Genomic DNA, 123,004 nt, shown 5'->3' with positions numbered 1-123,004 from the left:
ACTGTACTGGTATGTTTAATGGTTATCTACAGTTAAACCAGCCAGGATAGGCCCTTTTGTCCCATAAGCAGAAGAGTAAATCGCTTCAGTAGCTGTTTGTCCTATCAAAGTGTCCTTGAGTGAGACATTGACTTGCTACAGTAGCTGCTCATCCATCCCGAGTCACTCTGGATAAGCATCAGCAAAAATGGCTAAAATACTCCTCTTTCCTTGAAGCAGGAAGGAAGGGCTGGTGGTTTTATTTCTTTGGGTTTGGATGAGTACAGAGGTGATTATGGATGTGTCTGAGTGGCACCTACTGCTGGAGATGGATAATCACAGCTCTCCTGCGCCACTTATCATTCTGGTGGTTTACATACAGAAAATATACGGAACCAGAGGAAGGAAGGACTGACGCCACAGAGGGAACAGCACTTAGGGTTGGATGATATGTTAGATTGAAGATGTCAGGCTTTTCCCAAACGAAATACTATATAATAGATTAGTTAATATAAAACGCTACTAAAGTAAAACTTTTGTACTTAACTTGAGTGTTTTGAATATTAATTGATAAATCTTTAACATGTCGCAAAAGTTATATTTAAACCCAAAGATATTTCATTTACTATCATATAAAACTAACAAAAGGTTCAAATACTCACAAGAGACAAGTAGGAACTATTTGAAACCTTGTCTAAAAAAAATTAAAAAAAAACCTCAAGTTATGCATTTTCTGTTGATTGACTAATTGATAAAATGCGTTGAATCTAGATGTAATTACCCAGTATTAAACAGTTTGCATATAAAACAGACAACTCATGCTTCCATTTTCCTGTTCTGGCAATCATCTTGCAACCTTTTAGATTTGTGACCCCATATGGGGGTCTCTACCCCCAGGTTGGGAACCATCACTCTACAGGACCTACCCAATCAGTATGTGAGGTAGTGAAACATAGATATAGATTGTTGCGTAAATCTATATGCAGCATTATAGTATTTATAATTAGATCCAACTAACTCCTACTTGCATACAGATGCTCCCTTTATACTTCTGTCATTTAACATTACTGCATGTTAAAATTTCACTATTAAACATTTCCTAAGAATAAAGAATACTAAGAATTCTATGTAGAAGATACATGATGTGACTGTTGTTTTATAATGATATAAAAATAATATTGGGCACTATTTATATCAGGTGCACTTACCATTGATTGTTCACTACATTATATGTTGCTTTTTGGGATTTTAGTCCACTATACAGTCAAATATCATTGCATAATTGTCAGTGAATAGACAACACTATAAAATGGCACTGACAATATACATATACTACATAGAAAATAGTGAAGGATTTTATCTCATTAAACGGATTTCTTCATTCATTACAGCAGCCAGTCTACGAACTCACCCACCCCCACCAGGAGACATGGTATGGCCTGCTATGGGACATCATTATAGAGAGTAGATGTCTTGCATAGAGGCAAAGCTCTCTAATCCAAAGGCCAGATAATTCGAGTGCAAAGAGGATTAGCTCCACCCCAGCAGAGCCATTGGCTAAATTTAGCCCCCATCTTCACCAGTCTCCATTTAACCCCTCCTCCGAGCCCCGCCTATGACTCCCTTTACCCATCCATCCAGGCACGCTCTCCATCAATCCCATACTGCAGTTCATCTTTACACCATCATGACATTTCTGGACCTCTCCGGCCAAATAATCCAGTATTTAGGCCTAACAGTCAGGCCATTTATCCTGTCAATGTAAATGATACGGAGTGAAATCACATCACTGGGAGACCGTCTTGATGTGATCACGTAGATGTGCGTTCCCCTTAGAGGGAAACTTTAAGTTGTGGCCGTTAACATGCTATTCTCCCAAAAGTCTCTGCCCTTCATCGGCAGTGCTTCGTCCTCTGGCGAACGCACTGGGATTACAGTTGATGGTGCCGGCCTGCACAATCCCTGCGATGGCGGGCAAAGTGCATCACAGAGACGTCTCATGCAAACATCCAGGAAAGTAATAGCTTCCAGGGGGGAGGATTCTGGGAAAGGGTGATAAACCCTCTCCCTGTGTCCCGCTTGTTCCTAGTTTAACTTGAAACCACTATCTGCTACTTAACTTTATTATTTTCCTCCAGTCAATTCCATGATGTCTCCAGGGTCATATGAATGTTTGTCTCTATTTGTCTGTGACACTTTCCATCCTCACTAGTAGCTGCTTGTTGATGATCAGGGATTTAAAGCTTATTCTACAGAGTCAGTTAAATGCACATTATTTAGAATAAAATATGGATCGTACTGACTTGGGTTAAGGGAAATCATTTACTTGTGCTTCTTTTCCTGTCTAACATGAACAGCTGATAATTGTTGATATTGTTTGCTTTCAGTTAGATTTTTCTGAAATCCCCTAGGCTTTCTGTACTCAAGTTTCAGTTCTCTTTCCTTTTTTTAAGTGCCTCATCCTTTGTATGTGGGCGGAAAATAACTTTAAGATAACAAGGCAGAGGAGAGACACAGCAAACAAAACCCTGCTGGTACAATTACCACTACATAGTTTTGTGCCATTTTTCCTCTACTAACTGGGCCTTAAAGGAGTCAGCGTTGCATTTTTCGGGGTGGATGTTTTTTTCCAAAACAGTTGTGGAGCATCACGGTGGATCTCAGGGCAAGAGCAAGTCCTTTAAGCACCCCTGAAGTTTTGTTGTGGCTCATTTTCCCTCTCCTTCTTGTCCATCTATTGTTAAATCTATCTAATAGATTTAGACTGCTTGCCTAATTGTTGCTTAATCTAATTGTTGAAGTAAAAAAATCAGATACACACATGGCAACAAAATTAACCATCTCTGATGTGATCGATAGTGCAAAATATAATCCAAATGATGGTACTTCTTAGATTAACGTGATTAATTCTCTGACTGTGTCCTCTGCAGAGACGGTAATACAGTATATGAAATATATGATTCTTCTCTCCCACACTGGGTAAATATTGTTTTATAATACAATATATTTGAACCACACACACATCTTACACACATAATAAAAATTCAGAGAGAGATAAAATCTAAGATTATGTGTCAGCAACAATACATCAGGCCCTTCCTGTTTATTTCCCCAACTGTGTGGAATTTGAATTATGTGTATGGAGTCACTTTGCCTTCACTCCTCCCCGTTTGCACCTAATTAAGGAGGAGAGATCTACCAGAGGTAATCTGCTGGGCTTTGGTGAATGGAGGTGGGATGTGGAAGTGGGTGGGAAGCGGTGTTGGTCCGACCCCACCAAATCCCTCTCATCTGGTTGGACACGCCAGCTGGATTTAAGTCACCTGACCTGCTTTCTCATGTGACTCCAGCCCTGAGTGCGTGGACACATACAATACATGCGTGAATACATGTAGGCTTAGACAAAGATGCAAAGAGGCAGAGGTTGGTAAGCTTTGACCTAAAATCAGGCATTATGAGGCAAGGTAAGGACACATTTCTATCATAGTTTTACTACGTTGAAAATCCTTTGTACTCTCCATTCTTAGGTCTGAAAATGCTCTGAAAATGTTATTTTACCACCATTCAGGAAGATTAGTGGAACGCACAGACGCACACACAGACACACACACACACACACACACACACACACACACACACACACACAGAAAGAGAGAGAGTTTGTGTGACAGTGTGTGGTATTGTGGTGTGTTTAGACTCTACAAATCCCAACTGATGGGATCAACTGGACTTACTGACCTGCAGCACCACAGACACTGACATCTTGTGGACATGACAGGGACTGAAATTATTCATAAATGCTGTTAATTATAAAAACACGATCGATATATCTCATAGAGATTTGAAGAACAGTGAAAGGTCTCTTGCTTTCTCTCTTTGCCTCTGCTTGGAAATGGTTTCACTTTAAGTCAAAACTGTAAACATAATGATAAATGTCTATTTTAGTTGATTAATATAACACAGTATTCAGCAAATAGCTGTGTATTAAAAGCTTAAAACTGTACCATTCCTCACCCTGAGGCACAGTTAGTGCCAACTACGTTTTTTTTTGAGTGATATTCGAATACTCAGCCAGTTAATGGTTTGTAAACCTGGTTGCTTGCATTTAATAAGAGGGTAAAAAATAAGTAAGCGGATTACTCTTAAGGATAAGGATGACCATGTTTCTATATTTTCTTGTTGTTAATAAATCCCATAAAAAGACCATGACCAAAATATATCTCTTGATACTTGACTTCACCACTATGTCTGTGGCACACAAGCCCATCTGTTCATACTGAAGATGTAAAGCGCAAATATAGAGTTTCATTTTTAAGTCACTTCCTTTGGTAACTTCCGAGAACAGCTTGGCACCGTAGTTTTTAGCAAACGTTGCTCAAACAGGAATAAATGGCGCAGTTGTTGTGGACTAGCTGTGGATGAATACAGATTTGGTGCTCTTGTCCAGTGTCGTTGTTCAGCTTTGTAATGAAGGAACATGGCATCCAGTGCAACAGTGTGGCTCACTGATGTCTTTTTAACAGTTTTTGAACAACAGTGGCAAAGTCTGTGGCAAATAGGGATAAGCATATCTGGAAAGACCTCTTAGGATCAATTGATTGTTGATTTTGGCCCCTTCGTGGGATTTGTTGACAATAAAAAAGAAATCATATCACCAGATTTATCCTTTCACAAGAGCCCACACATGGTAGGTGACAGTTGAATGAACTTGCCAAGAAAACAGACAGCTTCAGCCCAGAGGGAGCTTTCAGAGATCTTCTTGATCGTTTTCATGTCAGAACTTTATATGCTGAACATGTTTCAGCTTTGCCAAAATAACAATGAACAGAAACTTTAAAGCAAAACAGCCAGGGCAACTAGTGTTGTGATCATTTTTTAGATACAGAGATGTTTGGGGTTTTTTTTTTTTGCTTTAGCCTTGATATATTTCTCAAGTAGAGACATACAATTAACAATCATCATCAAATGGCTGTGTTTAATGTGAGAGGTGTCATCCAGTGTGATGAGCACACAGAGGATTATCACCCAACTTTGCAGCCTCAGTTTCCTTTTTTTAAATAGCATCTTTTAGCTAACTGTTTTGGTTTTTACGGCCCACAACTTTACTGTTGTGGTTCACTCTCGCTGCTCTCATCAACCATGTTTCCATCTGCTGTTCCAGGCAGCTGTTTTCAGCAAAAATGCTTGGCTACCTCCCAAGAATTAAATAGCTAAATGACAAATTTAGCGACTAGCTGGTGAACACAGTGGTACATTGGGAAGCTAAATGGCCAGATACTTCCCTCAGCAGTTAGTGGGGAGCAAACAGAGATAAAAGAAGAGTGAGCATTGGACTTACATTTGGCAGGTGGCCAGATACTCGACTTCAAATGAATGTGAATGTTGCTCTGTCTGCTAGCATTGCAAAAAAGAAAATGTTTGCTGGCATGTTTTGCCACAAAAACCTTATACGGTTTAAGGCTAATATGTAAATTTGTGTTTTCATCTTGTGCTACTCCTGAGTCACCAAAAAATATATTATTGCTGCTCTAAATCAAGCTGGTATGAAGAAAATAAAACAAAACAAAACATCTTTGTTATGTTTCTATCCATGCTAACTGGAAACAGCAGAGTAGAGTTGGTAGAAGGAAGTTATTGTACAGTATATCTTCTGTTTGGCGTCCAACTTGTGGGAATGTCCAAGATAGTCCAAGGTGATATTAATAGCAAAAATAATCAGTTTATTTCACAGAAATACATGAACTTCATATATGAAAAGAAAGTGACATCTGTGTTCCAAAAACAAAAGTGATCCAAGGTGTTGAACTAGCTGATGAGAGCGTCTCATCATCAGTAATTGTGATGCACCTTTTCTCATTTTATTTTTCTGGTGAGGTTCAAAGTTAGCTCATGACCATGTAAACAGCAGTTGACAAAACAATCTCACCTCAAGAGACCTGGTGAAGATCATGCAATATGAGCAAAAGCTCCAGAACACTCACTAAATTGACCTGGAGGCAAGATTTTTCTGTTAACCAAGGTCAAAATTAAATATCTAACCCCAACTTTTAAGCCAACATGGATGACATGCTGGCTTAAAAGTCCCTGAAGTGCTCAGAAAAAATATAAATTTCATGACAACTGGGCAAACTCAGAAGCACCAGAACAGCAACTAAATGGACCTTGAGGTGAGATTATTTTTCCAACTATAGCTCTGTGGTTCCGGTGTGTGGTATGGACACTGGTTTGAAATCACCTTAACTGACAATAAGCTTAAAGGTGAAATCCCAAATTAAACACTTGTGCTTCATGTGATTGCAGAATGGATCAGAATGTTGTATTTGGGGCAACTTAGCTTGCAATTTATTAGTAAATGTTACATAATTTGGGTTTTCAAGTTCAAACTGTTTCAAGCATTTCCCTCTCCCTGCTTTTTGGACCGTAAAAGTTTCCAAGTGCCGCTTTAACTGAAGAAAAACAACAAAATCCTCACGGCCCAGACTGAGTGAGAAGAAATGTGGACAGCACTGCTGAGTGTAAAAAGCTTTCCACTGAATTGTGAGACCTTGTATGTAGAACTCCGAAGGCACTTCAGCCAAATGATATGCTTCTCGCTCCTTTCCCCTCTCTCCCTCCTCCTAACTCTTGCTACTAGTCTGTTTTTGTCTCTATTCAAGTGTTTACTCTGGCTGGGGGTTTTTCAGCGCTATCTCTTTCCATCCAAGTCCTCCAACTTACAAAACCTCCTTTATTGCTGCACAAAGGCAGCTATGTACTTCTTTGTGTCTTGCTTGTTTCCCCGTCTTGCTTATGTTCTCGCAGTCTGTAGGTTGCCCTGCTTCAACATTCCCCCCACGTCCCTCCACTCCTCCTCCAAACTGCAAAAATGGGGCTATAGGCAGCCCGTCATGGCTGTGAATGGGGACTCTTTTCAATACCACCTGCCATTTATCTAACCCTCGGCTGGTTACAGGTGGAGGAGAAAGACAGAGCTCCGAGCTCAGATGCTTGTGATGGGAAGAAGGCCTGGATGCCTGCTGGGCTACTGAAACCACCTTTCTTCACATTCCGTAATGAAAACCATACAACTGGTGTGTTAATAACTGTGTACATGTGTTTGATGAGGTGCCAGATTCCAGCTCATTTTGCAGAAAGTTGAGCTTTAAAGACTGTAAAACACTGTGTTGTATAGTATATCTTTTTAGCTTTAGCTGCTGTTCCAATATGTGTATGCATAATTTAATCAACCAATGACATAACAGCTTAAAAAAACATCCCACTGTTCCACAAATGTGCATAAATTTCATTTTAATCTAAAAATGTTCCAAGATTTATTTTATGGCCCTCTATCCATCAGGCTTAAATGTAAGTCTCTATGTTCTGCCTGCTGCAACTGAAGACAATCCATGACAGAATACAGGGTATTTATTGTGTTTTTCTCTTTCTGGCAACAGGCATTTATTAAGAAAAGCCAGCAGAAAGTAGTGTGATTCATCAGTAATGCTTTTGTCACAATTATGATCCATAAACAACAGATAAACTACGCTGAGAGAGGAGTGCTGACAGACACAAACCCAGATTCTGAATGGAATCTGATGGGTCAGTCTGCTCTTACAGTGACAAGCCATCAATCTGGACTCCTAGTTGGCTCATAAAGTTATCAAAGCACCGTGCTTAAAATCTTATAGGATGAGCTGTCTCAGACTCCCTGTCTGCTTCATATAAAACTCCTTCTTTCCTGCCCGAGGGACCACTCTGACATTATTAACAGTGATTTCATTCGGATGTGTGGGCTCACATGCTTGCAAGGACTGAAAGCCACTGAATGCTTTTTTTCATAGCCACATAATAAAATCTCTGTTCAATTCATGTCACTCAAAAGATCCAGAATATCCTGAATGGAGACGTGGGATTTTAAACACATCCCTTACTTCTTCTTTATTTTGAATATGTCATGTTTCTTTGCAAACTCTAATGAATATTATTAATTTTTTAAGGAAAATAATGAAAGGCGTAAACCTTAATTTGGTAAACTAAAGCTGGGGAGTGAACGCTCCTTTTCAGCATTGCCCGTCTTTGCACTCATACATACCCTTATGTATAGAAACCTGATGAAAAGTAAGGTTATTCTAACACTGAATCTTTTATAATTGTGCATACAACAAACACACAAAGTCTAGTAGAACACATTTCACTCCATTGGGCTGCTGGGGAATACAGTGCCCACCAGAGAAAGGGAATCATTTCTGAATATAAGGAAACCATTTCAGTCAAGTACAGATACTCTAGCTTGGGCCTGCTTTTCCAATGCTGTATGGGTCTTTATGATAAATGAATATGTCAAACCACATCCCTGGACTTTTATGCATGTGTTCCTGCTTGCAGAGATCATTGCAGGAGGCCTTTTGAACCAGCAGAGGGCAGTTCAAACCACAAGAGTTCTTTGTCCTGTGGCTGAAAGGTGGTACGCTGTATGCAGTCACGATGAGACAGCAATGAAACCTCCCTACAGAGCATTACAAACACCTACCTAATGTCTGCAACATGGGACAATCCATGTATCTGTGATTCATACTTGAATGACAGTTAGTTAAAAAAACATGGACCACTACACGATACATTTCTATAGTAGAAAGGCAGAAGAGGAAAGACACCCTACCCCTACAGATTCATATAATGTGTCTGTTATCAGTGACCTTTATCATTATATATAGCATGCAGTTTCTATGGTATTTCATATGATATTCGCACAGGCACAGTGTACTGAACAGTGGATGTAGAGTCCTTACAAGCTTATGCATTTAAATCCCTGGGTAGTGATACTAAAGCACAACATTACTACAAAATGTGATTTATAGTTGCTCTTTCAGAATGGCATGAAGCAGTTATCAGTTGCAGTGGTGGGGAAATCTGCAGAGCTGGAGGAAACTTTTTCTCGGGTGAGCTAGCCTGAACAGCACATCAAGGTGATTATAGTTCATGTGTTTTGATAATAGTTAGTTTGGTAAACCGTTATGTAAAATTGAAGGCATTGCGCAGTAACACGATTTCCACATCTGTCTTCCTTTTTAAATACTGGAAACACGGTCGATGTTGGATTCCAGTTTTACCTTCACAATAAAAGCACAGTAACACGGTAGCGTTGCAACACGACGACAGTTTTGCTACAGCTGGTCTGTGGTCTAGTATGCTAGCTAGACTACCACCTGTATGATATGGACTCTTGCAGTTTTCAGCACAAAAAACAAACGCTTTTAATGTTGTGGCTGAAAAGTGTAAATTTAACTCATTATAATTGATCCTAAACATCATTTAACCCGGTACATCCCCACCCTGAACATTATGGAGATAGTCAACCCGCGTGAGTTTGCTTCTTTTATTATGAAAAATAGAAGCAGGAAGCTAATATAGTTTGGCTATACTTTTTTTTCATCCTGCTGTTGAAACGCGACCACGACGCTGTCTCCTTATCTAGAAAAGTCAAAAGCAATTATAATACTTAAAAAAATAAATAATAAAACTTTCGCTGAAGTTATTTTGGGCCACCTCTTGACTGAAAGTGTACATCCTCCGGTCTGAAACTGAACTCCTACAGAAACCCCAATGCAAATAGGGCTTAGAATAGCCCTGCTGCAGACTCCTCCCCCCGAGTTGTCCTGGGAAACACTAACAACTGTAAGAAAGTGCACTCAGTCCGGTTTCTGAACGGGGAGACACCGTAGGAAAAGCACGCCGCCGCTCATCCATTTCACTCCACGGTACAAACATTTTTAAAGGGGCATTTCGGCCCAGCTTCAAACACTGCAAGTCCATCCGGTAGGAGGATTATTATGCGTCCTAGAGCAGCTACTTCTTCACGCCGAGCTTCATCTGCTTAAGGTAAGAGGAGTCATTCACAGTGTAGCCCGCTATTAACTGTAGGCTAAAATGAATGGAGTCTGGCGTTACCCGGTGTCTTTCAGTGGTGTTTTACATTGAGAGAAGTTGTTTAACGGCTGCGGGAAGCTGGGTTTTAACTTGTTGCTTGGTAGCCATGACATCCTCATTCACAGCCTGTAGAGCCAATGTGGGAACTTCTCACGTTTCTGTGAACTCGGCGACAGCGAGGAAGAACTCAGTCGTCCCATAGACATGTAAAATGATACTAAACGGAAGCAGCAATCCTATTATATACGCTATATATTCAAAGTATAGGAGATTTAAAAAAAATACCTGTTGTTAGTTTTTTAAGTAGACTATGCTAACAGCACTGAAGAGATGTTAAAGCCATTTAGAAATACTCTTTAGGAGATTTAAAAGGCACTTAGTATGATTTAATGAGATATGGGAAAAATATATAAATATATGGGAAAATAATTAATATGAAAAGAAGAGGGACTTAAGATATATATACATATATGTTTGAAAATATATATGGTGTTATCCCACTTCCAGATTGGAAGGGCAGCTTTGTAGCTGTGATTCCCAAGGATTTCACAAGTAATTCTGTGAAAAATTGCATGTTTTAAATTGCTTTGTGTTATAAATCAATAAAAAATTACATCATATTTCATGTTGTGCTTTAAAACTGCTTTTTAGAACTATACTGATAGATTTTTATAAATACTGCCCATCTTTAAATATCTTTAATATTTATACCGACATATCCCAAATAAAACTTCCATTAAGCACAATAACACCATTATAAAGCCACTGTTGGGAAGCACTTCAGATCCATATAGGGATATTTTTTTTCATTAAGGAAGTACATTCACATGGGCTGATTTCACTTCATGCATTACTTTTTATCCCTATGGGAGTGTGTGCACACATGTAAGGGAAAGCAGTAGCCTACTAATTCATTTAAACTGGTTTGACCTCACCCACTTAAACAAGTTCAAAGGACCAGGCGCACAAACGTGGCCGCCGTCTGGATTCCCATGTTGTAACACACTCATAGGTTTGGTCAGAGTTTGCATCATGGACCTCATCTTCTTCACTTCCATGGTTACTTGGACCTTTCTCACTCTGTGAGAGCCTGCTTATGAACTGCTCTAGTGAAGGTGCACAGTAGCCAAGCTGAACTGAAAAACTGGTTTCCTTGAAGACAGTCACAAACTAGAGGGAAATTTTAATGTTGAGTGTAAAACCCCACGTTACATTTTTCCATCATCTTTCAAAATTATCTCTTGCCTCACAACTATCACTAATCTCACAAGTAATGGTATGCTATATGCTGCCTTAATACCCACACTAACTCCCACCATAATAATACTGGATCATGGATTCTGCACTAATGTTTAATTTTAAATGATCCTCAGTTTTAACCTGTGCCTTGAGAAAACTAGCAGAATGTGAAGGAGCAGCTGGAAAGAAAGGGTTTACAGAATTTATTTTAATTTCTACTACCTCACAGAGATGTGTCTATATTTGCTGTCAGATAGGATGGATGACAGAAACTGGACACAGTTATACATTTATTTATATATATATATATATAAATATATATATATATATATATATATATATATATATATATAATATATAAATATATAATTTATATAATTTATATTATTATTTATATATATATATTATTTATTTTTATATATATATATATATATATATATATATATATATATATATATATATAGCGAGTGCAACAGAGAAGATGCTGTGCATTAAATATAAGGCTACAGCCATAAGCCAGTTACCTTATCCTAGCATAAAGACAAGTCTATTATATTTTGTTTGTTTAATCCTTACGTTTCAAAATCCAAAGTGTAAAAACGATGATTCGCCATTTTGTGGGGGGGTTTGTGCTAGATGTTTTCTTCGCTGGGAGCCATTGCCAGGTAACCAGTGGCGTGTCTGGGAAGTTGCTTCCCAGAAATAGTCTGACATATACCCCCTGTAAAGTGACATTTCCCCATTTACAGTCTTTATGCTAAGCTAAGGTAACTGATTGATGTTTTTAGCAGGAAATTTAATGGATAAACGTGACAGTGGTATCAATCTTCTCATCTAACTTTCCGCCAGAGAGGGAATAAGCTTATATACCAAATGTTGGACCCTGACTTTTTTTCATTAAGTATCAGGGCCATCATGCTCTCAGAATAGGTGCTGTTTTTATTCAATCACTGAATATGTAACAAGCTATATATGCAAATACATACCACAATAAGTTATCAGTACCCGCTCTCTGTACACCTGATATTAGTAACCAGAATGATAGTGAGTGCAACAGTAGACCAAGCTGCTGTTGCGTTGTTAGATAAGCCAACACGACAAACAAGTAAACATCCATCCACATTTACAGTTTTATTCATAAGACTGAGACTATTGGGAGAGAAAGTCTACACTATGCTCCACTAAAAAAAAGCTTGCTCTGTGTCTAACAGCAAACGTTAGGCTCACTTGTCAGGCTGTTGCAGTCAGAAATATTTATTTAGCTCCAGTACAAGAGACAAATGAAATAGGAGTTAGCCTCCCTTTTGGAGTACTGTAAATTACCACGAGGATTCTGCTGGCTCCAAGCTGAACCCAACCAATTTCTCATCTTCGCAAACCCCCTAATTTAATGATGATGGAGGATACGCACAGTGTCAGCCTTGTAATTATAGTGTATTTACTGTTGAATGGGAGCATTAGAGGAAGTCTTACAGGTACTAGTTCATGATGTAGTGCTGTCTCAGGGATGGGTTTTGTATGCCTGGGAGGGCGACTGCTGAATTCCCTACTGATATTCACAATAAAGCCTTGACTTAGTTTTTGTTAAGACTGTAATTGCTGGAATCCTCTCAGCATACCAAACAGCAGCCAAACTCCCTGTTCCATAACATCAGCAATTTCTGCAGCTTGTCCAAACTCTGTGCCGTGGAGTAGTGTTTCTTTTCTCCTGGAAATTATCAAACAAACTTTGTTGTTAATTGTCACTGTGCCTGTGGTGATACAAAGGTTTGTCATAATGTGCCAGTACTGAGTTTCCACAAAAAAATCGACATCTTGACCAGCCTGCTTAGCTAGTTAGGGTTAGGCTTAAAGGCACAAATTGTTCACACCTCTGTGGTAAGAATATTTGAAACATGGTGATAGCATGGTGGGAAGATTATAAAGACCGTCATCTAACCAATAGTAGAACTGGGTAACATGTTAAGTTTTTTTTTTTTTTTTTAAAGACACCTGAGTTTTGGCACAAGTTGATCGCCTACAAGAACTGCCTAAATAAAATAGTTTAAATTTGCATTTTCATTCAGGCTTACATTTCATTACAATAACACTAAAATATAGGTGCTAGGAGTCTTCATATGGATAGAAGTAGACCTTTTGTGTGCTGACCCACAAGGAAGCAAACACAAAACAAGCAGAAGACAGGGGGGCTCAAATATAAGTAGATGTAATCGCTCAGGTGTCTTTACTATCACTGCACTTCACGTACTGTACACTGTATGTGTGTCACTTACCAGTACTCAGAATCTAATGTATCTGTGCACTGTGTTATTTAGGATGAGAGCAGATATGTCAGCCTGGCATGACTGGAAGAAGACTCTTTTATGATCATAGTACTACTTACTCACATACTTCTGCGTTTATGAAATTTGACAGATATAACCAATTTTCTTCAAAGACAAATTTAAAGCAAAATGTGAAAAACCCGGTTGGTGTTTAATAACTCTCACTTCCATTTGGGAGACATTTTCATTCTCCAAACACCAGGACTCCTCTATGCTGTTGCTAATAAAAATATTCTGTCCAGTGCACAGTAGATTTTTTTAAAATTATTTTTGGGGCATTTTATGCTTTTTTTGGATAACAATAGTGAAAAGTTGACAGAAAATTAGGTAGAGAGAGAAAAATGAAAGGTCCCGAGCCAAATTTGAACCAGGGACGTTGCAGTGAAGAGTCCTCATCACATTATCCCAGAGTCTTCATCAAATGTCTTGTTTTGTCAAACCAATAGTAAAAACCCCCAAAAGATTCAATTTACTATTATGTAGAACCAAAAATAGCAGCAAATTCTTAATGTCTGAGAAACGAGCTATTAAAATTGACATTTTTGCTTGAAAACTTGAATTAAATTAATTAATTGATGATTAAAATTGTTGCAGATTGATTTTCTGTCAATGGATTTATTATCAACTAATCATTGCCTTACCGCAAATAATTTTGTACTTTGACATAAATAAATTTTGAATTCAGGACTTTAACTTGTAATGGACTGTTTTTATAGTGTGGTACAGCTACTTTTATGCAAGTAAATGATGTTGGAAAGTTATTTGAATACCTTTTCCAACACTGGACATTTGGGATCAATATACACATATATTCTCTGCATGTCTGGTACTATAATTCAGTGGTTGAGGTTGAGCAGCTGTTAACCGTGCTGTTTCATAGACTTTTCCATCAACACCAGAACATTGTCATTAGCCGAAAGAGATAGTGGTGGTGTGAATCTTCCCATGCTCCAAACTACAACAGTCTTTAGCAGAACATGGCTGCACCATTTCAGTAGCAGCAGACACCTGACCTGTGGCCTGTAGGCTCCGCCTCTCCCTTCTGACATCAGGGATTTGATCTGCCTACCGTCTGTGTTAGCACAAAGCCATATTTAGCTCAGTGTAATCAGTGTGGTGAGAGCTCACATGCCCACTGCTGAGGATACCTGCCTAGTATAAACACACCTGCTCTCTCTGATGAGCTTAAAATGAATTTAATGTGCACCTGAAGGAGTCCGCTTGCAGCCATTGTCATCAAATAGACTGTGGGTAAGGTTTCCATAAGTGCCTCCATGTGCGTTTTTGTTAGCTGAGACAAGTGCTTTTAAAGTTTCTCTGGAGTTTGTGACAGAGTTAGAAGAAGAGTTAAATAGTTGAGCTTTTAGGTTATAGGCGATGATATCAACTAAACAAAAACATTATTGTGTTTGAAGTTAAACATTAGATTTTTCTAAGGTTTTCTTCCTTGTTTTTGTTTTGATTATATTCCTCAGGGCAAAATCTAACTGTCACGCACCTACTTGGCTTAGCAACGTCTGCCTCTTTGATAACGCTTAATGGTTTCAATAGCAAAATGTGTGACCAAAGCGTCTAATGTTAAATTAAGTTGTATTTTGACTCTGCTTATGAGAAATTACATATTTTATCTCGGTGTGTGACAGATGTGCTTGATACCAGATACAGGGACTTGAATGTAGGAATTGAATGTAAACATTAAAACATTGTGATTTTACATGTTCTTAAATTTAACAATCTGTAGGATGATACATTATGATGGACCACATAATTCTTACTTTTAAAGGGGTACTCCAGAAAGTAAGTATTCAGCGCCCATAAAGTTTGGAACTTGCAAGAGGAAAAAGGGCAAAATCAAAACAGCAGAGGCCGAGATAATCTGAGTTCTAGTCACTGGAATGGGCAAAGCACCAAAAATGCAAAGTCCTACATTTTCCATAATGCAACTCAATAGTGTCTGGAACTTCGATTCAAAATATTTGCAGTTTAATTAAAATTCTTAAGTTGATGTTCTTGAACAAGCAACTGTTAGTTCCAGGGGAGGACTACCTCAGAATATTTTTAAATCACAAGTATTAATCTCAGTTAGAAGTCCATCCATGCATGAATGTCCTGTTTGGAACATAGAGCTTTCTTGCGGGCTGATTTGCCTGCTACATAGACAGGGAATCGGCGGGGGAAATGAGCAATTCGTGCACATCACTGGTGATTTGTTCCGAAAACCACTGCAGTGGTTATAGCTCCACACATCTGTGAATCCTAACCATTTTTGAAGGATTTCTAAAGAAACAGAGTGGACTGACAATTATGTGTCATCTGGTTGTAGTGTAACTCATTGGAAAGACCATGGAGAGGTCACCATTGTATCACAGTGTAAACACACACAAACGTGTGCATATTTGCGGGCAATTTAGAGTTTCTGATTGACCAGACCTGCATATCTCGGCTTCACATATAAGGAACCAGAGCTGCGATTTAAACTCTGGACCCCCTTGCTGTATAATGCTATGACTAACCACAAAACCACTATGTTGTCACTCTCAAATCTTTAGAGATATACATACCTTTGTTGCTCTTGTTGCATCACTGCCTCTTGATGTTAGCCAGTTAAGGTTGGTTTGTTAATTGAAATTATTTAACCCAACAATACAAATCAGCCCTTAGTGTGGGGTAATAATAATCTGATCAGGCCTAATGTGAGACTGAGGTTAGCATTGCTCAGGATTCTCTGGGCTAAACCTCTTACCTCCCAGATGGTACTAACAGCCACTTTCCTTTTCTAAAACTCCTCAGTCTCCCTGTTATTATGTGTGTTTTCTTTGCTCCTGAGCTCCTATTTTTTTTGTTTTCCATGTCATTTTGGTCCAATGAGTAAGTGTCGTAAGTTGTCTCCCTCTGTAAATACGGTTAAATCCACATTGCTCACCTAGCTCTCACCCATCAGGATCCTGTCAGAAATAGGTTTCTAAGTGCAGCAGAATTAAAACAAGGGGAATTGCCCTGTTGATAATGTAATATGTTAAACACAGGCAAAGGTATACAGTGTATATATCACACTGCATTTCTAGGCCATATTGAATTTTTCAGCATAAACAGTTAATCAGATAGTCATATCACTCTTATAACTTTTATTCTAAATATCAGCCTCTTCTTTCTGAAGGGGCCACCATGCCTAAAACATAGCAGCAGCACTCATATTTGCTTAAAGGAAAAGTCAGTCATTTTGGGAAATCCACTTATTAGTTTTCTTGCCTTTTCTTAGATACGAAAATTGATACCAATCACATATCTGTGTGCCAAGTATGAAAATACCATCCCTAGCCAGCTAGCTTAGCTTAGCGTAAAGACCGGAAACAGGGGGAAACTACTAACTTGTCTCTGTCCAGAGGTAACATAACTAGGTCACTAATCAACACGTAGTATCTGATTTGATTCATCCACACAAAAAGTGAAGAAATAGTTTGGCATATTGACCCCTGTCAAACTACAGATTGCAGATTTATACCTAGGATTTTGTACTATCTAGGCTAGCTGCTTCCCCCTGTTTCCAATCTTTGTGATAGCCGAGGTTAGCTGGCTGCTGGTACTATTTTCATATTTACTGTACAGATGTGAGAATGGGATTGATCTTATCTGAAGCTCTGCAAAAAAGATGTTGAACTATTCCTTTACATTCCTTTATGGATCTTATCTGAAGCTCTGCAAAAAAGATGTTGAACAATTCCTTTACAATGTCTACAGTGCAATTCGTGGCCTCATGATGACGGGGGGGCAGCAATCAAACCTTGGGAGGAGCACTGATCAAGGCTCAGGCCCTGATTACAGGCCAGCCCCCAGTGTGCCTCACAACAAGATAATGCTATCTCAGCCCACAGGTATTTGGTTTCAGTGGAGAGGGTAATAACTGTCACCAAACACTGAGGAGAACTTTCATCCTCCGGCCTCCAGTTGTCAGCCAGCGTTTGTGTGCAGTCTCTGCACAGAGGCAGCTTTTGTGTGGACGGGTGAGGTCGCGTCACCACGAAGGCCTCATATCTGTCCATAGAGACAATAGCTAGGTCTGATTAAATCAAACAGCCGTGACTATCTAAATGGTAGTCAACATGGTGTGTCCAAGTTACTGTGGCGGCGTTGTTAAAAATGTGACGTAGGCCTGACTAATTTAGCCTTGCTCCAGAAGAGCAGAGCTGATACTGAACCGTAAAAAGAATCAGACCGGGGTTCAACACAAAGCTGACGCATTTTGTCTCCCTGGAGTTTTGTGTTATCGGTGGGTGCAGTCAGTGGACTCCATGTTGTAGTGGTAGACCAGTAACTATTGGTTGACCAGGGGGAGAAAACATGAGAGGTTAAACAAATGTCTCAGTTAAAGATCAAACCTCTCTGAGCCACAAAGAGCCTTAGTCCTCCCTCAGTGTCCCATGTTTGAAGACTTTGATTGCCAATGATATGTATTCACTGAGGAGACTTGCTGTTGACAAAAATGTACCAGCGAATTTGTCATGAGTGTAAGTGACCTTGTCTTCAAGACTTTTGGAAGTACATTATGTACATTATGTCAGATGTTGTTCATGTTTGTAATGAAACTTTTATTTGGATGGAAAAGGCTAAATACATGTAGGAATTTGGTTTAAAAATGTCTAGTTTCACTTTGTCTTTTTTTCTATTGCAATTTTCAAATGCAAAAGTTGATTTAACAAAAAGCCCAAGCACAAGCACTTTCAATTCTAATAAAAATTGTGACATTTGGCAGAATAAAAGGAGCTTAAGAGGAGTGAGGATGAAGATCAGCGAACTGTTGGACAGGTCATATGAACTCTGTCTCACACAGGCCTTAAAACGAGCCTGGCACTCTTATCTGCCATGTGGTGGTAGAGGTTTTTATCTAAAGCTTCTTAGAGTACCATGAGGCCTTACATCTAAAGCAAGAGTGCCGCGGGTGGGCATTGGACCCTGAAAACAGGCAGTGTTTATGGATGGTTCTTTAACAAACACGTCAACAAACAGTTGGCAAACCAGAAGAATCCCATGTGGAGATGATGTCAAGACAAAGAGATGTTTTGAATGTTTGGCATGTGCATGTATCTAAGGGTAAAATTCAAAAAATAGACCAAAACGGGCAAAAAGAGTAAGGTATCCTTGCCAGGTTGTCCTTGTATAGTTTATAGTAGAGGGAGTGAGCCTCCATACGTGGGTTACAAAGTCAGTCCTGCCCCTCCCCCAGACCAAAGTCCGTCTCTGTTGTCATCATGGAGCCTTGGTATTGGACGACACTTCAGGTCTATATTGGGCTTCTGTCCCTCTTAAGAGGAGTCTCCATGCCCTTGACTGCAGCTCTCTGTGCACTGTTGGATTCAAAAAGCTTCACCAAGATGCAGTTGCAGGTAACTGTTGTCCCCATAACACAGATCTGCATTTACATTCGTCAAGTTAATGGCCAATGGGAGTTTTCTGACCTAGAAAGACTGCAGTATGAAACTCTGAGACAATAAAACACTGTTGTACATTACCTGTTATGTACACCTGTATGTCACATGATGTCACTTATTTTATTTCAAATATCTGCACTGTATTCTGCACACTGGACACTTAAGCAGCTACTAGCTTCTAGCTTTTGCTTTTTTGCTATTATTTGTAAAGGGCTGTTTTCACATATGAACCCTGGACAGTGTCCGGAGAATCAGGTCCAGACATGGTCTGGAGTTGCCCTTTCATACATGCAGCACACAGCTGGAGATTGTCCATGTCAGATGCATTCTCACCTACTGGAAATAGTCCGTTTGGTTTAGCGAGGGGTTGTGCCTGGGTAGAGCATGCAGGAGAAATGATAGAAACGTCATCAACACGCCCACTTACTCGCTCAGATGATCCAGACATTGAGCGGCTTCTATTCACGCATCGGCTCAATCCGACATTACACACACTTTGTACTAGAGAGCTGGCAGGGTAAAGTCTGATTCAGACATTTACATTCACATATACAGCTCCTCTGGGTAATGCTTAGAAAAGATCAGAGTTGCAGTGCACGTGTGAAAGCAGCTTAGGAAAGGTTGGATGAGTTCTGTGGTTTTTGGGTACAATCACTTTATATACCTTGCGCAGTGGCAGTTGTTGAGATAAAGCATTATTTGATAATTTTTTATACCTTATCGAGAATTGGATGGTTTTCACTGGTCTGTGGCTTCTATAAGCTCCAGGCTGCTGACTCTCATTTGCAACATGTGTGATATCTGGGTTGGTTAAAAAGTTCATTGTTTTGTGAAGGACAAACTCAGTGGACAGTTATGAAGTGTAGTGAGTTTAGAAGACACATCATAAAATAGAAATAGATTCAGCTATTAACATTAACATTTGAAGTATTCTAACATAATGCACTGTTGCATAGATTCTTAAGTTCAGCAAATACAATGAGACACACTGAACATGGTCATTCTGAACTTTATTTCCCAGTATTGATGCCAGTTTGTAGATCAGATTAGTAGGTGTGTGACATGTAAATGACTAAAAGTGAAATGCGACACTTGAAATGGGTATGTAAATGGTTGTAGGGTTGAGTTAGGATTATGCATGAAACCATAATGCCTTTTATTTCCTGAGATATTATGGTTTTTGAAATACTCTCTTAGTAACTGCTTGATCCTTGACCTGCACCTAACACAATGCGTTTGTTTTAGTAGTTTAAAGAGTTCTGGCCTTTGGACAGGAGGACTCATGATCCTACAGGAAGTCTCTGAGGGAGTGGTGCTGACAGAAAAGATTTTTTTGATACTATCATGGGCCTGTAGTCATCTCTGATCTACCCACTGTCTACTGTTCCTACCACCAGTTCATTGGGTTACTTGCATGTTTTAATGCAATCAGATGTATAGTAAATTCTCTTTGATCAGAAGGATTTTTAAAAAGTTGACCTTGTGAGATGATTACATACCACAAAGTGAAAACTGGTTCATTATTTTCCTAACACATATAATGGAAGTACAGGCATGCATTGTATGAAAAAATCAGCTGAATATTTAAATAAATCCGGATTGTAGGTTTTTAACATTTATTTTGTTACGCTAGGTTTTCAAGAATTTAAAATACTTACAAAATTGGCTTTGCAAATGTTTTATGAGGAAGGAATTACATTCAACACATTTGTTAGACCTCAAAGATACACACAATGTGTTTTGGTGGTTAATACTAAATGTAAACATCATTTTCTTTAGAAGTATATTTCACAGTTCTTTCAGAATACAGTCAGATCTGTCAAAAAAGGCTCCTCATTCAGTCATTTCAATGAAGCTGTTCCTGTGGCTTATATTGGAACCAAACTGGTCTTTACTTTACTGTGACATTTACCTTCGTGGGACGCACCTCTAACCATGGGGGATTACTGTATCGTGCGATGGCAGGTTGATTTGTCCCACCAACAACAAAAGATTTCTTTCCCCAAAAGAGAAGTTGTCACAGACAAAAGCAGCACATTTATCAACAGACTTGCAAAAAAAAGTGTTTGATATTAGTTAATAAACTGTAGTCATAGTCTGTCTTCTGCATGTGGTGTCGGGGAATCCTTAGCCTCACCTGATTGAAAGGGATGTAGGAGACCGATTAATGAGTTGTGAAGCTAATCCTATTCATCCTCCCATTCACGCTGCAGTCACATGGCTATTATGGCTTATTTTGATAGCCAGGGGACCTGGGGAAGCCATAACAGGTCCATTCACATCCTTGACTCGGCGCATTACCACTTCTATCCCAGCATTGAAGAGCTTTTGTCTCTTGATTTATTGGTCCATTTGTGATGATCCGGCTGTGAACTTGAACGCGGCTGATGCCCTGCTTCTTTCTGGCCTTTCTGCAGCAGTGGTAAATTCTGTTTTAGCAGCAGTTCAAAGGCAGTTTCTGCCATAATGAGGACTCCAAGGTAGTTGGCTGAACGCTGGTTGCATCCAGTGTTTTAGGTGGAGTTAATTAGTTGTGCAATCTCTATAATCAGGTGTCGGGTGGCCGTAGGTTGAGCATAGGGGATGTCAGTTCTACGAGGTTCTTCTCTTACTAGAGAAGGAACCGGACTTTGGTTTTTGGTTTTCCTGATTTACATGGATGATACACGTGTCGTTATTTACCCATCTTGTTTGAAGTATTGCAAAGAAAAGAATATATGTTTGATGGTAAGAGTTGATGCAGAGTTTGAAAAAGTTATTTTCCTGATGATAATGGGTTTAACTAAAAATGTCAGTTTCACTTAGGCTCATGCCGCTCTTAAGTAAACCAAAGTCTAAAGTAATATTGGCATCTGTTTAGTTTAATCAGACTTGGGCTATCTGAAAAGCAAGAGTTTATTTGTAGGATTATGTGTTTTTTTTCATCACTTTAGAAAAAGTAAAGAAGGTTGGTTTCTAATGTTTTCAGTTTCCCAAGTTTTACCATTTTATGTGATGTACACGGTAACTTGACCTAAAAGCACAAGCATTTTCCAAAGCACCAAAATATTGTTGCTGTTAATTGCCAAGAACTTGTTTACCTCTGAGAAAATACTGCATTCTTTTGTGATCCAATGTATTCAGTATAACCAATTCTGTAGTTTCCTATATCAGGACTTGTAGTTATAAATGACCTACAGATGTAGCTATTTCAGAATTCTCTCTGTGTACTTTCTAAATTATTGCTGCTGCCCAAGAGGAACTTTGACCAGATGAACTGTCACACCCACTGTGCTGTAGGGCATGAGGCCGACTGAAGAAAATAGATTCAAGGCAGTCAGGAGAATATATATCAAACCTGCATTAAGGGATATTTTTGATATTAAGAAAGAATCAAGTGACTCCGGGTCTTGTGAAAGAGTCTCTTCCTGTCATGAACACACAGAGAATTAAAATTCATCTTTGCTGCGTCATACAGCTTGTTGCCTTTTTAGCTCATTGTTTTAGTGTGGTTTGATTTATTGTTTAGTTGAACCCCTCCTGTCTTATTAAATCCCTCATATGAAACTGTAGGCAGATGGCAAAAGCAAAATAAGAGCCAAAATAGACCAGTGGCTGGTAAAGAAACATTTAACATGATAATATGCACATAGTTTCTCAGGAGCTGCTGGATACCAAAGTAAAACTTAAAGGTGTCTGATTATTAGATGTTGAATCATCAGGTGGTAAAAAACATGACTATAGACAATTATTTGCTAACATTTTACCCTTAACTGCTCGATTAATTAATGGTTGGGCTTTGTTTTTGTGAGATTATTTTGGAGTCTTTCTGACTCGTAGATGTTAAAATAAAAATATCATGGAATGTGTTATTAGCCTTATAAAAACATTGTGCCAGACCAATGCATCAGCGGGTCCTGCAGTTATTGAATTGCACAATAGCTAAAAAGATAAAGGCTATATCTTTATTGTTTTGTTGTCAATTACGGTAAGGGGTATGTAAATAGTTTTGTGGTTATACATAATATTTTGTTAATTGTCCACTAAGCATTAGTTAACAGAAAAGCCTCTGAAAAAACATTTAGAATTTAATGGTACCCTGGCAACAATATATGCTTTATTTCTAGATTACACAGGGGTACTCAGGTTGGAGGACATGTATGTTCTTTAGACTGGAAAATTCTTAGAGCCAAACTAAAAGAGGAAGTTTTGGAAGTATGTTGTAATGTTACAGGCCCCTCCGTGAATTCAAAGCAACCACTGGAGCAATTTCATCCTGTGATGATGCAGTATACTGAACCAGCTTCCTTTACATGTAACTCAAAAACTCAGAAACAGAAGTGGCCATGTGAAAGCAGGGAAAGAGCAGATGAGGAGTAGGTGGCTTGTTTTGAAAAGGTTGATGGTGAAAGCCAATTTGTGTCTTGCTGAAGTGTTTTTAACTGTGAGGCTAAGCTTGACCTGCTCACCTACATTAATTAACTTTGAATTAGAAAATCAACTAAATGCCTAAAATGTGAAATAAAAATATTGTTTAGGTATTTGAAGATGACACATGGACCTACAAACTGTCCTGTTATAAACTCTATATTTACTGTTTAATATACTGACTCAGTGATTTATCTAAAGAACAGTCACATCCCTCCTGCTATACAACCATTGGGCCTACTGACAATTATATATTGACATTTTTTATTTTATTGCAGTTACACAGCATGAAAACAACTGACACTGTAAATGCAATTATCCTCAAAATGATCACTTGAATCTTACGTTTAAAAAAATCCACAACAGCTTTTTCATGATGACAAAAGATTTAAAGCTTTAACATAGTTATGGGTGTAACTGCAAACTTTGGTTTGGAAAATCTTGTTGTCCTCAACAACTGCCGAGGTACTCTTGAGCTAAGAAAGCGAGCATTACAGTTGCAGACTGAGCTCTTGTGTCCAGCTGCCAGGTGTGAACGTGTAGAGAGTGTAAAGCAGCGTTGAGCTGATAAAAGGCAAACATTCCCCGGATGAATAAATGTTATCAACTCTGTCGTCAACAGTGAAAACTGAGAATGTAGCAACGCACCTACTTGCTACAAAATATTTTCTTATTGGCAATTAGTTAGGTCATCTACTGGCCAATGAGATGTCCCCTAAGTGAAATGTCAAAGTCCCAAGACCTGCAACATTCGACAATGATGTAGATGTAGATGCTGGCTTGTTGAAGCACCCTTGAGTAACACCCCAGCCCGTGCGTGCTCACATGCTGTGGATTGTCCATAAAGAGAGCACCAGCAGATGACAAATGTCCAAAATATCAAAATATAAAAGAAGTAGTGAGCCTGTTGGGCACAATATATGAGAGTCTTATCAGTCAAAGTCGTGCATGTGGTGAGGAGGCTGGTCCCTGGCCCAGCGCACTTAAGGCAAGAGGATTAGACTTCAGAGTATTATTAGAGCTACTGATTATCCCCTTACCTGATCCGCCTAATTCTAGCTCAAGCCTTTTTATTTAGCAAAAAAATTGAAAAATGTTTGGATTGGGCTGCAGAAAGTGAACTGGCCTTGTCGCGCTTCAGTGCTCTGTCGAGTCCAACATTGACTCTTTTGGTGTACTCTGCTGAACCCATTAGTTCCTGGCCTTTTGTCTCTGCGTCCTCTTCTGTGGGGTGCATGTGATTAATGCACTGCTGACCACTGAGGCCAGCAGTGAGGACTTGTTTTAGTGCCAGAGAACAGCAAACAAAAGAAAATTGTCTCTCCAAATAACTGAGGAGAATACAGGCTCTCAAAGCCGACCAGTCCCTTGGTTCATTGATGAATGCAAGCAGGCCAATATCTCTTCAAGAAAGTTCAACAAAAAGGTTTCCAAGCCATTTGTCCTCAAGTCTATAGCTGTAATACATTTGTTTGGATGTAATTACACACCCTCTGCTTCTGACCTTGTGCCCAGAAACGACTTTGAGGCCTGTGTCCCAGACTGGGAATGAGGACTCAAATGTGAACATGAGCTGGTAAATCCTGCTAACCGATCTTTCCCCCATAAACCCATGTAGAAGAGGCAGAGTAGCGTGTTTTATTGGTTTAGCGCCCCTATTTTTTGCTTGATGAAGAGTTAATGGGTGATTGGAGCGGGCAGGAGCCTTAGATCTCACGGGCAGTGGGATGCTGCGGCACCTTTGCGTAAACAAGCACAGATGGAGAGCTGGCAGTGTTGGTTGGATGATGAGAGTGTGTGCTCCTGTGCGTGATTCAGTGTGCGTATGTCCCATACTCTATTAATCTCCCACAGAGGGTTGGGACTACTGACAGGGTCAAGCTGTCATCTTGTCAACAACAATGTTCTGACTACATGCATTTTGTTGGAAAAAGTTAACTCTTGTTATCAAAAGCAATTTGTTGGCAGGGTTTTATTCTACAAAACCTACAATGGCTCATTTCACAGAGAAAAGAACAACACTGACATTTAGAATTTGACCAAACTTAATTAATATCTGATCAGAGGGTCGGTGCCAGTTTCTATGTAACTATGAGCTAGAGACAGTTGACTGTCATTATCAAAAGCATGAAGATATACTTAGAAATAATAGGTAGTAGTCTAAAGGTATTGCTTAATATTATTAGTTATGGAAATTGTCCACTAATAGTGAAGTCAATTACAAAATAACACACTGGCTAAAAATTTTAGAGTAGTGTAGCTTTAAAGCAACAGTTAAACATATTGGAAAAGTGCTTATTGTTTCTCGCTTTCAGATCCAGGTTAGCTTCCTCTTCGAGTATGTATGCTAAGCTTAGCTCACTGGCTGCTCACTGTAGCCAGTTGCTGCTTGTTTTGCTGCATTTACGCAATGTTGGCAGAATGAGAACAGGAAAAATTCTACTTACTTGGGAGTCTTCACATGAGAGGTTAGCCCTAGTGCAAACGTTGTAGTTACACCAGATAAACAGCATAAATTAGCTTCTTGTGTTGTTAAATATTTGGAGCAGTTTGTTACCAAGTGAAACCAGATACTAAACAATTGTGTATAGCTCCTATAAAATGAACTAAATGGATTGCATTAATGTTAATATTGGATTTTAATTTGATATGTGTGCCAGCGATGGTGCATTTGCAGCCATTCTGCCAATGTCTGTAGTTATTTTCACCAAGTGGGAGATATTGTCCGTGTCAGACATTCCAGATAGTCTCTGAGTTACAAGTCGGAGGCTGACATGAATGGTTTTTCTCACTTGGCTGCACAAATTATGGTTTACACAATTGGTGTGAAGTCGGCATTAGTGCGGCAGGTCAAGTATTTAGCTAAATCAGCTTCTCAAGTGAACATTTATTTTGGATGGTGCAATATATTTTGTATTTTTTATCAGTCTTCTCATGCGCTGATTGTTCAATCGGCAATCACTGTTAATCAATACAAGTAACTCTGTTCTATGATTTAAAGCCACCTATTTGTGCACCGTTTTCCATCTGCCAATTCTGACAAGTGCACTATGTAATCTTCGCTCAGGAGAACCATGCTGTTGCTGCGGACAAACTTAGTTTGTGATCACCTTAAAATGAACCAAATATAGTTTAATGACAGTAGCTGTGCTCTGAGATCAGCTATACTCATATTTTCCATCCACCGGTGATAATAATATTATAGTATAGTAATATTCACTCTTCTTTTAGTCACATTTTGGTGTCCACCAACATCCAAGGTAATTGTCTGACTGTTTAACAGCTATATGCTGCACTATGTTCACGAGCTAGCTGCTAACTTTGTCTGTCTTCCATTTCGTACTGGGCAGGTAGTACACAGTCGGTATATCAGAGCATTTTTTCATTTGAACAATGGCTCAAATTACTCTGTAATGTGAGAGGAGTTCCTATGATGAATCCACAGAGAATTTTTACCAGCTACAACAGGCAGCCGGTTTCAGTGAAAAACCTCTGATATATTAAACCTACTGTACGCTACCTGCCCAGCACCAAACAACAGACAAAGTTAGTGACTAGCAAGTGAACACAGTGGAGCATTTAGCAGCGACAAAGCCAGATATTTCCCTCAGGAGTAATGTTGCTCATTGTCTGCGGCTAAATACACAACTGTTTGCTAACATGTTAGCCATATCAACTTTTATAAGGTGCTAATATGTTAATGTTGTGATTAAAGCTTGGCGCACTTTCACAAGTGTACAAAAAATCTATTAATATTATATTTACAGTATATTAACATACCATTGAGCTATAACTTCTCCTTCTTCTTTTTTCCTTTACAGTGTCCAGGGACATGAAACTCAATCCACAGCAAGCTCCGTTGTATGTAAGTATCAGTATTCATACTTACAAAGAAGCTGTTTCGGGAAGTGAAAGCGGGTCTTTCTTTTTCACTGAACGCCCTTGTACACTGCAGTCCAACCACACAGGTCACAGGTCACTTTGCCTGATTAGACCTCTTCTCAGGACTGTGTGGGTGTGGTGCAGAGTGTGCCTGAGTGTTCATTTTCTGCACGTGTTAGGGCAGGACAACTTACACCTTTATCATTATCATTAGTATTTCACATTTGATGACCTCATGTAATTCCTGGAATAGCTCCACCTGACCTCAGCCCGGGAACAGGTCTAATTAACTGGGATAACTAAAAACAACTGTGTGAGTGTGCAGGGCCAGAGAGAGGAGCGCACAAATCAGACTGCATGCAAATCAACTGGCTATTTAATGTTTGCTGGCCGGAAAACATGCATAACAGTTATGTACACTTCTGACTGTCCTCCACTGTGTATTTTAGTGGTCATGTTTTCATTTTATCAATTAAATGAAATAAGAACCACTTGATGGTCTGGTGATTTTACAAAAATAGACCCAGATAATTTATGAAGAAATGACTAACATGAGACAAAAACAAGACTACTGATATGACAACAGGCAATTTTTAGAGCATTTTTAGTATGATGGCTCCATCCATTCATATGATTTTTTTTTTTCCTCCCATCAAAGTAAAAAGATGTACTGTGTCAGTGGCTTAATCGTGGCTCAGATTTAGGTTGAAAACAGCAAATAGCAACCCACAGTCTAATCAAAGAATAAGTCCTGATCCACTTAGGGGCCTTGTAACTTAAATAATTATCAAGAAAAGGACAACTTGAGGCATAGTTATCTGGACATGTGCCATATGTCCAATCAATATGTGAGCAGGTAATCACACAAAGGAGCTTGTTTCCTTGGTGCAGAGGGGAAGCGTGACCTCTTGATAGCTGGATATTCTTGTGTGTGTGTGTGTGTGTGTGTGTGTGTGTGTGTGTGTGTGTGTGTGTGTGTGTGTGTGTGTGTGTGTGTGTGTGTGTGTGTGTGTGTTTGTGTGTGTGTGAGAAAGAACATTCTGTACAAAGTTACTTTTGTGTAGGTACAGTGTCTACTAGTGTATTGGATGTTTGACAAAGAAGTAAAAGACCTTCATTATACAGCAACAAGGATTTTTGTCAGTTTATTTCCCATAGAGCTGAGCAACAAGAGCAACTTTGTGGATGTTGCGATTGAATTTCTTAAGCCTCAACCAAATTTCGATGCCTCTTTTTGATCATGAGCAATGAGTTTAGGGTGAAATTGCGCAGCTGTATGTCTAGACATAGTGGGCATGTTATCTTTCCCCAGGTGCTGGGGATCCTTAAACTCTCACTGATCAGCTGGGAGGTTTCGTTTTTTCCAGAATGACACAAGTCAAATTCAGGTTGTTCTCTCAGTCAATTGTGTCGGGAACGCCTTCGGAGGGAGGAAAAACCACCTGTGTGGAGCCAGATGAGGTGGTTCAGGTGGAGGAGGTGCAGCTTGTTGCTGAGGCCCTCTCAGATTCCTCAACTACCCACTATGCCATGCAGAATGTGGCAACCACCCTGCAGAAGATATCTCAGCAGCATTAATTCTCTAGCCTCATTCTTGGGCTTTACCTAAAGCTTATCATAGGTGAGGGTCAACTTATAAACTTAAAGCTTTGCCTTGTGGCTCATATTCCTGGTTGCCACCATAGGTCATTATACTGTAAAGTGCAGCTTTTTGCATCCAGTGCCCCTAACAAGTGGTAAACTTCATGATCCTTCTTATCCTCACTTGTGAATAAAGCCGCAAGATGTCTGATTTCCCTGTTCAGAGCATGACCATTTTTTCCTGGAATACACCTCAGGCAATTTCCTGTTTTCTAGCTCATTTATAACTCTAAATTACTGTTCGATTACAAACAGACGGGCTTTGTAAACCTTTTTTTCCTCAATTCTTTGATGTTTGAATTGTTTTTAAATACAATTCCAGGTCGTGTGGAACTTATCCTATAATGTCTTCACTTTGGCATTATAAAACGTGCATTCACTGATACATATTTACTGAGGTGTGTGTCTGATCGAGTTGGGGATATCTCTTGAGTGTCTGAGTGTTCACACTGGTCCCCTATCACTAGCAGGTAAGGAAGGCACACAGGAAATTAGATAAATCGGAGGCGCGCGAGTGTGTGTGTGTGTGTGTGTGTGTGAGTGTGTGTGTGTGTGTGTGTGTGTGTGTGTGTGTGTGTGTGTGTATAAAGGCTAGACTGGTGCACACATTAACCACCCAGACAACCTTATCTGTGACTTACAGTCAGACTCTTCACTGGAACCAGACGGGCAGTCAAGCATCATTAGACATCAGATTTTAGACACTTTTCAAAGCAGTTCACAGTGAGATAGCTCATAGGGGGTAAGTAGTTTGCCTGTAATCGAATCTTTTAAAAAAATACACATTTAGGGAACTCCGCCATCCAGAGTGACTAAAGACTACAGCCCCAATTTGTAAGTCAAAATTTCTAGATCATTAACTTAGAAACAACCCATAGTAAGGGTGCCAAAGGTAAAAGCCTTTGTGTTTTCGCAGAATTACTTTGGCCAAAGGATAATTTTTAATTAGGAAGTGATGGGTAAAGAAATTAAGTACAGGCTGATTCTGTTTCTGTTAATTGAGGAAGCTCTTTAAAAAATTAGTTTAGTTTCAATAACAGAGACTTAGCATGCTAAACATACTGTTTACAATCTTGGCATTTAGCACACAATGTTTTCCAGAGTGGCTTACAATTAAATGAGCAGGTAGGGGTTCAGTCTCTTGCACAGGACACATGACTGTGAGCACAGCAGCAACAGTTATGAAACCTGTGACCTCTCTGCTATGTGGTAGTGGTGTCCAACTACGCTGCTACAGGGATAAAGGATGCTTTAGATGTCAGCAGCCTTTGTGCATTTTAAATTGGAGGATGAGTGTAGTTTATTTAGTAGATTCTTTGGCAATTTTAAATGCCAGTGTTATGTGTGAGCAGGAGCTGATTTAAATGTGTGTCTGCCTTCCTCAACTTGCCAACGTGCTCGTAAGATTTCCCTAAATCGTCTTCTAAACTGTCTGGTGGAATCAAAAGCAGTAATGCCCTGGAAAAGGTTGGAATATTCTGCCTCCAAGAAAACCTTTCCCTCACCAGTAAAAACCATAAAATATGTGTGAATGCCAGCAGGGATTACTCACACTGTCAGGCAAGTGTAGCCATAAACCTTTAACTTTATATCAGGCCAGCACTTTACAGAAAATCCCTTTTGTATTGTGTTGATATGTTGTCAACAGTATATTTGTTTAGTTATTCCAGCAGTTTCTATGCAATAGGACTGAGTAAAAGGTAGAAATTTCTACTGCACTGATGTAACTGATCAGAAAAAAACCTTGGGCATGGCAATGGAGGCCTTAAACCAACCACTGGCCTACCTGGGGGTGAACCCAGTACAGTTGCAGGATTGTGGAAAGGGCTACACTCACGCATGCATATTTAAAAAGAGGGGGTTGGGTTCATAGCCTCCAGCTGTTCTTTTGATGTTGCTTAAAAGCTGCCTGTTCCCCCGTTTAAGTTCCATGATTAGCAGGTCAATACCCCAGCAGGTGACTTTGTTAAGTACTTACTACCATATAATCATAGCGTGTGGGTGAAAGAAATCCATTTATGCACATGTCACACAGCTTTAAAACCACCAGTTTTGGAATATTTCTGTTATGCATTTTAGTTATTGTTATTGTTAGACGTATTGTCAGTAGTTGCAATTTGCGAATGTACTTTTTTGCATGTTTTGCAAAGGTTGCTGTGTGCAGCTGTGTTTCCTGCTGGCACCAGCAGATGTTTCACATCTCTGTTTCTCTACCTCCACCCCCTGCCAACACATATGCCTCCAAAAGGACTGACAATGATCTTATTCAGTCGATATTCTATTTCACTCCTTAATCTCTCTTCTTTTGAAATAAGTTTCAGTTCATACATCACAGATTCATTACAAGCAATCATAACTGAGGAGGTAAGAAGTAACAGGAGCAGAGTAAAAACGTACTATATAGATATAATTTTATCAATTGTATTATTTATTTAATTCAGTCGCTTATAAATGGTATTGATGATGGGCGGATATTCATTTGGACAAAATAAGATGCCACTGTGTTGCTGTCAGAAATCATTTGGGCAGCTATTGTGCCAAAATGCAGCAGGTTGGTATTGTGACTGAGGTGATTTCCCACCGACCGTCAGCAGCAGAGAGAAAACCATTTCTCCTTTTGCTTTTCCTTTGTTTGTCGAGAGTATGTGGAACCTATTTCAAACTAATACATTTTCATTTTCACTTGGAGTGCAAACTCACAAATCCACTGAGGTACCAATCCGTTTAGTAGCACCAAAGCCTAATTTCCAATCTGGGCTTGGGATAAGAGATGAGTTTTTAATGGAGAGAATGTCATGCCTGCTGGCTTCTGCCAATCTACAACTCATTTACGCCAGTGCCTCTGCTCTGCTTGTTAAAGCTGAGACTCTCCGTGCATAGCAAAGCCTGCATCCTTCCAGCCTCAAGTCAGTGTACTCAGTCCTGACTCTCAGAAGGTTACTGCAGGCTGTTTTTCTTCTGTGGCCTCTTGGCTATGTGGTCATCTTTGAACACATTTTATCCCCTCACATTGCTCAGCAGCAGCAGCGGCTTGCGAAACAGACTCGATGATCCCAAGGCTGCTGGTTAGCCTCATTGCTGTCAACCTGCTGATCCCCCCTGTATGGAACAAGGCCTTGAGGCTACCACCTTATACGAGAAGGAAGAAGCACCTTTAACCCTGACTGTTAAGCACTCCTCAACACCAGCCTTCACTGGCTGGAATGTCAGGCTGTTCGTGTTGGACGGAGCTGGTGAAAGGATTGCAACATTGGTCAGATTAGGTGGGATGAAATGTCCCATTATCCCTCCTCCGGGTCAACAAGCTGCAGTCCCTCAGTGGAAAACAGCTAATTTTGAACAATATCTCTATTTTTTGTTGCCGCTCCTCCTCCTCATTCTGTCCTCAGATGACACCAAATCATACCCCACAATGCTCAGCCACAACACAACCAATTGTCACTTTGGAAAAAGCAGACTGCACAATAAACTGTGCATGATTGTATTTTTATGTTTGAATCTTAGCAAATTGACATCTGACAAAGTATTATCTAATAAGATAAATAGTAGTAGCTGAGAAAAGTTGTATACAGAAATTGTAGTATAATGGAAATTGATTTTAAGTGGAATTTGGCTCTTAAATCATTAATAATTGACCATTTGCTAAGCCTGGCCTCCCTAAATTATGTTGCTAGCTGTTTGCTGCGAGGCAGGAGTTGCTAGAGGGCTCTGTTGAGGCGGAGGTCTTTCTCCTCCAAAATCTCCTGAAGTGGACATTACTGTGGTGGAGAACCATGGTGGTGCTGAGCCGTATCAATTTGAGCCGATGGCTCCCGCCCCGGTAATGCCTGAAGCCGAAGCTCTCGGAGCCGAGCTTGTCGTTAGAATAGCACTCTCATGCAAAATGCTGATTGCAACTGTATATAGCAGTCGGTTGCTAACGAGGGACCTGCTGCCATCTGCAACCACTAAAGAGCCATATGAGGATCTGGAGGGAGAGAATGCAGTCCGGTAGTGCTTCCATAGCCGTCAAAAGCAAAAGTCTGAAACACTGCACCAAAATTGAAAAATACTAAGTAGATGGTTAGCAAAAAATAACGTAAACTCCTGCGAATGATGATGCTCAATCAGTATATATTTGAAAATGAGCATTGTTTCACAGATTCCTATTCCCCAGTTGCTGGGGAATATTAGATTAGAAGACATTAACATTCTTTTTATGTAAATTTCATGACGTAAATAAGTCCCAAATGTATGACTCTATGTCAGCGCTGGCCTTGCAAGGTTCAGGATGATTTAAAACAGTAGATGGCGTGTTGGGCCATTTTCGACCCATGAAATGATGATTTCTATAACTTTGGAAAGAAATGTCAATATCAACACCAACATTGATGTATTTCATGTCAGTACAGTCATATCATTTAGTTTACAGCTCAGAAAAACATGTTTAAGTGTGATGTACACTTAATAACTACTGTTTAGTTGCCATAACTGCTCCAGTGGACATCAGGTGAAGAAAGCTCCAAGAATGAAGTACAGCTCTGGAAAAGAGCACTGACCTTGATTCATTTTCCATGGATGCAAGAGGGTTAAAAAGGTGGATAAGTTAATAAAAAGCATCAACAGAGAAGTGTTGCTGTTAATCACATTGCCTCCTCCTTTTGTAAAACTGTTTTATCATCCTCCTTCTCCTCTGCGGTCTTAAAATGACTGAGTCCTCTCATTGAGTCTTCGGGAAGTCAAGCTGCTCCTCCATGTTTCATCACTGTCTGGTGCCTCTGTGTTTGATTGTTAATGATGTTATGTGTAGCATTTTAACTTCAATAAATCATTACCATATTAACTTTGAGGCATTAGTTTAATTGCGATAAACAAGTGTCGTTGTGTGAAGACTGACAGCCTCTTCGCAGCATTTTACCCTGTAGCCTTGTTAAGATCTGGTATCCAGAAATCCATTTGTGAAGGATTGTAGTTCACACCTGACATCAGAATCAGACTTATGCATCTTAAGTGACCAACTGTGATTGGATTTTATTCTCCTGATCACATTTGATCTTATCTGTGGCTAAACAGATAAACGTGCGCAATCGTGCTGCTAGAGAAGAGGATTTAGTTGGATTACGTGTGGTACTTTTTGCCCTGTTTGTGGACTTCAAAACCTAGATTGTCACAGATGTTCAGGGTTTGTCATGCTATACACACACTCTCTAGTCTAAGTAGTCTTTAATGATGTCTGGGATGTATTTGTAACCTTGAGCATTTTTGTTCACACAGTGCTTTGTGAGTAGATGCATTCTTCCCTGACCACCTCCTAATGTGGCTTGATAAATCACATCCAAAATGCAATCTTAGTTCATTTGCAGTTATTTAGAGCTGTCTGCCTCTTACTGGAGCAGCTAAGTTGCATTTTAGCAAGTGTGAACGAGATCTTTCTTCCTCTTCATAAAACCTTGAGATAAAAAAAAAAAGTGCTTGTTTTAAGGAACTAGGTACAGTTTTTCTTAAAACTTATTCCAGTTAAACTATTCTAATTGCAAAACTTCAACATTACATCAGCTTACCTGGTCAAAAAATACAACACACAAGTCAGATTTACAACAACCAGTCACGTCCTCCATTTTTTTATATTGAAATAATAATAATATATGCAAATTATTTATTTATTTGATATATCTCTAAATATCTGTTTTTTTATTCTTGCTTTTTTTGTTCAATCTCTCTTTCTTTGCCCTCTATTCTGTCTTATATCCTTTTGCTGTCTGTCTGTCTCTGCAGGGACGGTGTGTTATCACTGTGCAGCTTGCTGATGAAGAGTTGGCTGCGGATGGGGAGGGCGTGGACTACTTCCTGCTGTTTGCTGGCAGCACACAAAGGCACCTGACCAGCACCCTAAGGAGCAGTCATGACACCTTGCAGGCAGTATGTCCCGGTAAGCTACCCCACCCACAATGCCTTGCAACTTCCTTGTCCCGTCTAATGGACCTGTGGGTAGGCAGCTCCACCTACAGTAATTTAATACATGCTAAATCTATTTTTAATTCTACCCTCCTGTTCGTCTGTGTTAAGTGACAGAAAGGTGCTTGTTTAGTTACCGTTTGTTTACCTAGATTAGTCTGGGTAAATACAATTAAGGTTCTCTTAATCCAGCGTCATTGCGAACTTATATGTTGCAGATCAATAACATATAAGACAGAGTCAAAATTCAGTCAATATCCCCCCAGAAATATAATCATATTCACCAAAAAGTGAGAACAAAGTAAGATCTCCTGTAGTGGTCAGTTCTCTATAGGCATCATGTGCTATAGCCCTAAATTAACATTACAGGGTGCCAAAGCATGCCAAAACATCCCAGGCTGTTGAAAGCAATAATTGTATTTGAAAATCTGATGGTGTTATTCTGCCCTCACATCACACACAAAGCATGGGACAGTCAATAGTTTATAATAGCTGCAGAAGAAAGAAGTAATAAATGATTAATCATCCACCACCACTGTCCTCGTTTGAAACTAATGTTTTGTTATGGAGAGAGCAAAATCACCTCACTTTAGGTTTTATAGAGCCTGGCTAATTTATCACTCCTCCTGGAGCACATCCCACATATTCTACTTGCAAAACTGAGAGTGTTTAGCCAGAGCTGTTACTCGGAGATACTTCCTCTTAAGTGAATGAGCAACAACAGACAGCATGGAGATCAAGGGTCCAAGGTCAATGTATGCAGAAAATAGGTGGTAAAAATGCTGAATACTCGTGAGCCTTTAGTAAACATGGATGGTAGCCAAAAATATGAGAAAAGGGGACAAATTAAAAAGACATTGTTGACACTGTATCCTCAAGTGTCTACCATGTAGACAGGAAAATAGAAGGCAGAACATGATGAACTGTGTTATCTTGTTAAGAGCTTGACTGAATTACAGCCTTCTGAAGGGGGGTGGGAGGAGGTGTTACTCTACCAACAGATTAGCTCTGCTTCACTGCCTCCTCCATCAGGATGAGCAGAGCTCTAAAGGACCAGTCCTGTGACCAACCAGAAGGTCGCAGGACAGAATTCTCAGGAGGCCTGGGAAAATCGCTGCAGATACCCAGAGTTAGTGCTTCAGCTTGGATTGAGGTGCCCTTGAGCAAGGAATTTGCACCATGATATTTAATGAGCTGACACGCAGTAAATGATAGAAGGTGTGTTAAGTAAATGGGTCTGATATGGTAGGAATATTGTTCCAGATGCAAAGGGTGCTATAGAAGTTCAGCTCTAGTTGATTTCTTTTTGAGGACTAGAATGACAAGGAGTCATTCTAGTCATTCTAATGACAAGGTTTACAGTGCAGCCCTGTAGAGCCTTTATTCCCTGTTAGCTGTGTTTTGAAATTGGTCATGTATGTGGACTACAGTCTTCTTTGTTCATTCTTTGTGTCGAGACAATTGAGAACTCATTTGCATAAACTTTAATTTAACTGATAACATGTCATGTTGGTAAATTGTTGGTAGGTCAAGTTTAATTTATGATTAGAAGAAGTGCTCTAACAGCAACACTTCTCTGTCGGTGCTTTTTATTAACTAATCCAGCTTTTTAACCCTCTTGCATCCATGGAAAATGAATCAAGGTCAGTGCTCTTTTCCAGAGCTGTACTTCATTCTTGGAGCTTTCTTCACCTGATGTCCACTGCAGCAGTTATGGCAGCTAAATGATTACTAGTGGGACGAATTGAAATGCATTTCATTAAGTAAAATAATATTATGTTTTATTCGTATAAATTAGCAGTAAAACAGCAGTTAAAGTCTACATTGTGCTGTAGCTGATTATTGTTCAGTTGTTGTTCTTATTGTACAAATTTGTGATGTCAAGTGAACAATATATTGTTTTTTTTCCTTCTTGGGTTTAACATATGTTTTTTGTATTGTGACTGTGTATGATAATGTCATCACCTCTTCTGGATAAACCTGGCCAAAGTGCAGAATTTATTCAAACAACAGAACATCTCAGACATCCGACAGCCCATAGATGCATTTTTTCAGCCAGTGTTGTAGAGGTACTTGATCCAGGGTGTGAAGGGTGTTTTCATGAAGGGAGGGATGTTAACGTGTTAATTTCAAGCTGTTTGTATCTACTTTGCTTTTCAGCTCTTTTGCCTTCTAATGACTTTTTTCACACGTCACAACTGCTGCACATTGCTTATTGATTTTGCCATCATTGTTTTTATACTTCCTGTGACTCACTGTGTTGATGAGACTGACTGCAACATAGCTAGCCACAGCTAACAACTAGTATGCCAACACACTTAATATTATAAAAGGCCAGTTTAAAACACATGGTTGACTTAGTCATATACACAGACAGACTGATAATATACAGTAGACTAAGACCTATTTATTTGTTGTTTAATTCTGTTTCCTCCTCGTTCCTTTCTCCTTTTTCCCCTCCTTCCCGTCTTCTTCCTCATTGTATTGTCTTGTAGCTCATGACTGCTGCGAGGTGGTGCTGGTCACCTTGTGTTCTGCTGGTCGAGGTGTCCCTGAGGCCCCCGAGGACCCCGAGGACCCAAAGCCCTGTTTGGGTCGTGTGGCTCCGCTTGCCGAGCATCGATTCAGCTTTGTGCAGGATTTGGCTTTTGACATGGCCCAGTTCCTGGTGAGCAAGCAGACAAGTCATTTCCAGTTTTAAATCAACTGTAAAATAACCACAAAACTGAGCCTTGTCACAAAGAAGGAGAAAAGTGGTTAACGATGGTTACAAGTTATACAGCAATGTTGGCAGAGTGAGGCTAAACCAAAAGATTACCTTAGTGTTTCTTCCCTGACAAGGCCTGATGTTTCACAGTCCTTGCTATTCAATTAATGATTTTTTTTTCAGCACAATTTATGATCTAATAGAAATTTAATATTGAAGGAGGAGGACAAGATAAAATGTGTACTGAGCACTCACACTTAAAGCTTCTAATGGAACATTCTTCACTTTTTAAATCTTAATATGATTAATATTTGTCAAGCCAGCACAGAACCAAATTGAGCTTAGCACTGATACACGCATGTGGATGTGTCTTCCTACATTTACATCTTACATTTTAGGCTTTTGGTTAATGCTCTTATGCTGAGCGTCTTAAAATGAGTGCTTCCAGTAGACTAAGCCTCAGCTCCTCCATTGTAAAACTTGACTCATCTTTGTAATCACCCTCCACACAGGTGAGCACGGCAGGCCGGGCCGATGGCCTCGATGGGGCGCTGCTGCTGGATGAGTGTCAGATTCCTCTGCAGGAGTGTGAACGCCTGGATAAGAGCCTGGCGCTGGCCCTCCACCACCTTGTACTGCCTCCAGGATGGAGCTTACTGGGAAACAAACTGACCAACAGCACTGGTGAGACTAGGACTCGGGGGGGATTGGGCCTACTTTAACATGTAATTTCCTCACACAATAAAATTTCCAAGATTCTGACAGTATGTCTACACTGTATTGCAAGTATTGTATACTTGCGTGTACAAATCGGATTCATCTATAGTAGAGTTTTCCATTGTGGGGAAAGACTCACTGAGTCAACTTTTCATTTTCGAACAACCAGAACAATCCAAAATGCAGGGCACATAAACTGAAGCGAGAGTTATTTGACAGTATGTGTCCAGTTCATGAAATGAAGACTTCAGCTATTCCTATTTTCTAAAATAGTTTAATGACCTGTCATGTATTATAATAACAAATGAATCGTTTAGTTTTGACAAGATACCAGAAACCAAACTAAAGTCTTGAAATTTCTTACTTGAGGGAAATTTATAGTTAATAATACATACATAGTTTAATATGATATATAATATAATAATCTAATAATATATGGTTTATAGTAGGGTTAAAGCATACAGTAGCTGCTGTACGCTAGGCTGTATCTGACATGCATCACCTCAGAAATGTAACTACATGTCAAAACTACAGCCGTGACGGAGATACCACATGGATACTACATGAACTGCGATTGCTTTGGCTGATTGTATTTTCTCCCACAGGTTTCTGATGCCAGCGGAGATTATCTGCTTCTATTCAATAACACAAGTCACAAACCATCTCCACAGCAAAACTACTGCTTACTGTGATCGCCACTCTCTGTATCACAGTGAATGATAAAAACTAAACAGGGCGATTGCACTGGAGTGGTTTCCTATTCAGTTATGAGATTATGTGAAATAGATGTTACCTGGATGTAACTCCAATTATATAAGTACATGTGTAGCCCACAGTTGCTCTATATTACACAGTAAATTAAGGATTATAAACATTGTATGAAGAATATAGTTAAAGCACAATATGGCCTGATCACATATGATACATCCAGCCGTTGCGATGGTGATACCAGTACCGCTGCAGATTCATCATTCTACTGTGGATTTCACCAATGATGAAATCCAATTAAGTCATCATTCTGCATTGGATTTCACCAATGATGAAATCCAATGCAGAATGATGAATCAAAACCTCTGCTGTAGGTATCTATAGCAAGACTGCTGTTAACCCCTTGCACGAAGTATAAACTCAGTTTTAGTCGGAGCCGTAGGCAAAAAAAAAACAACTTTACAGATATTGGAGCAATATAAGCACATCATAGCATTTGTGAAGCTGTAACCAGAATATAATGGCATTTTTACTTGATGAATGACTAAATAATAAACTTTCTTGTAATCTTCTGTTAAGCACTGCGTGAGATTCAGTAGAAATAAGGGAGGCCATACACATACCCAATTACCAATAGAAGGCCAATGCGGTCAGTGTAGTTGGTAGCTTATATTTACAGAAGGAAGTGAACATGAAAACATGTCTCTGTATGGACTTTAATCTTACTCTGGCATTAGTATGAACAGAGCTGAGTATCCATGTGCTGCAGCCCAGCCAGACAGCAGTTAAGGGTTGTGAGAAATGGCTATATCAGTCCAAACAAACATACATTTTTATTAAAATTAAAGTGCCAATTTTCTCCAGCCATTGACTCTGATGACTTTAATCAGTTAAAGGAAGCCAAACGAGTTGATGTGGATGATAAACTCGGCAAGGTAATTGCTCTCTGTGAAGCAGCATAAACAAGACTTTTGGGAGTAGTTAGAGCACTGCTGTTGCCTCTGGCTATTGTTAAGATAATAGCTTATGCTTTAACTTGAACTTGGATATTAGACCAAACCAGCAAAACCAGTAGGATTTGAGACATAACGGACAAAAAATGAACTTAGAAAATTCAGTCAGTGGATATTGGAAGTCTAAACACTCCTTAAAATGTTTTATTCATAATTGGTTTCGAGCCTGGAAAGAAAACTCATCAAATCAAATTTTCACTAATGAACTCCCCCCTGATTAGATAAGATCCACTTGTTAATGCTGTGAAAAGTGTTACAGCTTTTTAGGGATGGACATATACACATATACACACAGAGGCTCCTTTGCATTGAAGTCTGCTGTCATGTTGTTGATGTGGAAGGAGGCCTCCAGCTGGGGTGAGTGATGTGTACTCTAATAGGCTCTGCTTCACAACATGTCAGCGCTTCTATACTAAATGCTCAGCTGCAGTGAACTGTGGGGAGGAAGAGGAGTGCAATTCTCCTCTCCATTTATCAGATCTGTCAGATGATAGATAGCAGCAGACTATAGGTGGAGGTGACAGTGGTTTATCTCAGTCATCCTTCACGCTGTGCAGTCACTGATCTCACCATAGCCAGCCATTTATTGTCCGCTGGGAAATTCACTTCTCTTGGAAGAACTGTGTATGTCATTGAAAATGGTGAACAACACCTACCTAATTCACCAGGCTTGAACAGTTAGCAGCTTTAGCTGTCAAATTATCTGCAGCCTTATGGTTTGTCAATCAATACCAATGTGATGGTTGTTTGTGAAATGAACACTAATCCTAAATTGCTCACAATGGCATTGCTAACATTCTTGTGTTTAGTACCTATAATGTGTACCATGTTTAGGGTGTTAGCATGCTAACACACTAATCATAAATCATCACCTAAAGGGATTACGTATGAATTTCTGTACCAATTTTCAAGGCAATGCATCCAAAAGTTTTATAAGAAAAATTTGCTTTTCTCAAAATTAAGGATTTACTACTTTCCTGTGTTTTATAAATTTTGGACTTTTGTTTGGCCCAAAGTGGCAAAATGACACTTTGGGCTCAGAAAACTTTAGATTTCTTTTCTCAGTTTTCTTACATTTTTCAGAACAAATGATTAATTCATCAATTTAAAAAAAGAAAATACAGATACATTTATAATGAAAATAAATGTTTGTTTTGTTGTTTTTGCTGACAGTTAGTTTTGGTTGAGTAATTTGACAAGAAGTAAGAAAAACATTTGACAGTTGTGTAGCTAGTGAAGCTAACTAGCAGCCAGGGTGTTAGGGTCTCTGCTAAGCAGTAGTGAAGCTATTTTATGACTCATGGTGAACCAACATACTTTTAAACCAGATCATGGTAATTCCTGTACTGCAGCAAATAGCTGTAATTACATGTATTTCCCATCTGAGCCTCCCAGATGCCATAGTATGAAAATGTCATGGATGTTATGGCAGCCAGTTTTGAGGAACCACCATCAAACCCAGCACTAAAGCATTTCATGCTGCTGTTTGGCACCTCACATTCTAGTCCAGCATTGCTTGGCTAAGTGGAGCGTTTAATTTGACAAATCAGCTTGAGGTTCATCAGGGCAGGCTGGTTCAGACTGGCCTGCAGTAAATGGAGTGAAACCTCTCATCAGCAGACACAACCAGCATTGTAAATGTTGTCTAATGATTATTTTGAAGATAACAGAAACTAAAATGTGTTTTCTGCCCCTTTTCACTGTTCTGTTGCAGATCTTAGTTTTTAGTTTTATTTTTATACTATTTTATAACTGATTACTGTTAATCAGGCCCATTTAAAAGGTCTTAGAAGATGAGGAGTTGCAAGATAGAACTTCCTGTTTAAGTGGAAAACCATGAATTTTCCCTGTTGGCTCAAATAAATATCTTTTTTTATATGGACACTGGAGGAAGAAAAACCCTCGGCTCACAGGCAGTGAAAAATTAAAGCGAAAGAATAAAACACAACCTTTTTAAAGGGCCAATGTGTAACAATTGGCCAACTGTCGAATTCATATTCCAAATTAATAGGGGGCAGCATATTACCAGAAAGCTGGGGTGTACACCCCTATCCTAAGAAAGAAGGAAATGCTCTCTGTGGTCCCTCCTCCCCCCTCCTCTTCCCCTGTGCCATAGTCGGACTGGCCATTGGGCATCCAGGGACAAATCCCAGAGGGCCGCCGCATCAGTGGGCTCACTGGCTGCTCACAGCCAAGTGTCAACCCTCACCCTCATGTTGAGCTAATGTTAGCTTGAATAAATCTAACCTCAGCATAGGGCAGTTGTTGACATGTTACCAAACCTGCATGGATTGGGAAATAAATTGTGTCCAATAATTCAATTATGTAACTGGTAGGTTGTTTTCCTTGGTTACTGTTAGACTGACGGAAGCGATTTCATACCCAGCTTGCCCAGTCAGAGAGACAGGGAAGATGTAGTGGAGGCAGGAGTAGAGGAAGAGCCAGGAGAGGTCGAGGACACGGGTAAAGAGCAGCTAGAGCAGCAGAATCAGTAGCTGAGCTTTAAAAAAGGGTGGAGGAATGTCACTGAGAGAGCACAGCTGCAATACAGGTTTATAGCCTACTCGCAGTTACTACTTCTTCATCCTCTCCTGTTGAACTGAGGGCAGACTGGACACTATATACAGTACATAGACATCTTTGACATAACTTCAAAACTTTTATTTCTTCACGTTCTATTGATAATCTTTTTTGAATGTTTTACCCTAAAATACTTACATATTGCCCATTTAATAAACAACTGTGAACAGACAGTCTGGAAACTGGATTCAGCAACAGTATTTTAGATCTTTTATCTTTCTTGTTCCTGTGGTTTCTGCTGTCATAAATAACCACAGACCAGCTGATTTGATAAACACGAGCATTCTATGTGCAGTGTACTGACTCTCCATTTCAAGACATCTGGATACTGAAGTTGATTTTACAATCACCACACCATTTTGAACCCCCTAGCATGTGCAGTTGTCTAGAGTTTCAACTTATTAAGATTTTTATTGCTCTCTAATGATCTGTATGTTCCACTTTTCATTGTGAACTTCACTTTCCGAATCTTTTAAACAGGGCTATCTCAGGATGCTCTTTTAAACTGACATTAAATGTACCAGCGGTTGGGGAGTAAAAGATATTAATATTACCAGAAAAGATCAGGCAACTCACAGAAACAAAACACAGCTTCAACCTGAGATGAGACGATTTCTGGAATAACCAACAGCCATTCAGCTTGGATTTAAGGTTAAAGCGAACTTTGCTGGCAACCTGTTGCTTTGGCAGAAAAGATGGAGACCTGTGTGTGTCTGTGTGTCTGTGTGTGTGTGTGTCTGCGTGTGTGTGCGTGTATGTGTCTATTTGTCTATGTGTCTGTGTGTGTGTGTGTGTGTGTGTGTCTGTGTGTCTGTGTGTCTGTGTGTGTCTGTGTCCGTGTCCATGGATCTCCATTACTGTCTTTGTGGACGTGTAAAGGGAGGGTTGCAGTGTTTGATGGTGTTATTATGAGTTCAACTGATATATGGGGCCAATAATGAACTTTATTAAAAAAAGGGGGTCTAGCGCACTTAGTGTGGTTCACCTCTGGTAAAATAAAATGGTCTAGTTTGATTTCATTACATGCATCATTATTGTTATTGTTGCTATGATTTGTTTGTTTTATTATCACTTATTAGATGCTGCTTCAGAGGTTTTTCCACAATGACTGGAACTGTGGAAGACAAAAGCTTGACATATTCTGCCATTTCATACACAGCAACGACCAGTTTAAAAATACTGTCAATTGGCTTGTGGGCTGTAATCAAGAAATGAGTATTAGCCTATATATACATGTAGTGATCCATCGTTAAAGACAGACAGGCAGAGATGTGGTATTATCTATGTAAATGTGTAAAGGTCTGTTGTTTACCGGGTCACATCACTGTACTGGTTTCATTAGGCAGCACTGTGAAGCTGCCAAGCTGCCACAAGTGAAAGTATGTTGGCTACTTCACCACAAACTGGCTGCCTGGACCGCTGCATTCTTGTGTCTTTCTCTGCTTCTTTCTTTCTTGTTAGTTGTATTATTTCTGTATTACTCTACTTGCCATCATCTGTCTCTTCCTCAGACCTGAATCCTCAGGAGACTCTGCTGCATTTCTCAGCTCGTCGAGGTCTTTTTCGGGTTACGCAATTCTTGCTGCGACAGTCTGGAGCTAGAGAAGCCCTGCGATTGGCCAACAGACAAGGCCACACCCCATCCGCCATTGCAGCTTTGCGAGGACACGAAAGTCTCTATGAGCTCCTCACAAAGTAAGCACCGAACTGATTTCTTTACAACAATCAAAGGCTGTTCTATAACAATAACACAGTGATAATAGTAAAACTTTGCATTGCAGTTCAGTTTGTTTCATATTGCTTCAAAAACAATGAAGAATAAAATAAGTAGTATGAAACATGCAAATGAAATGAAATGTCTTTTAATTGTAAAAAGCTGAAAAACACTATCTGTTATTTTAATGCATACTGGCTCAACTTTTGTTGTTTGGATTTATCAAATAGGATGCTTAGTTTCAGGTTAAAAGACTCTCTACAACAGCCGCCTCTAAACTGTCTGTCCACACTGTCTCCACAGTGTTAGATAGTGATACTGGTTCAGAGTTTCAGTGACCATTGCTCTCCTCTCTGTACAAACAGTCTCATGTCAATATATCAGCGGGTAGATGTCGGGTTCCTCCAGGCCCTTCCGGGCAACATAGTCTGTTGTCTTCATGGAACAATGGAAGTATCCAAAAAACATCACCACAAAGCCACACTTCGCACTTTGAGCTGCAGTTAGATAGTTGAGGGCAAATTGAAAAGTTGTGGGTTGCCAGTATTTTTGGAAGGGAATCCAGAAGGATGGGAAACTACTCCGCAACACAAAAGCCTTGATCACAACTTCTGTGTCTACTGACCTGTTATAGTAGCTCTTCACAACATCTCACTATGTGTAGCTGTAATCCAAACATACTGCGGTGTTGTCTGGGTAGAGCTTAATGGCAAGGGAATGTATGTGTTTTGTTCGCAGTTGTCAGGTATTATCCCTAATAATGCCCTCTTTCTGAGTGACTAGTGAGGTCAAATTATTCTCGTCCTTTTATAGTGAAACATTAAACTGCAGGAAAAAAGCAGCTTTATCGTAAATGAACTGAGACATCGCATGAATTGGAAATTGACCCTTTTTATGTCTTTTAAGCACTCCATTTATCTGCTGCAGAATAGTTTTCACTTGACGCAAAATGAAGATGCCACAAGCTGAAAGACAGCCACCATTTATCGAGCTTGCTCATTGCCAAGCTTGCACTGGAGATTCTCTACAACTTACAGCTTCATGCCTTGTTAATTACATTTCCCTCATGAAAAGTGAAGTCACTTGTAGCCTGGCTAGTGACATCAGCTGCCGGGCCTCGCAGCTAAAGCAATCCGCCCAGGATTATGCAACTATGTCTGCCTGACTGGGAGGTGTCTCCCTTTTACAGCACTGTCTTTGAACAAAAACACCACACATACTTTTACCTCAAAACTTATAACAAATGCAGCAGGGGGAGTGAAGTTTCCTTGGATAGCTTATCAACTAGGAGTGGTCTTTATCACAGGGTGTATTATACCACTGGGAAAGGAAGTACCTTTTTTTTGACTGGCTACAATGTCTGGAACTATTTAACATTTACCAGCTACTTTATTACCTGACAGCATCTCTGTAGGTTGGTTGATTACCTGCTAAAAGGCTTGAATAGACCAAAATAACAACCACAGCATTTGACTGCTGGCCTTTCCCCATCTGGAAATAAAACAGCAAGCGCTTGGATTATCGAAGAAATAGTGTGAGTGTGAATCGGCTGACATCACTGTTAAAACTTCTCAAAAGCAGTTCTGTGATCTGTTAGCCAATCATGCTATAAACAATTCAGAATGATCTGTGTTTATTTCATGACAGGGCTGACACAGAAACAGAGACGGACAAAGGGACTGAGAGTGTCCACCCAGTCTCCACAGGCGCCCGGGTAATTTGCCACCTCCCCACCCTGAACACACACACTCTGACACTGAGAATCCACCCTGGCCTTGAACCTCCGACCCTTCAGAGGAGTGTGGAGCAGCTGCTGCACTTGATATGCCATCTCCATGCCAAGGTGAGTCACACCACCCTGCCCTCTTAGCACGTTATCTCTACTCACGTTGGCTTCATCCAGGAGCTCTGCTGCCACTGAACATTGTGGGATTGTTTGTCTTTACACTGCCCTCATTTTTTTAACCTTCAAACTTAGTTTGTATAACCGGTGGAACACCTTATGCAATCACAGAGTTGGCGATTGATAAGAACTAGAGAGCAGATCTGTTGGTCTCTCCAAGGGAAACGCTAATGTTTATCCTCCTCCTTTTCTATATTCTGCAGGGAGTTTCTTTACTGGAGCTGCCGTTTGATTGTCTGCACACCGCTGCTGAATGTTGTGATGGTGAAAAAATAGAGATAACCTGTGTGGAGCAACTACCGCAGCCTGCTACAGCATTGGAGTGCTTGGATACAGCAATTGAAGGCAGCTGTGAAGAAAACTACCCAGAGGAAAGCAGCAGTGCTGATTGTGGACATGGTGAGAGTGGGGATGCAGAGAAAGACTCTAGCTTGTCTGTGAGAAGTACAACATCAGAAGGAGGCCCCCAGGAGCATGGCCTCAGCCCACCAGAGGACTGGGTGTGTCTTAGTTCAAACACTGGGAGAGATTACTGCCAAACGGAGGAGGAGGGAGGGGAGCAATCTGTTGTTTTCACCCAGAGTTTGAGTTTGTGTGACAGGAGTGAGGGAGCACAGAGAGAGGCAGAAGGGGCAAGCCTCACTGTGGGAATCCTACCACCAGCAGGCAGTGGTAAACAGGCAGAGGAAACTGATAGAAGAGAGGCTGTGATCCGGGAAGGACAGGAGGCCACAAAGGGAGAGGACAGATCTGAGCAGGAAGAAGAGGACAGCACAACCAGGAGGAGGGAGGAGTGGACCAACTCAGAGGCAGCAGATCTAATAACGCCCAGTGAAGAGTCGAAAGCTTTAGTCATGGGCCAGTCCCTGTCGTCAGAGGGCTCAGAGGTTTCAGATAACTCTGTTTCTGAAATGAAGGACCGCTCTCAGGAAGGGGAGACTGTCGGGAAAGAAGAGATGAAACTTAGCGAGGATCTCTGTGACGGACTCTCTTTATATGGGGAGGAGGTAGAGAATGAAGGTTCAACAGATCCTGTGTCAACCCAAAGGGACCTCCCTAACCCATCGCTGATATGCTGCGGTGACGTAATCGAGGAGCCTGAAACTGCTTTTTCAAGTCTCTTGATGGAAGGCCTCCACAAGGGGGAACCTCCAACAGACATAAACAGCCTGGAACAAAACCAGGAAACAGCTGGTAGGGATTACGCCACAGAGCAGCAGTGGGGCTCGGCTCCAGAAAGTGTTTGTAATTCTGGGAATTGTACTGGAACAGCGAGTGGTAAAGAGCTTGGTGAAGATGCAGCTGAACCTTCTGGATACTGTATAGAAAGCTATATTTTGCCTGTGGATGAACCTGACAATACACCTGATTGTCAGACTGCTTGTAACTCCATAAGAGATGCACGAATTAATGAAGTGGACTGTGAGCAATTACCTGAAATTATACCCAGCTCTGGTAATAGAAATGCTGAGCTAGACTCATGCATGGCCCATGACCTCTCCAGTGATGACGATGGCAGTTTCCAATCAGTTCAAAGCTCCACAACAGATATATATTACCCCCCACAAGACAATGCCACTATGGAGGAGCAGGACTTGATCCAAACCAAGATAGCAGAACTGTCCTCATCAGGATCCATGATGGAGGAGCTGAATGATATGAAACCTGGTGAAAGCGATGAACATTCACCCACCATGCATGCAGGGCTCCCCTTGGAGTTGGGCACTGTCAGTGCACTGACAGCAATTGACTGCAAGCAGTCTGGCACTGAGCCTGAATCACAACTGCCAGCCATCCTTCAGACAATGGAGGCTTTGAATACCGATGGGGCAGGAGAGAAACTTGTCCCAGAACTATCCAAAGAGGATCTGTCGTTAGATCCTGGGTTGTCAGAAAACGAGGATCTTCCAACAGTGAATGTCGATGGAAGTGAAACTGTAGAGGCTGATGGCCCTGACCCGAATGCAGATATTGAGCATTCAGCATCAGAGGTCACCAGTAGGGTTTTATTTGAAACTGGTCAGTCTGTTGCAGAAGATACTGAAGAGACTGGCCAAGTTGGAGGTGATCATCAGTCAACAGAGACCAGTGATAAATCTGAGGTGGCCTCAGCAGAGGAGACCGAGCATGTGCAATTTGTGCTACAGCGACAGAAACAGGATAATTCAGAGATGACAGCAGATGAAAGGTCACCTGATGAGGGATTAGGGCTCTCAGTGAATCAGATTAATGTATCCTCGTCACAAAGTTTCACTCTGCTTTCAGATAGTGCAGAAGTAGAACCACTTTCTCCAAACAATGAAGCATCAAGTGAACCTCTTGTTGAGAATGAGATGACTGAAAATCCAAAGACTCTTGATGCAGTGGATGGAGCCTCAGAAAGCCAAAACCGTGCAAGCCAAGGTGAGCAAACACTGATTAATTTCAGTCCCAGTTAAGGTTATTCTGGTGCCTCACACTCACATACATCACAGGGCCATATGTTTGTCAAAGTCTTATTCTTAACCAAATATGCTATATCACATTCAGTCCTCCTCTGGTGATCACATGCAATAGTTCCGCAAAGCCAAATGCAATGTAGCCCACCATAAATGGTCTCACATTGATTTTTGGCTTTGTGTTTGACTTTCTGTTACGATATATTGCTGTTGTGCAGACATGTTCTGGTTAATCTTTGTGCTTTTTTGGTGCTAATTGTCTTTCCAGTGAAAGACAATTGTCTTTACCTTTTAGTAATTATTTAGGATACATTTTTTTAATTTAAAAAAAGAGGTTATTTTTAGCTCCCTTCCCTAAAATGTGACAGTAGCACATTCATTTTGCCAGATCAGTTCATGCTGGGACACTGAGATACATGGTGTCATGTTATGTAACAGGAAATACTGAGCCGGTTTATATCTTTCATACCTTAGGCCATGAATAGTCTGACGACACTGACTTTATATTCATATGTTCTCTGTTAGGCTCTTTCTCATGCACACATGTGCACTCTGGCTACAGTATATGTCAGCAGGCACAGTCACATTATCAGTGCATGTGACCAAGTCTTAGATGCACAGCCAAAAGGCTGGTTTTTCCAAAACAAACATACAACAGCTGATGTGAGGACAGAGCTGGAAGTGAGTGCTGCAGAGTCTCTCTTCTCCAAATGAACTTCCAGCCCTCCTCTGTCAGCAATTATCGCTCATCAGGAAAAACTGTACTGGACCCAAGTCCAATAAAGAGAGGTCAAGGGCAAGGCTGGTGCTATGTGGCACACTGAGAATGGGATGTCATTATGAACGAGGGGATATATTTACTGCCTGACAGTGGCCTAGCATCAGGTAACATCATGAGGCCATCAGAGATGAGCTTTTTGTTCTTCCTGTTTTGGTTATAAAGATTTGAGTATTCATTATGATTCTATTGGATGCTTAAACCAAAAGGCAGAAGTTGATCATCTTTTTTTTCATATGGAGAGTCTTTTCTTAGACTTTACCCTTCCCTCTAATATTCATCTATTCATGTTCACTTGTGTAAGCCTACCAAGAAAGCTTCCTTTAATCCATCTCAGATGATTATACAATACCATCACTGGACCGATTGGTTTCTGTTTTTACAATCAGAGAATGATAAATTCGTTTACATTCAAAAAGTTGTTTTCCCTAAGGGAACTTTTCCTTTCAGCAAAGTTTTAATAGTAAATAAAAACTATAGCCACATGCTGCCAAATCATTATTGTACACCGTCTAACTCATCAGTGTATCCGCGGTAAGGACAGACAAGTCTCAGTTCCTTTCACTCTAAACACTTGTTATTGATTCCGGTATTTGGAGGATTTGCCTTTGGACTGATTGCACTGCGTTGTATGTATTTCTCCAGAGGTGGATGTCATCAAGTCTGAAGACGTTGTAATTGCTGCAGGGGAGGAAGAAAATGACACAGCAGAGGAAACGGACTTATCCACGGTAAGCTTAAAGTCTCCAATGTGGCTGTCAGCTATCAAGCTCTGCTTTGTTGTTGATGCAGGTTTGATCAACATGAGTCTGAGTTGAGTCTTTGTGTGCCAATGCCTTGAAACACCCTAGGTAACCTTTTGGCATAAAGATGTGAACAAAGCGGCAACCAGAGTTGAGCTGTGCTTTTACATGACCTGGGGTGAAATGTGGCGTGAATCTAAAGTTGAGCAGACCTTTTTGACAGTGGATATTTTGACGTGTAACTAGTAACATCACTGGTTGCCGCCTCGCACTCTTGTTAAGACAGAGTTCTAGTGTCTTTTGTGATTGTAAAAAGTCTCGCAGTTAATGCAATGCTAAAGTTAAAAGAAAACTTATATCCAAATCTGTTACTACAGAAACAAACATTTCTTAGAACATCTTAAACTTTTGAACACCCATTACCCACTCCATCAACTGCATATAGCACCATAAATTAACAAATAATACAAACAATAATAATGAATAGTGGTGAAATACAGATAAACATTTAAAAAAAGGTATTACGTGAATCCCTGCACTAGACTTTACCATGAATTAGAATAATAATTTGCATACATTGACAGTGGGATTTATTAGACAGGTACAGATGCAACATGTTGAGTATGATACAAGACACGTTTATAGTCACCATCTATTGTTAATGTGGTCCAAGGATGGGCTGCATGTTCAGGAACAGGTATTAGCATCCTTAGAGTCTGAATACCACTCATTTATAACTTGCAGTGTTAGACGTGAGTTCAATTCAGTGCTTAAATGCTGAGGGCATGACTGACTTCCGCTATTTAATTATTCTGTATCCTGTTAGAACGACCAGTTGGCACCACAGTTTGTAATAGCTATGTAATAGCTAGATTTAAGGCAAAGTTAAACTTGCACTTTTCATGTTCATAACAGAACTTACTGAGAAATATGGATGAAAAGAAAGAGGCAATTACTGTCCGGTAAAATTCAACTGGCTATTTTTCTCAGAATTGCTACTATATTTTGTTAAGTAGAAACTTAAGTTTATCTGTTTTAGGATTTCCAGAGTGTCAGAAACTTTATTAAGTTAAATATACCTGGAGTATGGACAGGTCATTATTGCTGAAGAACTGTATTTGAACTTTTTTTTTTCCATTGTTTAAACAATGCCAACATTTAGCATCTTATTAGAAATTGAACCCTCTTTTTAGAATTTGGCAAGAATAGCCAGGAATTGCAAAACATTCCCAGTAAGGAAAAGTACATTAAAACTTTGGGGGGAGAATAGAAAGCAGGATTTGCTTACGAGAAGCTTGATGTGCCAACTAGAGATTTGCAGGAAGTTCAGGAAGAAAGCTGTCTGAAACATTTTTCTCTCTGAGTAAAAGCTTCTGCCCAGCTTATTCAGCTTTTTTTTGTACTTTTGGTAGTGGTAGTGCAGTCATTTCAGCAAGGAATACATTACCTGCTGGAGTGTCCTTAAGTATGACCTCTACATTTGCTTAACTATTAAATCCAACAGAATCTCGCTGCCTCATTGTGTGGGAGTTGTGTTATGCAGTTCATTTTCTCTCTCAGCCACTGAGCACATGGATGCCATCTTCAGTAGATTGGACTTTACTCTGAAATGTTGCTGACTGACAGATTCCTCAGCAGCCATAGATTGGAGTGGCTCTGCTTATTCCTGGGTTGTGGTCTGGGTCAGTGGCTTGTTCTGAATGCCAGATGTTTGACTGCAGGAGGATGTAAAGACACAGTTTGCAGTATGTGAGGGTCACCGGCAGAGGGCGACATAGCATCAATGACGTCACTGGAGCTTCTCTTCATGCACAGAATGAGAATATCCTGTAATTTATGTGATGAGCAGGCGATTTCGAGGCATGCTGGTGTTAAACAAGCTGTAGTAGGAGTTGAGGTGAAGAATGGCCTATTCATATTGTGGAGATGAATCCTCAGAATTTTTCTTTCGCATTTTAGTTTACACTGTTTGAATTGTTTTAATATTTAGACACAAAGTGTGTGAAATATTTATTATAGTAGTAGGAATTCTAATTATTGTTATAAGAACAGAATCGAATAGTTATTATTAGTAGAACATTCACAATGTTTAACCATCATCATAATATGTGAAACAACTTGTAAAATAAAATAAAATAAACCTAAGCAAACAGTGTAAAAATTCCAGATGAACTGACTGGATAACAGAATCTAAATTACAGCAACAACAAGTAGCTGCCTGAAATGGAATGTAAGGTTAATGAAGTAATTAAAATCCCAAAGAGAGTGTTGATGTTTTGACAAGATAAGCTATTTAGACAGCAGATAATTTAGTCCTGGATAATTCAGCAGGCGTAACATCTGCATTTCATATTTTAGAATACTGGAACTTGTAGTTAGCGGGTCTACACAGCAGCAATTTGACCTATAATGTTCCTAGTGCTCTTCAAAGTTGTGGGTCCTGTCAAAGTGCCAAAGAGTGCAAAAAACTCAAGACATGAGCACGAGGTAAATTTAGATTTTTAAAATTTTTTTTTTTTGCAAAGGGGATTCATATAAACATGTGCAAACCTCCAATACTGTAAGCGAAGAAAGTAATAGTAAAGTGATGTTGCTTTTGTTTTTGTCGGGAGTGGCTGCATTGACAGTCTTGTTGTACTCCAAGGCTGTGGGCAGCAGTAGCTTTGGAGATGCTAGTTACATATTTGCTGCCATTTTGCTATTTAGGTAAACAATTCATCAAATAAGTGAACCTCACAGCCAAGGGGCAGAAAAGGAAGCACTAACAATATGCTTCCAACAAGATGAGCAGTTTGAAATATCTCTATATTTTTAACTACATGTAAGTTATCTGTGATAAAGCTTATATGTCACAGTATTATTAACCAGATTGGCTAGGCTTAACTGATCAGCTGTACAAACAGAACCTGTTGGTCTCATTTTCTCTGTTTATACAGAAGTAAAAATGAAAAGACAATGGCGTATTTTTATTTTATTTTTTACTGATATGAATATGTTACAGTGCCGCTAGATCAATAAGATGGATCTCATCTCTGCTATTTGTATCCTTCCTTTCTTTACTTGTACTGCTTAGTTCCTTAGCCCCTCCCAATCAAGAGAGATATAATGAGAATATGGAGAAATCATGGAAAGACGAAGTGGCATCAGTTACTGGTGAAAAACATCTGATGCACAGTGATATGGTGACAATTGACTCTCTGGCTACTGAAGACAGGAAATGTGGAGAATGTAGGCTTTTTCACCTCTTCATAATGTGGAAAGATGGAGTAATACAAGCGCTATGAAGTATAACAGAGCGATATGGAGATCATTTCCTCCCAAATACAGCAGTATATACTCAAAGTTTATATTTTCTGTGCAAACACTGTAGTTCATTTGGTTCAGCAGATTGATCGCCTTTGTGATATTGGCCAGCTATGGCCAGGACCTGAGCTCTAAGCAGATTCTAATGTCAGGGACAACCCACAAACTGCAGGGACTACCACACGATTACATGGATCTAAATAGCATCCAGGAGGTGCTCAACCACAGTGTGCAGGCTGTCTCTTAAACCCAGGAGTGTAAGTTTGATTTGGGAGGTGGTGGAGACACAAATTTATCATTTTTATTTTTGTAATTAATGTTGTTTGTTATGTTTGTCATAATTTATCATAGGTGTGTCTTATAAGTTATTGCCATCATATATTATATATTATATATTATATATTATATATTATATATTATATATTATATATTATATATTATACAAGCGATCTGATGGGTGAGAGCAACCAAGGGAAAGAATATGCTTAGAGGACTTTTTAAGCTCTGTCCTGGAGAGTGGTAGGAAGGAAACACTTTTCCGTGCTTTCTAAGCAGCATTTTTTTATCCTAGAATGGCAGGGGAAGCCATCCATAGTCACAATATAATGTTCTTTCATTTCTTTTTAAACCCAATTTATACTTTTCATATCTGTTTCACAGTGAGGGTCTGCATAAATTTCACCATCTGCACCTATGTGGAACCTGTCTGCGTACACACACGTACAGAACCCTGTGCTCATCCACTGTCCAACATGCTGTTTGTGTCTGTACGTTTTCGGGTGTATCAGGGTCCTTAGTGCTGCCTGTGTGGATGTAGAAAAAGTTTTGCCTTTGAGCTGATTTGGAGAGTAGACAACAGATTAATCAATAGCTTTCAATATACAGTAAGAAATAATTAGGGCAGGGTGATTCAATTTCTATATTTCCAGCAGAATCTTATCATAATGATATTATGATACTATTGTAATGTAATGTTTTACAAATTTACTACATTTTTACTACGTTTTTTTTTAAATGAAGACAGAGTTTTGTCTGATATAATGTGTAACAGTGGAACACCGTTTACCATCGGTTAGATTTTTTTAATGTGTGATTTTGGCAAACACATGCGTTATTGTTATTATGTATGTATACATGTGTGCAAACATCTGAAGTGCGATCTGCACTGGTGGGTAACCACTGCCCCTAGTGGATGAATATGCAAGTGAGACCATTGTTTGCATCACTCCCAACTTTTTTCAACAGGGCCGCTGGCCATATCCAGTTAGAGGGACATCATCTGAGAAAGATGGAATCAAAACCAGAAGGCGCCTCAATGGTGGCCTCAAGTATATCCTCATCCAGCGGGGGGGGTTTGAATCTCGAGAGCACAAATTCTGAAGATCGAATTACATTAACCGAAGTAATACGGCCCCTCTGTCATCCGTCTTACAGTAACAATCTAGTGCTTTGGATAGCTGATTCACACGATGAGAGAGTGACATTCACAGCCTGATAGAGAGAGAGAGAGAAAATACAGAGAGAGACAGCAAAGGCGTGAGTCAGTCAAAGCCAGGAGAGAAGTTAAGAGGCGACGGAGGGAGGGAGGGAGGGAGGGAGAAGAGAAGGAAGGAGGGAGTCGAGCTGGAGTCTGGTAGAAGGCTGCTTCTGCAGCCAGATGTGAAGCTTAGCAGGCAGCTTCAGCTCTCCTCAACAGTGTTTCTCCTGGATTTTAACCTTCTGTTCAGTAAATCTGCTCTGGATAGTGGAAAATGTACGAACGACACAAGCGGAGGTACAGCCTCTGTGCCAAAGGAGAGAGAGCTGTAGACGTGGTTTTGATAAAGGTAGGATACCTATCCGTACTTTCAAACAAAGTTGTTTGGTATTATATTACTGCTAATGCTAAAGTAATAACAGTCATTTTAGCAGAGGCTATGAAAACGCAGTTGCTCAGTGCTTCAAACAAATAAAAAGTAATGGAAAAAGCAATAAAAGCAAGGTAAGAAATATAAAATCAGGGCTGAAATCATAAAACTTAACCATAAAAGGGAGGTCGTTATTATATGAAATTAAGTCCATTAAAGAGAATTTCATGAAGTGATTTAGCAGCTTAAGCTCCTCAGACAGGTTGTTTTTAGAGGCCGGATCACGCTTATTCTTAAAAGCTCTCCAGAAGAAAGTTCTCAAGTAAAACATAATCATAACTGTCACCAAGTGCTTTGATTTGCTTTGGCAAACTTGTAGTCGTCTGCCAGGGATGTTGTGACGGGTTTTGCTGTGTTGCACCCTGGGAGATGATTGCATGGTTGTTGATAGTGGCCCTGCATACACAGAGTGCTGATTATTTTGGGGTGGAGTGTGGTTTTTTCGGATGTAAGCTGCATGGGCCTGCTCTAAGTGACACCAAGACAGATGCCTGCACTCTTTCCATCTCTGTGGAATAGCTGTGTATGAAACTTAATGAGGCTCAGACAGTTTAAGGTCTGTCTGGGGTTATTTGATCAGGATAGGGAGGACTTCTCTGACAAACTATAAAGGTAAAACAGGATATCAAGTCCGCTACTGTTCTGAAAATGACTTTTTACACAGCAAAGTTAGTACCTTTCTCTTTCTCCAAAGTCATGTTACTGTCCTGTAAAGGTTCTATGTCAAACCATTTGAACTGGGTGTTCGATGGAATCTTTCTAAATGGCATCTTTTATACCACCCAAAAGTTGTGCTATTTAAAGCCCAAATGGCAGTTTCCCTGCACTACATATATAGAATCCTTTGTGACATTTTTTGGCACTGGGGAGTTTTCTTTTTTTTGTACAGTAGGAGAGCAGTAAGTTCTGCTGATCGTTGTTATTTAAGTATTAACAATAAAAAGTTTCATTCATTGAATGAAGACAGCGATGAACCTGCTCCAAGCCAGATTTTCACTTCGACTGGTAGTTTCATATTCAAAAATGGGAACTATAAAGGAGACAAAACTAAAGGAATCTAGAATAATCTTAATATTAGCCAACAGCCTTCAATGAAACAAGACTGGACAGATTTTAGTTAAACGAAGCTAATGACTCAAAACTGAAATATTTCCTATGCCTGGATGACTCTTAACTGTAAGGTTCTAAACACAGACTGAAAGCTGGACTAATGCATAAACTAAACTATGAACTACACCACAGTAGATGTTTGACATGTCCCACATCATTTTCACCATCATACTGTCTGGTGAATGTGACATGTACAAGCAGAGCAGAGCTGAGTGGGAGGTACAGAGAGGAAAATATCTATGAAGTGGATCACTCTGGTATATGTAACACCTCTCTTTTGTCCATTGTCATTTTCTAAACTTGTTCCTGATGTCAGCTCCTCTTTTCACGGGGTGAAATGGCAAGGATGAGAGTGTGTGTGCGCGTGTGTGCGCGTGTGTGCGCGTGTGTGCGCGTGTGTGTGCGTGTGTGCGTGTGTGCGTGTGTGTGTGTGTGTGTGTGTGTGTGTGTGAGAAAGAGAGAGCGGTAGAGGGAAAGTGAGAGAGATATGATGGTGTGGGAAAAAGGCAGTGTCGGGCTAAACGTTTCCTCTGGCCTCAGATGGAAACAGGCATTTGGCCAAATGACTTCATTCCAACCGGCGTTTCACATCCCAGCATCTCTCCTGGCCTGGAGTCACGAAACATATCATCACTCCACTTACCAAGTACCGCAATTATGAATAAGCCTTTACACTAACTAACATAGTACTACAGTATATACAAGCAGATAGATTGCAACCAGGAAGTAAATGCCACATCTTCAAATCTTCTTGTCCTTTTTTGGCACTTATTTCCTACTTTAGCACATTTCTCATGTTTCTTTAAAATGTTATTGTCACAGGAGTAGTTGTTCCCTCTGTAGTTAAAGTGCTACAACCTCTGAATCTTGACCCCTTTGCTTGTAGTCTTGATGATCCACTATCTGAGCGGTATTCTACTATCGATCTCAAAGGAAATCCTTCTGAATAAAACAATCCAAGTGTTCTGGTTTGTAAAAAACCCCGGAGGACCTAGATTCAGTTCTCCACCATGCTGAAATATTCTTCAGCAAAAACTCTGTCCCTGTCAGATCCACTTGTGCACTATAATGTAATTGCCTGTGACCTCTGACTTCTCTGTGAAGGAAGGTCAGAGAAAAGGATTTCAATAGAAACAGCACTTCAGAAGTGGTCTTAAAATCTAAAATAAACACATCCTGTGCAACAGTTGGGTCATTGTCTGACAGGTGATGTTTGCTTTTATCGTATTAGTGTTTTGTAAGTTGAATTCAGTGCACTTCCATGGTGCAACAGAGAATAGCCTTGCCCTCAGGTCTACCACGAGCTGACCTCAGGGATCAAACGGTGTATATATACTGTACCTGGCTGGAAACAGTCATTCAGTCAGAACCTCTCCGGCCGCCTGCCTGTTTAGAGACAAGGCAGCGGTCCAAGTCCCGCCTGCCCCAGCATACACACACTAGCCTGCCTTTTTTATTTTTAAACCAGATGTGTTTTTACTGGGTACAGTTTAGATTCCCCCGACACTACAAATATGCACTGGGCTGTTCTGAATCCAGGATACCAGCTTTCAGAGGGGCGATCGGTTCCTTGCTTGCTGGCTGACTGACCGGCTTGCAGGCCTGCTAACTGGCTGGAACACTTGTGTGATGAATTTGTGGCTGGCTGACTGGTTGAATGAGTGGCTGCCTAACTGGCTGACACCTTGTGCCTCTTGGTTTGTATTGGACAGACATATTTACCACCTCACTCATCTTACTACATGTCCAACCTTACTTTTTCTTTTATCCATGCTGCTTCTTTCAGGAAAAATAAGCTTTGTCTGTTTTTAATGTGTGTAGATCTCTGGCTTTTTACCTCCTTTTTTGTTTCTGATAATGTTTGTGACCAATGATGTGTAAGTTAGTGTAGCGCTGACCTCGGTGAATGCTTTTCTGGATGAAAGAGTCGTAAAAATGGCTTGAGCATAAGTGGAAAGAAACTTATTATCTGTCTTTTTGGTTTCAAGGGGGATGAAAGATTGTGCATGCATGATGGAGGGCAAGGACACAAGGTCACATGTCCTTAAGCAAATCACCCACTTTTGTCTCAGCTTCAGGGTTGCTCTGTAACTGGCATCACTGAACTGAAGTTGATGCTCTGATTGAAATTGGAGAGGCTTTGGTTTGTACAGACTGAGCTGTATTCTTTCCTTCATCGTGTGGTTACCATTTGACCTTTCACCAAGTAATATGAGCTGCAACACACTGCCAAAATAAAGGAAACACATGGGTAAATATATAACTTGCATTAATAACAGGTACTTCCACCTACTGTACATCTACTCCCTAGGAGAAGTATCCACTTCACATCCCATCATGCCTAAGAGTTCAGTCCGTTGTATAATCAGTGCCAAAACACACTGAAGCAGTTCTGGTGGTTCACCGTGGGTAAACAGTCTATTAAAATACTTAAAGCTGCTGTTTCCTTTACTTTGGCTTTAGTCTGTATTTTATTCAGGATCCTTTGTTTTTGTTTGAAGTTCTGCTGTCGCTGCTCTCCTGTAAGGTCAAGCCTTGTAGCCTTTTCTAATTTGTTGCAATCACTGGCAATCATTTCACTTTTGAGCAGAACCTGCATAAGCATTTGTGTGTGTGTGTGTGTGTGTGTGTGTGTGTGTGTGTGTGTGTGTGTGTGTGTGTGTGTGTGTTTGTGTGTGTGTGTGTGTGTGTGTGTGTGTGTGTGTTTGTGTGTGTGTGCTTGTGCGTGCGTATACTAGTGCCCTCTGTGACCAGCTAATCTTTCCTCGTCAGCGTGTTTGTTCTCTCTCAGCAGGCTCTGTTTGATATCTGAACACAGCTGTGAGAAAAGAAAAAGCCTATGTGTGCTGTCTGTGCATGCAACTGTGTGTGAGGGATTTTGTTCTGTGCAAGTGAGGCTTGATGAGTGAAAAAAGGAACATAAGTCAGTGTTTGTGATGTGTGTGCACGCATGCAACAGTGTTGGCGGCTGAAGGTGAATGTACACGGTGCCAGTTGGTATGTAAGTGATTGTCAGTGTGTTTGTAGGAATGCAAAAATGTATGATCACACTGGGTGCTCTGACACACATACATACCCACACACCCACGCACCACTCCCATGCCAGCACAACAGAGCTCAGTGTTTTTCTTGGTCTCAGCAGGCTTGTCAATAATGTGCAGTGGGACAGTTGAGGGTTAGTTGTTTAGAAACTGTGTTCAGCCCCCTCACCTCCAGAGCATTCTGACAGGGTTGACCTTGCTCGCTGGTTGGGATTCACTCATCCTCCTCTGTCTTAGGTCTTTGATTTTTTGTTTTTATCCTCCTGACTTATCTCTTTTTGTTTCTGTCTCTGTTCTCCCTTTTTTCAATAAGTGCATTGTATGTGGTCCACTTTATTTTTGATTTCTTTTCCTGTTTTTATTTGTAGCAGTCTCCATTTTTGTGACACTATCTTATAGTGTGTAGGTCGGAAATTTAAATCCCATGTGGGAATGGCGAACTCTGCCACTTACCTCGAGACGGTAACTACAAAATGTAAACACATTAAAAGGCTATTGCCGAAAAGATGCCGACCATAGATTTTGAACTAAGGGCTTGATTTGATGAAAATCTTAATTATAACTTAATTATATCTTTAAAGTTACTAAAAATTTGCTGGTTCCAGCTTTTAAGATGTGTGGATTTCCGCCTTTTCTCTGTTTTTATATCATGTAAAAATTGAATATATTTGGATCTTGGACAGTTTCTCTGAGGGAAAAAAAAAAAAGCAAATTGAAGTACCTGAACATTTTCACCTTTTTTTTTTTTTTTTTTTTTTTTTTTTACATTTTATAGACTATGCAATTAATTGATCAATTGAAAATAATTGATGGAGTCTCCACTGTCTGCCTGGCAACCTTATGGCGATGACAAGGCTGCTTAAATATAAAGTTACTGTTCTTTGCCAAAAAATAGTCTGGCATATAACCCCATGTAAAACTACAAATTGTCATTTTTACATTGGTTTTTGTACAAATTAAACAAACAAGGTATAACATATTAATAACTGAGCTCTAGAGGAGCTGATAGGCAGATTTTCCCTGTTTCTCCTTGCTTCTAGTCCTTGTGCTAAGCTAAGATACTGTCTTCTGCTTCATATTTAACAGACAGATATGAAACCTGTTATCTAACTCTCGCCAGAGAAGCTAAATAAACCTATTTCCCAAAATGTCAGACTAAACCTTTAAAATCATTAGTTACATCCCCGTTTTGTTACGCTTATGTTGGCTTACCTCAGCTACCTTGCTCCCTTTTCTCAGTCAGTCAGAAGATTGAACACTGACTTACATCTTAGTGAATCTCTTAAATTTTCACAAGAAAGTATTGTTTTGATATGAGAGCCTCTCAGCGTAGCAGAAACATGGTTAATTGTGTTGTATTGAACTGTCATGAACCAGAGGATTGTGATCCTGATAAATGCTACAGGATCCATTTAGTGTTTAAAACTCAAGACACAGTTCCCCTGATTCCTCTTTCAGATTAAAGGTTGTGGCCTTTAGATTTGTGAACTGTTTATACCACATCTAGAGGCTCCTTTGTACAAGTCTTACACAGCCAAGTTTAAAGGGCCATGTTAAAGCCTGTTGATCTGAGCCAGGCTTAACCTGGGTTTGCTGGGGTCAGAAGTTAAATGGAGGGGAGGAAACGAGCTACAGTAATAAGAAAGGAAGGAACAAACCATTGATGGAGGCAAGACCATAAACATCTTAAAGGAAGTAGCATCCATTCTCGATTACAGTAGCTTTAGCTTCATTTCAGAAATCACTTGACCCCTGAAAAACAAAGCCATGTTTTCAACCAACAATGCTTTTGCATTAGGGGTCTCTGATGAAGAGCTTGGCCTTGGCAAACTGGCTTTGTTAATAGATTATTAATCTGTTTTTAGTTCGCTCAATTTGTATGCGAGACACATTGAAAGTCAAAGCTCATCATCTTTATCTGTCTCTCATTGATGGAGTTCATTAAAACACAATGAGCTTCTCTGAATCTCTGTTAGCTTCACATTCAGAGCTGTCAGTCAAGTCTGCACAGCTTCGGCCAAACTGCTGAAGCTTTTGTGTTGCCTGCAAAGAGGGGGGTGCCTGTGGCTTTTGTAGCTAAAACCAGCTCTCTCACTCTCACAGACACACTCACACACACACAGCTGTTTTATAGACATTCAGACCACAGAGGAAGCAGAGCCCCAGTGTTGTGTGTTTACAGCCAACCACAGATCTCTGACAGGCTGAGTGTGTGTGTGTGTGTGTGTGTGTGTGTGTGTGTGTGTGTGTGTGTGTGTGTGTGTGTGTGTGTGTGTGTGTGTGTGTGTGTGTGAGTGTGAGTGTGTTTGAGTTGGTGTCAGTGTGACTGTTAGTTCTGAAGGCTGAAAACAGACCAAAGTTAGATCTTTGCAAACAGTTCCTGTGTGAGATGGAGCCGGAGTGTAGCTACTAGATCCTATGAATACTCTTGAGCCTGCCTTTTTAAAAAGTGTTATATCATTGCCTCCCATCCTGTGTACTGAGCTACACTTCCTAACAGACACGCTGGTCTGCATCATTATTTCTTTGCGGATGACAATCACATGTTGCTGAGGCTGATTCAGTGTCTTCCTGTTTCTCTGTAGATCCACCGAGATAGAGAGGCGTCGTTCCATCAGCCCTGCAACACTCAACACTCAGGTAAGAGTCATCACTAGCCATTAATAATATAAACTTGCTGGTCAGAATGGGGTATAAATTCAAATACGTTTTTTGTACATGTTTCTGTGCTTTATTTTTTAATTTAAGATGATTTACAGTATGTATGTTGTTATAAGCCAAACTGCGAGGTTACTTTCACATCTGTGACAAATCTGTTGCACTTCAATTATGCATTAATGTTTATGCTGGAAGATGTTGTATCCTTTGTCTCATGAAGCCAATTTGTTTGAAGTGATAGCAAATTGATGTTTGGTCCGGTGACTTTTAAAACCTGGTTGACTGTCACTGACAAAAAGCAAAGACACTTGTACCGTTTTAGCCTCACCATTTTGACAGCAGCCCCTGTGTGTTGGATTCAGTGGTGTAGTTTAACAGCCTCTGTCTATCAGTTTTTTTTCTACTCAAAAGAGAAAAATTAAGACGACCTTGACCAATATGAGATTTTGTAGTGATATTGGTATTTTTGGTGCCTCATAGCCCCTGATTGTGCTTTTCTGCTGATATTAAATATCTTTGACTCTTTGGCCAGTCTCATGCCGAAGAATTTCCAGTATTCACCCAACTTTACAAAGGTGACAACCATAATCAGCTATGGTTCTGGCTGTGTAACTATCAGGCCTTTTGTCAGCCAACAGTTGAGTTGTGGGTTGGTAAATCTGCTAATAAATTTGTCACCCAGGACACAAGGCTAGGCTGCCATAGTGCTGTAATGTTGATCGAAACATGACATTCAAAAAGTTGTATTGTGACACTTGTTGGACTTAATGGACTAGTTGGAGTGGATTTTTATTTTGGACAAGGATAGTATATAATTATTGAGAGGCTTTCGGTGCAGGCTTGGTTTAATTTAGTTTTGTTTGTTTAAAAGTATTTGACCATTAGCATATACGTACACAGATGGAGGAAGTGAGACATTTATGATACTTAGATTCGGGCCAGTGATTCCCAGTACTGTACCACTTTGAAAAATTGTGATGGCAGAAAAAAAAACTGTAGAGTATATGTATTGGTAAATAGCTAGTGCTGTCTCTAGAACATTTGCCCATTATTGGTACCGTAGAGCAAAGTTTTAATGAGCTGGACTGTATGCATTCTCTATACCTCACGCTCAAACGGCATACACACAAGGATGTGGATGCATGCCATAAGCATGGCAATGATGTGATACATATTTTTGCCAGCTGCACAGGGTGGTAGCAGATGGTGGGATTCCAGTTGACCCTTTTTGTATTCCACTTGACCCTCCAGAGTTTTGGAATCGACCTAGTGCATGCAACCAAGCTAATTCGTGTTTGCCAGTGATTTCACAAAGAAACAGCAGGATAAACAGTAGAAACCTTGTGGTAAGAGATGTGATGTTAGCTCAGCAGTAGTTAGCTAAGAGTAGGTCACTGATAGTTAAACATATCTATACATTGTCTTAGCTTTTTATGTATTTCTTAAAAGCCTGTTGTCTTCACCCCAGTTTAATTTAAATTTTAGTTCATTCTTCTCTGTTTTTGCCTCTGTTTCTTTTTTGCTTTTAATGAATATCTTTCAATGTTTAACAACACTAAGAATCTACAAGCAAGCTAGCAGCTCTTTGAGGCTGTAAAGCTTTGTTTTGAAATTAACAAAGTGCTTAAATGCTAAGGTAAGCATGCTAACATGCTTACGATGAAAACGTTAACATATTGTTTGTTTACCATGGTCACCATGTTAGTTTAACATTTTAGCATGAAACTTGCCAAGAAGCAGAAAATACAGTTGAGACTGATGGATTTAGATAAAGACTGAAGTATTTAGTTGTATACCAAAGTATTGGACAAATTAAAAGTTTGACCTCATGGTGCGCAGTCAGGGGATCACTAAAGTTATTAGGCTTTATCCTTTGGGGCTACAAATATATTACATTACAAATACATTTCATAGCAATCTGTCCAATATTTGTTGATTTGTTAAGATTTTTCACTCTGGGCCAAAGTAACCGACCGACTGACCAATTGACGGACATTGCCATCCCTATAGCCTTGCTGCTAGTGTGGCTAAACACAATATCAGCTTGCTTGTCATTAAACCAAAAGGCTGATTGTTGCCACTGCAGCTGTGAATATATTTCAGTCAGTATATGGGGAATGACTGTAAGAGAAACCTTATTCTGAAGAACTTTAGATGTTGATGTCCTGGCAACAGCCACAGCAAGATGAGAATAAAAGGATTCTTAGACCTCCATAAGATGAGTCTGTCGGCAGTGACCAGTCTTAATAAGAAAAGACCATTAGTTCGATGAACTGGACCATGCCGAGAACAGACGGCCTTTTATCTATGTGGAAAACAGATGAAACATCAGCCTGTCAGATAGAGAGGAAGAGAAAAAAAGAGGTTGGAATGGATGAAATGAAGAAATACAAGGGAAATAAAGGAAACACATAGGTGGAAAGAGAAAGATAAAGAAAAACCAGGAGTGTCAAACGGAAGTAAAATGGAAGGGTGGGTGAGGGTTGGATTTCCTGTGCAGCAGCTGGAAAAGTCAACATCACTTCCGTTTTGGCAGAAATATACCTCTTTCTCCCTAACTAAACCCATCCAACTCCTTCAGCCTCTCTCTCTCTCTCTCTCTCTCTCCTTCTCAAACTCTCTGTGTCTCTTTCTGGTTATTTATTTATTGAGGTTAGCAACAGAAAGTAGGAACAGCAGCAATAGCAGGAAACTGACTGCTGAAAAACCCTCTAGTCCACCATTCACCATGTATTCTGCTACTAGCAGAATACAGTACAGTACAATAAACACTAAATTTCTAATGCTGTGTCTGAAATCAGTCCCTGATTTATATAATTTACTTCTCCCCATTTTATTTAATGTTTTGACTGTAATTAAAGTTTAAAACATAATTATAATGTACATTAGAATGCAGTGCCCTCAAAAATCCTCGCCTTTTAAAGAAAACTCTGATGTCATTGCATGTACACAGGTATATGACGAGTGTCTCAATTCACTGTTCACAATCGACCATGGCTAAAAATGACTGAGTTTTTAGCCATGTATGAATCTGGGGATGACGATGTCAGTCTTTCGGCCCGTCAGCTGGTCAGTCCACCATTTTTGTCCAGACTGAAATATCTCAGCAAGTACTGGATGGATTACCTTTGAAAATTTTGAAATACATCCATGGTCCCACAAGGAATAACACTAATGACTTTGGTGATCCTTTAACTTGTCCTACAGTGCCACTAAAAGGTCAAAGTTTTCACTTATTCTATTAAATATCTCAACATCTACTGGACAGATTGACACAAAATTTGGTACCTGACATCCATTGCTTGATAACATTGATATTTGTGATGGTGTATCCAGTGGATTGCCATGAAATTTGATAGACAGCTTTATGTCCGCCTCAGGATGAATTGTAATAACATTGATGATCCTTAAACTTTTTATATAGCACCATCATCAAATCAAATTTCAGTTTGTCCAATACTTTGGTTTATGAACAAATTCCTGCAACACTAAAGATGTTCCCAACAGCCTCTGCTCTACTTTGTGTTTTGTGCTAATTAACAAACATTAGCTTGCTAACATGCTTAACTAAGAGTGGCGATCATGGTAAACAATACCTGCTGTAAAGCACAACTGTATTTATGTACAGCCTCACAGAGCTGCTAGCCTGGCTGTTGACTTGTTGTGTTGTTATTATGTAAGGAATAGATTATCAGTGAATGGTAGACTAATTTCAGTCATGGCACAAATGGGCTGACTCAGGAAAAGTTACTTGCAAAAGCTCCCATGTCAAAGTCAGGCCAGAGACCTCAGTGATGCTCTGCTTGAGGGCTATTGGTCAGTGATTAACCATATTGAATAGCCAATTCTTTCTTGAATGTTTTCTGTATATGTTATATAAAAAGCAAATCCTACTGTATAAATTTTTAAGTAATACATTGTACACAGTTGGGATCTGCAAAGCACAGGCACAGCAGTAAAGGAAACATAGAGGGAACTACAGAACATAGTATGTAGTTTAGGATGGACCTAGACCAGCATCCCATAATATATCTGGTTAATGTGTTGTTGGAAGGCCACAGTTTGGTAGCTTGCCTGGCTGCCTGTGGTTTGCTGGTCTGTGTTCAAAATCATGCTGCTGCTTTACACTGCTGTTTGTTATGTTGCATATTACATTTATCATGGTCGAAGCCATGTCCTGTTTTGTTCAAGTCATTCAGTAATCCTTATTTATATACAAGGAGACATGCTGGGTGTGCCTTGGGTTCAAGGCAAAATATAATACAGTAAGAAAACAAAGATATAGGAGTAGATGGTGGTTTTACACGCATCAAAGTGAAGCTTTAAATTATATATATTTTTTTAAAATTATGGTTAAGTGTACTCTCTAAAATGTGTGCAAGGAAGATGGCAAAGGACAGGTTTTATTTCAGTGAAAAATTGGAGGCTATATATCAGCATCCTCTTGACAAAGTTGTGAGGACTTCTCATTAGGCATTTAAAAATTTTCACCATTTTTTATAGTGGTTGCTTTGTTTTCTGAATGTGTGTTGCACAAACTAACACATTGAAGAGCACATGGTAACGTGATAGTTGATTATCAGCTGATTTAGTTAATCTATTATAGGACCTGCCATACTTCTTCAGGCTTCAACAAAAAAAGAAGTTGGTGCTGCGCAACTTATGTTGTTCAGACCTTAAAGTGTATCCAGTGTGGTCATTCCCTGGTGGTTTCTCAGCTTTGTAAAATGATGGACTGGCTGCTGTCACACAAAAAATCTCCTATGTGCAATAAGTCAACCCATTTGTACAGAGAATCTTGTACAAATTTAACATCTCCTGTTTTTACAGAACAAAGAAATATGAGGTTAGAAGGAAAAAATATATAAGTTTTTATCTGTAAGTGCTGATATAATCTGCACTTAGGGAAAACACTTACAGTAGCCTCAGTGCTGACTTATCTCGACTAACAGTATGAAAATGTGCAGAGAAGAGTATTTTGAGACAAGGAGGCTTGATGGTAACTTTATCTTGTCTGTTATTTCTTACCACATTCATTGCTTCAGACTGGATGATTTTTTTTTTTTTTTTGGATCATATCTACTTGGCAATTTTTCTTCTGCTGCATTTATCTAACAACATACATTTCTCCTCCTGAGTTCTGCTTGGCTTCCCTTTTCTTTTCCGAACATTTTTACCACATTGAAAGCACCAACAACAGTAACTATTTGGATTTCAAGCAATACATTTAACCTGAGTAGGTACAGTGTTAGCATGGCAACTTCTGATGACCTGTGAAAATTGCCAATGTTTTTTAGCATGACAGTATTGTGATATGGTTCATCTATAAAATCTCTATCTGGGTGAGGCTTTTGGCCTTTTAGCCATCTTTTGCCTGCAATTGTGGTGATCTAGACATTGAAGCTTTTGCATATTAGTTAATGTAATGTCTTGTTGTGTTGTGTGAACTGATTCACATTAACTAACAACCTCAACCACCCACTGACTCATCAGACCTTTACACCTGTTCTCTGTGCCTTTTTTGTTTGTGTGTGTGTGTGTGTGTGTGTGTGTGTCTGTGTGTGTCTGTGTGTGTGTGTGTGTGTGTGTGTGTGTGTGTGTGTGTGTGTGTGTGTGTGTGTGTGTGTGTGTGTGTGTGTGTGTTTTGTGCGTCTGTTTGAAAGAGAGGGAGGGAGACAGCTGTCAAAGCTCACAGTCCCCTGCTAGTTTTGGTGGACAGGTGTGAGGTGGTGGAGTCCGAGAAAAACTCCCATCATCCACTTCGGTCACCGCCACTTATCACTGCCCCCAGCACAAATACATACTAAAGCACATTTCACATTTACATTTTGGTATTCTCCATCCATGGAGGAGCAGAGAACAAATGAAGAACGAAGGGTAAAATGTTTTTGCAATACCTTCCAAAACCACGTTGGCCAAGTTTAAGCTCCGCTGCAGCACTTGCAGTCAAAGGTCAGTGTCATTTTAATGTTTAGACTGTGATCTTGTCCACCATATTGTAAAGGAAACCTGCTTTTGTTGAAGTCATGAGGTGAACGTTTATACATACAACTTAATACATAAGGCCCTGTGTGTATAGTGTTCAGTGACTATTTGGCAGGTAGGACTCAGCAATTAGACTTAATTTAACATAAGACCTTTCTACAACACAAATTCTTATATATTTTTCCTAAGCGAGGAAAAGAAATAATCTTCTGCCTGTCATATTGTAGCCAATAGAGTCATAGAACTCTACAGTGTTGGATGTAGATATGGAGACACAAATTTCCTAAATAAGATTTAAACTGCTGATACCTCTGATTAAAAAAATTCAGATTCAGAATTAAATATTATGTTATTTCTTAGCTCTTTCAAGTTCTGTGATTACGAGTGTTTTTATATATTAAAGCATCAGATTTAAAACCTGTGCAACACTGTGTAATTGAGATGCCAGTTTTAATTCCAGTTAAATATTAAAACAGCTGTTTAGTTATAGTGTAAGGTCTGGCTGAGTGACTGACCACTCCCACTGCAACCCCTCATTCCACAACCCGACCCCCTGATGGCCCCTTCCTCAGAAACAGCTGTTTCTACCAGCCTCAGGATTCTTAGATCCCAATATAGGTTGTATTTAGTTTTTGCAATTGGTGCAAACTTTCATTCCATAACTCCTTAATTTAGCAATAAATATGGACATTCTCAGTAATTCTACTATGGATGTTGTCAGTGGGAATGAAACACCTAACCGTGGAAGATTTAGCGCCTCATTCTGCTCAATTAGCCACACAGATTTCAGGTTCTTGAACGATGTACACCCATACTGCATGCACACAGATACAGTACACACATACATGCACAAATGGAACTTCCTCTCACATGAGTTCAGGGAAGGCAAAATGTTCCTGAGGGATAAAATATAACTTCCGCTTTTCAGGCAGAAATAGACATGAGAAATGATGCAAAATAACAAACTCTGTGAATGATCTCATCCAGTTGTTCTTGGCAGCTGGCTAAAGTAAGCCTACTGGTATACATTTGTGGCTGGGTATAATCTTCCTCTTTTAGTTTGGTCTGGGATAATATCTGTACATGTCCTTACATGTACAAAGAATTGCAGCTACAAAACCTAGTTACATAAGAGTTGTTGTACTGTGTGCAGACATTAGGGTGGATTGCTTGTTTTTCAGTAAGGGCGTTTGAAAAAGCATCTGAAATAGTGTGTGTAAACTCACAAATGGCTCATGGGGGGTTGCTGTTGGATAGCTGCTATGGTTAAGGAGCATTGGGGCTTGATGAGAAGCATTGACCTGGGATTTCAGGCCAAGGGTTTATCGCAAGAGCAATCTTTCAAAGCTAATTTTGTGTCTTGAAGATATTAAATCTAATGCATCACTAGCTATGGTTCAGGTAGGAAAGCGACTTACTCAAGTGCACATCAATATTGCAGGCACTGAGCAAACTGTCTGCATGATATCTCTAATTATTACACACCAACCAACTGTTAACTGAAGTGAAAATTACTTCTAAGTTTAAAGCTAATACAAAATACTGCAGAGAGTAATTATAAACATCAGTGTCCATTTGGCTCCAGGGTGACTAATGGTATATGTGGTGCTGCTCTGTTATAAAACTGTTTTACTGTACTCTCTGTAGCATCAATAGCATTTTCAGTTTTCATCTCTAACTTAAGTTCTGCCCTCAGACCTTTTAAACACACAAACAGTAATTGTTTGCCTTTGCAATTCAACACAGACAGCTTTAGTCAGGACAATCGGCCATTGATCCGCCAGGCTTTTCACACCTTCTCAGATTCCCAGAAATCTTTTCACTGATGTCTAACAGACTTGCTTTTGTTTTAGAGCATGGAATGAAAACATATTATTTTGTGAACATGCTGTTTTTTAGTTTAACAGCTGAGTGCTCTCTCTCTCTGGAGAATATTAACATTGAATGTAACTTTAATCACACAAATATAATGTTTCCCTGATTAAAATGACGGAATGATTTCTCCTGCTTTCTTTATATATTTTTTTCTGATGGTTCAAGTTCAATTGTTTTCCAGCTGACGTTTAACCAGCTATATTTAATTGTCAACACATTATTGTTGTGTCTTTCAGGATCCTCACAATCTTCAGTGTTTCCAAGTTTGCCCAGTAGGACCAGCAGTACCACCAGTTGTCCCTCCACAGCTCACAGAGATTCTGGCAGTGACATAGAAAGCTTCCTAAATGCAGAGCCAGGATATGACAGCGACTTCAGCAAGGTCAGACTCGCTGCTGGTGGATTTTCTTTTTGTAGCTGGGGTAGGGTGGGAAAGCGTCACCTCCAGTACAGAAACCGGACTGGTTTGCCAATTATCTTCTTACCAGCTGGGAAAATGGCACAATCCACTCCCTGAAAATCAGTGTTGAGGTGTCCTTTGACAATTCAAAAGAGTGGTGGTTCAAATCCCTGTAATATGTGACTATGTTGCTGTATGTGTTTGAACCAGATTGTTACAGAACCCAATAAATAAATGTAAAAATAAGAGTAAATATATTGACTTTGATTTAGCAGTGAATTTAGTGTTCACCAAAGCCTCTACTCGCTGCAATCCAAATATGCAGTACACTCACACTGAACAGCAAGAAAATATTTTGTGTGTGCCCCTGCAACTAGTCCTATAAGGATTATATACTATATATGAAGTGGCGATTTTGTCAGCCTGTGCTTGGCTTTTTATTTATCAGCACACAAGGCTGAGATGCCAAACATTTACTAAGCATCTTTTTAAGCCAGAAGCTCTACGTTTCTGCTGGGGAAGTGCAAGCCGCGGTCCCTGCTGTGACTCTGCTGCTATTGAAAGTCTGTTTGAAGCCAGACGCCCTTTGCTTAAAGTTGAAATACTTGTATTTCTCACTTTCTGCCGTGTGGAGCACTTGAAATATGCTCATGGTAATGTGAACCACATGTCCCTTTTGTTGTAAACAACAATGGAAAAAGTCAGCACAGAGAATATCAGCTGCCTTGGAGTTTACAGTATGATGCTGTGGGTTAGAATGCTGTTGATATACAGTGATGAGAAAAATGTGCCATGAATGTCCACGAAGTTTGATTCCAAACAGAGACCACAGCAGCTAGATTCAGTTTTAGTAAGAGAGGATTAATGTCTCAACTGCCCTCTGCAGGGAAAATGTCTTTCCTTTGCAAGATGCAATACTGCACATTTTCTAGAAACTGTTTCATAAGGAAGGTTATGGCATTGATCCCAGTAACATGCTAGTTGAGCATGTCCATGTGCCCTTGAGGAAGACGTTGTAACTTTAAATGCTCAACAGTTATAACGTGCAAGGATATGAGCATTGTCTAAAAACTTAAAATATAAATTAAAGTTTAAAACCCAGCTGAAACGTCTCCTAGCTCTAAAGCGGAAATCATGTTACTCACAAATATATACAGCAGTCGCATGCACTCCGAACATTCACAAAAACACATGCACAGACACACACAAACACAAACACACACACAAACTCATGGGTACTCTCACCCCCAGAGGAAGTTGTGTGTGCAGCATAAAGCAGATCTTTCATTCCCAGCTCTTTCAACAGAAGCAGCTCTATGCTCAGCTCTCTCACTGCAGCTGGCTGCACAATAGGCCCAGTTAAAGCTCACACCTACAAATTAGCTCTAAATAGACTATCCCAAACCTGTGTGTGTGCATACAGGAGCTCTTTCCCACCAGACCCAGGCCAAAGTGCATTTACCAGTACCATTTGTTTTCATAGTTTTATTTATTGCTTATATTATAGAGCTGTCAGATAGGTAAGACTGGTTAAGGACAATGCAAGGAGTTCCAGCAAAGTTGGACACATTTTTGGCCTTTTTTGCATTTTCTCATTTGCAAAAATGCATATTATTTGACAAATATATCACTAAGATATGATATATTTGTGTAAACCTTGAAAAGACTGTATATACGGTCACTTACAAATATTATCCTTGGAAAGGTTTGTTTTTACAAGGTAGTCATCAGTTATTGGTGCTTGCTTTCATGTCAGTGTTGCTATAAAGTGGCTCTGGCTCATTATCCCTAAGCCTTGCCATTTGGTCCTCGTTATATCCCATTCCTGTAGGTTAAATAGCTCTGACAATATTCTGTGAATTCATCTCATGCTTCAGTGAAGAAATGCTGGTGGATTTACAACTTGATAGGATAGGTAATTAGCAGAAATTTTAATTAAGTTCTGCTCTGGTTTGTTCTATTGTGTTTTCTATTCTATTCTGTTATATTCTATTCCTCATCTATGTGTCTGATAGAATCGTGAAATTGGATTTATGAAGAACCAAAAAGTTATTTTCCTATCCAGGGTTAAAGGTTCCACTTTCTGTGTGGTTCTGTGAGCAGAGCAAGTCTCTAACACTGCCAATTACAGTTCACTCTCCACTAGAGCACTCCCTGATTAAATGTGGGATAGAAGTGAATTCTTAAAAAAAGACTACTTTTACACACATCTGGGCCCTGAAATAATAAATCAATCAACATTTCATTAGAATATGGCATTGGGTTCAGTCATTTTTGAATTAATGAAGCTTTTCTTGTGGCTCATGATAAACCATCACTTGTTTTTAACTTAGTCAGTTCCCAGTAGGGACACAATGCTGGGCAGTGGGGCTGTTGAAGAATAACAACAGACAGATAGACAGACAGACAGACAGACGTGTATATATGTGTGTGTGTGTGTGTGTGTGTGTGTGTGTATATATATATATATATATATATATATATATATATATATAACATTTATTTTTTATTTTTTATTTTTTTTAGTGTCTACAGAACGATGAACCAGTGACAGGGGGAGACAGTGCCAGTGAGGTTTCCGTCTCCTGCTCCTCCACAGACGACACTGCCAGTGTCGGCCCCTCCAGCTCCAGTCCCGAGGGCAGCCAGGGCCTGGGCTGCAGGTGGAGCCAAGAGGAGGGCATCCAGTCTGGAGCTACTACCTCTGCAGGACTGGATGGTGGAGTAGGAGCAGGAGGAGTGGGAGAAGCTGAAGAAGAGGCTAAAGACAGGGTGACGGAGGTGCCACGACGCTCTTGTCTCCTCCGGAATAGCATCCGCTCCCTGTCACCTCTTCGTCGCCACAGCTGGGGTCCTGGAAAGAACAACGGAGGAGACGCAGAGATGAACCAGAGGAGGTGAGATTGGGAAGGGGTCTCAATTGTATTCCATTCTTAAAGATGAAGAATTTCTAATTACATTGTTGATGAAGCTGAAGTGATTTTGAGAAAACAATGTTACTTCTTTATCCTAGACATTACTGGTGGTGTTACTCTGGTGTTAATCAGTAGATGTCAGTATTATTAGAGCTTGTTGATGTCACTCCCTCTGTGCCATGTTGAGTTTTTCCCCTTCCTGCTGTGACCAGCTGTGTGGCCATTTGTCTGGTGTTGGCAGGGAGCTACCACAATTGTACACGCACAGAGATATGCAACTCAGCTTGAACACGTGCACACACTTAAAACTGCACACTTGTCCACACTCACAGCGTCATGTACAGTAGTCATCAGTTAACACGTACTACTTCGCACTCACGTTGAAACGAAAATACAGGACGACAATACAAGACAAGACCTTGACATTTATTTTGTGTTCTGTGTTAGAACAGCGGCCTGTCACAAAATGTTTGCAGAGTAGTTGCCTGGCAATAAAAGGCCCGTGCCACTATGTTGGAGTGAAAAGAGAAAAACAACTGCTTTAGGCTCCTATCCTACTTTTATGATAGCAGGTTCGGCTGAAACAGCCATTACCACCAAGCTTTCATATGCAGTCTTTCTTTACAGTGTAACAAATTAAAGAAAGAGCAATCGTTTTTATGCCTGCGCACCGGCGACAGCTGTGATCAGAGGCATTATGTGTCCGGCTTGGCCGTCCGTCCGCCCGTCACATTCTCGTGAACATAATATCTCAGGAAGGCCTTGATGGAATTTTTTTAAAATTTGCCACAAACGTTCACTTGGACTCAAGGATGAACTGATTAAAATTTGGAGGTCAAAGGGCAAGGTCACTGTGACCTCACAAAGCATGCTTTTTGCCATAACTCAAGAATGCATTCGCTAATTATGACAAAATTTCACACAAATGTCTAATAGGATAAAATGATGAAGCAATGGCATTTTATATCCAAAAGGTCAAAGGTCAACTTCACTATGACATCATGTTCTGCAAAACCAATTTTCTGGCCATTATTCAACACTGCAACTCAGGAACAGAAGGGGAGATTGTGACCATATTTCCTGCAACTTCACTGGTTGGCGGAGGCATACAACCACGCGGTGGTAATTCTAGTTTGACCTGATGTGCCCTTTAGAGATAACCATGATCTGGAGATAATCATGCATCTGGAGCACATAAGAAGCATGATGAGTGATGAGGAAAAAACACTTGGAAGAAGGTTCCTTCTGTTGCTAAATGTGTATGCTGTTTTAAGTATAACGGCTGTAGTTTTTGTGACTACAGAACTATAATGTACTATATGCAAAGCGATAGGAAAATAAATGCAGTAAGAGTTAATCAGTGAGACAAACACATGGCGTTACCGATTCCTGCTTGATTTGCCCCCTTCTACTGTTTAGTCACATTTTAAAGTAATAATTACACATTTTGGGAAATATCCTTATTTGCCAGCAGTCTTACCTTAAGATAAAGATTGGAAACAGAGGGAAACGGCTAGCTGGCTCCGTCCAAGGATAACAAACACCACCTACTAGCACCTCTAAAGTTCACTCACATCTTGCCTTGTTTTTTAAATCCATACAAAAAAATGTAAAAATGACAATTTGTGATTTTACGGGGGGTTATTCACTGCTCCCAACCGCAAAATATTTTGGCACACAACCCACCTGTAAAATAACTACCTGTTTTTTTTGTTTTTTTTTTTTTTTTTGGGGTATGTGGATTTTGTTGCCTACAGACAGACCCAGGCTAGCTGTTTCCCCCCGTTTCCAATCTTTATGCTAAGCTAAGATAACCGTTTCTCGGTTCCAGGTTCATATTTAATGGACGGACATGAAAGTAGTATCAGTTTTCTCATCTAACTCTTGGCAAGAAAGCAAACAAGTGTATTTCCCGGAATGTTGACCTATTCCTTTAAGATCATTACTCTGAGCAAATGTCATTGTTATCACTCCTCCATGATGGTGTGTGCCTTAGAGCTTTATTCAGTTTAGACAATAATGCCCATAGTTATCCAACCCACTAAAAACATTACTGATTATGCTCTTATTGACCTTCTGTCCCCTTATATCTCGCTCATCATCCACCATTTCCTGTCTCCATCTCATCCATCACCTCCAGTTCTATCTATATCCCTGGTGAGGGGAAGCCGACCTTTCACAGGAGAAGGTACTAATAAATCACATTCATCAGTTCATGTATTGTTAAGACTGACTTCCTACTAGGTGATGTATAATGATAAAATTCACGTAGGTGTAGCCTTTTTGGATCTCCCAGTTTCTAACGTATGCATGCTGACCTACTGCTGCATTGTGCTCCATCCCTCCAGCCTACTGCACTGAAAAATGTTGCTCTCTTTTAACAAATTAGAATGTGCAAGAAATGCCGTGGCACATAGATGGTTGAGACACTCTGGTGTTTTGTATTGGAGCGGTAATAACAAGCAGCCACACGGAAATAAAGGCTCAGAGGACTGTATTGGCCGGAGATTGAGAACAGGTTTTTGTTGTGTTTGGTTTTTTGTTTTTTGTTTTTTGTTTTGTTTTTTTGTTTTTTTTGGTGTAATAAGTTCATGTAGGGAATTCTTCAAGACTGTAAAGACAAGGGAATACATTTTGAATTCATGCTTGGAGGAGACAGTGCGCCACAACAGTAAAAACAGGGTGGAATTTGTGCTAGTGTTGTGCAGCATTGTTCTAAATCCAAGAATGGCTCTATTGACTGTGTAAAAAAACTGCACTTTGGCACAGAAGAAGCAGTAATGAGGGAGGAGGCAGCAATGAAGAAGGAGCTGTCATCCACCATCAAGTGATCTTGATGCTATGACCCAGAGTGGAGTTGTCAAACCGCCATCCTAGACTTCAATTGAAGGTTGTTGAATATCAAGACGATCTTGCAGCTGTAGCTGGCCAAAGCATCCACAGTTATGGCTGTTATGGCTGATAATAGCAGTCAAAAGTCCAGTGCAATGTAGTATAGTTCTTTGCTACCGGGGCCCAAGCAGCATGTGATTTTCAGGTTTCAGCCTTCTGGCATGACTGCAGTAAAGCCCTTTAGAATCCTAGATGGAGACTAGAATAAGATACTGTAAGAGCAGGAGCTTAACATTACAGAATAGGCTGCATATACATATTTATACGTTGTTCTCCTGTAATATTTTGATGTCAAACTGATTCTTATTCAGAAATTCTTGGTACTGGTTATTCTCTAAAATTAGCTGAAATCAGAGCTTTGTTAGTTTCACAGCTAGAACCAGACCAATACTGGATTTCTGGATACATTGTTGATATTTGAGCAGTAAACAAATTTATCAGCCAACTTCTTCTTTGTTTATCAAAATTTCATTTGTAGTTATTACTTGCATCCTTTCAATTTGGTTAGTAAAGAATTTAGACCAAGATATGCCTGACAGAAGATATAATCTTTTGTTGGGCAATGACCTAAAACATCCTGTATCTTGAAAATATATGTGCTGCAAATTCAGGTGACATATCTGCGGATACAGTTCTAACTGTGAATAGCTAATGTTGAACACTACTATCAGCCCGCCTCTCTATCTGTCAGGTTATAATTAAGACCTGGCTCTATGGTCTAGACCACTGCTGTAACTGGGCCACATCTTTCACGTTCAAGAAAGCTTCAACAGTGCGAACAGCACAGAGGCTATTCTTATAGTATTGCATTTCTGGGAAACAACTTGAGTTCAAGTTTATTTCCTGTCTGCTATTGATATCAGCACAACACTGCAGCTTGAACACTTGTACAGTGTTTATGTTTGACAGTATGAAATAGTCTACAGCAGTAGTCCAGTTATGCCAGAACATTGTCACTCTCCTCAGACATCCCTGTAACTCAGTTCTTCTCGGAGACTCCTCTGTCTGCATCATTATTACTCTGCCATACCTGCTTGTCTATCGTCCCTTCACTCCTCTTTATCTTCACCTCCATTCTTCTGCTAACCCCTCCACCTCACACTCTCTTAGCATCAGCTGGTGCACTCCTGGTGCCCCCCATAGCCATGGTGTGGAAGTAGTTAGTTCCCTCAGGTACAGTGTGTGTGCTGTTTTGTTTTTTTTGTTATTTTTTTCTTGCGAAGAACACATGACCCACTTTGAATAGAGTGTATTTACATGCTGCTTTATTTGCATATGCTGTTGTGGGCGTTTATGCCTGTGTGTGTGTATGAATGCCCTTGTCAGTCAGTCAGTCAGTCAGGCTGTCAGGCAGTCAGTCACTTCCTGCAGCAGAGAGCTGCAACAGCTGCTGGTGTAATTCATGTTTTCAGTGCCGGGGACCTTCTGGCTTTTTGGGATAGTATATAATAATACTGGAAGGAAGGAGGCCTTAATATGACTTAATATAGACATCTACATTCACAGCACTGAGGAAAGGTGAGTTCTGCTCCATTGTTGATCACTGATAATCACCAAGTCATGATTCTTTTAGTCCAGTTTAGGTAACTGATATTTGAATGTGCTGGACTGATAATTTGCTGGATAATGGGGTGCCATACAAATACCGGGGCTGGAGATAGAGATTTACTGCTGGAGCTTTAACTATCACCGAGTCTGTCCTGAAGCGACTAGAGCTGCAGCCGCGTGGCATAGCTCATCCTGAAATGTAGCTGTAGTTCCCTTCTCCATAATCATTGTATTGAATTTTTCAAGGCCTCTTATTTTCATTTATGGATCGATGTAATTGGGTTTGTAAATCACAGCTGCAGAGCTCTCTATGCTGATGCTGATGTTGGAAATCTGCTCCAGAGCTTGGTGATAACTCAGCTGGCTAAACACTGCAGGACCAGCTATGTGTACGTGTGTCTGTCAACAAGTGCATGTGTGCATGTCTGTGTGTGTTTGTGTTTGATGCAACAGTAGTTGTGTGTAACCAGAAAACAAGTGACAAGTGGAGTGTACAGCGCAGTCATTCCTCGTTCAGTGAGGGTCACCTCTGCCTTCTGTTTATCTATACAGCTACAGCCTTGAGGGTCTCAGTGGGGGGCAGGAAGAGCTGAGGGGCCCCACCACCCAGGGGCCCCGAATCCTGGAGCCTTTAAGGATGCCAAGACATGACAGTGATGACAGGGGCTCACTGGTTTCACTGACAGAGGAGCAGGAGGAGCTGGGGGAGCATGGCAGACTACATGACCCGGTCAGCTAACACACACACACACACACACACACACACACACACACACACACACACACACACACACACACACACACACAAATTCATCAAGTTTGTCCTTTATGTCATATCTTCATGCTGTCACGCATGCGGCCCGGAGGGACTCTCTAAAACATCCTCGGCCTAATTCACATGAGAAGAGAAATGGATTTGTAAAGCTTGTACATAAACAAGACTCATAAACAGTCAGGGGAAATTTGAGACATTTCAGTTCGGGGATTAGTAAGATTTAATAAACATTACTTTCCTCAGGCAGCTCCAATCCTCTTTCACTGAATTTAAAACAAATTGTGAACCTCACAAATCATTTGTCTAGTTCCGCCTTTTATTGTATTGTTTACTGTTTAGTGACAGGTGAGGTTTTTTTCCATGTTATGTCTGCCTGGTTTAATGTCCTCTTCTACACTGTCAAGTAACCGAGATTCAACATTGTGTCTCTTTCTGCAGAAATTGAGGCGGTATCGGCCTCTGCGAAACAGCTGCCCGCCCATGACCCTGCCCCTCACCAAGTCTGTATCCATGCTCGCCATCAGCCAGAGAGATATTGATGGTGAGTGACGTTGTGAGGCTGCTTTGCCTTTCTGTTATCCTGCTTTGATGTTATAATATGTTAAAAATTGCAAGTCACACACACTAACTGAGTCATTAAATTGGTAAATATCTAAAATAGGAGATTTACTCATATAACTATATTATTATATTACAATACCGTATTAGATCAGAAGGCCCAGTGTGCAGAGACAGCACAGTCATTCTAAAATGTAGCATTCATTATGTTTTCCCAGTATCGACATCAAAAATGATGGAGAAAAAGCTAGATGTATAATGGGAAAGGTTATATGTAGGTAAAAAGGTTGTGAAATAAATACAGAGGGAAAAAAAGTTAAAAGTAAGATTCAGTTTTACTCAGTTGCCTATTTTCCAGACTCCTTGATCCAGGTACTCTCTTGACATTCTAAGGTTTATTGACATTTCTATCTCCCATCTCTCATGTTCACCGCTTCTATGAAGTTACTTAATTTTACTAAGTGATCTGTTCCTGCTGTGCCCCCCCCCTTCCCTCCCCCAGCGGTGGGACGCCTGAGACGTAATAGGCGAATTTCCTTCTCTTTCAACCTTTCCCCAATCCTCACCAAATCTAAGTCTCAGTTCATTTACGGGGATTCTTCATCTAGCGATGATGAGGATAACTTGAGTGAGTACTGTAAATGTAGCTGTAGTAGGAAATAGCTGTGATGTCAGGAAGTTTTCATAGGGAAGCTGCTAATTACTGCTGATATTAGGCTGCTTGCAGTGTGAATGTGCAATTAGAATAAGCTTGTAGCAAAATCACTGGTCTAGAAAACCACATTTCACCTAGGCAGGAGGCTTTATGTAAATAATTTCCATTGACAACACTAAATAAGACCTTGGCTCCTCCAGGCCCCTAGGCCAGTTTTTAGCTGACCTTTATGTAGATTAGTCTTTGGTTTGTCGGTTTGCCAAAAAATGAGACACAATCAGCAGAGAGGATCATAAACACTGCAGGTGAGCTGAAGAAGCCCTTTCTCCCCTCCAGATAAATGTGAGCCTGTCACCTTTAGTCAAAGACACTGAGCCATTCCGTCCCTTGTCTTATCTGTGAGATATTTCCATTAGTGTTCTGTCTCCTTGACTATGCTGCTAGCAACACAGGCAGGCCAAAACTTTGCCCTCATTTTCCTGTTTTGGGTTTGACTCTCTGATGCGGAGCAGGCAAGACATGCTTTGCATATTTCTGTATTGGTCAGAATATTTCCTAGAACTCATTGTTTAGAAAAGAGGCAGAGTGGTTCCGTAGAAAAGATGCATGCCTATGTTCAACTGATACCAAATAAGTAGAGACTGTGGTGATTTTTTTTTTTTTTGGCAAAGACTGCAATGTATGCTCTCATTTACATATTTTAATTATTATTTTTTATTTATTTTATGTCTAATCAGATTAAAAATACAACCATGGAAGAGATTAATTGAATAATAATAACATTTTGACAGTTACTGGAGCCAGGAAATCTGAACTTGACTGATAATATAGGTGGATATCAGAAGTGTCAGGGTGGAGCTTTGGTAGAGCAAAATGTGATAGGCTGAATAGCTAAGACACAGAATAAATATTGAGGCCATCATTTCTTGTTGGGGAAAAAAAATGACTTTGACTTTTTGGGAGTTCATGAGGTTGGGTGTCTGTGCAGTCAGAGATTTTTTGGAGTCAGTGTCTAGCAGCCATTAATGGCACTGGATCTAAAGGCAGAACTGGCTTCAGCTTTTGGCCTTTTTACTTGCTTCCTTCATCAGTGCCAGACTCATTTTGTTGTCAGCCTTCACCCAGCTCTGTGACGGTACCTAAAGGTTATGCACATTGCTCATGGGCATTATTCTTTTTGCTGTCCGCTTCTTCTAGCCAGGACATGAACTGACATAATTCTGATCAAAAGAAAGGTCTTTTTTTTAACCATTAGGTCAGTAAGGTCATTCAGTTACTTCAGGGAAAACAGGATGACCCAGTGGTTAGTATGGTCAACCCCTAAACAGATTTCCACCTTAGATGACAAGTATAGTGAATTAAAAAACACACCTGTCCCATTTATAGCACCTTCTGAATCTTTGTCCTACTGTTTACATCCTCTCTTGTTTCTTTACAGGTATGAAGTCGTTTTCCAGCACCTCTGGGTCACTAGCATATAGGTCAGTCCAACTCTGCACGTACAGCACACATAACCAGAAAAGAGTTCTTTAGGTTTTAATGCAGATGGAACCTTTATAGTCCAATAAGAGAAAAACTGAGAAAGAACCATTTTCAGAATGTGTGATCAGGTAGGCCTTGTGAGTCTAGCTGTTTAAAGGATAAAATTGTGTGTGTGTGTGTGTGTGTGTGTGTGTGTGTGTGTGTGTGTGTGTGTGTGTGTGTGTGTGTGTGTGTGTGTGTGTGTGTGTGTTCCAGTATATCAGAGGAGGAGCCCGGACCTCTGCGGAGCGACACTGAAGGAAAGACAGTGACGAAAGTCAGCCGGACTTTCAGCTACCTCAAGAACAAGATGTACAAAAAGAGCAGGGTGAGGGAATGTGGGGTTTTTAATTCTCCTTAATAAAATTGGGCAAGACTGTAAAGGTATACTGTATTTACTATACTTCACTATATACTATTTACTGCACTGTTTCTCAGAGCAGAGTCTTCATGTGTGCAGCGGTTTGCTCAAACTTCAGTCTCCTTTCATAGCCTTCTCCTCCTCAAACATTTATTCCTTAAAGCAAGGATGACTGAACAGCAGGCTGCTTCTCAGCCTCACACTGCTCCACATTTATATGTCTGCACACATTAACACTGGAAGCTGCCTGTGCATCTTCTTATATTGGTCTCTGAACAGCTCCAGTCAGATAGCTGGGGGTTATGTGTCTTGCTTTGGGGCAAGTCAGTGTTTCTTGTAACTTCCCCCATTCAGATTTCCCCAGTAGAGTCCATAATATTTTCTGGTCACAGACACGAATCTCTGGTTGTAAGATATGGTTAACGTCATCTTTCTTTCACATACAGTTCAAAGCCATGTTAGGTGATTTACCTGAAATGTCATTTTCCTATGAGAATATAGTAGTTCTTTCTAACTGCATTGTGAGTGATGACAGTCCTGTACCCTTAGACTTTTAAATTGCACTGATAACAGGGTGTTCTTAAAAAGAACTGAATTCAGTTTCCTCAAAAAAAGAAGTTATTAAAAAGTCTTAAATTTAATCAACAAAAGTTTCAAATATTTTCTCTTGCCTGCCATTGGCAGTAATGTTGGTTATAAAATGTTTTTGTATCTAGTTGCAGGCTGTCAGGAGATATTACATGGCTATAAACAAAAAAGGAAATTGTTGAGACAGTAGATTGTGTGCTGAGAAGGCTGTTCAGTCCTTTTTCTGTGTTTCAGTCAGCACCATCAGACTTATTGCAACTACTGTCATTGCTGAATGAATTTGTCATTTTTAATTTTTTAATCCATCTCGCTATGTTGCAGGCGCTTATCCGGGTCCAGGTCGCATTAATATAGTTAATTACATCATTAGGAACTCGTTTTACATACACTGCTCGATAGTACTGGAAAAAAATCAAATGATATAGTAATAAATAATTCAAGGCCATATCCTCCCTACTTGTTCTCCATCATCCATGGTGGGTTTGATTGTGAAACAGGCATTTAACAGCATTGTATGTGGTATTCAAAAGGTCTTGCAAAGTTTTAAGTTTAACGTGGCGAACCCTGTAGGTAGGCATATATAGTTAGTGAAATTTCAGTTTGCTTTCTGTAGATGTGCAGCCCTTGCAAAGAGACCCTGAGAGGTGAACAGGAAGTGAAACAGGAAGACGGAGTTGCTTTCGGTTTTACAATCTCTTCACTAACCTAAGTCTTTGCTTCGCTTTTAAAGGGACAGGGCTGTGAAGGAGCTCGTCACAGCCTGTGGCTGCTCGCTCCCTGTCACAGGTCAAAATGATTACGGTCCCGTACAATCAAAGACAATTAGCAAAACGTTGATGTTCAAATTGGGCTAATTTTGGCTGCAGTAGCCCTTGTCAGGGTTATTGGATTGTATCCATAATTGACAAATGTAATTAGTGACAATTACAGTGGTCCCCTCAGCAAACACAGTAACAAAGCACATTAAAACATATTTCTTCATTGAATTAAACACAGCAAGAAAGAGAGACTCAAAAGCATCCAAATGTCTAAATTATTTTTGACTACCGATCTGTTTTTGGATGTACTGTATAAATACAGTTTCTGCACAGTGTCAAAAGTCTAAACACTCTGGAAGGGGATCTAGTGTTTGCAGTTTTTTCATAGTGTCTGTACCAGACTGAAGGGTCATTGCAGAAAAAGCACCTCCTGTAGCGATCCAGTCACTTCCTCATTGCAGCTTTCCTGATGTAGCCTCAGTGCTGGTAGTAGCTTCAGCCACTCAGCCACAGCCAGGGATGTTATACAGGAGATTCACAGGGAGCCATGGCTTCTCACTGAGATGGAAAGGTTGGCTAGAGGTAGGCTAACAGAGAGCTCTGGTTTCCCAGTCAAATTGTAGAGAAAGAGACTGTCACAATATCATGTTAAAAGTGACTGGTGTTCCCTTCTGGGCTGATGTCTTTTTCCAGTGAAGTCATTGCCTGTTACATTATGTTTCACTAGAAGGTCTTTTTGTTTAAATCTCTGGTTTAGATGTCACAAGTGATTACTTCTCCTGTTGGGTTCGCTTGTAGCCAGGAGAAATGTGCTTAGAATTGTCTCTGTTTCTTGTGTTTTTCCAATATGTTGAAGCGTTTTTGTATTGTTTAGATAGAAACAGGCATAACATCTAAAAGTGATTCTTATTGCAGTATAGAATACTTAGTCAGACTTTGTAGCTGATAGAAATTTTTCAGTGTGTTTCACCATTGGTTAGACAGCTGTTGTTGCAGGAAGTAAAAATGATTGTTGTAATGGCTATAAAACATGTAGGCTTGCTGTGGTCCAGTCAGCCTTATGGTATCTTGAATCGTACGAACCAAATGAGCTCTAGTATGTCAGAGATTTGTGGTCCCCTCAAACCAAGAGGCCCAGGGCTGGCCATTAAAATGAGCTGGAAACTCCATTTTCCCATTTCCTCTGGGTTTGGGTGGAGGCTCTGTGATGTAAATCCAAGAGAATAAGAGCTCTGTTCTTTTCGGCAGCACTTTATGGGATTGTGATTCAGCTCAGTGTACAGAGATGACCAACAGCTAGGGATGACCTTGTTCATTAATGGAGAGGCAGCAGAAAGACCGCCCTGTTATAGAGAGGTCAAAGATTTGATTCCCAGACAGGGTGTCTCCGTCAGTAGTCATGCATCCTGCAGGAGTGTCTCTCCTTTCTCATTCATCATAAGATGGTTTGATGATAAGCTTTGCAGTGGCTGAGAAAAACAACACAATATGTAATATGAAAATTTGCTATAAATGGTTACTGTTTGTACTGCTTACCATAATCTCCAACATTATACACCTCTCCTAGTAATCCCGTAAAACTGATCAAATGATCAGAGTCTTAGCAGGAAAATCCCAGTGTCTTTAACTGAGTCAAACCAGAAAAAAACTGCCTGAAACAAAAACACACTACATTTAAACTGTCCCTTAATGAGACAGTTTGTTGACTGCATAAATAATGCTTCCCCTTAATATGCAAAGCCCCCTGCTGTTTAGTGCATCAGAGTGATAATGTTGCTCTGCTGGATTCAGATTGGAATTTAAACATAAGCAACTGGCCAAATGTTCAGACATTTTGTAGATGTCTTATTTTATTTTATTTTTCTAGACATCTAATTGGCTGGCAAGTATTTATTGAAGTGAAGTTCATAGCTAGTTTGTGTTCTTAACCATGAGAATGCCATCTGTGCAGGAAAAGGATCGAGAGAAAAGGGAGAAAGACAAGGAGAGCAAGGAGAAGGACAAAAAGACTGTGAACGGTCATCTATTCACAACAGTCAGCTCAGGCCAGGCAGCCCAGTGTTCCCAGTGCAATAAGGCTTTCAACAACAAAGATGCTTTCCATTGCACACGTAAGTACCTGTTTGTTCATTTCATTTTCTTTTTAGCATGGTTCTTTCGCTCCAGTTTTAGTTCTTTTGTTGTTTGCGACTGATCAGTACCCCTGTGGCTTTAAGTCTGATCAAAGCCCATTGTCCTGTGATCCTTTATTAAAAGAATTCATCTTATCATTAATTCATTTCTAATCTGAAAACACACTAAGTTCTCTGCACTGTTGGAAACACACAGTGAGGAGAAAAAAAAGAAGCCATAGTGGAGAAGAAAGGGTCCTCAGTGGATCATCAGGCATGAATCATGCTATTCGAGAGGTCACATCAACTTACTGTAAAGGGTCAGTCAGTACTTTTGGACCATACAATTTACATTTCTACATACATATGTAATTAAGATGTTGGACTTATAGATGAACAAATTATTATTTTGTTTCACAGTTGATCATAATTGAAAATGCAGGTCTTTAGTGCCTTTGCTGATGTAAAGCTTTATCAGCATTAGAAAACATCAATAATATGCATTCATGTTGTATAGTGAGTGTGTTACCATGGCAAAAAAAACCCCTTTCAATATACTTTGTATGCCTTATATACTGTCATTTGGCAGTTGGAGGTTAACGGATCATACTTGTCTGAACCGGCCTCATGATCTGTATGAAGCAGTGAAACTCTCTAAAAGGCTACTTCTAATTTTTCAGTCAAGCTTTCAGTACGGACAACAAAACAGTTTTTACATTGATTTCTACTGAAGCAACAGCAGTAGCCCTAAAGAGGATGTAGTTTATTGCACAAGCCTTTGGCGCAACCCCAGAAAGAGCCTAAAAAGGAGAAACTAGTTCTGCAATAGAGAATAGTGACACAGCAACAGTCGCAGTGGTCACAATCTGCCTCAGATACTTCAGACTGGCAAAAACAGGTCTTGTTGTGTTCACTCCTTCTGGTTCAGATTGGTGGAGCCACAGATAGTTCAGAGGGTGTTTTCTGGAGGTTTGTACTCCCAAATGTTTGGCTGGTGTCCATTCAGCAGACAAATACAGTGACCCTTTGTCTCACAGTAAAATACCCCCCAATAAGACTATTTAAGAGGAGAAAATCACTGCAGGAATTTAAGATGGTTTTACTGTGTGGGTTATAATTTGATATATCACATAATTTACAAGGTGGATACTTTTATCCAAATTATTATTATTTTTGGACAGTAGCGCAAGCACATATCTTCAGGTTATAGGTGGAAATGAAAATGGAACTTTTAACCCTGACTGTATGACTGCCTTTTTATACTTGTCAAATCACACAGGATTATTTTCTCATGCTGACTGTGAGTGTGTTGATGTAATCCCGAGAGCGGAAATGTCTTGTGCATTTTAGCATGGACGACTAGGTCTGATGGTGGTTTCACTTGTGCAAGATGTCTGTTTAAAGCAATTCTGTCTGTTCGAAAAATGCCTCAGTGAATATTGGTGGAAACTTGGTGAAGCATTGTGAAGATTTTGACAAAACCAGAACTAGTTGTTCCTCTTGCTTGCACTTCCTGATCAACCACTTTAGTTGTTCACATGTGCACAATAGACAGTATAAAATATAAACATTTTACGGTAGCTTTCTAAAGGAAAACAGAAGAATTTGAGTCCTTGATTGACTACATAGGATCAGAATACAGAGCACATCTTATTTTAGTAGTCTCGCATGATGACCCTTGTTCCAAAATAGTGATTTGGGAATGTTTACATAATTGAAAATTTCCCATGCAATTCAGTTTCTTGCCTGTGTGTCATTCCTCAGCCTATCTCTTTTTTTCCCTTCCTTCATGAGAAGTATTACATCTCGATTGCATCACATGCTGTGCCTCAGTCTGGCTTTCATTAGTGGGCTGGTGGAGTTTCCTGGCCGGCTATGAAAACCAGTCAGAATTTCTATCCCCCACCTTTCCACAACCCTCAACACCCCACCTCCATCACCAGGCTCATAGTATTCACTGAGCGTTCTGTTGCTTTTCTTTCCAGACTGTAATGCTTCCGTCCACAAGGGCTGCAGGGACAGCCTGCCTGTTTGTGCCAAGGTGAAGATGAAGGTAAAAGTTCCCTCACAGTTACTCCACCGCTGATTCTGTAGTATTCTGTTTTCTTGCAGCCAGTAGTGATTTGAACTCATCATTTATGCTTTTATTTTCTGTTTCTCTGGCTAGTTGCCCAAGCAGCAGTTTGCAGTACCAGATTCAAGCTCTTTTCCTACGGTCACGATGAGGAACAAATGTGAGTGTCAAACCAAACTGGGATTCCATTCGTAATCATCATGGCTCTTAATCATTTGCAGATTCATTGCTGTAGTTGTTTTAACAATTATTTGCACCAAATTTAGCATAAAGTATAGTTTCTGTACCAACACTGACAACAAGTTCCAGGGATTAAAATCAGGGTTCCTGACTGGAAAAATCGTCAGTACACAGGATATACAGTATTACTATCTCTTGTGCTGAAATTCAAAGCAAACAGATTAGATTTCTGTGCAGGATTCCTTACCTGTGTTGGGTAAAAACACCAGTATCTACAATTTTAGCAATGTTTTTAGATCAGTTAAAGGATTACAAGATCCTCCAACAACTGAGGGAATCCTCCAGCTGAGACTCATAAAACTTTTTAAAAAAACCCGCTGGATAATTTCAGAACTGATTTGTCAAGAATCTCAACAAAAGATGTTGTTCATTTTTGCTAAAAAGTTGTTGTTTTTGAAGGTGAAAGATCAAACTTTGAGGTTGAATAAAACTTTAATAAAAATAGAAAAAACTGAGACAGTTTAAAGGGGTTCCTCAAGGATCCTTCAAGGATCTCATGTGGTTATTGGAGGGTTTCGAGGATACTGCGAACTGTACTGTATGTCTGTCTCTGGTCCAGCTGGTGCGACGAGGGAGCGCCCCTGGTCAGCCATCTTGTCCCCTGAAGACCATTCTTCTCTGATGATCCCATCATCACGGAGACATACCAGCATCATGACTTACCACGGCAACAACCTGTCCAAGAGTCTGTCCATAAGCAACATCGCTGGGTGAGCTGCTGTGTGTGTGTGTTTATGAGCGTACGTACTGTATATTAAGTGGGATGAGGAGCCTCAGGTATCCACATTTCCATTTAAATGAAATGAAATGTTTCTGTTGCTTTGTATTGAAGTCATTTTTAATTATTTAGTTTTGTGCGTTAGTTTGCCTTCTTTGATTTGTTAACGGTTTATTTGACCACTGCATCCACAGCTTGCCAAAAACAACAAAATGAAACAACATTGTTAATATAACCTTTATTATTATTATCTCTCCATTCAGTCCGGTGTTTGACGAGATACCCATTAAAGGCCTGCGGTATCTCTCTCAGTCTACTGACTCCCTCAACAGAACCAACCAGGTCACAGAGTCCATGGAATCGCTCACTGATGAAGGTCTATACACACACACACACACACACACACACACACACACACACACACACACACACACACACACACACACACACACCTTCACCTAGAGAGTCAACTTTTCAACATTTTTTTATCTAAACTAGTTCAGTGTAAGAATAATGACTAATTATGTCAAATCAAGACTAATAGTGGAAATATAGAAAACAGTAATCTAAATATTTTAAGCTTTAAACTAAGCTTGCGAATAACAATCTACCATCGTAAATGAAAGGTAAAATAAAAATGAGTATGTCAAAGCTGTATAATGCATATGAAATAATACAGATTGTAAGTGCAAGCTGTGTTGTTGTTTCAGGGACGGAGATGATGGATGGGCAGCTGATGGGGGAGTTTGAGGCGGAGGCCAAGGAGCTGGAAGCTGATTCGTGGAGTTTAGGTGTGGAGCAGCAGTACCTGCAGCAGCTGGACAAAGAGCTCGTGAAGAGACAAGATGTCATCTATGGTACATCTAATCACCACACAAGACACTCACTGCAGTGATAATTTGATTAAACGAAATGTGCTCTTAAAATTGATTGAAGACATTAATGGAAAAATTAAGGAAAATATTATAATGTTATTAAGTTCGGTTGCCCAGCTGTTTTAATTTTTTTTATCAAGCTTGGTCTCCAGTTTGTCCTTCATTTATGGAAACTAAAAAGAAAACAATAATGTAATTATTAATGGTAACTTACCGCTGAGAAAAAACTTGAGAAATAGGTTAATGCCTTTAAGCCCAAGGTCAGCATTATAAAAAAAAAAAATCTGTCACTGATATGTAACCTGACATAGCACCTGAACTGTGCTACATCAGGTGACATAAGCGTGTTTGGATTTGTGGTTTTGATAGACCCACTTTCCCTCAGTATGCTGATGATTTTCACCTCAGTTTGTTTCAGTCGCATCTACGTCTCAGTGGACTACTGAGGCTACAGATTTACCTAATTTAAATATAGATTGAGATACATCCTGTTTGCTTTGAAAGTCCCTGTGACTACCTTTGTCAAATAAATTTGAATGAAATGATTATGAAAGGCACATTCTTTTCTATATAAAATGTGCAGTGACATGAAAAATTATGTTATGAATGAAATAGATGCATACTGTGGATCCATGGAAGGATATAAAACTGATGCTTATGTCATTCTATGACTATAACACGTATGTCTTTCAGAGCTGATGCAGACGGAGATGCATCACATCCGGACGTTGCGCATAATGTCAGAAGTCTACAGTAAAGGCCTGCAGAAGGAGGTGCAGCTAGAGCTCCAGACGGTGGAGAAGCTGTTCCCCACTCTAGACGAGCTCTTGGACCTCCACACGCAGCACCTCCTGCGCCTCCTGGAGAGGAAGAGGGAGTGCCAGCTGGAGGGGGGAAGCTTGGAGGGAACAGCTATCATCAACAGGATAGGAGACATCCTGGTCAGCCAGGTCAGAGGGGGGATGGGCGTTGGTGGGATGGGGAAAATGATTTTTTTTTTTCTTTACTGGTGATATTGTATGAGCTAATCGCATAGGAAACCTGGAGGTTGCAAATATATTGTGTGTGTGTGTGTGTGTGTGTGTGTGTGTGTGTGTGTGTGTGTGTGTGTGTGTGTGTGTGTGTGTGTGTGTGTGTGTGTGTGTGTGTGCGCGCATTAGAAAGATTCCATTAACTACTACATTTTTTCCAAGTTTCACAACAGCTGTAAAAGGTAGCAGTCCTTAGCCCCGGGAAAAATAACATCAACAGTTTTTATCCTTAGCAAATGCTAATGTTTTGTGTGCCGCATACATGTACGCGTTCTATGAATTAAATGCCGTTCTAGTACCCAGTGCTAACAAAAAATTATTCATATTTCTCCATGCTGATTGTTAAAGTGTTGAAACTAAACAAGTGTGTTCAAATTAGAAATAGAAATTTGAGCCCCACTACATACAGTGTTAGCTTTCTAACACTAGCTTTTTTTCTCTGCTGTACTGGCGTTTATTTTGTGTATTCATGTCTGTCAAATTCTACTCTAGTTTTCAGGATCCAACGGCGAAAGTATGAGGAAAATTTACGGAAGATTTTGCAGCCGCCACAACGAAGCCGTCAACTTCTACAAGGACCTGCTGACCAAAGACAAACGCTTCAAAGCCTTCATCAAAGTAAGGCCTTCATCTCAGCCCTTTATGTGTTTATCATGCTTGTATCCTTCATTTGTATAAAAGCCATATCACCCTTGAGACAGTATTTTCTGATTATACAGGATTCCAGCCTTGTGTCACCGTAATATCCATAATCAAATACACCTTCTCAAGAATTAATACAGTTTATTCTATAGCAAATTCGATTTATGGTTTCGTTCTGGTTGTTTGAAACCCTGTCCTTTTTTGACACACCTGTTGTATGGGCATGTTTTACTAAAGCACTTTTTGTTGATTCTTCCAGAAAAAGATGAGCAGCAGCATTGTGCGGAGGCTTGGTATCCCAGAATGCATCTTGCTGGTGACCCAGAGGATAACAAAGTATCCGGTGTTGATTCAGAGAATGCTACAGCACACTAAAGGTTAGCTTCATGTCCGCCTCCTCTCAGTGGTCATCCATGGTTTTACTGTGTGCGCACAATTTGAATTGGGGAAACTAGAAAGAGAAAGTTAAATGTTAATCAGAAAGATCCTGGATAACAGAATATTACTGCAGGCTAACAAAGCAGCTAACTTTATTGTAGTTTTCAGGGACAGTCAGTGTAGTAGTTGCTGCCTTACCCTAATGTTGGTCTCAGAGCATTGGACCTATAGTTTTACTACAAAACATCTCTAACCCAACTTATTGAGGAATAAATAAGACGAGAAGTAAGTAAATTAAATGCACTGTATTATACTCTGACTGTCAATGCAGAGTAAACGAGTGAATTGAAAGTCATAGATTTGAAGGCATTAAAAAAATGATCATATTCTGATCATTTTTCATTAACAAGTGACAGAAAACAAGACATAATAAGTCAAATTAATGCGTAAGGATCTAGAAACCTGTTGAAATTTGAATTTCTCACACACAGTTTCACACATTTTGAGAAAAATGAGACATACCCCGATCAGCGACATTGACCGGGGTATGTTTGATAGGTGTTTTTAGGATAATGGAACAAGCATATTTTGAGGAGCTGAAATATTTCACACCATATTTGTATCTGATTTAAAGCAGCTTTCATCAGTTGGCTTCCCACTGTGTACATTCTCTCTAATCCTTCCCCAAAGCCTGTTTATAGTTCCATGTGGGAGGGGGGAGCTCTGACTTAATCCCCAAGGTGCTTTAAGAAGACTCTCCTGCCAACTCTGATATACACTGAGTGGAAATAACACATTACAATACCAGTTATAGATAGTATTTTGTGCTTAGGAGCACTGAAGTACAACAGCCATAGGGGGAAATGTTATGTGCGGATTCCAAAACTCAAGTGAACAATATACAAGAGAAGTATATCAGAGACACACAGTCGCTTAACAACGAGACAGTGAAATAAAAACTTTTACATGTTCAGTTTAACTTTGATAACAAGATTAGCCGCATAGTTCACATGAGCAGCGTTAGCCAAAGTTGCTCAACAGACTGAGAAAAGAGCACCCACACGTACAGAAATTTAAACTACACAGACAAAACATTTGAAGGAATAGTTTAACATTTTAGAAATTATGCTTATTTGCTTTATTGCAGAGACTTAGAAATGAGAGTGGTGTTGATCTTCTCAGCTTGTCGCCTGAAGAAGAAGCTAGAGCCAGAAGCCACTTAGCTTAGCACAAAGATTAGAAACAGGGGCAGACAGCTGTTCTGTCTCTGTCTGAAGTAAAGAGGCACGTAAACCCCAGGAAATAAACCACAACCTGTTGTTTTTACATTTTTTGTGATGATTAAACAAACAAGACATAACATGTTAATTACTGAGCTTCAGAGGTGTTAGGCAGCTTTTGTTACCTTCACACAGAGTCAGGCTAGCTGTTTCCCCATTTCCAGCCTTTTTTGCTAAGCTAAGCTAACCACCTGCCGGTGATATCTCAATTTTACCTCACAGACAAAGCGAATTCACGCATTACCCAAAATGTTGATTTATTGGTCTAAAAATCCTGGAAACCTATGCTCTGTATCAGCTTCTTACTCTGAGAAATGGGGTCTTCATTTGGTCATAAATGTCTAATGTTACAGAGAAATATAAAATGCTTGAGACTTTCAAGGGCTTTAAGAAAAAAATCAGTGCAGTATCGACCGCACTGATTGACTGACAAGTGAGAAGTTGATTGCAAGAACACCACAGCTCTGAAATGCTGATCAGCAACAGAAACAATGGGTCAGATCAGGCGTTTTTATAAAAACTTTCCATAACTTTCCGTTTTCTGTTCATCTATTCTGACACCTTGCTCTCTGACCATAATACAGTTCAAAAAATCCAATATGTCACAAGCCATAGAGGAAAAAATGCCAGAAACTGCAATCAGTAATATCAGTAATCATCTGTGTGTGTTGTTAAGCACATTATACTAGACATCCTAAAATCCCATTAAGTTTTGTTGAATGGACCTTTTCAGGAAAAGGGGAAGTCATTTTTGTGATAAGAACATGTAGTCAGAATATCTATTGTAATTAACCTAAAGAGCAGAAACTGTTCGGTCAGACAGTGCAGCCAGTGTTGCATACAGATGACTTGAACTGAAATCCAAGATAAATAGACAGAACAGTGTATATTTTTGAGATACAATAATCCTCTTAACGGAAACTTCACAAGGAACTCTTGTCCCTTTCTCAAGAAGGAGGAATGCGGGCAAGGCAAACGAAGATTCAAATTTTGGAGACTTCAAGTGCAATTTTGGCACAATATCAGCTCAATATCAGCTGCACTGAGTAGTTTTTTGGGTGTGTGTTCCAAGTTATACAGGTATGAGAAACAAACATGTCAAAATAAAAGAGAAAGCAGTTTAGGTGACTTTATGAATGTTTGTGTCCAGCTCCACCAACTAAGACCATAAAAAGGTTTTCATTACTCTCTGCGAGCGAGTGAAAATGCAAGCATAGTTAAATGCCAAAATGGGTACCAGAATTTCACTGCACCTTCTGCTGTGCATAATCTCTTCCTCAGCTGTGCCACACTACCCACCGCGTTGTAGTGTGTTAGTCTTGAGCTATTAAATTACCAAATGGACTTCTCTAAAAGTAGTGGCTTTTGCCCTGGAATTTTGCCTCTGCTGGTTTTGCACCTGCATAAAAATAACTTCTCTCAACTCTATCCCAACTTCTCACATAAAACAAGTGAATGGAATTGATAGTCGGCTTAGGTTTTTTTCCCACTGGTAATGAGCTACGGGGTTAAGTGTTTTACGACCTGGTTATAATCTAACCTGAGACTTTTGTTAACACCGGACTGCTATACTGCTGCCTTTCTAACCTCTATTGTCACATGTCGAACACAGAGAGCGAGGAAGATTATGATGACCTGACGGAGGCTGTTCGACTGGTGAAGGAGGTGATCGCAGCAGTTGATAACAAGGTGAACGAGCATGAGAAAAGACGTCGTCTGAAAGAATTCCACAGCCGCATGGACAGTAAGTCCATCATGATGATGAAGAACGGTCAAATTTTCGCAAGGGAGGATCTGCTGAGGAGGAGGCTGATCCACGATGGAGCACTGCAGCTGAAGAACAGCCAGGGAAGACTAAAGGGTTAGGATGCTTTCTAATGTTTTTACTGACTGACGTGAATCCCTTCCCCTTTGTAAGTAAAGTGTGTAAAATGTTGAATTACGGAAATATGATCATGTGTTTTAACTTTTCTTGTATCCAACCACAACTACTTTTCTCCTGTTGATCCTCCAGACGTCCATGCTTTGCTCCTGTCAGACGTCTTCGTCTTCCTCCAGGAGAAAGACCAGAAATATGTCTTTGCCATGCTGGTAGGATCCTCCTGTCATATCTCTCTCTCTATCTCTTTTTCTCTCTCTCTCTCTCTCTCTCTCTCTCTCTCTCCCTACCATCTCTTTATGTCTCTCTGTACATTCTCTCTCCTTCCTTCATTGCGTCTATCCATGTTCCCTCCTTCACTTCAGTAATAAAGACCTTATGAGCACTGCCAGAGATGTTGTTGTCATATTTTCCTATCCCACTGTTGTTGCTGTTAGCATTAGCTGCCCTGCTTAGCATTCCAATTGTGTGTAATGCCTTGCCTCCTGCTAGCTTGCTAAGCTTGCTATAAAGCAAAAATGGCCCTGATGGGCAAGCCCAACTGTGATAAATCATGTAGGTTTGAGTCATTTTTTCCATGTTTACAGGACTCAGTTTCATGGCATGGCATGGCATTCTCTCTCTCTCTCTCTCTCTCTCTCTCTCTCTTTCTCTGTCTCTCTCTCTTTCTCATACGCACACACACGCACACACACACATACTTTTACTTCTATCTTTGCGCGAACACACATTAATAATGACATAATGCATTCCCTAGCCCCTTACCCTAACCTCAACCATCACAACTAAATGCTTAACCCCAACCCTTACCCTAACCTTACCCTAATGCTAATTCTAACCTGAACCCTAAAACCAAATCTTAAACCTCAAACAGCCCTTTGAAGTTGTGAGGACCGGCCTAAATGTCCTCACATCGTAAGGTCTGTAAGTCAAACTGGTCCTCACAAAGATAGAAGTACAAGTATACACCCGCATCAATGGGAATGAAAACAGAGGCAAGACTGTGGCATAATAATCACATCCATCATTTAAAAAAAAAAGGCTTGGCATGTGTGACCTGAGGCTGTTGACACTGAAAAGAGGAATAACGTGTGGTTCTAAATGGATGACAGCCATAGCAACAAGGACAGAGGTCAGAGCACCTGAACAAGAGATATAACATGTTTCTGTGAAGGTGTGGCTAATGTGACGCTTCAGGAGTCTGAGTTAGCCAAATCAGATGGGCATCATTCAGAGTTACAGTCTTTTTAGTACAAATTCCATCTTCCCACAGTCGTTGTTTATTTGCTGAGCTGCAGTGGAAAGTTAGAAAAACAAAGAGGGAATTTTGTACAAAAAAAATGACTCTAACTTGAACTTTTAACTTAAGAATGCATCTCTACACAGAATAAAGACTGTGGCTTTTATTCCTATTTTTTACAGCATAGTCAGCAGGAATACAGTCGTAAAAAATATATATAAACCCATTCTTTATTTCTTTAACCTCAGACAAGAGATTGTAGGAAAAATGCTGGGATGTGGTTACACTTTCAGAGGTTTACTGGACAGAGCAGAAATGAACCCGTGGTTTGAATTTTTACTGTACTATAATGTGCTTTACAGTGTCTGCAGCGAGGACTGCTGATGCTCTACAAGTCAGCTGACTCTAAAGTGGATGATAATCAGAATCTCATTTTGTCTTCTTCTTTCCCCTTTATTCCACATCTTTGTCATTCTTCTATAATCCTCCTTTTTTCTGAGTGACCTTCCTTCTATCTGTCCCTCTGTCTTGGCTGCACTTGTTTCTGTCTTGCTTTTCCCCCTGCTTTCCTTTTCCCCTCCCATAATTATTCTTCTCTCCTTCTCTCCCCCTCTTTCTCTTGTGCCTCAACGCACCCCTCATCCTGCCTTTACCATCCTCCCCCCTTCCGCACCATTTGTTTTCCCTCCTCCCACTCTCTTACTCGACACTCCCCCTGTCATCTTTCTTTTTCTTTTCATTCTCCTCCCTTGTCGCCTCCATCAATCCCTCCCCTCCTCCCCCAACCTCCTCTCCCTGAAGGACCAGCGCTCCACGGTCATCTCCCTCCAGAAGCTGATCGTCAGAGAGGTCGCTAACGAAGAGCGCGGCCTCTTCCTCATCACGGCGGGCATTGCAAAGCCGGAGATGATGGAGGTCCTGGCCAGCTCAAAGGACGAGCGAAACACCTGGATGCAGCTCATCCAGGAAGCCATGCAGTCCATGTAAGTAGTATATTTATGTGTTTAGGTATTTTTACTTCAAAACATTTGCTGATGCTTAAAATGCTTTAAGGCTTTTTTGTTGCCAGAAGAGTATTATTTTTTGCTCAAAGTTTGACCTGAGCATTGAAGTCCAAGCTTAAACCCTGACCTAACCCGCCCCATTTACTCTAACACATAACCTCAACTGCAAAACAAACTCTACTGTTAAAGCGCTTTACATTCAGTGCTGGCCTCTTAGGGTTCACTCACAGTACGTTTGTGTTGTAACCCAGGAGATAGACCCAGCCCAGGTCGCTAGATAGTAATATACGGTAAGCTGTGACCGAGCAGTGTGCTGTCAGGAGGATTAGCACTACTCTACCTGGGGATGGGATGTACTCAGGGACAGTCTAATGCTGGATTGGCTTCAAGGGCAGCTCACTATAAACAGAGGATTATTCAACTACAGCCAGCAGGAAGGAGAGAGATTTTATGCTCTGTTTCTCTCTCTCCCTGTCTGACTTCCATCAAAATACAAAACTGAGATCAAGCTTTTGGCAGGAATGGAGGAGATTTCAAAACAAAACAAAACATAGTTTTGACAGTCTTTTCCACCAAAAATCACATCATATATACCAAATTTTTGACACTCTCAGGGTTGTCTAATCCCTGTATAGTATTGTATTATCCTGTGATATCAATGTTGCAGATGATCTGATTGGTTATAGATAGGGCGCAAGCTAATTATTGTTTGTTAGTCCTGCTTTTAAAGAATTGTTTAGTCTGTCAATTGTTATAATGAATAGTGCATTTTTGCTGACAAATGACTTCAGTGTTTAATTATCAAAATCCTGGGCAATTAATGTTTTTCTTTTTTTTTGTGATTTGTGATATTATAAATAAATATAACTTGTCAGTTAATTGATTTATAGCTTTATAGGTTTATAACTGATTTCAGCACTAGTTATAGATGTTGTTACAGATGGTTATAGATGCAAACTAACATTGTGACCAGTGTAGATTTAGCAAAATTGTAGATGAAGGTTGTTTGTAGGTATTTTGTCAGTATTATTTAAGGCTTGTTATGTAAAATATCAGTTTTGTTTTTTGTTTTTTCTTGGTTGGACAGGGAGAAGGATGAGGATGAAGGGATTCCCAGTGAGACAGAAGATGACAAGAGACAACTGGAGACTAAAGCCAAGGAGATGAGAGGTGAGAGAAAGAAAAATCTAAAATAAATTTGCTCCTAATACCACAGAATGTTTTCCTCACTGTCCTCCTCTCTCTTCCTGTCTGTCTGTCCCTGCTGGTCAGATTTGTTGAGGCAGAAAGATACAGAGATCATGTCTCTGTTGGAGGAGAAGGTGCGGCTCTTCAGGGGGATGTGGGAGGGCTTGAATTCAGGTGAGGAGGCCTGCCAGCAAGTTGAGCCTTTCTTCAGGTCAACCAGCAGCCTGGAGCCGCCAAGGGGGGCATCCATCATGAAGGATGCCCTGCAGGAAGGTAAGACGGAGAGAAAGACAGTTTTTATAAATATACTCTAGATGCATTGTTCATGGACCATTCTTAGCAATAAGGCAAAATGGACTGAACTGAATAGAGAGAAAGAGGAGTAGGACCTTATCTTAGTTTACATCCACATATTTTATAGTAAATTATAAGGGATGAAAACTGAACCTTCCTGTTGGTGGTGATATGTCAAGTAACACGTGAGGTTTCCATCAGCTAACAAATATACAATGGAATTTCTGTCAACTCCCACAAATGACACACATGCTGTGGTTGTAGACACATTGTTGGCACATACGAGTATTACCTGATGCAGTATATCAACAGTAACAGTATGTTAGACAACACCAAAGCGAATTGCTTTCCCCATTACCTTAGACCAGGGGTTTGCAAATGCAGACACTTTGGGCTGTGCTTCAGACAAAATTGAGACACCCTCCGTGTAAACAGGAAGTATAATGTTGCCATGGAGTCAGTCAGTTAGCTGTTGGCTACATCTTGAGCTCAGTTGTTACTATTAACATTAACAATGGCTCTATTCCTTATTAAGTGTCCCAGTAAGATAAGCCAGTGAGCCACCCTGCCACTGGAACATTCACACTGAACAGAGCTACCACTTATATTAGTACTTATACTTGTGCTTTTCATGGTATAACAAGTCAAATTGTCTGCTATGAAAAGGCTTATTCATTTTGAAATAGGTAAACATACATTTGTACACAGTTTTACCACTCACTACTTGCCATTTTCAGCTATCTTCAGCCACAGATCATAATGCAATTGTGAGAAATTTCTTCTAAATCTTGTTTTTGAGTCCGCATGTGGAAAAGGTCCGTTTGGATAGCTATCTGGAGGGCTTGATGACCACCAGCTAGACTAGATCACTATGTTAAGAGAACCTGGTTATTATCCAAAATCCATTAGCAGAAAATGCACATAATAATTCATCTTTTCTGAGATATTTGGAAAGTAATTGGCTCGGTCGTTGGATCTCAACAGAGGTAGAGCGAGCAGAAGTTTGAGGGGCATGTTGCTTGTTTTTTTTAAAAAGAGTGTGTAGAAAAACATTACAAGAGTGAGAGTGTGTTTTAGGATTTTATTTCAGTTCCGTTTGGTGCTTTGGCAGAACCTATTCATCAAATGTTTATGAGAAGAAAGTGAAGAAGTGAAATGAGAGAGATACTATATATTGTGATAAAGAGAGAATGAATTATGGAGAAAGACAGAAACGCGCAGTGGACTCTGAACATTAAATTGACTTAAAATTTAAATAACCAGGTCTGAAAAATAAAACTGTTGCAAATTTACCCATTTAACACGTGTTTCAAACCTGAGTGTGTCAGAAAGTATTCTTAAAACATTCTCACTTGTAAAAGCTCATTACACTTGTGTTCAACACAGTTTGACTTTTCAGTTTATGAAAAACTCCCAAGAAGACAAGAATAAGATTTTTAGTCAGAAGATTGACTTTTTTGCAGCTCTAATACAGGAAAGATGTATGAAAGAGAATTGCTGTAATGCTGTAATGGTTTTCACTTTAAACTACTATAGCAGGAAAAAGTTTAGCTATACTATTAGATAATGTATTTTCACCTCCTCCTAGGGCAGTAATTATCCTTATTTGATATGTGAATTGGTAGCAGCAGTGTCATTTCTTTGGCTTCTACTGGTTCATTGTGTTTTACTGTGAATTCACATCCACCAGCAATGGCTTTGTTTCTCCTTATTTTCACTGGGAAGGTCACAGTACTGCATGCTCTATCTGCATATGGATACAATCCTGCAGACGTATATCCAGAGTTTATATAATCTCAGATGGTAAAGATATTTAAACTTTTAGTATAAGAGCTCTGGGGTTCAAACAGATTGTCAATAGTTGCTTAGCAACTGGAGCCTATACCAGGTTGAGTGCCTGGTAGGATTCATGAGTGCAGAGCTGAACTGTAACGCAGTTAGCCGGGATAATTCACTTACTGACCTGAACACTGATGTTTGCCTGTGTGTGTGTGTGTGTGTGTGTGTGTGTGTGTGTGTGTGTGTGTGTGTGTGTGTGTGTGTGTGTGTGTGTGTGTGCTTGTGTGTGCTTGTGTGCTTGTGTGTGTGTGTGTGTGTGTGTGTGTGTGTGTGTGTGTGTGTGTGTGTGTGTGTGCTTGTGTGTGTGTGTGTGTGTGACAGTGGAGACTTTACAGGCGCTGGTGAACGGCAGCCTGGGTGGGGCGATGGCCAGTGTCCAGGAGGGAGGAGGCGTTGGGCCGGTGTGTTTGCCCCGTCGGGCTGAGACCTTCGGAGGCTTCGACAGTCACCAGATGCACAGCAGTAAGAGTAAGTCTGCTCTTCTGGGTGTCTGTTGATGTTGTTTTTTTTATGGAGAGTGCAGTCAGGCCTAGTGGTCTATCCAAGCTACATATTTGAAGCCTCTAACAGTCAAACACACTGAACCCACACCTGCTGGTCCAGATAACTACATCGACTCAATGACTGGACTGCAAATGTGCGCTGACACTGCTGAAGGCCCAACACGCTTTGAAAAGTAAAATATTCCACTTTTCATCCCAAAACGGATTTTTAGCGGTCACATAACATCGGGCACCACACCTGGCACTTCCCACAATGCCCCTTTTCAGTGCAGTTAGATAACACATTTTAGACCAGGGCTTGGACGGTAGAGCTGAAGTTTCCTAAGGGGGACATGGCCTGGGGTGCTACCTCTGAACTGGTGGCTAGCATTCTCAGAGTGGGACTCTACTGACAGACTGGCAGATACTGAGCCATAAGTGGTCCACACTTCTACATCAGTGGAACTGATGTGAAGCAATAACAGTGCAGATCATTTTTAACCAGTGTCACATTTTTTAAAACTACATTTTACCTGTTATTTTGTTCAAGAAGCAGACATAGTAACAAATGTAAACACCAGAGACAACCAACTTATTATAAAAATTAGATGAGATGTACAGATCTTGAGTTGTATAAGAATCAACTAAACTACATTGGTATTCTAGATAAAAGGAGGGCTTAGTAGTACTGAAGAGATTTGTGTGTGGGGGGAGAGAAGGAAATGCAAAAGCAAAGGAAAACAAAAAGCAAATGATAGTACTACAACAAATAAATGAATACAAAAACAGGTTAAGCATTGAATGAAGCACGGTATGATTCCAGATGAGGTATCATACAGTGTTTAACATCAAGAAAAAAACAGTACAAAGAGGTAGGCCAGCAGTTCTTAATCATTTGCTTTAGAAACTCGAAAATCTTCAGATCCTCAAACCCTCATAAACCACAGTTGAGAACCACTAATTCTACTGGCACAGCAATGAATGAGCAGGTTGTCACAACATCTGTTGCTGCGGACATCAAAATTATGACTCTATGAGTTCATTTCATACAAAAACCCAGCATCTGTCTCCTGATGGAAGAAAAAGCTTGTGGTATCTGAGTAGCCCATTTTATCTGTAAGTCTGAAGTGCTTTCCACTGTCCTATAGAACCACCGAATGTTGTAGAATATCAACTACCAAATGCTTTTTCAGCACCCAGAGAAACTATGGCCGTCAATGAGGAACACGCAATATAAAAAGCATGAATATTCTGAAGGAGCCGCCTTATATTATCTGTATCATGTCTGTTTTTGATAAACACACACATTCACAATGGAAATGTATCCTAAATTTCAGGTGTGAGTTTTAGTTCTACCTGAAAACGTGACTGATTTTTATCCCTGTGTGGGGTTGTCGACCTGGGAGTGACCAGCTTGAGGCTACGCGTTCTTTACAAACTTCTTTACCTCTTTATTAATCACTATGCAACTTGTTATAATCCACAATTTTCATATGCACCTACCCAAAAATACCTTTCACATCGAATAAACTATTATCATCAATTTGCACCTCAAATCTACCAGCCTCTCGTATTCTTTTGGCCACTCAATTAGAACCTGGTTTAACACTTTTGATGTTGATCACTGTAGATTATGAAAATTTTGTTGTACATCTGGTCTCATTATTGTCCTGCACACCTGCAAGTGCTCCAACAGAAAAGACTACTTATTGACCAAATTGTTATGTCATCTCTAAAATGTGATTGCCTTCATCACTTGCTCTTTTCACATATTTATTTTATCTTAAAGACATGATTTCAGTGTGTACGGTTGTTTATTGTGCCCCTGCTCTCACATTCTCTTGGAGTAATCCTGTTTCTGAATTCTTTGCTGCCTGGCTCATCTTTTCTCCCCTGGTTTCCCTTTATGTCAGGTGGAGACAGAGAGGAGGGCGAGGATACGGCGGGAGATCTGCGCAGGACGGAGTCTGACAGTGTTTTAAAGAAGGTCAGCATCTCAGCAGCCAATTATTCTTGACTGTGAAGCTGCTACGCCCCCACGCCTCAAAGAGAACTTGAGGCCATGTGTGGGGGTGCATTTTTCCTCCAACATTAACAATACCATTAAGATGAATTTAGCTGCTCTTCTCCCTTCAGTGAATTAGCCTCTTGACTTATCCTGCCAGGTCCCGTTGCCAATGACGACCAATAAGAATTCAATAGTGGGTGGAAATGAATGGGCCGCCGTTAGGTGCTGCTATTGTAGTTCTGCAGTGGATGCTAGCCTTTGTAGTCACTATCGTGCATATATCCAGCAGCTGGGCTGCACATAATTGCTCCTTGAATGTTTTAGTGGAGCCAGGCTACTGTAGTACGCTGTTTCCCAAAAGCATTTTTCTTGCCTCCGAATCCAAACATCCGGCCATTCCTTGAAAATTATTGGATTGCTCTTTACACTTCACCTTGGGCACGTAGCCAAAGTTCAAAGAGAGTTCAGCAGTAAAAAGAGGGAGTGTGTACAGAGGTCAAATCATCATTAAAAATACAATGCAGAGCTAATTCAAGCGTTCCGTTTCTTATTAGTGTGTTCACATTATTCGTATTTGTTATCTTTGTAAATGGAAAATACATTTTCAGAGATGTTTAACCCATGGAAATGCAACAGCTGCAAGACCACTGTGTTACTGTAGCAGTTGTGCATAATCATAGCCAGATACAATTACATTTTTACAGCACACCCATTTGTGCAGTTATAATCACATTCGTATTCCACTGTACGGTGTGCTTTCTCTCGTACACGTAGCATACACACATAATGAAACACACTCGCAGATGTGGGTATATGAGTGCACCGCTGTTTTCTGTCTGTGCTCAGTGTGTGTTTGTGCTTATGTGCAGGGAGGAAACGCCAACCTGCTGATGCTGCTGAAGAGGAACAGTGAGGTAACACTGACTTCCTGTCTCTAACTAAATTAGAGCTGCTGTTTACATGGAAACTGTCAAAACTCTGTGTCAACATCATTGCTATCAGCATCAATAAATGTATTAACCGAAACAGTAATAACAGCAGTAGTGGTAGAAGGTTGTCGTGCTGTAGATGTTAGTATTTGTAGCATTAGATGCTAGGAGCATTATTTGAAACACACACACAAAGGAATTAAAACCAAAATGGCTCAAACTGAACCAAACTGTAAAAGGAAGAAGTCATTTAATAAAAGCATGTCTCAAAGGGCAAGCTTTAAGAAGAATGTAATGAAAAATAAGATGAAAATGAATTATGCATGAGAATTGAGCAAGTTTCCCAAGCAGTGCAAGTAAGGTAGCAGCAGAACTTAGCGAGATGGAAAAGTAAAGTAGACAAACCGCATTAATGCCACAAAAAAATTCTGAAAGGCCATCCATAACACTTGGTGTTATATGTGGTTAACATTCTGTTCTAGCAAGGTAAAGTTGAAAACTTGATAATGTGAAATAGGTCCACTCCAAGTTGTCAACATTTAATTTTCATGCAGTACACTACAGTATACGCTCTCTGCAGAGATTGTCTGCTGTCCTATAGATGTTATATTGTGCAGTTCCCAGTGAACATTAATTGGAGCATTTTGTGGCCTGGTGAACTCTGGTGGCAACTGATGGCACGCAGTGGCCCAGTCTCTTGGTCAGTGTTTGAATGAAGTAAAGATCACATCACTGTAAACACAAGTTGGTTTAATGCTGGCTTAGTCCTGCACTGGTAAATTCATACTACATGAAATCCACTGCTTGTGCTTATTAAGTGGAAAAGTCAATGTTTAAAATGAAGCACCGCTACCATTCATGGCATATTTTAACACGTAAAGTCAAGTGCAGCAATAAGAGAGGCAAAATCAAACAGACAGTTTTCTCCATGCAGCCGAACCAGATGTTTATCCCATATGACAATAACAGAAATGATGTTTTGAGGTCATATGACACTCAGTGGTCTCTCTTTTCCGACAGCAGGTCCTTCACAGTGTCTCCAATCTGCATCTCCTGCTGAGCACTCTGCAGGTGAGAAACGTCTTGTTCAATTTATGCTCCCGATCAGACTTTGTGAATTTAAAAAACCTCACCTCTTGTGCGAAAGGAAGAGGGGGAAAATGAGAATGTAGACACTCTGGGGTGCAGTGTGAGCATAGCCATACAGAGAGAGGAAATAATAATATCTTGAAGACTTAGCCAAATACCACACAATAGCAGGAGGGACGTGTCTGACCTAATCTCTGTGGGCTGTGAATCTGGTCCTGTCTAAACAAGGCGGTGGTGGTCCAGCAGGACAGTTTCATAGAGGACCAGCGGCAGGCCCTGAGCGAGCGCTCCTCCTCCTGCACGTCTTTATCGCGGCCGTCCTCGCGGCCCAGCTCCCTGATTGAACAGGAGAAGCAGCGCAGCCTGGAGAAGCAGCGGCAGGAGCTGGCATCCCTGCAGAGACGGCAGGCAGCTCATGCCGAGGAGAAGAGGAGGAGGGAGAAGGAGTGGGAGCTCAGGGAACAGCAGCTGACTGAAAGGGAGGTGCTGGTGCACGTACAGGTAACTATGAATCATTTTCTACTTGATCTGTGTATTGATGTGTTTCTATGCAGTTGTAATTCTTATTGTAACCCTTGCCTTTTTTCAAGTAGGATGTAATACAAGAATTTACCTCGTACTGTATTTTCCCTGATAAATCACTGATAGCAGGCTGTCTTCCAAAAAACGCCGATCAGCCGCGACATTAAAACCAATTACCAGTTTTACTTGTGGCTGAACAGTGACTTCCACAGCTGTAAGTTTACTTTCAGCAAGAAAACGCCGAAAGCTAGCCATAAGCTTAGAGCTAGCGTACTAACTCAGGTGCCTGGCTTCAGAAGATGCTGATGACTTGTGATTGGCTGAATAAAAAGGTAGTGTGGTCTTGCTATAGATAACTGCAGACTCTTGCTCATTTGAAGCCACTCTCAAAGCATAAGCTTTCTGTTGCGTTTTAAAAATGGCCTTGGCTCAGTTTCCACGGCAGAGTTTCAGTTCGCAGAGAGCCAAACCGACTTGCTAAATTCTTACCTTTAAGCACAAAATGCTACTGTATGAGTAGCAGTGGAAAGAAAAAGTAGGAATAAGAAAAAGCAATTTCTTTCCTTCTAATACTTTTGTTTCTTTGGTTCCTTTCACAATGTTGACTCGGTACATCTTTGATGACTGAGTGTCTGCTGCAGTGTAAACCGGGGTTTCATGTTACGGTATGCTTTCCAGCCTCACAGTGTTACTGTAACTTACTATATTTTAGATGATTAAACTCACGGTGATTGAAACAAAGTTTGGGCTCTTGAATAAAAACTAACTTTGTAGCTTTCACAGAACAGAAAATGTAAACTGTTGCAGTAAAGTACAACGACAATTATATTGTGCTTTGTATAAATTTGGGATTTAAAGTACTGTAAAGCCTCTTTAGATTTTATCAATATTTGCAGTAATACAGCACGTTCAGTGAACAAAATGAAAGTTTTTAAAAGTCATTTTTTTTCTCTATCATTTCAAATACTGACTTCTGCAGATGTGGCACTTCTTTATGGCTCTTTGTATTATCTTCAGGAAATGAGCACTGCAGACTCTCGAGAGTTACTAGTTACTGGTTATTTGAGAATGACAATTTTATTTTGAAGTGCAACAGTGATTCGAAGACCTACAGACCTGTCCTATCAGTGCACACAGTGATGAAGTGACCACGCCGTATCTTTGATCCGTATAATTTCAATAAATCCATCAATGCACCTGTCAACCACTGCAGGAGGAGGTGGTACTGAAGCAGCACAAGGAGCTGGACATGGAGAAGCAGGAGCTGCAGAGTAAGAAGGAGGAGTACCAGAAAGACCTGGAGAGGCTGAGAGATGCCCAGAGGAAGCTGGAGAGGGACTGGGAGGCTGTGCAGCGGCAGATCGACAAGATGGAGGAGCTCCGTCTGGCTGAGGTAAGCAGGGACACTTCAAAAATCATAAAAAATAATTATGACAGGATTTGTTGCTCCCTGCAGGAAAATTGCTTCTGCTGTTTCCCCCTTGGCTGAGGGGGAATACTCGCCGATCTGGGAGGGATTCAGTGTTTTACTCAATGACACTTCAGCAGGGTTGATGTTTATGGGTGCCTATTTAGGTGCCTTAACCCGGGTCCTCTTGAAAGTGAATTTAAAAGTGCTCTCGTCGTAACTAGCAAACCGGCAATCCAAACAGCAAGGTTATATTTCCAAGTTTTTATGCCAAAACTTGTATCTGTACTTACACATTTTTCTCATTTTCCACCATTAAACTATTTTCTAGAAGCATTTATGCTCATGTTTTACTCAGGATAAGCTTGCAAAAATGTGCACCTTTGCTTCATATTCATTTACAGATGTAGCCAACAGCTATTCGTCCGTCTAACCTCCTTCCTTCACTTCCAGAGGAGTCCCTCTACGATGTCTGATGAATCCCAGTTCCCCGGCAGCTTCCAGTCCCTGGAGCTGGACTCGTTTGAGCTCTCCTCCTCCTCCTCCTCCTCCCTGCCCAGGCTGCAGCCCCAGCAGTCCAAGCCCAAAGGAAAAGGCCTCAATCCCTTTACCTCATCCTCCACTAACATCAACCTCAAGGGCAGCGAAGCCAACAACCAGATCTCAAAGGGCCTGCTGCAGCTGGCCAAGAGCAAGAGCAAAGAGGGGAAGGAGAAGAAGAAGAAGAAGGGCAAAGGGGGGAGTGCAAAGACAGCAGGTAGAGAATTAACAGGAGGGAGTGCATGGATTTCTGATTAGTTTCTTTTTTCAGTGTCTTACTTGAAGTCAGCAGGGTGGACTTCAGTGTTTTTGTCAAGGACACTTCAGATTAGAAGCAAGATCTTTAGTTATCGAGGAAAGAGGAAATAACCAGCCAAACAATAGGTGATGGCTTTGACTGTAATGAGTGGCAACAAGCCCACAATTCAAGTCTTTGACTGTGTTGTTATGACGATATTGCCTATAAAAGTTTATACGTTTGAATCTGGTAGTTGTATCCTATTTTCACTTTGAAAATACTGGCTATATTCAATCATTCTAATTTTACAAATGTTAAGACCTACCATACACTCTGACTAATAAATTTGCATACTAATTCAAAGCTGATAGTAAAGCAATTTGCGAACACATTGGCTCGTTCACGTACAGTACATCTATGTTTTACATATGGAATGACTTATAAGCACAGATGCATGCAGCTGTGGGCAGGAAATCCTGAGAAAGTTTAATGGTTCCCCATCCTTTATTTCTGCTAAATTGCCAATGACAAAACCTAATAAAATCAGTATTACATTTTCAGGAAACCACCTGTAATAAATCCACATGACACAGGAAAATCACTAGTCTAATTTTAGTCTTTAAAAGATATAAGCATTTGTTACTGAATGACAGCGACCTTTATCTTCAACAATTTAATAGTAACTACTACACATCATAGTCTGTCCGGCTTGTCATGGGCGCACAGTCTGGTGATGCGTTTTAGAGAAACGTGGCTTCTGAGTGTCAGTTTGCATCAAACTGCTTCTTTATCTTCTTTGTCTCCTTCATCTCACAGTAAATGTAACCACATTCCACTCTGCTGTACATTTACCTGGGCCAGGTTAACCCCGGAGGATCAGATCAAAACCTGTCAACAGCCCAAAAACCGACCGGTCAGATCACTAGAAAAACGCAGTCATCCTGCCTACAGGATCCCGACATAGACAGAAAAGTTAACAATTAGGTGACAAATAGTAAAGAGAAATACTGTAGATATTTTTTATCGTTTTGCTATTCCAGACTTTCCGTTTGTCTTTGTTTTGAAAACAGCTATTAACAGAGGGAGGGAGAGTTTACCGCTGAGTAACTACCTAATGACGATTAAAGCCGCATTTAAATTTTGCAGCGATTCTTCTGTTCCCGATGCTTTTTCCTGATGCTTTTCCCCTCTTATACGATGACTGCGGCTCAGAATAACACAAGGAGACTCCGTGATAGTTGGAAATAAAAACTAATCCCTTTGTTTGTGATTTATTAGAAAAATAATCCACACACTGTTAAATATTTCCCATGATTATGAATGCAACGTGCCAGTCAGACTGACGCTATCGGGCATTAGCGCCTCTTCTCCTCCTCTCTCCTTTCTTCTCGGCTTTGGCAGCAGAAACAGTCTGACATTACTTGTAATTTTTTTTATGTGCATCACATATTCATAATAGTTTGTTCATCATCAGACAAAAAAATGAATTGTAATTAATTTATTGTTTTAATGCTTTCTGGAGTGTCTCTGCAGCTGCTTCACCACCATAAACAATTATTTTTAATTTTTGCCAGATTCAAGCAGCTTCACCTTTTCCTTGGGGAGTTCCATCACAGGGAGGATAGTGTGAATCAGCAACACACGCAAAAATCAAGGGCTTTTGTTTTTACAAATGTTTTTTGAGTAAACTTTATTTGAGGTTATGTATTTGATGATATTTGAAAAGCATAGAGACACGTGAAAGTACAAACACATTTTTAGATATGAAATGATGGCTCGGAAACGAGCGGTGAGTACAGCACCGTCTTTTAAGGATCTCACTGACGGCACGGTGCGCCGTGCCAAGGGTTTGGTGGATATGAGGCAGGCTGACGCTGCTCCCCAAACCTCCCTGGAGAATAAACGGAACAACAAATCAGCAATCGAAACCCTCTTACAGGACGTAGCCTCTCTTGTGACGGTGACACTGACTCCTCTCTTCTCCTCCTTCCAGACCCCCAGCACCGGCCTGAGCCTCCTCTGGATGGAGAGATCTTCTGCTGAGAGAAGGGGGCTCTCCTCCTCATCCTCCTCCTCCTCCTCCTCCTCCTCCTCCTCGTCATCATCATCATCATCATCATCACCAACCCATCACGCCATTCTGATATCCAGAGGAATGTGTTGTTGCTAAGTAGTAACACATTTTACTGCAGTATACTGCCAGGCTTTCTGGCACATCTGAGATCACCTTGAAAAGACTTTTAGTTCACTTTCCATATCATAACATAGAGCAATTTAACATGACATGCAAGAGAAAGCGAACTTGTATTTTCTTGCATTTTAAAATCCAATACCACTTCTTTTAGTTTCTGGAAAGTAGAATATTTTAGGGATTCTGTTATCCTGTGCAAGAAGGCATACGTACACTTGCAGTACATAAAAATAGGGAACATGGATTAGTCGTGCACTTTTGGGTATTCTCTTTCCAAAAACCCTGTTTCCTCTTCCAAAGAAGTCGTTAGGATATTTGTGCCAGCTCGGTATCACAATGAAAACGTTTCACGGTGGATTGCCTCACAAGCTCTACCAAGTGTGTTCTGGGCCTGACTGCCTTCCTGTTTTCATGTCTCTTATGCCCCCAACCAGCCCTCCCCCCTTTCAGCAGTCTGTCCTGGCATAAAGTCCCACACAGACACGCTGTAATATTCATTTACAGAACTAGGGCCGCTTCCTCGTGGCTTTAACCACACTTAAAAAGATACAGACAGATCCAAATGCCACTTGGAATAAGATATGAATGTCAACAAGCTCCATGAGGCACTGGAGACGCCTCACTCCTAATAATCTTCATTGATAATAGAAGTCCGAAACCAGAGAGGAAAAATCTGCCTACACTCTGTGTCCTAGCAGCATTTTCTAATCAATGTTTTCAGTGTTTGTTCCAGTGGTTCGTTCCAAAATGCTTCTGTATGAATCCACACTGTAAGGAAATTGGAGCCTGACAATCTTTTACTCATAATTTGAAAAGCAGATGTGATTACTTGCTCTCTCCAGTTTTTAAGCAAAATGGAATTGGCTACACAACAACTTCAGTAATCCTCTATAATGATTTTATGCCATCAATCATGTTCCTTGGTGAGGTTTTAATTTATTTGAATTATGGATATCTCCATTTTGGAGTGAAACTCTTCAGATGTGTTTGTCTCTTTTTCCAGACTCAATTGTAATGAAAGGATTGAGACATATCTCCCTGTGTCTAATGGCTCATTTCATATCCTTTAGTGTGTTTTAGAGCCTTGGATGGATATTAGCTTGATCCTCGCTTTATCTGCCTGTCAATGGGCTTTTATACAGCCCTCATCTTTCATCTGAGCACTGACGAGCAGGGCTTTCCTTCGTTTTTTTAATTGCATGTGACTCTGCAGGTAGCATACTAATGGCTTCTGTCTGTGAAATAGTTCAGCTTTCTCTTTCAACCTCCCTCTTTCACCTCTGATAATGGACTCAGTAGACGCACACAGCTGATGGTTTTAAGAAATAGAGGCTGTTAATTTAGGGACAAAGCGGCTGGTTAGAGAAAATGAGAAGGGGACATTAACCAAAAAGACCCGATTTGTGTTCCTGTTTGATCACTGTACCTGACTACCACCTGAGTCTCTCGTCATTTCAAATGAATCAATACACATCAGTGTTGTTAAGCACTTTGGTCCTAATATGTTGATGCTTTTTTCTTTATTTTTTTTTTGTGGTTACCAGTATGAAAGATCAGTCATGGAGATCTCCGTATTGTGTGAAATTTTGTAATTGAGGGCACTGATGCTCCTGAAAAGCAACAATGATCCAAAGCGAGATTGTTTGTTTGAGTACGTAAAAGATGCTGCGGTTCCATTTTGTCAGTGTGCAAAATTGAAAAGGGGCTGGTAGCTTTTATTTTCCAAGGGGACCTGTCTGACCTGTCTTAATTTTTAAGCCTATGTTTTAGCCCCAATGAGCCCATAGTGGGCCACACAACTACCTGCTGGTCAGGTTGGAAATAAAAACAGAAGATGGTTTTAAAAAAAAAAAAAAAAAAAAAAAAAAAGAAGAAGAAGCCCTTTTCCAGTGAATGACAGAGCAGCATCACACTGATCTGCTTCCGTGCTGCCTCTTTTGTCTAATGTTTAAGTGCTTGATTGTTAACTCTAACTGTCGGTCGAGGATTTGACTTTGTGTCCGGGCTGGTTTATGATAGTGTGTCTTCTAAGAGGCTTACAGGGCCAGCCAATTAGTTGCTTCATGTCTTTTGTTTATGGCTTTGGTGTAATCCTGTCAAAGAAACGGAGAAGAATGGGCTTCTTTTTACTCCTTTGCTTTATGTGTTTGTTTCTTTTTACCACTAGGGAGCACTGCACCGATGACTAAATGAGTTCCATCTCTTGCACAACAACAATGAATATGTTTTTTTTTTTGTTTTTTTTAACATAATCTCCCTGCTGGGCAAAATTGACATATTTTTCTCAGCAGGTCATTGCCGTACAGAGATATTTGTGATGAGCGTGGGCTCTCACACTCTGTGATGCTTTCCCCACGGCATTTATAATTGACTGCAGGAACAAATAAGTTGTCAGAGACTGTAATTGGTTATTCAGTGAAACCAGTCAGCAGCAGCTTTAATATGGAAAAAAAAAGAAGGTCTAACGGTTTGAGGGAGCAACCGGGCAGAACCACAAACCTCTCTCTGTAAGGGACAATCAGCAGACGCAAGTCAGGAAAATGAACTTCTTCCCCGATGATGATAGGCCTGTCCATGAGACGACTGTGTCGATCAGGTGAACCCTGCGTAGCCTTAAATCTAAACGATAAAATGCACTAGAGTAGAACCCAGCATCTTCTCAGGAGAGAAGGGAGAGCTTTTATACCTCTGCTTTGAAACGAAGGAAATGTTTGTACTATAAAAATGGTACACAACCGTTTTATTCTCAACGATGTAAAAAAAAAAAAAAAAGGGCAAATGTGTAAATATGATTTTCTGTATAAAACAAATCAAGTGTAAAAAATGAATTGTTCCAATTGTGATTTAATGCAACATTTTGTAAGAATGTTTTATTTATGTTTTATTTTCACCCTTGGGGTGATGAACAATGTCGTCACATTTCTCTCATAATAAAATGATAATAATAATAATGGACATTTTGAGTGTTGGGTGTAAGTTAATTGCGGTTAACATTTGTCTCCAACAAGTTGGTAAATAATTTAGTAATTTTTTTTGATTAACATTCGTGTAACATTACAGTTAGTGCAAGCTGCTCAATGCTCATCACATTCATTTTTTGACATAACAGTCACACGCCCTGTGTGGACTTGATCTGCTGATATTGCTCTGGTGTAATCACTACTGTATTATACCAGCAGTCTTCTATATGCAGCCTTCCCTTTATCCGAGGAAGACTATCAGTGGTCCAAACATTGTCAGTGATGTCTGTCCAAATGAAATACACTAAAGTAGAAATAACTATTTCTATTATTACTACTGGAAATACATACTGTATTTTTTCTTCTTTTAAAGAGCGGTGTGGTTTTGTACCACGTCATAAGGCGAGATAGCCGAAAACATTTGCTGAATAAAACGTGTGCCTTCATTTTGAGGTTCAGGTACCTTTTGGAAACAATCTCTGATTCAATAATGTCGTCGCAATGTTCCGTGTGATTCCAAATGGTCAGAGTACCAGCAGGGCTTCTCTGTGAACTGCGCTCAGTATTTCTCCCCTGGAATATTGCATAGCTTTTTGTGTGGTGATTATAATTAAAAATAAACTGCAGTGCCAGTAAAAGGTATTCACCCCCTTTTGGTGGTTTACACGTTTTCAGGACTGAAATGATTAGTCAATTAAAATGGACAGAAGAACTACTTTTCGAACTCATTACTCATTCAAGCCCTTTTTCAAGAAAAAATGCCAAATATACCCTGGGCCCAGCTTTTGTAATTTTAATGTCTTCTGTGTTAGTAACCTTAATATCTTCTCTATATCAATATATATCTCTTTAGAAGGTTCTGAGGGGCATTTTTCAAGATTCTCTCACATTTTATAGACCAAACGATTAATCAAGAAAATGGTTAGCAGATTAATCAATAACTAAAATGATTAGTTTCAGTCCTATGTCTTATTGTCTTACATCATTTAATTAAAGTAAATTTAATGCAACCTTTTCAACCTGAAAAGACCCTCTAATGTCAAATGTCTGCCCCAAATTCCTGATTGCTTTGAGATCTGGACCCTGACTTGACCACTATAGGGAGTCAATGTCGCTTGTTAGAAATATGTACCGTATAAGCTGGATATCAACTGACATAATCAAGGTCTTAAAGCTACAGTTTGACAGGCCCCATCTCGAACCTGGGGCCTGGGCCCACCAGGCAGTTGCCCACTTTTCCCAGTTGGTAATCCAGCCCTCGATTAGTTCAATTTTACTTTGGCTTCCTCCTCTTTCCTCTATTCTGATCTGTACCCCAGACCTAACTAAACACCTTTTTTTTGGTCTCTGTTTTGTTTTGGATGCTTTATTACAATCAAAACAATTCATCTCGTTAATCCGCATTTTTGTTTCAGAAGCAATTAAATTGCTATCACTTAATTCTGTTAATGGTTTGATTCCCCGTTCCCATTAGTGGCTGTACTGCTTTTTGAGCAACATCGACAGAGGAAAAAGCTGACAACGATCTTGATGTATTGACAGCAGTGCAGACACACAGCAGCGTTTGTACCTGCTCATAATTAAAGAACCGGCTGCTTTAATCGCTGCAGACAGTGTTCTGCCTGCTCAACCCTGCAGCGTTTTGCCTCTGGAAACCTCGACTGTGGGACTTCTTTTCAGCCCTTTCAAACTATTTCTCCATTCTGCTTATTCAACATATAAACCCCAGAGACAAAACATCACCTGATAAGACCAAACAAGGAATCAGTAGCTTGATAGGGCACAGTGTAAATTCCGTTTGTCGGCGCAAAGCACCGTAAACGTTGTCTTATCTCTTTTTAGATTATCCCCAACAAATAAAAGTTGTATAGCGGTACGTTTGTGAGTGAGATGCAATGGCAGAAAGCCAGATAGCCTCATCTGCTTCTGGTTGTCATGGTGATAGGGATACTGAGACACATGGGGAAAGCTGCTGTTGCAAAATAACAAAAGCAGAGTGAGAGACAGAGGGGGAAAGAGGGGCAGAGGAAATAAAATCGAGACTATACTGTATAATTATTGCAAATTTAAAAACCCCAACATGTCCTAGAAGTAGAAAGAGATGTATGTGCTATGCTTGTTGATAGGTCTCCAATGCTTGAGTGAATAATGACTAACAGTTTGGAATTCATGGTACATTCTCGGATTTATCTGCCATAGATAAGATGAATTTGACCCTGTTGAACTAATAATTCATTAATAATAATTCAACAATCCATCAATGCATCAGCACTTGGCAGTACACTGATCTCCCCATCGCAAAGCTTCAGTTTCATGTCGAAACGGTCTACGTGCTGCTCTTTTTCACTCACAGGGGTCAGAGTTTCGCAGGTCGAGGACATTCAGTAGAAATGAAAGCTACTGGGACCATCACACTCTTCTACGAATACAAACAGTGGTGAAAGAAGCGCTCAGATTTCTCACTTAGGTACAACTAGAAATGCTGCGGTGAGGAAAAAATGCACAGTTCCAGGTAAAACTCCTAAATTCCATTTTTTTTGGTTGCATTGATTTTTTTTGGCCACTTGGGGGCAGCAGAAAGAAGCTGTGAATAAAACATTGACATATTATCACCTAACACCCGCCAACAGTTGCCTTTTTAGACATTGAGCAGAGAAGGAGAAACATTAGAATGTTTTGGCCGACTGATGAATATAAGTCCAGTATTCACTCTTTCACCCTTTTAGCTTTTGTTTTTAGTTTCCACCAACTCAGGAGAATAATAACTGGCTGTTTAGCTGCTAAATACTCAAGCTAGTTGCTAGCTTTGTGCGTCTGCCATTTGGTGCTGAGCAGGTCGTGTACAATAGGTTTTTTTTCGTTGCCACTTTTTACTATACAACGTAAGAAAAAAATCAGGCCGTTCCTGATTCTTGGTACAGGACATGGTTATCTCCCGCCTCGAAAACTGCCATGCCCTTCTAGAGTGTCTCCAAGCATGCACAGTCAAATCCTTAGAGAACGCAGCGCGTCCGGTTTTCCATCAACCTAAAAGGGCATTCGTCACTTTGCTGCTCATTGACCTCCACTGGCTACACATGGCCACCCAAATCAAATTCAAGTCACTAATGCTTCCCTACAGAGTGACTCCTGGGTCTGCACCCATCTACTTGAACTCCATTATACAGGCTTATTCTCCTTCTCGGCCACTGCGTTCCTCCAAGGAATGCCATCTGACCATCCCTGCACACAAAGCAAACCCGGTCCAGACTGTTCTTGTTTGTGGTTCACCGTATTTGGAACAACCTACCAAAAGCTATCAGAGCATCTTCAAGAATCTCTTGGAGACTCCTCTCTTCGGAGAGCACCTCCTCTCCTAACACCTCCAACACCCTAACATGCGTAACTCGCACCCAGTATGCACGTCTTTACCTGATCTCCTTGCACTTTGTCTTCTGGAGCACATTTAGTACTCAGTGCCTACTCCAAGGTCTCCTACTGTGCCTGAGCTTGCGTGCTATCCCTTACTTGTAAGTCGCCTGCAGCGTCCGCAAACTAGGCTGATGTTGGAGACAATGAACCAACACAGTAAAGTTGTGGGCCCAAAAGTCAAAACAATGAGTTGAAAAAAATGATAAAATGCTGCAGAGTTAGGTGATAAAACTCTGTGGCTTCATCACTATTAGCCACAGCTTTCACATCAGTGATGTTTGATTTAATTCATTTTGATATAAAAGGACTGATTCTAGTAGCTTCACTTACAAATGCAGAAGAACTGTCAGTGAAATATAATCAAACTATTGCAAGTGAAAATACTCATTATGCAGAATGGCCCCTTCTATTATGTTATATTGTTATATGCATTATTTCCTTTCCCTTAGATTTGAGCGCTACATTTGATACAACTGATTGTGTCATTTTAATCAGTAGACGTGAAATGGGTCGATTGGCTGGCATAGCGCTTGACTGGTTTCCTTTATACATTGTTTGCTGAGCGGATTTTGTGTCAAAGACATCTGATATTGATCAAAGACATTTGATATTGATTAGCGTGTTTCTCAAGGAAGCACTCTGGGCCCTATTCTTTTATCTTTATACATGCTCCCTCTGGGAAGTATTAGTCTGCATGATTTCAAATATCATTGTTACCCAGATGATACACAAGAGTTAATCTCTGGTCATCAGACAACCCCAGTTTGTCATATTATTCTTACTCTTATTTTATTTTTTCAGCATTTAAATGCCGACGCTGGTCAGGATGAAGACATTTTAGCTGCTTTATATACTATTGTGTGACTGTTCATACGTTTTTTTTATGTTAAATCCTTCTCTGCAGAGTAATTAGTATCTTTTAGTATCTCACAATTACAATATTCCCCTCAGAGATGTTGTAGAGTACAAGTGTAAAGTACCATAAAGTGGAAACTTTCAAACAAAGTAAGTACCAAGTACAGAACTGTACTTAAACGCAGTCTTTAAGTAAATGCAATTGGTTACTTTTTTATACACCACTCTATAAAATAGTTCAAAATCTTGCACCACACAGTAAAGGACAGTGTTATGCATTTTTCCATTGATATTGATGTGATATTTTTTCTGATGACATCCCATTAATACATAGTTACACGCATGTTTATTTGTTATTTACTGAAATTATTTGTCATACGTGTCAAAGAACTTTAACTGAAATATTTACAGATTGGTATCAGCAATACCTTGTCCCCTCCAGTGCCACTCTGTCAAGGCCCGATTGGTTTTCCTTCTCACCTGGTCACACTATGCTACATTCTATCTGTTTTGGAAAGGATGGACCACAATAATCAGGCTCCCTTTTTGAGGCATCCTACGGCAAGTTTGTCTATTGTCATCTTATTCTCGTAAAACTTTGGTGTCTGGAGACCTTTTGTTTTCATCTGAGGTCAAAAATCACATACAGAAACCTGACCATTATATTCACGGTCTGCGAAAGGTGCTCTGGGCTGTGACTGTACACCCCCTGGTTAGGACTCAGATTTGACATGCCACCTTTTCTATTGCTGAAAACAAGAACAGAAAGAGGAAATCCGTTTCCATTTTTGTTATTGTAGTGTGGTGCAGGTGAAAAATAATGGAGAATTGGTATGAGTATGTTATCCTATCTAATATTAGTATATTATTGCGGGCTTTAGTCTGTTTGAAAAACATACAGGTATTTTTTCTTTATTACAGTGGGAAAACTTTCTGAACAATTCTACAGGTATTTATTAATATCCTGAATAAAAAGTTACTTGAAAAAATTTACAATCCAAATCCTTGTCTCAAAGTTTAAAACTTTTACCTGCAAAGGGGTGTCATGTGTAGTCATGAGGTTTCAGTGACTCCAGCCTCCTCATGACCCTGAATAGGAATAAGAATGCAGAACATGAATAATGAATAATAGTAGCTGAGTAGGCTCCTTCACCTCACACATTTGCTTCCTTTTTAGGAGTCATAACATCAGAAGTTCAAGAACAAAGAGCAGAAGTTGGAGATCAACAACAGAGCTTGTATAAAGTAACTGTGGCACAGCTGCAATGAACTAGAGTACATTCTCCCAGTGGATATTTACAGAATGCTGAGCAGATATTATTCCAGTCCTCCTGGAGGTTTGAGGGAAATCACGGCTGCAAGCTGTACCACAGCGGGAGGAGCGGTTATGGCTGCAGTGGGGATGGAGGCTGGGGAGAGACAGCGCCAGGTCCTCCATCTTGCTCAGAGATGTGAGGATGATTTAGGAGGCCTGTCTTTGCCAGGGTGTCGAGAGAGGGAGTGGGGTCGAGCAATCCTATTACTCCTCAATGACCCTGCTTTAATGCGTGCACACACAGGCGTGCGCGCGCACACACACACGCTTTCCTGATGGCTAGAAGGCTCACGCAGTGGCCAGGAAGCCACCGCCACACTTAAGAGACCACAGTGTAGTCAAAAAAAAAGCAGGCAATGTACCTGCACAAACCAGAATACAAGGACTCACTATACAAAAAACATATCTATACAAAAAACTCTCTTGCATTGCTTGCTGAAGTTAATCAGAGGCACTGCAACAGTATTTTAAGCTCTGTTTAAACTGCAGGCAAATCAGATTTGTTTCTCAAATCAGATCTTTAGGACATACTGTCCGCACTGTTATTTGCAAATGATCAGATCAGATTTGTGTGTCCACACATCACCAACCTATCTGCATGGGTCGCTCTAAGTAATGATGTAGGCGTCAGTAACTACGTAGCTACCATCGCTCTGGATTTGACGTTGTTGTTGTGTGTCGCATTGCAAGTGACTCAAAAGACACTTTGAATTCTGATTGAAGCAGCCAGAGTGTCCGGACCCAGATGCATCTGTAGAGATCGGATTGGAATCGCATTTCAAACCACCCCCCAAATGTGGTTTGGATGCAATTAGATAAAATCGCATTTTAATGTGGTTTTTGCTGTCCAGACTTTCTAAGATCAATCCAGATACAATCTGGATCTGATTAGGGCTGGCAGTCTGAACAAGGCCTCGGTGAATGAAATAGTAACCCTTTGTAAAGGGTTGGTCAAACTGAAATACACTATTTGATGTATTACATTGAAATTTGGTGCAGATATCCATGGATGTTTCCTAATGACACTGGTGATCCACTAACTTGTCCTCTAGCGCCACTATATGGTTGACATTTGTTGTTTTGAGTGAAAGGTCTCAACAACTGTTGAGTAGATTGCCCTGAAATTTGCTACCGACATTCGTGTCTTTCCCTCTCAGGTTGAATTGACGATCCTTAACTGTCATGTAACACCTCCACCACGTCAAAATTTGTGCAGCACTTTGGTCTATGATCTGCAAAGCTAATTCCCATCAGCCTCAGCGGTACTTTGTGATTGGAGCTAATTAGCAAATGTTAGTATGCAAACACATTTAACTAAGATTGGGAACACGATAAACACTGTACCTACTATACGTCAGCATGTTAGCATACTGACATTAGCATTTAGCTCAAAGCATCATTGTGCTTAAGTACAAGGTCGGATAGATGCTAGCATTAGTGCTGGCAAAAAAGGAACAAACATTCACGAGTTTGACGCTGGCAAAAGCTTTCACTTTCTTTCTTTTTATATGTTACCGAACTAGCTGCCGGCCATTTAAATTAAAGCATTACAACCTTAAATAGTTTTATAAACTCACTTGAGTAATGTGTGACAAAGTTTAGCTTGCTGTTAGCGCTACAGGTGGCGACTGACTGAAAAGTTTTCCACTCGCCGAAGCTGTTGGTGGCGTGTACCACAGAACTGCCCTCGGGACTTCCGTTACATGCAACTGGAGGCTTTAGGGCTCACCAGCAGATTTCCTTGCTTGTTAGTTTGTGAATATTATTCCTGATTCCTGCTGCCTGCAGACTTTGGAGAGACTTGCTGCTGCAGTTTGGTTAAGCTACACACCTTTAGTGCGTGTTGACAAATATTTTGCATTTTGATTTTAAAACTTTCATCTTCTCCAGATTAGTTTTCATTTCGGCTGCTTCCATGGTACAACAAACATACAAGTTGGTAGTTTTGTTTATTTACTGTAAATATCTACTCGTCGCATCAATGAAATCATCACAGCAAGTTAAGTAAAGACCGTTCTGATTTCATCAGTTTTATGTGGCCTGCTGCTTAATATTTCGGGAGGGTAATGAAACATATTGCTTTACTTTCATTCGAGACCTGTATGTCATGTTAGTGTGCCTTGAACACATGTGCCACACTGAACACTCGAAAACTCAAAATACTCTACACATTTAGAGGTCTGGACCCGGTATATACCGAGGGAAAAGGACACTCTGTGGCTGATACTGTGATATATATACATATATACAGTATAGTATATTTATCCTGTATATATACACCACTCAGCCACAACATTAAAACCAGTTCCCAATTTTAATGTTGGGGCTGATGGGTGCCTAAGGTACTACATGGCATTTTGGTTCTCAGCATATCACAAATTCACTCAAGGACAGTGTATTATGGACTGCCGTTATCGACAATAGCTGGTACTTTGACTTGGTTACTTTTCATAGGATAATATGCAGTTTAATACAGACCTGTGAGCCTAATCGATTAAAAAGCAGTGAGTTTCCCTGGTGAATCTGTGATCTTAAAGTCATCTCCTGCATCGTATTTACCATCACTTTCTATAACAAACTGCCCATGATTCAGCAGCTGGAGATTTGAAATTGTAAACTACAGCACTGTCACAGACTCATGGCGACCGCCCCCACCCCAGACATTTAGCAGAGGCACACTCACATAGTAGGCTAAGCTAGAATATAAACACAAAATCTCAGAGCCACACATATAATCATAAAAATGCACAGACACACTGATGTATACAGGTTCAGATTGTCTGGGGATCTCATGTTTGCTCGTTGGTGTAGCCTGTTGCCTTGGTAACGGTAAGCCTGTCTCATTTAAGGCTCTTGAAGCTCTTGATGACCTCAGTGCTGCTTATTGAGCTGTGATCAACATGTTTGCCAGTGTCACCTCGACTCCACACAGGTTTCACCAGACGGAGAAGTCAGGGATGGAGGCAGGGAATAAAACCTTTATTGCTCTTTTCACCAACAAAGTTTACCAAGACGCAGACAACAGTATATATATGTATTTATATTCTTTATAGGGAGAAAATTGAGAAAAATGTAGTAGTAAATTAAAGGCCATAAAGATTTGAATCTTATAAGGTACTGAATACCTGATCCTGAAATGTACTCACTTTTATTTCTTGATGTTGAAATACAGGTGAATACTGTAAACAGCACTGACATATTTTACTTTGAAAACCATCTAACTACATTTAAATTGGTCAAATCTAATGAGCTCAATTCAGATGTAAAGTCCAATCCAAGTCATGGAGAGGGAGACATCAACACTAACTCCTAAGAGAGGAGAAAGATAAAGGAGAATGATTTGAATTCAAGTCTAAAAATACCAGATACGTAGATTTTTTTTTAAAAATGACCACTGTACAAAAGAGCTGTAATTCAAGAGTTTTGGGATAAAGGCCTTTCCCTACTGTAAAGTTCACTCAGATACTTTGTGAAACAACCGTTTTTTGAAAAGCATCCATTTGGTGGGTTGCGTTCTGCAAACTAAAGCTAACAAAAGTGCAGAAGCCTCCACCCAAAGGACAGGATTTTTGCTGATCTGATTGGCACGACGGAGGAAATGTCAGCCAGCCTCTCAAAGGGTCGCGATGAGTTGTCTGCCTTAGATCTTCATTACATTCTCAATTATTTCCCACTTTGTCTGCCTTTTAAAAACAGGAGTAGATAGTAAGTGCTATATAGACTAAGGGTCCTTAAAACTGTTATGATACTGAAAACCTGTCACATAAGGAATGAAAGCATACACTACACCACTGGCCAAGGTGTCCGGTTTAGGCAATGCGCTTTTTAATTAAAACATCAGGATAACACAAACAAACCCATTGCCTCCAATAACATTGCTTTCTTATAGCACAGTTTGCCTTGGAATACATTAATCTCTTGTAATTTAGACATGCATGTTGTTTAAAACATGTCCAGCTTTTTGGCGTAAGGCTCAATACTCATCATTGTCACGGTCAGGCCAGAAATAGCTGCAGCGCAATCTACCTAAGCAACATATTTATACTGTATTTACAGATTTATTTCAAGCGAGATCATGTATCTGTAGAAAGAGAAATTAACTCAGTCTACATCTAACATATGAAAAGTAAAGTAATATACACCTATCGTGGCTAATGTTAACAAATGTTAGCAAAATTTTAGTTCTACACTGTGTGTTGCTGTGATTCTTCTTTATTTGCGCTACTATTACACTTTGTTTTAGCTGATTCAGATCATCTAATTATGAACAACTGATTCAAGAGAATCTTGGGAAATTCAGTGTCTCATCATCCTATATTAGCCACTTATGCCCACAGTGACCACTGTTGATTAAAATTTACACAGTTTTTGCTTAATTTTTACAGTATAAAGAAGTTAAAAAAAAAAAAAAATCAAGGTAGGTTTTAGTTTTTTTACCCATGGCAAGAATATTTTTGCGATTTGTTGATTGTTGGGGATGGAAAATTTTGTCACAGTATCATAATCTGATTTGAGCATTTAACAAAATATGTAGGATGCAGGGAAGATGCAAAATGTAGGACTTCTATGGTACACTATCAAAACTAGTACTGCAGAAAAAATGCACCAGGACAAGTTTTTTAACTCCTTGAACACTAAAAATACCAGCTAATGATTAAGAGGTCATGGGTCAAAGGTTATGCCATTTAGACAGTCAATATAGACACACACGATAGAAATAATCATGGGTAATAAATGTTCAAATGATGCCAGATGCCATTTGTATCTTTTAAATGCAACAGCTGTCTCAAAATGTCTTCCTGTGACTGCCAAGACAAACTGGCTCCATGCGCTAACAAGTGTACAAATGTTTAGCCTTCCCAAACCTGTGTCCCCTCAGTAATTAGTGCAATAACTTTTTACATTCACCACCTAATACAACAGTGCAGCCAGGACTCGCAGCTCCCAGTGCAAGAGCAGGGCTTAGAAGTTGGCTCATTTTGCCATTAAATGGAGCTAACAAGGTCCACTGGGATCAAGCCGGCAAAGCAATTGATGTCAGTTTAGAATAGTTAAGGAGCGTTGATAATGCTCGCAGGAATGTCGCAGCAGCTCAGTGCTCTTGTTTTTCCACAGTGGAGCTGATAGAAGCAGAAGTGGACTCCATAGGCCCATGAGCTTTCTCTTCAACTCTTAAAAGAAAATGGCTTTTAATGGACTTGTGTCCTAAAGTCATTACCACTTTATCTGCTAATAGATTCTCTTTGAAGCCTGCGACTTATTCTGCAAGGAGACATTCCATTGGTGTGAGTTATTGTCTTGGCAATCAGTATGCATGCTGAGTGTTTGATTTAACCAACTGATTTAACTAGTGATTAGCCCATAGTTATGACTG

The 123,004-nt window shown here is 40.1% G+C and overlaps 1 protein-coding gene across 7 annotated transcripts; it reads left to right on the top strand.

Moving 5' to 3' along the window:
• The first annotated feature begins 9,596 nt into the window (after nt 1-9,596).
• LOC120798317 (A-kinase anchor protein 13) lies at nt 9,597-111,876 on the top strand. 7 transcript variants are annotated; one of them, XM_040142639.1, is made up of 39 exons: nt 9,597-9,837; nt 27,103-27,146; nt 34,559-34,712; nt 37,234-37,406; nt 37,958-38,129; nt 43,975-44,158; nt 45,825-46,020; nt 46,284-48,483; nt 49,942-50,027; nt 61,986-62,040; nt 70,155-70,300; nt 72,845-73,215; nt 75,374-75,421; nt 78,226-78,403; nt 78,887-78,989; nt 81,100-81,142; nt 81,399-81,510; nt 84,841-85,000; nt 86,986-87,053; nt 87,168-87,234; nt 87,874-88,024; nt 88,296-88,408; nt 88,743-88,889; nt 89,601-89,857; nt 90,431-90,556; nt 90,840-90,957; nt 93,851-94,099; nt 94,253-94,329; nt 96,159-96,340; nt 97,449-97,531; nt 97,634-97,822; nt 100,004-100,150; nt 102,078-102,151; nt 103,042-103,086; nt 104,122-104,172; nt 104,419-104,691; nt 105,923-106,105; nt 106,574-106,877; nt 108,892-111,876. In XM_040142639.1, the coding sequence occupies exons 2-39, from the start codon at nt 27,114-27,116 to the stop codon at nt 108,939-108,941; spliced, it is 7,368 nt and encodes a 2,455-aa protein (XP_039998573.1). In that variant the 5' UTR covers nt 9,597-9,837; nt 27,103-27,113; the 3' UTR covers nt 108,942-111,876. The 7 variants fall into 7 exon arrangements, with proteins under 7 accessions (XP_039998573.1, XP_039998794.1, XP_039998701.1 ...); XM_040142860.1 differs by lacking the exon at nt 9,597-9,837 and adding an exon at nt 14,525-14,699 and having other exon boundaries at nt 104,125-104,172; nt 105,926-106,105; XM_040142767.1 differs by lacking the exon at nt 9,597-9,837 and adding an exon at nt 14,525-14,699 and having other exon boundaries at nt 104,125-104,172.
• Nucleotides 111,877-123,004: the final 11,128 nt, after the last annotated feature.

This window comes from Xiphias gladius, chromosome 1 (genome assembly GCF_016859285.1).
Source record: "Xiphias gladius isolate SHS-SW01 ecotype Sanya breed wild chromosome 1, ASM1685928v1, whole genome shotgun sequence".
NCBI classification, from domain to species: domain Eukaryota; kingdom Metazoa; phylum Chordata; class Actinopteri; order Istiophoriformes; family Xiphiidae; genus Xiphias; species Xiphias gladius.
This window is presented reverse-complemented; position numbering and strand designations above follow the sequence as displayed.

Excerpts from the sequence above, each read along its gene's own strand:
- LOC120798317 (XM_040142639.1), top strand. The coding sequence starts at position 27,114 with ATGAAACTCAATCCACAGCAAGCTCCGTTGTAT. Across the intron at positions 27,147-34,558 it reads CACAGCAAGCTCCGTTGTAT|GGACGGTGTGTTATCACTGT; the intron begins GTAAGTATCAGT and ends CTGTCTCTGCAG. Across the intron at positions 81,143-81,398 it reads TCTGGGTCACTAGCATATAG|TATATCAGAGGAGGAGCCCG; the intron begins GTCAGTCCAACT and ends TGTGTGTTCCAG.